We start from the raw sequence: 144,179 nt of genomic DNA, 5'->3' as shown, positions 1-144,179 counted from the left end.
CGCAATATCTCCCTATGTGGCTTTCAACACTTGTAGCAGGTGAAATGGGCACTGCTTTCAGTGCCTCACTGTTTTCAGTAAATGATCTTAGGTCTGGCCCACCACATTTTATACACATACATTCATTGTTCTGTGTCTGGAGCATAACTGGGTCCCAAAGGAAAAATAAGAAACATGGTACATCAGAATGTTCAAAGCATATTTAAATGGGTTGCAGTGTTTTTCTTAGAAGCTAGTTAATTCTGAGCAATATAGTACTGGGGAAGGTGTGTAATTCCCATGCAGAAGGGCAAACAGACACTGGAAGCAGTTGAAGAGAAGGAACAGGACAGGAGCCTACCATAGAGGTTCTCTGAAAGACTCCACCCAGCAGGGGATTGAAGCAGATGCTGAGACTCACAGCCAAACTTCTGGCAGAGCACAGGGAGTCTTATGGAAGAGTTGGGGGATAGAAGGACGGGGAGGGGACAGGAGCTCCACAAGGAGACCAAAAGAGCCAAAAATTTGGGGAGGGGGGTGGATCGGGGCAGGGCAGTGGAGACTGATGCACCAAACAAGGGCCATGCACGGAGAGGACCTAGGCTTCCCCACTCAGAAATAGCCAATAAGCAGCTCAGTCTCTTATAGGTCACCTATTAAGGGGAGCAGGGATTGTCCCTGCACTGGACTTTGTTGCCTGCACTTTGATCACTTCCCCCTGGCAGGGTGCCTTACCATGCCACAGAGGAGTGGGAGGCAGGCAGTCCTGATGAGACTTGATAGGCTGGGGTCAGTTGGTAGGGCTCCTCCTTTTCTGAGGACTAGGGGAGGGGAATGGGAGGAAGAGGGTGGGACAAGGAGGAGATGAGGGAGGGGGCTATGATTGGGATGTAAAGCGAATAAATTTTTTAAAATACATTTTAAAAAATGAAAAGAAAATACAGTACATAAGCAGAAGGCGTACATCGTTATAAGGATCTCAAAGCACATCACTAATTTGGCTACAGGTTTGGAGAACGTTTGATTTGTAAAGGAGAGTTTTAAATAGCAGTTCTCAAAACAATCATTCCCACAAGGAATACTTGCTGCTCTTACGGGGGATGGAGGGTTAGTTTCCAGCACCCACATACTGGTTCCCTGGCCTGTGACTCCTGTTCTAGGAGATCTGACGCCAATTTCTGGTCTTCGTGGACACCAGCCACCCATATGGTTCACCCCTACACATCAAGGCACTCATACCCACATCAAATAAATGTTAAAAACACGACATCATCCAGGTAGAGTGGTGTATGCCTGCAATCTCAGTATTCAGTAGTCTGAGGAAGAACAATTATGGATTTGTTGTACCAGTCTGGGCTATATAGTAGGATTCTATCTCAAAGGGGCAGGGGAGTCAACAGACACTTTGGGAAAAAAAGAAGTCACAGCCCTTCAAATCAAATGCTTTTTTTTCAACTCTTCAAAGATGCATAGGATTTTCACGTACTTACATCTCAGAAGTCTGTATGGCTCTTAAGTTGATGCTGTGTTAGAATTGAACCACTGTCCTCCCTTTATCATTGGTACCGGAAAACAACAGTGAATGTTGTAATTAATTGTATCTTAGATGAAATATTAACAATGAGTTTAGCCTAGCCAAAAATGAGTCCCGGGGGATGGAGAGATAGGTCAGTAGTTAGGAGCACCGGCTGCTCTTCCAGGGAGCAGGGATTTGATTCCCAGCACTTACATAGTGACCCACAGCCATCTATAGCCCCAGCTTTCAGGGGATCTGCCTCCCACAGGCACTCACTGCACACAGGTGGTGCAGATATACAAGCAGGAAAAATGTACATACACATAAAATAATACTTTCTCTTATAAAAATTGGCCAGGCATCCACTTAGTTCTAAGTTTTTAGCAATGAGTAGAAATTCCGGTTAAGAGTTTTTCTACTGTGAGCTCCTTGGTGTTTTGCTAGTTTGACACAAACTAGAGTTTCCTGGGAGAAGAGAACCTCAGTCGACAAATCGCCTCCATCACACCGGCCTGTAAACAACTCCGTGGGAGCATTTTCTTCATTAATGATTGATAGGGGAGGACTCACATCACTGAGTACTGTCACCCCTGGCCAGGTGGCCTGGGCTGTATATGAAAGCAGGTTGAACAAGCCATGAAGAGAAAAAGCAGCTTTCCACCACAGTGCCTTGCTTCAGTCCTACCTATAGGTTCCTCTTTGAGCACTTGCCCTGGCTTCCTTCAATGATGGCCTATGACCCTGTAAGCCAAAATAAACCCTTTTCTCCCCCAAGTTGTTTTAAGTCAGTGATTATCACTGCGACAGACAAGTAAACTAGGGCAGGCTAGGAGGAACATGTTAAAGTCTTGCCATGTTATTTGCATTTTATGAGTAGCTCATATTACTAGAAAAGCCACAGACTATTAAGTACATCTATACCTCAGTATATTTGTCACAATAATATTTTTCTAATTTTTACCTTAAAATGACTTAGCAATGTATGGTTTATATAAAAGGATAGGTAATCCAGGAGCTATGTAGGTGGCTCAGCTGGTAAAGTGCTTGCTTTGTAATCAAAGAACCTGGGTTGGGATCCCCAGCACCCATGTTCAAAACCAAACAAAACAAAACTAACCAAAAAAGCATAGTGGTATATGGTTGTAATCCCATCACAGAAATGGAGACCTTAGGACCCCAGGGACTTGCTGGCCAGCGAGTCTAGGCAATCTGTGAGCTCCATATACAGTGAGAGACCCTGCCTCTAGTTGGGGAGCTATATGCTGCAACAGTGTCCATTTGTAAATAGCCCTTGCTCAAGTAAATAAACTCCCACCTATGCTCATGAAGGCAACCCTAGTTAACTGTAGAGGGCCATAAACAAAAGACCCCTGTAAATAAGAGGGAGATTTAGGAGAAAGGGAGGGTAGAGAGAGACATAGGAAGAAAGCCAATGTCAATCACATAAGGCACACATGGTCATGGACACTTGCTTATTTTCATTGTAGTTCCACATAGAGTGTGGTGGTTGAAATGAGAGTGGGCCTCATAAGCGCATATGTTTAAATACTTGGTCCCCAGCTCGTAGAAGTTTGGAAAGGATTGGGAGGTATGGTCTTATTGGAGAAGGTGTGCCACTTGGGACAGGCTTTGAGCTTTCCAAAGACTAATGCCATTCCCAGTGTCTCCCTGTTTCTATCTCTGCCTCGTGGTTGTGTCTCAAGCTGTAAGCTCTCATCTACAGGTCCAGCACTGTGCCAGCCTGCTGCCATGCTCAACAGCATAATGGTCATGGACTTTGGAATCATGACCCCAAAGTAAATGTTTTATTTCATAAGTTGCCTTAGTCACGATGTTTTGTTACAGCGATTGAAAAGTAAGACGTAATCTGGTACAAGGACTAAGGTCTGTTAAGAGGATTGAACACAATTCTTTTTTTGAAAGAGTGTGAAAGATGTTGGAACTTTTGACTCTGAACAGAGTTTGATGCTGTAAGCAGGCCTTAATGGGCCATCATAGTAGGGGCTTCGAAGACAATAGTGCTGAAAGTAATGTGCACTCTGGAGACCTAACTCAAGAGATTTCAGAGGAGAGCACTAATAAGCAACTTAGGTAGACTTCATTCTTAGGATTGTTTAGCAAATGTTGAGGCTGTCTTTTGCCCTTGTTCTAAGACTATACCTGAGGCTAAATTGAGGAGTTTTGAAGTAATTTCTTTGTCACAGGAGAGCTTAATTACTCTGTCATGTGGTTATTAGTGCTCACTCACTCATATCTACAGCAAAAAAGAGAAAAACAGAAACACAAAATGCACAGTCTGAGGAGAAAAAGAGCACTAGGATATTTAATGTTGGAGCCAAGGCTTGTGCTGAAAGAGATGAGGAGAAGCCCTGATACACAATGGAACAAAATGGGTGGTACCCTGGGGGCGGGGCAAAGGCAAGATGTGGCCCAGCTAATCCTGCAACTTGTGAAATGAAAAGGTCTAAAGAATTTTATGTTCCTAAAAATGAAGCAACAAATTGAAGCTTATGCAAATAAAACTCAAGAAGGAGGCTGTATTACATCGCAAGTAGGCAGCTGAACTTGGCAGCATCGACCCCAGGGTTCTGGCTTTTGGGTCATAAAAGACACACTAATAAAAGGGTTGTAGAATCATCCTCCATGGTAAAAAAAAAAAAAAGAGTTGCAGAGGCCAGGCATGTGGCAGGGGAGTCTCCACATGGAGGTCCTGAGAAGCCATTGCATCAAGCTCTGAAAGGGGAGCCTGGAGTGATTTGGAGACCCCACAATGTGATAGATACCAGAGCTGTGGGATGTCTGCCAGGGAGAGCTCCATACAGGGAGTGGAAGTAGCCCAATGGAGATAAGGGGGTTTCAGTCCGCCAAGATGAACGGTTCAGCAGTCTAAGTACTCCCTGTTACAGAAGTTCGAGTTTGCCCTGCTGGGACTTGGTCTTAGTTTGGTCCAGTATTTCCTCACTGTGCCTCCATTCTCTATATGGTGTGCCATTGTATGCTGGAAATATGTAACTTACTTTTTTATTTTATTTTTTGGTTATCAAGACAGGGTTTCACTGTGTAGCCCTGGCTATCCTGGACTATCTTTGTAGCCAAGGCCTCTGCCTCCCTAAGTGCTTGGATTAGAGGCATGTGTGCCAACACACCTGGCTGCATAATTTACTTTTTTGTTTTATAGGGATAAAATAATATGTTATATGTACCTACATGCAACAAGTCCAGATAAGTATGTGAGATGTCCTCCTCTGTCCTTATCCCCCGTATTTCCCTGAAATCAGAGCTCTCAAAGCTGTGGAGATATTGCTGGAGGCCAGCAAGCCCTAGAAATCCTCCTCTCTCCACTCCCCACAGTACACTATCATAGGTGTGTGCGCGCACACACACACACACAAACACACATAACCCTGATTATTTTTTCTCATGTTTGAACTGTACATTCTCTAACCCACTGAGCCATCTCCCCAGCTCCTGAATGTCTTTTTACACATATTTTGTGTGTATATATATACACACACATATATTCTGTACATATATATGTATATATACACACAGATATACACAAATATATACATATATATTTTACACACACATTATATGCATATGATTGATATGGGGGGTCATGCTCAAAGTGGGCAGCGCCACCCCTGGGATTGTGATACTGGCTTCTATAAGAAAGCCAACCATGTAAAGTGGATTTTTTTTTTAGTTAAATTAAAAATAAAAGAAAGCAGACTAAGCAAGCTATAGAGAGCAAGCTTGTAAGCAGCACTACTTCATGGCCTCTTCCTGTCTTCAGGTTCCTGTCCTGTTTGAGTTTCTGTTTTAGCTTCTCTCAGTGATGGACCCTGATGTTGAACTGCAAACTGAAATAAAGCCTTCCCTCCCCATGTTTCTTCTGGTCATGTATTATCACAATAGAAATCCTAAGTAAGACAGAGAAGAAAGGGCTTATTTCTTCTTCTTCTTCTTCTTCTTCTTCTTCTTCTTCTTCTTCTTCTTCTTCTTCTTCTTCTTCTTCTTCTTCTTCTCCTTCTTCTTCTCCTTCTCCTTCTCCTTCTCCTTCTCCTTCTCCTTCTCCTTCTCCTTCTCCTTCTCCTTCTTCTTCTTCTTCTTCTTCTTCTTCTTCTTCTTCTTCTTCTTCTTCTAGATCACAAGCCATCATAGAGAATTCAGTATAAGAAATCAAGCTGGAGGGCTGGAGAGATGGTTCAGAGATTAAAATCACTTCCTACTCTTGCAGAGAGTCCAGTTTTGATTCCCAGCACCCACATGGCGGCTCATAAACACCCACCTGTAACTCCAGTTCCAGAGGGCCCAGTGTCATCCTGATCTCTGTGGGAACCAAGCATACACATGATGTATGTACATGCAACATTTATACACATAAATTTTTTTGGTTTTTTGAGACAGGGTTTCTCTGTGTAGCCTTGACTGTCCTGGACTCACTTTGTAGACCAGGCTAGCCTTGAACTCACAGCAATCTACCTGCCTCTGCCTCCCAAGTGCTGGGATTAAATGCATATGCCACCACTGCACAGCTAAAATAATTTTTAAAAAATCAAACAGGGAAAGAACTTAAATCAGAAATCATGGAGGAACATTGACTTATTTTCTGACACACTCACTCACTCATGCATAGCCATTTTTTTTTCTTTTTGGTTTTTCAAGACAGGGTTTTTGAGAATCTCATACAATCTATTTTAATATTTACCCCCTTTTCCCAACCTCTTCCAGATCCACCTTTTTCCCCATTCAACTCTGTGTCCTCTTTTTATTCACATTTTTTATTGGGCAAGTTTTATTTTATTTATAATTTTTATAATTATAATTACATCATTTCCCCTTCCCTCCAATTTCTCCTGTGTGCCCCTACTTGTTACAGAAATAGATAGATAGACAGATAGACAGTTAGATAGTTGCATATTCCTAAGTACATAAATACACTCTGCTCAACTGATACATCTACAACATAACACCTGCATCTAAGTTTCAGGGATCATGCAGAAGAGGGGGCAAAAAAAAATGTAAGAGCCAAAGGAATGGGAAGATTGCTGTGAGACTGTGTCTCCTAGAAATGTCAGAGAGGCTACATTAAAGTCCTCTTTAAAAGGAAAAAAATGACTAAATGAGATTTGTATTGCTAAGAAAGACACATTTTTAAAAAGATTATTTCAAAAATTGTTGGGTTAAAACATAAAATATATAGCTGGGCGTGATGATGCACGCCTTTAATCCCAGCACTTGGGAGGCAGAGGCAGGTGGATCTCTGTGAGTTCGAGGCCAGCCTGGTCTATAAAGCGAGTCTAAGACAGTTAAGGCTACACAGGGAAATCCTGTCTCGAAAAAACAACAACAACAAAACCCATAAATACATATTTCTGGGCGTGGTGGTGCATGCTTGTAATCCCAGCACCTGGGAGCACTAGGATTTAGGCTACCCTAAATTACACAGAGAGTAAATAGAATAAACATATATTTAATCTTGAAAAAAACTACTAAAATTTCCTCCAAACAAGATCTCCACAGTTCATACTCTCACATAATCTGTGTGAGTATTCATTTTCCTGTGCCCTTATTCATATAAGACATGATTAATTTAATTGTTTTTACAAACTTTATCAGTGGTAAAATAATTTTGTATTTCTTTAATTGCTAGAAAATGGGGTAACTCCAAATTTTGTACCTTAAGTTATGACCTCCAAACTTGAAATTAATTGCTTATTTGATATCTCATGGATAATCAGTTACCATGCACAACACAAAAATCCTGACTTGGAGAAAAAAAAAACAATTAAAAGTTAGATCTAAACTATGTACCGCATTAACACTTGAGATAGAAACCAGCATGTTTAATCTGAAATAATCTTATCATGAAACTTGCTCAAGCTATACAGCAGTTCCAAAAATGGCATCTCCCTTCTTGCAATTCCTTAGATTAAAAACCTAGAACTAGCCTGGAATTTGCTTTTTCTCTCACACCCAGAGAGTTAGATCGATTTTCACTACTTCCACCCTTCCTTTACCATATCCAAGCTCCCGTCATCATTGGGCTGTACTATTGTTCACGCCCCACCTTTGATCTTTTTCATCCTTCTCCTTCCTGTACCTATCTGGCCCTAGTATATTCCCTGTTCGACAGTGAAAATGGTCCTTTAAGAATGACAAGGCAGATTATGACACTCCTGCTCAGAACTCTACCTCTCTGGTTTCGTATCTCACTTTTCAGTGAAAGCCAAAGTTCCTTTGATTACTTACAATGGTCTCACTGTCTGACACTGCAGCCCTTTCTGACTTCATCTTAACGTAACTCCACTCCAGCTACTTGACCTCTTTGCTGAACATGAACTGCTCCAGAGAGAACATTATCATTTGACTCTGTTTTGTTCATCCACCATGCTGTTCCACCAGATACCTTTCTTCAAGGTCAGGCCTCCTTTGCTTAGTTTTAAGCTAATTAAATACCGCCCTATAGGACCTTTCTAACATAGCATTTTCCTCATCACTGTCTGTCTTCTTACTCTGCTTTAATTTGTTATGTGGCACATTTTATAAGTGATATATTTCATATATTTCCTTTTATTTCTTTACTCTCCCCATTAAAATAAAAGTTTCAAGAGGAAAGGGCCTTTGTATATTTTGTTTGTTGCAGAATCCCCAAAGCCTACGACAGTGCTTGGCAGGCATTCATTAAATATCTGTTGAATAATTGAATGGTGAAATCCTCATATTAATGAGTCATTTCCAGTGCCCTGTGTTCATCACATGTATTTCCACTGAGATTTTTTCTTTCTTATGATTTTTGTAGTTGTCTTTAGAGCAATGGTTTCCAACCTGTGGGTCATGACCCCTTTGGGGGCGGGTCAAACAACCCTTTCACAGGGGTCATCTAAGACCATTAGAAACTACATAGTTGCAATTTACAATTCATACCAGTAGCGCAATTACAATTATGAAGTAGCAACAAAAATGATTTTCTGCTTGAGGGTCACACAACAGGAGTCTCTATATTAAAGGATCACAGCATTAGGAAGTTTAAGAACCACTGTGCCAGGGTGGGTTTGTACCCCTTAGGGGCCTTCCCTTCTCTGAGAAGGAGGAGAAGGTAAATGAAAGGGAGGGGACTTAAGGGGGGAGTGAGAGGAGAGGAGAGGGGATTGGAATCAGGCTGTAAAGTAATTTAATAAATAAAATGAAACATAAAAAAGAGAATGTGGCTATTAATACTTTTTACCAATGTAGCATTTCCCTTGCTGTTACTTGTATTTCTATTCAGTTTATACTCATTGTGATGTTTATTCGTTTGCAGTGTTTTAGTGAGTTAGGAGATACCTGTTAAGTCTCAACCCCTGGGTCAAATGGCTGAGAGGCCTATTTACCATATCAAAGTGAATCTGTTGGCCAGGTTCTCCCAGCATCCCTCAGTCTCTATCTGTTACAGGTCCCTCCTGGCTGACATACCCCATCCCCTTACCTTAAGCTTCGCAGCGCCAGGTCTGGGCTGCCTTTCTCTATATAATCCAGCCATTTAGGTTACCTGGTCTTTTTGTCTCCTCTCTTGGCCAGTCTCTTGGCCCAGATCACCCCTCTTGGTTGGTGGCTCCTCTCCTTTCTCCCCTCCCCCTTCTTACATGGCCCAGCTCAGTCTGGCCATGTTCACCCAGGACTCTTCCAGATGTCCCTGCCTCTGGCTATGCTCTCCCTTTTATAAACTTTCTCTTCCACCATACCTAGGAGCAGTCATGTGTTTACTTTTTTATGGTTTTTAATTCGATACCTACATAGCAGGGAACCATTAATGCTGGCTTTTTATAAGAGGTACTTCCAGAGATTAAAATCTGAATTAGTACTGAATAAAGAAGATCAACATTAATATTGCCTCGAGGATCTTATCCTTCAAGGGTTCTGGGAGAATAAGATTTTGTGGAAGTGGCCCAATTGGTAGATAGAGTTATTGCATAGCACATGCTACAAAGCCTTGGACTGACTGCCAGACTACATAAATTGGGTTTGGTTAAGGCAGGCAGATCAGACGTTTATCTTTGTGTAACAGAACTTCTTCTTCTTCTCAGACATTTGAACCCCAAGACCTAAACAAATAAATTCCCACAATTCTCTGGCCTTTTGATTCAGACACCACCATTTCTTTTAGTTCTCCAGCTTACAAGTAGTAGATACTAATACTTACCAGTCTCCATACTTGTTAAGTCTCAAACCTTGGGACAAATGGCTGAGAGGTGGCTATTTAACATATCAAAGCTGACCTGGCCACAAGGTTCTCCCAGTATCCCTATCTTTTCCAGGATATGGGTCACATACCCTTCCCTCTCCCAGAAACACTCCAGTGCTGGGGCTGGGCTGCCCTTGCTCAGGCTGCTCTTCCCTATCTAATCCAGCCTTTTGATTACTCACCCCTTTGGCCTACCCTTTACTCTCCTGGCTTCTTGATCTGGCTCTCCCTCTCCCCTCTTCCCTTTCCTCACGGCCCACCTCAGGGTCATGTGCACTCTGACTGTCCTAGATACCTCTATCTCAAGCTATGCTCTCCCACATATCTGTAATAGACTTTCTCTTCCAACATACCTAGGAGCACTCATGTCTTTCATTGTATTTATTTATTTTTTTTTTACATTTGATAATCACTTGAGCCAATTTCGAGGATAATAAATGCCTTCTCATCTACAAACCTATCTACCAACCTCCCTCTCCCCCCCCCCTCCTCGGCCATACATATAATTTTCTATCTTTTTTTCCTATGGAGAACGCTGACTAATACACCACCACTAAGATTTTTAGATTTTTATCTGGCCAAACTTGGGACTCTTTTCTGAGATTTGTTTGTTTTGTTTTAATTAGTCCACAAAATAATAGATTTCATTATGACATCTTCTCAAACTGAAACATTTTTAAGTGAAGTGTATGATGTTGCTCATGCAGAAACCCTGGAGTTTTCATTGCCACACCCAGTGCATCATTAACTCACATCAATTTCTAACCATCAAATACATCTAAAAAATATATAGTTGACCTTCAGTATTCAAATGTGCCAGATATAAGAATTCACCTAGTAAAATTTATTTATAATTCTCCATAAATACTAGCAATATACTTATGATTACTCACAAGCATGCTGTAGGCAGTGAAGATATTTTTATTAACTGATGTACACATTTAAATCTGAAGTCAAATGTGCTGGGAAACAGGCCCTGAGTAAAGCTGTATGAGGAGATTTCTGAGAGCTTGTGAGAAAACTCCAAGTAAAGAAAAGTCTTATGACTTCCATTTCTCCATAGCATGGATTTGTTTGTGGAATGTGGTCTCCTGCCCCTCCCAAGGGTAGTGAACAGGAGTGGGCTTTACTTTGGATTCTCCATCATCTTGTCCTTGTGACTGCACACAGCTTAAACTCATGTTACCTTGCCCTTGTGACTAGATAAAATTTCAACTCAAGAGACCTTTGCACACTTGACCTTGCTCAACCCTCAGAATGCACTCAGAATAAAAATTCTCTGGTGCATGAGGCTGTGGTCCGCCTCATTTACACACCTCACTCTCAGGTTCACACCACCAAATAGAGTGGTAGCAATGATGAGAAGCTCTACTTTTTTGTCTCAGCTCCAACACTCAAAACAAGTATTTTTTTTTTAGGGCCTACTTAGCGCATTATCACAATTTTTGTTATGGTCCCCATTAGTTACAATGGTCCTCAAGAACAGTGTAAAACAGTACTATAACTGTTGTTAACTATGCACCGGGAAATGATGTGCTTTTCAAAGAAAACACCTGTGTTAGATAAGATTCTTCAGTAACGAATTATCAGGCTTATTGCCAAGGGTTCCGTGCAAGTGAATCAGCAGTATATGTTGTCTAATTTAAATGGAAAACCACATAAAATGAGGTTATATTTTGATAAGTTACTAAAATATTATGGTATGTACCTAGCTGTATTTTATAGCCATAATGGCTTAATACTCACTAATGCATCACTCAAAATGGCTTTATGGAATATAATTACTGCAAATGCTGACACTATAATGTACTTCTCTCTACTTTTACAGCTTTCACTTTTGACCAGCCACCATGCTAACACCTTGCTTCGGCCTCTTCTTCTGCCTTTCTAGTCTCCACAACAGCCAGGGTAGATTTATTTTTGTCTGTTTCGAGGTTAACTTCATTTTACTTATTTTGCATGTGGCATAGTGGTGCATGTCACAGTGGGTTTGTCGTGGTACCTATGTGGACATCAGAGGACAACTTGCAGGAGTTGGTCCTCTCCTCCTACTTTAAATTCAGGTCAGTTTTCAGGTTTGGAGGCAGAGGCCTTTACCCCACGAGCCATCTGAAGGCCCCTGGAGTGATTTTCTGGCATAGTAAATCAGATTTTTTTTTTAAATCTTCTTCAGAAAACCTTTGGGGAAATCATCCTGTTGTGCTTAGAATAAAATCAAATTTCCTACTCTATTTAGAATTATCCAAAGAAACAGAATCAGTAGTGTGTGTATGTGTGTGTGTGTCTGTGTGTGTGTCTGTGTGTGTGTATGTGTCTGTGTGTGTGTCTGTGTGTCTGTGTCTGTGTGCATGTTCAGAGTGGAAAGATGGGCAATGGTTCATATGATTATGGAAGCCAGGGAATCCTGTGATCTGCCTTTAAATGGGTAATCCAGACAGCCACTAGCACTGTTTGGCCCAAGAATCTGTAGCCTGTTGGTGCATGCTCTGGTATTCGAAGGCCCCAAAAGCCATAACTCTGCTTTCCAAGGGGGAAAAATTAGTAGCTTAGTTCATGAAAGAAGAGCAAATTTGTCTCTCTTTTTATCTGTTCTGTGTGGACTCTTAAAGTAGATGATACATATTCATACTGGGGAGAATTTATCTTTTTATCCCTCAAGAACAACCCTTTCATAAATACCAAAGAATGGCTGTCTTACTGTTATCTCTTAACTCGGACAGGCTGACACACCAAATTAATTCTCATACTTTCCATGATCGGCAAGACTCTGCGTGTTCAGGATCCTGCCTGTCTCTCCATCATTATTGTCTGTCACTTGCCTTCTCCACAGGTCTCTTTCCTTCTATTTTACTCATACTGGGTCTTTCTCCCTTCCTCGAATATGCCAACCCCGTTCTCTACTCAAGGCTGTTGCGATTATGCAATTACAGAAAATTGAATGGCTGATTTCTCAGCTTTCAAAGCTTAGGTAAAATTGGCTGTGTGTGAGAGTTGGTAAAGGCATTTTCTACCATTTCTGACTAGCAGAGCTCAATTCCAAGCAACTACATGGTGGAGAGGGTGAGAACAGACTCCTGTGGGTTGTCTTGTGACCTGTGCACCCCTCCTACATGCATACACATAATAAACAAGTAAACAGATAGATATGAAAATCATTTTTAAAAGAATAAAAATAAAATCATCACCCTGAGAGATGTCTTTGCTGAGCACACAGGCTAAAGTAACCCACTAGGTATTCATAGCATCCTGTTCCTTTCTTCAGAAGAAATACTGCTCTTGGCGATTGTTTATTTATTCATGCAGTCTTCTTGCTACTGTGACAACTTTCCTTCCACAGTATGCCGCCTGCTGAAGGTTCTGCTCTTAGTCAGGGTTTTGAATATTCTAAGATTAAGGGGATGATAGGAATGTTGGCTGCTTCCAGTAAGCTGCCCTTTAGTTTGCACAGTATCCACAGAACAAAGGCCTATAGAAGTACCTCCTCTTTTGTTTTCTTTTCTCTACCATCCTATATCTGTCCCTTTTCTCCTCCATTGTATCTTGCAGACATCCCTCATGTGTAAAGTAGTCCTCCAATTTTACATCTTTTTTAAGGGTTGTTTTGAGAGATGATGCTATTTTCTTTCTTTTCCCTTAAAATATAGGCAGCCCTAGTCCCCATGTCTCAGGGGAAGGATAGGTGAGATTGCTTTTTCCGGTCCCTGGCATTATGTCAAGAAGGAAGGCTACAGATCTGCAACATACAACTCTCTTTTCGATTTAGTTGCTTACAAGTGAGGCTCTAATTCCACATCTAGTTCCTTCCAAAATCAAAACATCTTAAGAGTCCATATGAACGTCTACAAATAGTGAACAAAGCTAGTATCTTCCTCCTCTCCGTAAGGGTGTGGAAACTCCTGAATTGTGCTATCTAGGAGTCTCTAGATCATTCACAAATAGTAACCTGTGAGACAGGATATTTTTCTACTAAAAATGTCTGGTCCAGTTATCAATTTTTCTCTAGGATATTTTTTATCCTTTTGGGTTAGACATACAGTGATCCTCGACCTCTTTCTAACATTTGTTCCATCTCTTAAAGCGCTGACTGCCCTTGACATTCACAGTCCTGATTTCCCAGGCTACAATATCAGCTTCCATAGCCCATCTGAGGGATGCCATAGTGATATCTTTTGCCAGTCTGATAAAGAAAATTCTCACACAAGTAGTGAAAGTTTGTGACTTCTTTCCATCCAATTAGGTCCATTCTTTCTCTCCCACTACTAACTAGGACTTTAATCTTAACCAGTAGGCTCTTTGCTGATCCTCTATTTTCACTCTGTAATAAAATTGATGTGATCATTTTATTCACTGCTGATATTCTTAGCCTAACCTTTCCAATAGATTATATGGAACATAAAGGACATAGAAGGACTCAATAATCTAAAATGTGTATTTAGTAATTGGTGCCCTGGGGTTATGCACTCTTGTTTATCATCAGACCAAACCAGAATCTTTTTTAAAAATATATTTAATTAATTTATTCAGATTACAACACAATTGTTATCCCATCCCTTGTATCCTCCCATCACTCCCTCCCTCTCATTTTCCCCTTACTCCCCTCCCCTATGACTGTGACTGAGGAGACCTCCTCCCCCTGTATATGCTCATAGGGTATCAAGTCTCTTCTTGGTAGCCTGCTATCCTTCCTCTGAGTGCCACCAGGTCTCCCCATCCAGGGGACGTCCAAAACAGAATCTTTACACCCTTACAAATCATTTGTTCACAAGCCCTGGTACATTGCTCCAAGCTCCATTTTTTTTCTTTTTTGGTTTTTTGAGACAAAGATTCTCTCTGTAACCCTGGTCTTCTTGGAACTCACTCTGTAGACCAGACTGGCATCGAGCTCAGAGACCCACCTGCCTCTGACTCCCTAGAGCTGGAATTAAGAGTGTGAGGCCTATGCCCAGCTAATGATCCACTCTTCACATATTTCTTTAAAAAGAATATTCCTCAAATAACCCATGTTTTATTTTATTTTTATTAATATTTTAATTAAAATATAAACATGTTATTTTCCCCCCTCCCCACTTTCTCCTTTCTCCAACCTGCCCCATATTCTCCCCAACTCTTTCTCAAATCATGGCCTCTTTTTCTTAAATTAGTATTGTTACACACACACACACACACACACACACACACACACACACACACACACATGCTTAAATGTATAAATGAAACCTCTTGAGTCTGTTTAGGGTTGCTTATATGTGTATGATTTCTGTGTTGACTACTTGGTATTAGATAAGCAATTAGGAGGCTCATTCCTAGGGAAGACTAATTCTTCTTTCCACAGTTGTTAGTTGACTATAGATAATAGTCTAGGTATAGAGCACTATAAGGGTTTCCTCCTGCATATTAGTATGTCTGGTGGTATTATCATTGTTCAGGTTCTATTCAGGAAGACATAGTCTCAAAATATCATAGGTACAACGCCCCTTTCATTTCTAGGAGACACAACCTCACAGAAGCCTTCCTGGTCCTTTGCTTCTTACAGTCTTTCTCTCCTGTCGTCCATGTTTCTTGAGCTATAGGTGTGAAGGTCATGTTGTAGATGTATCACCTGGGGGTGGGACCTTCACAATCAGTTGTCTTCTGCATTTTGACTGGTGCGGCATAGAGAAGCTTCTTTGCTGAAAAGTGGGAGCTACACTGCCCTGTGGCTATTAGGAAGGTTAGTAAGAATTCATTTAGGAATGATACTGGTTTAGTAAAGTGGCAGAAATAGGTTCCCTTCTAAGACCCATGGTCTCCCTAACCCCAGATATTTGATGAAGTTTCCATTGCCAAGTCCGAATATCCCCCTGCTGAGTAGACCTTAAGTCCAATTAGACAGCTGTTGGTTACCATCAAGTGTAAGTGCCACTATTGCACTTGTAATGACAGCTTACCTTCATCAGCGAAGCAAATTGTCAGAACAGAAACAGATCTTCACAGATATATAGCTGTGGCACATGATAGAGATAATGTAGCAACCACTGAGGTTGGTCAGATACTATATAGCACATACAATGTAAAGTCCAGATAGACTGAAGTTGTAGATGTGAAAATGCAAACATTTAAAACTCTTAGGAAAAAAAGTATAGAATGTCTTTCTGACTTTGACGTAGTAAAGCATTTCCTGAACAAGACACTGAACATACTACTAATAAAAACAAAGGCCCGTAAAAATAATGACCAATAAGTTTACACTGAGAATGTATTTGGTTTAAAAGATACCATAAAGAACATGGGCCAGTTGTGGTGGTGCACACTGGTAGGATTTGCTGAAGGAGGTGACGGCAAGAAGATCACCAGTTCGAGGTCAGCCTGGGCTACAAAAGCAAGTCCAGGACACTAATGCTACACAGAGAAACCCTGTCTCGAAAAAGAAAAAAAAAACATGGGAAAATAAGCTACAAATGTAGAGGAGATGCTTAGATATAAGAAATAAAAACAAAAGATCTATATAGAAATATTAAGAATAACAATTTTAAATAACACGGTAAAAATGGGTAAAGGCCATAAGCATCTGTTTGACAGGGAAAAAAAAACAAATGGCCAATAACTACTGAAAATGGTGGTGACTTTTGTTAGCAATCTTGGAAATACAAATTAAGATTTTAAGTATTACAAATTAAGTTTATAAACAGTATTTTAAGATAATGGCAAAAATAAGATGTCTAATAACAGTAAATCATGAAGATTTATAGTAAGAATTTTTACATATCCAAGACCTGCTTACCAATGGGTATAACACCTTTGAGAAGCAATTTGGCAATATCTTGTATATGGAAACTCTATAACCCAGCAGTTCCAGGTCTTGATATGTTCTCTTGTAAATGTTCACCAGAAACCATAGAAAGGTATGATAGAAGTATATCTGACAACAGCAAACAAGCAATGGCAGCCTACATATCCATCAACAAAATGTATAACTACATTATAGAGTATCATGCAGCAACAAAAATGAAATGCAGTCACACAAAACCACATGACTGGACCTTAGTAATAAATTTATGGGAAAAGGAAGTCCAAGAATAAGACTAGACACAAGAAAGGTGCATTTTTATAGACCTTAAAACATGCATACACACTTACTTCCTGAAGACATACATACTTGTAAAAGAAACCTATTTTTTTTTAAATCAGCACACAAAGAAAAGGATATCACACACAACAAGACTTTTTCTTAAAGTGAAAGTAAAGTTAAAAACAATATTCAGGAAGCTGGGGAGATGGTTCAGTGGGTAAGGGTCCTGGCTGTTCTTCCAGAGGACCTGGGGTCAGTTCCTAGCACCTACATGGTAGTTCACAACTATCTGTAACTCCAGTTACAGGGGATCTGACATCCTGTTGTGATCTCTGTTGGCACCAGGCAGATACATGGTGCACAGACATACATGCAGGCGAAACACCTATGCACATTAAAAAAAAAAGTCTTTAGGGGGAAAAAAACCTCAGGGTTAAAGTATGCAGGTTTTAGAGAGATAATAAGAATAATAAGATGAGGTGCTTAGTGCTCTATTTCTTGTGCTTTGTTAGTAATTATTATGGTGCTTTGTATTTTAATATAGCTTAATGTTACATATGTCTTATGTATAAAATAACGTGTCTAAAGAACAAAGAATTATAAATCTAGAATATGCACTGATTCACATTTCAGTGTGTGGATATTTGGTTGCACGAAAGAAATATTGGAGTCAGTTGTTTACACCTTTATGGCAAAGAAATTCTGAGTGTGAAGCCACAATGGGTATTATTAAAGATTCATGGAATTGACCCTTGTTATGTTTTCCAAAGTGTTAACTAACTCATGGTAGTTTCAATTTTTAAAAAAGGCTCAATTTTCTCTTATTTTATACAATTGCTCAATTCTTGGGAATTTCTGTGCTTTTAAACGTTTTCAAATGTACTTTAGTTGCATGGTAAATAGAGTTGGGCTCTGGATTTATATACTTAAGTTTTACACCTACTTGAGCAGCCTTCCAGGTCTTTAAAGATCTTTTGGGGCCATCATTTATTATGTGAGAATGTTCCAAATACTGCTTGCATAGTCTCAGTCCCTATCCACTTATTATTAACACCATCCCTGAATCACTGTGACAAACAAAAATGTCCCTATGGGTTGCCCAGCTTTCTCTTAGAAGGAAGACAGAATGTTGTTTAGCAGTTTCCTCCAAATTGAAGCATTCCCTGGAGGAGAAAGGGGGCAAGCTAGTGAGACTCAAGAGATTATCTAAACACATCTAGGGAAACTGAAACTTGCAAGGTTCTAAACGGCCCTCCTTGGCTTTTAGAAGCAGTAAATAGCTGCCTGAGGTGGAGAGTGGCCAGCCAGGTTGCCAAGCTGCCAAGAGGAGATTTCTCAGATACGTTGAGCTGCCTACAAGCTATGTAGAGAACTCCAGGGTTCCAAATTTTGTGAGTCATCCCCTTTCTTGGGTTGGGCTTTTCAGTGATGTAGCTGTTTTTCAGTCTTCCCTGCTCCAGTATGTAACCTCTCACCCATACTCCTATTAGGAATCCTACAAACTCATTTACTCACTATTTGGACTTTAGCATAAATGTTACTGTGTGTGTGTGTGTGTGTGTGTGTGTGTGTGTGTGTGTGTGTGTGTTATGTTTCTCCAGAAAAGCCAGTCACAAAACAAAAAGTACCATCAGATTCACTGCCCCACCAGAAAGAACTCATTAACGATTTTGTAATTTGGTTTATTACTTATTTAAATTAAAAAAACTTATCAGAAAACCTTCTGGATATATCATCAATAATTGAAGCCGGGCGTGGTGGCTCACGCCTTTAATCCCAGCACTCGGGAGACAGAGGTAGGTGGATCTCTGAGTTCGAGGCCAGCATGGTCTACAAAATGAACCCAGGAAAGACAGGGCTACACAGAGAGATCCTGTCTCAAAAAGCAAAAGTAAGAATTGATGTAAGGCAATGGAATATAATGCATAAAAGCAGAATGGGAGAAAGAAACTCTGTTTCAAAAAAAAGCAGAATGGATTACTTGGGTTTTATTTGTTAGTTTGGTTGGTTGGGTTTTTTTTTAAGACTGGCATTATAGACCAGGCTAGCCTCAAACTCAATAGCCATCCACCTACCTCTGCTTCCCTGAGTGCTGGGATTAAAGGCATGAGCCACCACACCAGGCTACAACGGATTATTTTGAGAGAGAAAGGGGACCATTAAAGGGAAGAAGGGCGTCTGAGAAGACATTAGGGGGTGAATAAGAACTAAGTTTACCGAAGTATATTTAAACATGTTGAAATGAAACTCAATTTTTTAATTTTTGTAATGTTAGTCAAATTTTTACTTTTAAAAAGTCCTTAGTAACTGGAGTCAAAATTACATTGACAATATAATCATGGTAGTAGAAGCTTTAGAGTCAGTGAGAGTAACTAGCCAAATAAACTTGGTCAAGTTACCAAAAACTGATATGAGGACAAGAGGGAGGGTGTGTGTGTGTGTGTGTGTGTGTGTGTGTGTGTGTGTATGTGTGTGTGTGTGTGTGTGTGTGTGTAACGAGAAAAGGAGGGATTGATTTGGGAAGATAAACTGGACAGGGCAAGAGACAGAAAGAAGAAGAAGATAGAGACAAGGAAGAAAATATGAATGACAGATAGTCCTCAATCTAGGAAATTCATTCAAGACAGTGGATCTTCTGTGACTCCTCAGTTTAATACTGTGTGGCTCCCTTGCTGAATGTGCACTTACTGGGACCACTGCAAGATCCAAGAGAACCTGGAGGCACTTTAATAGAACAGAAGGGAATCATCTGCACTTGTGTTTGCAGTGCAGAAGAACGGAGCCAAAACCAAGAATGTTGTAATCTAGGTCCTAATTACATAGCTTTATTAACCATGTGGAAATGCTGAACCTTGGGCAAATTAGGCAATCATCCCAGCACATGCCTTTCCTGGCAGTGTCCATAAAAAAAAATGTCACCAGGAAGAATTCCACCAGCCTTCTTTTCCTTTTATTGATATTTGCAGAGGAGCCCCAGCTGTCCACTGACCTCAGCCTTGGGGTTGGGGCGGGGGAGGAGATGGGGGCAGAGTGAAGAAGGAAACAGGCTTAACAGATATGCAATTGAGCTGAAGGATAAGGTGGCTCAGAATAATCTAGCAAGACCAAAAAAAGCACTTGATATCCAGGTGTGGTGCCAGGACTCAAGGACCGGAGATTGGGTCTAGTTTCGGAAACTGGGCATCCTGGGTGTAAGATAGCTGAGTGTTTGGAAGGTCACACTGTATGTGATAGAGAGCAACAAGGATCACTGCTCACATCGAAAGCCCAACCTTAGGCCAGCCAAGAATAGAGAGAAGCAGCTGACAAGGTGATGTACTGCAGTAATCATCTGCCCATTAGGCAGTTAGAAGGGAGAGGTCAGGTGAAACCCTTGTAGCGCGTGAAATAAATGATCAGTTGTGTAAAAGAAACAAGACACATGTATCTCTCTTGGAAACCAGCTTAAGAGAGAGAGGTCCAGCATGTCCCTCATGGCCATAAATTACTTAATACCGCTATTCAAGATAATTAAGTTAAATACAACATTTGTTTGCAACAGAAAGTTGCTGACTAACGCATAAGAGCTTGCTTAAGTTGAGTATTTTGCCTACCACAGTGGAAAAACCAACCCAAGACACATGAGTTCAGCTAAAGGTAGCGAAGGATGCATATAGAACTCTCGAGCTGGGGCTGCTTATGGGAGCGAATAAGCAGATGTGTATTTTTCTTTAAAACCCCTATATCACTTATCTTGGTTAACGGACCTGAGACAGAGATCTAAAAACTAAATGTAATAGAATGACTGGAGTTTGCCCCTCCCCCTCTGCAGGTTCAGCAGAAATTAGGCAGAGGAGAGTTTTTGACATTCAGTACACACCGGAGACAGCAGAGACATGAATGATTACTTTTTTTTTTTTTTTATGGTCAGCAGATTTCAAGACTATGCTGTTGGGAGGGGTGGGGCATATTCCTAAGAAAGAGGAAACAGGGACATGGGGAAATGAAACAGTGAAAGAGGAGGACTTAAGGAAGGGATAAAGAAGAGGGGCTATCAAAGAAGAATAGACAACTTCCCCAGGTCTGTCATGTCCGCAGTCACCTAGGCAGTGTATCTCTGTCAGGGAACAAGGTAACTAAGGTAACTAAGCTAACATTACAATGACTGTCCTCACTCTCCTTCACTCTCAACTAGGTGCGGGTTTAGACTAATTAGCTCATCTCTGAGAACTGCTTAAGCCTCTCCAAAGATGAAGATGTGTGGTATACTTACAGAGGGAACTGTACCAGCCACAGAGGAAAGCAAAAGAGACTAATTGCCTTTCTTCTCCCAGGACACCAACCGGCATGGCACTGTGGATTATGAGGCATCAAGGAGTGCCTACCTGCAAACAACGAGTGACAAGGTTACAAGGATGTTCTACGTGTGGATGTCGTTTCAACTGGAAAGACAGTAAGGCTCTTTCCCCTTACCTCTCCCACTGCTGTAGCTTTAGAGTCACCAAAAGAATCAAAATAGAAAGGATCATGCCCACAGGGGATTGCATAATAAGGCAAACCCAATCTCCAAAGCCTTCTGTGTCTCCAGAAAAAGAAGAGCTCTTTGGCTATGCTTCTATTATTTGGTTGAATTTACTTTACCAAAGTGACTGATGTTTGGTATGGGCCCAGTGCTTCTTCCTGACTGAAAGGGAGTCTAGATCACCTGAATGTGAAAGGAGTGCTTTTAAAGACCAAATACACTTGTCCTCAGCCCTATGTCTAGGTAAAGTAATGTTATAGAACTCTCACGTGCTGACATAGAAATCATACAACAAAAATGGGAAGAGTGATTCTTCCACACTAGTAGTTCTAAGCGTGGTCCCTGGGCTAGTAGCTTACGTGTCATCTAGGAACCTGATAGAGATAAAATCATAAGGTCCCAGCCCACCAAACCCTTCAGAGGGATTCTGATGTATAGAGGTTCATGATGAAAACTTATAGATCTGGCCAAGCCAAAGCCTTAAAGTGGTCCCCTACTTTGGTTGATGAGCACATGAAACTGTTATAAATGTAGAGAAAGTAAAACAAAACAAAACAAAACAAAACAAAACAAAACACAAAAACCCCTAAAGCAACAAATGTAACAAAACAGTGGAAAGTACAAGACCAAGTACATTTGTTATCATAATAAAAGAGAATAAATTTTATTATCAAAAAATAAGAAAAATAGAGGTCAATAAAAGTCCCACTATATAGTACTTTCAATGAATACTTCCTGGGGAAATAAAACAAAGAATGTCAGAAAATATTACTACAGAAAGATTATGTCAGACTAGTACAAACAAAAGTAAAGCAAGAAAGAAACTATTAAAGAACAAATTAAACAAAATTCAAGATCAAAAACGAAATGAAACAAGGAAATCTCATAATGAGAAATGTAACATTTGTCTTAAATCTTGAACAATGTAGAAATTAGTGCATAACACTAGAAAAACAGTGGAATTTAATAGAAAGCCACAACATTACATCAAGAAAATCTAAATAATTCCTAAAATGTTTACTAGAAAGAAGACAGCAGGATATGAGGAATCTGAATTGTACACTCAGTGTATTCCTTATGATACATCCTTAGATTTAGTTATTTGCATTCTTTTTCTTTTATTCTATTTTACAATTTACATATGTATTTTTTCCTACCGCCATACCACCTGTGTCTACCCCTCTTCCCTCCCCAGAAATCTCTGTGGTTCCTTCTTATCTATTCCTTTTGTCCTATGACCCACCAACTTTAACCAGGGCTCTGTTTGGAGCTATCCATTGTAGAATGGTGGAATCAGAAGATATACACTTAATCACAGTGATTCTCTTTTCCCCAGAATCTATCAATAGTCGGTAATTCAAAGATAAAGGGGGCGGGCCCTGTGAGCCCCTCCCCTTTCCTTGACTGACTATTGATAGAGCTGGTCTTATGGATTCAATGCAGTTAACTACAGTTGATGTGAATTAGTGATTACAGTAGTTGTACTAAGTCTAGGGAATGGAATTTCTTAGCCCTTCACTCTATACATTCTCAATATTCATAGTATTTTCTTGATCTCCCTTTTGCAATTTTTCCTGATCCTTAGAATGATAGTATGAGTGAGTTGTTTAGGTTTAGGGCTGGGCAAATATGCATTGCTTTTACTCTGTGTCTTGGGCAGCCATGCATCTTTGTATTCATCACTGTGAGTTGATTTTTAAAATAAAGATTTACAGTAATTAGAAAACTCTGTCCTCACAGCTAGACAGTATGCTCAAGGTCTATGCAAGCTCAAGTCAAAACAAATCTTAATGTAGAGTAGGAAGATAGGAGTGAAGTCCTACCCCTAGCAAAGGAGCTATTGGCAACTGATAGGTATCTAGGGAGGGAAAGTCCATTTTCTCTCAAAGTGTAGCCCCTGGTGAGTCTACCATGTTACATTGGAATAACTCATACTCAAGAGTATTTGAGAAGCATAAATCAGACTTGAGAAAAGACATAAAGTTGTGTGGATAAGGAAGTGGGAATGGATCTAGGAGGAGTTGAGGAAAGGGATGAAAATGACGTAGACACATACGAAATTCTTTAAAAAATAAATATACACATATATATTAAAATTTCAATTAAAAATTGAAAATCAGCCACAAAGCTCCTGTGATGATTGTGTGGGTTAAGGCACTTGCTCCCAAGCCTGGCAACCTGAGTTCAGTCCTCACAACACTCATGGGAAAAGGAGCAACCTGATTCCTCCAATTTTTTCCCAAGTGTACCATGAAACACGTACCATGTACACACACACACACACACACACACACACACACACACACACACGCACACAAATAAAATAATAAGCCATGTAGCTAGCTACAACAAAAAGACCAATGAATCTTGAAAGATAGAACTGTGTATAGGGTACACTTTCTGACTTAAATAAAACTACATATGAGAAATTGTCAAGGAATAAATGAGAGATATTCTAAAAATAAAATAATAATAATCTAACAAAAAGTTATCCTTTCAATTTATGTAGAATGAAGAGAAACGTGGATCAAACAAGAAATGAAATTGAAAATGACAAATTAGATAGAAATTCATTATAGAGAACACTCCATAACAATTGTACTCTCAACTTGTTATGATTTGTTTATGTGCATGCTTGTTTTGCCTGCACATATGTCAGTATACCATATGCATGGCTGATGTCTGAGGAGGCAAGAAAAGGTTGTCAGGTCCCCTGGAACTGAAGTTGCAGATAGTTGTGCGCCACCACGTGAGTGCTGGGAATCAAATCCAGGTCCTCTGGAAGAGCAGCCAGTGAGTGCTCTTAACCACTGAGCCACCTCTCCAGACACACCTCAGAGATTATTGTTAATAAAATATAAGAAAAAATGAACTAAGAATTTAATTTAAAATTCTAAAAATACCAACTTTAGACACCAGAAGTAAAAAGTTTTTTAAAACCCTCATTACTACATAGCCCACCTATGCCTATTCCAATTTATTTTATATAAAATTTATTCTACTTAACTTTTCAAAGCTTAGAAGACTAGAACAAAGAAAAACTTGTATACTGCTATTACTTTTGAATACTAATATAAATTTTTTAATAAAATGTTAGCAAACACATCATAGCACCACGGTAAAAAGTAATTGGGCCAGGTTTGTTTGAGTAATGTAAAAATCCTTAAATAACTTAATTACCTAATTCATTGCACCCCCAAATGAAAGAAAACAATTTCATGCAATTTTTAGTAAAAGGTAGAGAAGTAGTTGAAAAAACTCAGCAAGTATAGCTAATAATAAAAGACTTTTAAGACAAATACAGAAAGCATCTATGTCAATCCGATAGATGACCTAAATGCAATGAATATTGTGGGAAATATTGCTAGAAAAGGTCACACCAGGCCTGGGCTGCTGAAGGCCTATCTGAGAAATGACCTTAGCATCGCAGGGTGCTGAAATAGAAAAGCTAAGGTAAACGAACCTAAAGGACATTCTGCTCGGTGAAATGGTGAAATAAAGCTGGCACAGAAACACAAACAGCAGCTGATATTAGTGCTATGTGGAACCTCAAAGTGTTGACCTCAGAAAAGCAGCAAGTACAATGGGGCAGAGAGTGGATTGTGAGTGAAGACAAGCACAAAGTTTCACCTGGAGGGGTGGAATAAGTTTTACTGATCTATGGTAGCAGATGAAGTCAGTGCAAATATATTGTATATTTCAACGTAACTAGAAGAGTAGGTTTGAAATGTTCTCACTGCAGGAAAAATAATAGTTTGGTGAGGTAATGAGTGCGTTAATTAACTTGATTTAATTTACGTGCACTGTGTGCGTAATCAACATGTCACATTATACACCATAAATATATATAATTATTGTTTGTCTCCGTTTGTTTGTTTCTTGGTTTGAGACAGGGTTTCTCTATCCTGGAACTCACTGTGTAGATAAGACTGGCCTTGAACTCATAGAGCTCTGCCTGCCTCTGCCTCTGGAGTGCCAGGATTAAAATTGTGTACCACCGTACCTGATTTATTATTTGGCAATGAATTTTTAAACATATATTTTAAAAGACAAATGAAAAACATCAAGTCTGTCTTGGTGATTCAGTGAAACTGTCTCTAAATTGAATTCTTTATAAACCCTGAAAACCTTTGTTTTGCATGGCTGGAATTAATAACACAATCAAATATATAGGCCCCTCCTTATGGTGCAAGCCTGTGACCCCAGATACTCAGAAGGCTGAGGCAGGAGGATTACAATTTCAAGGTTTTTCTGGCCTATAGAATGAGTTTAAGCCCAGCATGGGCAATACAGCAAGTTCCTGTCTCCAAACAAAAAATAGAAAGGGGGTTGGGGACACAGCTCAGCACTGGCCTACCACGCGTGATGCCCTAGACCTCATCTTTATACTGCAGCCAATCGACCCATAGTTTGACAACATAACTGAAATAAAATTTTAGACCTTGTGCCACATACAAAATAAAACCCAGGTGGTTTAGAGCTAGAGCATGTCACATGAAAGTCTAAGATGAGCTAAAGAAGGATATTTTTGTAACCTTTGAGTGTAGGAGGCCTTCTTCAGCAAGATAACAATTCCCAGCAACCACATGGTGGCTCACAACCATCTATCATGAGATCTGGTTCCTTCTTCTGGTGTGCAGGTGTACATGCAGGCAGAACACTGTATATGTAATAAGTAAATACATCTTTAAAAAAAGAATTTAAAGATGAGCCGGGCGGTGGTGGCTCACGCCTGTAATCCTAGCACTCGGGAGGTAAAGGCAGGCAGATCGCTGTGAGTTCGAGGCCAGACTGGTCTACAAAGCGAGTCCAGGACAGCCAAGGCTATACAGAGAGACCCTGTCTCAAAAAAAAAAAAGAATTTAAAGACAAGCTGGGCATGTGGCACACACCTTTAATCCCAACATTCAGGGAGGCAGAGGCAGAGGCAGACAGATCTCTGAGTTTTAGGCTAGCCTAGTATATTATATACAAAGTGAGTCTGGGACAGCCAAGGCTACACAGAGAAACCCTGTCTTGAAAAAAAAAAGAAGGAGCTGGGGAGATGGCTCAGTGGTTAAGAGCACTGGCTGATCTTCCAGATGTCCTGAGTTCAATTCCCAGCAACCACATGGTGGTTCACAACCAGCTATAATGTGATCTGATGTACACTGTATACATAACAAATAAACAAATCTTTAAAAAAAGAAAGAAAGAAAAGTACATAAAAACCACACACACACACACACAAAGATAAATCAATTTGACAACAAATTGTTAAAACTTTCTATGGAGAAAGCCACAATAGTCTCACTGACAGGCTCAGACGATGGCTCAGGGCTTGCAGCTCAAGTTTGAGGCCGAGTTTAGATTGCTGGTACCTGTGTAAAAGCCTGGTGGTGCGGTGTGCATCTGTAACCCTAGCTGGGGGGCAGAGTGGACAGAGATAGGCCTATCTTACAGATCTGAGAGTGGAGGTCTCACTGGTTAGCCAGTGAGTCTTTAGGCAGATTTAGGAAAAAGGCACAGTCACAGCGTGACTGAAACCAAAACCTTATGCCTTTCACATGCACACACATGCCAGAGAACACTATGCTCATGCACACCTCTCTCTGTCTCTCTGTCTCTGTCTCTTGTCTCTTGCCTCTCGCCTCTCGCCTCTCGCCTCTCTCTCTCTCTCTCTCTCTCTCTCTCTCTCTCTCTCTCTCTCTCTCTCTCTTTCTCTCCCTCTCCCTCCCTCTCTCCCTCTCTTTCTCCCTCTCCCTCTCCCTCTCCCTCCCCCCTCTCTCTCTCCCTCTCCCCCCCCTCTCTCTCTCACACACACACACACCAAACACATCTTATAGAGAGAAGTCCATATTTCCAATGAAAGAAAACAGAATAGCCCTATACTTTTTTTAAAAGGTTTTAATTTTTCCGTGAAAAATTCAACAACCTTAAAGTCTGGCAAAGGTTGTAAACAGTCAAATCACAGATGTGGGAATATAGATATCAGTGAATACAAGGTACGCTGGAGAGATGGTTCGGTGGTCATAGCGCACTGGCTGCTCTTGCAAACGACTTGATTCCCAGCACTGACGTGGGAACACAAAACCTTCTCTAGCTCCAGCCCCGCTGAGGACCCGACATCCCCTTCTGGCCTCTTCAGACACCACACATACTTAGTGCACAGACATAGATAATGTAGGAAAAACACGCATACACATAAAATAATACTAATAAAAATATTTGAAGTACATGAGAAGTTTGCCGAGTAACAGGTTGTCATGGATACTCCGTCTTGTAGAACCTTTCTTCTCTCTGTGGTCTCCTTTCCCCTCCAGCTCCTTATCCCTCCTCCTCTTATGTTTCCTTAGTCAGACAGCCAACGTCAGCGAAGGCGACTTCATGTTGCTTTGGGTTAAGGGCTCAGTTCACACCGATATATTTCTGTGGATGTTGCTTAACACTAGTTATGAGAACAGTCAACAGACATCGGGCTGAACACTGGCTGTGTTTGAGAGGCCATGTAGGAAGGGAACGCTTTTGCAGTGCCCCTGCAGATATTGTTATGTTGATTGAAAAGAAATAGTTTTAACATAACCTTACCAGAAGTGTTTTGGAGATGAGAGAGCAAACCTGAAAGACTACAGACAGAGGGACGGGCAAATGGGAGAGGGAAGAGGACACAGGAGAAACAGCAGCAGGCAAAATATAGGTGTGAGCAGCTCCTAGAACCTGGTGCTGAGGTCAGCTGCAACCTTGCAGCATGGTAGCTGCTAATCCCTGGGCGGCTGTAGCCAGCTGTCAGCAGCAGCCTGGCCCAGTGCTTGATCCAGTAATGTGGGAAAGAAGCAGAAGCTCACGGTGCAATTTTCTGAACCCATAGCTAAGAGAAAAGCTTTATATTCCACGCTTCCAATTTGATTAAAATGTCAATGACAGCAGCTGAGGCGGAAGAAAGAAAGGAAAGGCAGGCAGTCAGGCCCCACCAGCCTGTCTGGGATTGGTGAGGATGTCCACCTGCTGGTAAATGACCCAGCGGAAGCATTGGGTGCACTACCCATCACTTGAACCATTAAGGTCAGACATAGCAAAGTGCCTCTTGTTACAAGAGGGTGAGAATCCAAAACAGTGGGTAAAGCAATACTGACAATCTTTTGGAAAAGGGAACAGGGAACAGAACAGAGATCTGTACTGGCCCCACCTCTCACAGCCCCTTCCCTTTAAAGCCCAGTAGTGGAAAGCCCCTCCTGTCCACACCCCACACCCCACTCCTCACATTCAGGAGATGTAAGTGGGGGTGGAGTATTACTATTAATAGTGAACGCTGAAAAAAAAAGTGAACACTGTAGGTTTGATCCTGAGAAAATAGAGCTTGTGTGGAGCTTGAAGTTTGAGCTGGGAGATCGGTCCCCTTCCTCCCTCATGCCTGGTTTACCACGTTGAACAAAGATGACTGCACAAGCTATGGATTCAAGTTAGTGTCTGCCATTTGTTAATTGAATCTCTGGACAAAGTCCTTGACCTCGGTAGGATTGAATATCCTCTTTGTAAAGTGGAGAAAATAGTAAGATGCTTCCTCTCACAGAGCATTGAGCAATTAAAGACGAAATGAGCTTGGGAAAGCTTGACATGCCCAACAAATCCTACTTGTCGTTAGGACATTAATTAATGTGTCATTTTTGTACAAAGCTCTAGACCAGGTGTGTCTCTTTACTATCCCCTTGGGGCGCCTAAATTCCTTCACTTTCCACCATCTCTGGACCTCCCCGTGGGTTCTTCCTGCCCCCACCAACTCCGGATCTAAAATTCTATCTTGCCTTGGAGTGTTTCCAGCTGTTTACTCATTTTCCACCAGGCGGCTGTGGGCCAGCCTTCCCTCCGGTATATACACGTCTCCTGGGGGCGCACACTTTCACTGGGAGAGCAGAGCCTCTTCTTGCACTCCAAGCTCATGTAGAACCTGAGGTGGGGGAGCCACAAGAGCCCTAATAGAGAGAATGTCCTAAAACCCAGAGAGGGAACAAACAACAAAGGGATAGCAAGACCGGGAACCACCTTGTGAGGCCCCTTGGTGCGCACAAGGCAGCCAGCAGATTTCAAATGCTTGAGGTTGACGTCCTCCGCCCCCGCATACCCCCCCCTCCCGCCTCATCGAGCATCTGCAGTTGCTCCGTGTAACCTGAGCCACCTTCCTCCGTGAAATGTGTGAATGCGCTGTTATCAAGCATTCCACATATCGATTCGCTCACTTTTCACTGACTTGATCCCTCTCTGCTTCCATTAACCCCATATTATGGGCACTTGCTCTTTCAGATCCGGAGCAAACCCCCACAAATGGCCCAGTGTTGTCCTGGTGAGTTAACCAGCCATCCTCTGCCCTCTGTCTCCGCTTGGAATATGCCGGTCTCTAGCTGGAAACACAGGGTGCAAGGGAGAAGCCAGGAATTACGGCTTTGAACCTTGGCTTGTTTTTGCCAAGGTATAAATATAATGCTGCAGAATATGTGGAAAAGTTCCCAAAATAGAATCAGTGCTGCGGCTGCACTCATGCCTGGCAATCTCAGGATGGGTTTCTCTGTCTGCCTTCAAGTCACCATTTACGCAGAAGGTGGTGAGGAATTCTCACTCGATGTGGTGCCCAGTAGTCGATCCTTTGCAATCAGAAAAGCTTCGTGATTTAGGAGATGTTTGTTATGGAAAGATCGCACTTCTCCTAGGAGACACCCCTTCACACCCCCCCTCACATTCCCCTCAAACACTCCCTCCCATCCCCCCTCCGACCACCCCTGCCCTCCAGCCCCGCCTCCTGCCCCTAATCTCTAACCCCCCTCCCCCCCTCCCACACCCCACACCCACACACCGCCCCCCCCCTGTCGTCATCCTCCCCCCCTCCCCCGCTTTGGGGCCTCCTTTCCCTCAGCACTTTCTCAGGTAGGTTGTAGCAGTTGCTCTGTGTGCCTGGACCATTTACAGGCAACTGTGACTTTTCTCATTCATATGTATCCTCTCCAAGTTGCTCGAAGAACACATTCCGTTGTTTTTTGTTTTTGTTTTTCTTTTTCTTTTTCAGTGACTTGACTGACAACTTCTCTTTCTTCCCCACCATTGTTTAACGGCTTATCTTTAAATGAATATGTACTGTTATTGGGGCTGAGTGTGCAAGCTGGGCATGAATATTACCAAGTTACAAAAACCACAGCATATAGCCTTGAGGAAAATATCAGACAAGCCTAGATGCTACAAATACTTTGCTTCTCAAAGCCATCGTGATCATCTAAAAAAAAAAAAGCCTGAGAACCTCACAGCCCCAAGGAGTCTAAGGATACATGAGAAGGAAATGTACTGTGGTGCTTTGAATTGCATCCAGGAACATGAATGTGGTAAAACATACTAAGGTATTAACTGCAGTTGATAATAACATATCAGTAGTGGCCTGAGTGTTGTCATGAATGTACTCCAGTCAGCAATAGGGAAAGTAGGTGCAGTGTATATGGAAACTCTCCATTTCTCTGATAATTTATTATTATTTTATGCTTGTGGGCATTTTATCTACATGTATGTCTGTGCATCAGGTGCATACAGTGCCCTTGGGGCCAGAAGAAAATGTCAGATCCCCATGGATTCGAGTTAGAGATGTTTGTGAGCTGCCATTGGTTGCTTGGAATTGAACCTCTGTCTTCTGGAACAACAGCCAATGGTCTCAACCACTGAGCCATCTCTCCAGCCCCATTTTACCTTTTTTCTTTTGTAACTTTAAAACTGCTTTCGAATTATATCATTCAAACATTTCAGTTATGTGTCCCAAATGTTTCCATTTTATCCTTTTCCTTTGTGCACCTTTCAAAGCATATATAGTAAGGACTGGGCATGTAGTTCAGTGGTAACCCTTGCCTACATATATGAGGTGTAGGCTCAGTCCTCAGAACTGCCATAGCAAAAGCAAAGTGCACATAGCCAAGATGCTTTGTTTTTCTTTGGGTTTTCTGTTTCCACACCTTGACATGGCTTGCCATTTTTACCTAATGTTTTTGTTCACATAGTAGCCCTTTCAAGTAAAGAATGTGAAAAGGGCATTTTGCTTGTACCACACTTACACAGGTCATGTGGAACCTAGAACTTGAAAACAGATCATTTCATTGCCCTTTCAATTACCAGAAAGGGCAGGGCTATTTCCACTTACAATTATGGAAACTTTTATCCCTACCTGTTGCTAAGCCCTCCTGCAGCATTTGCACTGTCCGCTCATGATGGATCTTCTCAACTGAATCCCTGCCACTGCCACAAAATATTTATGTGTGGTTTCCTTTGTACCTTATTGTCTGCAGCCATAGTATATTGAACACACTTCATCTTGTCTTATATGGGTTATTAAAACTTCCTTCACAAGGCCTCTGACTTAGGATATGGCTCCAACTATTATCTCCTTCCATTTCCTATAGTGTCAGTGTTTGCTTCTTCACCTCCAGATCCTCCTATTAGCATTTAAACATGTTCAGGCATCTCCGTCCTCAATAAATGGAAGCAAAAAAAAAATGCTTCACCACCTCTAGGTGTATCTGTAAAATCAAATTCTGTACCTTGACATAAAGATGTCTGAATTCTTATGTATGTGGTATCAAGCTGTGACTGATCTGTCTCAAAGAGAAGATTAGAGGAGTTGTTTGCTGTAGAGGAGACAAAGTTTCTCTAAGAGAAAATAGGATTTATCTGGGGTTTCAAGAAGAAGCTGACTCGAAAGACACACATGGCTCCTGTCTCCTCTCTGGCTTTCGGAGATCAACTAGCTGAAGTGCCTCTGGTAAGGAGAATGGCCAGGAACTGGTGGAGATTTTGTGAGTTTCTAGAAGTGTACTGAGAGCCAGTGGTTACTAAAAGTATTGTTCTGGCCTGGCTTGGGGTCCCACTGAGCCAGGGTGGAAGAGAATTAGAGGTAAAAAAAGAAAAAAAAATGGTTCTTTTTCGGTTTCTGCCCATAACTCAGTTCTCTGGTGGAACAAGTAGGTAGCAGCCAGGTAGCTGCCTAGGCTTAGATAGCAGAGTGTTCAAGATGGTTACCCTCACCAACACCACCCAGTGTACACTGGGAATTCTAGAGTAGAAAACTGAGTGGTAGAACAGACACATCAACTCACGAGGCATCTCTTTGGGAATCTCTAGGAAGAATAAGGGTATTCCCTGTTGGATCCAACTTCCTAGCCAGAGCAGCTGAGAAAGGGGGAAACATAAAAAAGTTGAGCACGGCTGTGAATGTGACCCAGGGTCACAGGTCACAGGCTGGATGGGACTAGAGGGCCTTCTGTGTTATAGGCCCATCCAGCAGAATCACTCCGAAGGACCAAACATCACCCTCCGAGACACCTGTTCTTCTGTCCCAAAGAGGGACGATCACCTTTGCCCCGTGGCTCCAGCAGTCTGTGGACTAACTTTCCACTTTCTGTACAAGGGGGAGGGGGACAGTGGTCTCTGCAGCACTGTAGAGTTGTCCTTGTGGTATCCACAGGAAGTTGGTATTGGCATCCTTTTCTGTGGGTGCTCAAATGCTTTTCATATAATGGCACAATTTTTGCATGTGATCCACACATAACCTGCCAAGTAAACTCAATCATCTCTAGACTATAACACCTGCTCTGTTGTGCTGTGTAAACACATGTAAACAGTTATAAGGCATATTCTGTGGGAAATAATGAAAAAGGGGAAAGTCTGTGGGTGTTCAATATGTGTGCAGTTTTTGACAGATGTCTGGGTCCCCTGGTTAATACCATCTGTGGATGTGAAGCCTGCAGTTTAAACAGCTGACTGTACTGGATTTGTCCTTGAACTTGGAGAAAAGTTGCTTTTCTCTAGATGGACAAGAGAGGGCTTCTTTTTTTTTAAGATTTATTCATTTATTATATATACACAGTGTTCTGTCTACGTGTACGCCTGCCCCCCAGAAGAGGGCATCAGATCTCATTGTAGATGGTTGTGAGCCACCATATGGTTGCTAGGAATTGAACTCAGGACCTCTAGAAGTACAGCCAGAGTTTTTAACCTCTGAACCATCTCTCCAGTCCAAGAGCAGGCTTCTTTCACTGAAGCCAAGGATGCCATTCTGATTGGCTGACAGGACTCCTCAGCAGGTTTCCCTGAATCAGCTCTGCAAACCCTTTATCCCAATTTCTTCTCTACTGATTATTAGCTTGCATCCAGGTCTCTTCTGGAGGAAAATCCACTGAAAGAGGCTCCCACTTGGGAATGGCGAGTGTCTGCCCAGGCAGCAGCTCCAGTTGCAGGGAGGTAGCTTTCCAACTTCCAGACAGCTCTAAGGCTGACCTAGGTGCAGGAACAGGAATGGACAGAATTGGGGATGGTAACTCCAAAGCTTCAAGGGGAAGGAACAAAGACAGAAAAATCATGAAACTTGTAAAAGAAGAGGGAAACGTGATGAAAACATGAAGAAAATCCCTTTCTATGTGTGTTGCTGTATGTAGACCCTCCAAGAGCCAGAGCCATCATGTTAACTCAGCCAACACTCTTTCTCTGCTCAGATGGCAGCTACAGCTAGCTGTTATCCTGGGAATGAGGGTTTCTTCATCAATACTGGATGGTTTAAATCAGGTTCTCCACCTGTGGGTCTTGATTCCTTAGGCAAAACTCTTGTGTCCTAAAATGGTTACATTATGATTCAAAACAGTAGCAAAATTACAGTTATGAAGTGGCAACAAAAATAATTTTATGGTTGAGGGTCACTGCAACATGAGCAACTGTATTAAAGGGTCACAGCATTTGGAAGGTTGAGAACTGCTGGTTTAAGCCCTTGTGGAAGCTTCCATGTTGGGGGAAATGTGTCTCAGATTAATAAATATCCATTGGTCATATACTTGGAAATCTCCAATAAGCATATATCTGTCTTGAGGTCATGAAACAATGAAAATTAAGGAGAAGCAAGTGTCACCAGTAATGACTTAAAATAAGATAAAAGCAACTTTCAAATAAAATAAAATAAAACAAAACAAAAATAAAGTATAGTGGCCAAAAGACCACTTTCTTTGCTTAAAAAAAAAAAAAAGATAAAAGCACCTTTCAAAGGGTGAGTTTGCATCCATATAGATTCTGAAAATTTTGCTGCAGCTTGTCAAATGGAGACCTGAGCAATAAGTGTTTCTGACCTCGGTGATTTTGCAACAGTCTGAAATGCTTTCCCAATCCTGAAAGATTCAGGAACACCTAGGACACTTTTTAACAATGCATCCTTTTGGGGGACAGGTATTTCTGGAGGCCTTCAAATGAGAGCAGAGAGTGTCTTAGTTAGGTTTTTCTATTTCTGTGATAAACCACCATGACCAACAGCTATTTGGGGGAAGAAAGGGATTATTTCCGTTTGTAGCTCTCAGGTCAACTCTGTCGCTATCAGGACAGGAACTCAGGACTGACACCTTGAAGCAGGAGCTGATACAAAGACCATGCAGGAGTGCTGCTGCTTACTGACTTGCTCTTCATGACTGACTGACTCACCCTGCTTAGTTCTGAAACCCAGGACAACTTGCCCAGGGCTGGCACTATAGTAAGTTGGACCCTCCCATATCAATCAGCAATCAAGAAAATGCATCACAGGCTTGCCCACAGGCCAGTCTGGTAGAGGCATTTTCTCAATCAAGCTTTCTTGTCCCAAAATGACCCTATCTGATGTCAAAGCAACAACAACAACAACAAAGTAACCACCACATGGAGATAGACTAAGAGGAGGAGAGAAATGGGAATTTTCTATCTCTTCAATGAGCACTGTACTCCAACATCAAAGGTTCCAAAGCTTTACGTTTCATTGTGGTTGTTGTTGTTTCCTAAGGTAAGCAAAGAAAGAATGTGCCTGGAGTAGAGGATGGTGAGACTTCAAGAAGTTAAATCACAATCCAGGCATGATGACACATGACTATGATCCTAGTACATTGGAGGCTGAGACAGGAAAGTTATAACTTCAAGGTCTGCTACAGTTATACAATGAGAAACAAAAGAAAGCTGGATTTGTGGGTTTGTGCCTGTAATCCCAGTAGTTAGGGTTTCATGAGAATTTCTCTGCGTTTGAGGCCAGCCTAGCTTATCTGAGGCTAGTGTGGGCTACATAGTGAGTTTCAGGTTAGCCTGGGCTATGGAATGAGACCCCCATCTCAAAAAGAAAAACAAGACAACAAACAACAAGAAAATATAACAAGTTAGGTGGTGGTGGTGCATACCTTTAATCTCAGAATTTGGGAAGCAGAGGCAGGCAGGTCTCTGTGAGTTTGAGGCCAGCCTGGTCTACAGCAGCAAGGTCCAGAACAGCCAGAGCTAGCTACACAGCAAAACCCTGTCTCAGAAGAAGAAGAAGAAGAAGAAGAAGAAGAAGAAGAAGAAGAAGAAGAAGAAGAAGAAGAAGAAGAAGAAGAAGATGAAGAAGAGAAGAGAAAAGAAGACATAACAAAACATTACATCGTCCAAAGCTATAGAGCAGAAAAGGACATCTGACCTGTCTTCACGATTCAAAAGGCTATGACTAACTGCTATCAAAGATTTATGAATCAATAATCAATTACCTTCACCTTATTTGCAACATTCAATGCTGCCTTATTTTTGTTTTGTACCAGTTATTTTTGTATCGGGCACTTTGACTTCAGTGCCTGACAGAAACAATGTAATCAAGAAAATGTTCTGGCTCTTAGTTCCAGAGATATTCAGTTTGCAATAGGAGGGAATGCATGACAGATCAGCTCAGTACATGGTGACAAAAGCATATAGTACAGACTATTCATATGGTGGCAGACCAAGAAACAGAGCAAAGAAAGCAGAGGGGGCTGGGTATAATTTTAAAAGGCTCACTTCCTAGTCCCACCCCTTAACAGATTTCACAGCCTCCCCAAGTAATGCCAACTTGCTGCAGAACAGGTGTTGAAGGCCTGCACATGCAGGGGACATTTCAGTGCTAAATCATAATCTACTTTTTCCACCAGTTTGTTCACCAACCCATTCCCTCTGGCTTACTCTATTCTCCACAAACCACAAATTTTCCAGTGACAATCACCAACATTCAGTTGCAATACCTTCCAGGATCAGATATTCTTGCAACTCATCATTGACCTCAGCAAATTTTCACCTTTCTTGCTCCCCACACGATGCCTTCCAGACTCCTCTTTTTCCATCAATGGATTCCCCTGAGCCTTTCTCCCACTTAGAGATTTGGCTGTGTCTTGAAGCTCTGCCTTCCATCCTTGTTTGTACTGCTCAAGACAGAGGATGAAACAGTTAATTCAAGGCAATGATAGTTATGGTCCCTGAATATAGTCAGTCTGCCTGAATTCCAGCCTCCCACCCTTGTCACATGCAAGTGCATTTGACAAGTTTCTCTGTGGCAAGTTTACTTATCCATAGCATGAAAATTCATTGAGACTACAATTGTAGAAAACTTGAGTCAGTGTCTAACAAATAGTCTCACAGAAGTTTGAACTAGCATGTTGTCCAGGCCACAGTCCTTGAGTTCCTCCTGTACTCCAGTTCTGCTCCAATGGCTCATCTCATGTCTCTCTCTTGAAGGTCTCAAGGAATTACCATTTTGGGCTGGGGTTGTAGCTCCTTAGTACCTGGCCTGTCTGACTGAGCTCCATTGCCTACATGCACACACACACACACACACAGAGAGGGGGGGCAGACAGACAGACAGACAGACAGAGACAGAGAGAGACAGAGAGACAGAGACACTAAGACACAGACACACACACACACACACACACACACACACACACACACACAGACCTATACTATCATCACAATTATCATGTTGTTAGCTTTGTACCTCTTTTATTTCTGCTTTCAGATGATCCTACTTGTTAATTTACTCTTCTTAATTAGTTATGACCACTATCATCATTGACATACTGTAATAACCTATGAACTTGACATATCCTTCTCATTCATCATATATATGTATATATACATATATATGTCTATATATAAATATATAAATTGTTCTGCCAGTTCCACCTTCTATTAGTGAAAATGTTGAAAACGGACTGTGATGACTACAGTATGCTACATTACATCTGCATCATGTGCTTAAAAGTGTTTTATATTATATATATATATATATATATATATATATATATATATATCCTGTATATTTTATTATAATGATAAATATCTGGTAGCCAGGTATGGTGGCACACACCTGTAATCCCAGCACTTGGGAGGCAGAAGTAGACAGATCTCTGTGAGTTCGAGGCCAGCCTGGTCTACAAAGTGAGTCCAGGATACTCAAGGCTACACAGAGAGACCCTGTCTCAGAAAACCAAACCAAACCAAACAAAATATCTGAATATGTCTCTCTACTTCCATTGCCACCACAATAGTATGAGTCATTGTTTCCTCTCTCAGGAATATTGTCACAGCCTCTAAGTGGTGTTTCTTGCTTCACTTTCTGTTTACCCTCAGTAGGTCTGAGGGAACTTGTCTTCTTAACAAGCATTCCAGGGTGTGCTTACTAAACTTTGAGAATCAAACTCTTTAGCCTGAAAAAAATTCTTTATGGATTCCCCTGGTTTGTCTCCTTTCCCTTTGATTTTACTTTCTGAAAACCTCTTATATTTTATTCAAGGATGATAATTAAGCACAAAGCGAGGAGTGAGGATAAGATAACCCCCTGCGTTCCAAGGCAGAAGTGTGGAGAGAGAAGACGGTAGATTATACCTTACCTCAAGTAGGCCTCACCTCCAGCACTTCACGCTACTTACAAGTTTGATGACCCAAAGTTATTTGGCCTCTCTGATCCTTAGCCTTCTTATCTGTTAAAAGAAATATACAACTGAACCAAGATTGCTGGAAGATTAAATAACAGATGAAAAGTGTTTAATGCCCTCTGAGGAGGTGGCAGTTGAATAGATACATGGACAAAGGAAGGAACTGAGCAATGTAACTTGAGCCTGCATCAGCTTCTGCATCCTTGAGATATGAATTCAAGGAGCCTAGAGTACCAAAACCTTCTGGTGCTATCTTATATAAATAAAATGGCATGAGTCAGGTATAGTGTTCTGTACCTGTCGTTCCAGCTACTCAGGGGCCTGAGGTAAGAGAATCGTGAAGCCAGCGATTCAAGTCCAGCCCAGGCAGCATAGTGAAATCCTGTGTCAAACGCACAATCTTCCTTATATTTTATATCATCTATAGTTTACACTGATGAACTAATATTAAGTAATCAGTTTGGAGATTTGTTCTTTTTTAATACTGATGACACAAAAAAAACTCCACATGTCCAGTAAAGATGCATATTTTCAGTTACTTTTGATCCTTAATCGGTTGAATCTATAGATTTTGAACCAACCGAAATGGAGGACCAACTTTATTTATGCATTTGCAACACCATTGGGGAGGTCGGGGGGGAGTCTTAGGACAGGTGTGATAATATATGCTTTTACACACAGGACTTGGGAGAAAAAGGCAGGAGACTGTCGGTTTGAGACCTGCCTGGGCTACCTATGGAATTGCAGACAGCCACTATTTCAAACAAGCGAACAAGCAAGCAAAATAAGTCTTTTAGCTTAGGAAAAAGAAATAACATATGTTTATGGCACAGTTTTCAATACAAGTTAGAGTGGTTTTCTCTGCCCTTAGTTCAGTACACAGCCCTTAGTGAAGGCTGTTTATAGTTTCTTTCTTTCTTTTTTTTAATATATCATTAGAGTAAGCCCCTGGAACGTTTAACCTTGGCAAGGTGAAGCGGGCCGGAAAGCATTAGAGATAGCTGTATAGAGACAGCTCAGATGGAAACCAAAGGAGCTCCTGTCAGTTGGCCTCAATCTTCCCAGTAATGAAGGAGATGAAGTCATCTCCTGAGAATGAGGGGGAGGACTGGGGTTGGGGGCTTGAGGAGAGGGCAGGAAGTTAGGAGCAGCTGCTGTGGGGAATGTGATAGGGAGTTAGCAAGCGAGGAATGAACGGATTGTTGAACAGCCAGAGGGGCCAGCTTAGGGTAAAGAGCAGCATTGGCACGGAACCCGGTGAGGATGATTTCTCTGATGGAAACAGGCACCTCCAAGGAGGCACTCGGGCCTGCAAATCAGGGAGCAGGGGTGGGTGGAAGAAGGGGTAGGGGACAGCAGGATTCTCAGGTGGAACATTAGCGATAAAAGTCTGCATAGACCTGGACTGGAAAGGGGGATTTAGTCCTTTAGAAGACTTATTTACTACACATTTTGTAAGTCTTTTTCAAGTGCCAGGACTGAGGGATGATGCAAAGGACGAGACACACAAAATGTCTGTAGCCTGCATGGGTCTACACACATGACCCACAAACAAATATCCATCAAATGCACATTTAGTTATGATTGTGAAAAATGGAAATAACATAGGAATTCCTTAACAAGTGATTGAATATGCGTGCTGCGGGGACAGCCCTGTAATTATTCAACAATAAGAAAAAATGAACTGCTGAGACATGCAATATGTAGATGAATCCCCAAATCAGCGTACTAAAAGAAAGAAATATGTACTGAATGGTTATATTTGTTATAAGAAATGCAAATTAACCCAGGGCAACAGAAAGTGGATCACGGTTGTGTAGCTAGAAAGAGAGCGGGACATGGGAGAAAAAAAAAAGAAACGTGAGGATGACGGATAGTTTTATAGTTTTCATTTTGGTGGTTATTTCACACATAGGTAAAAATGTATCACATCAGAGGATTTTAAACTGTGTGTGCAATTCCTAGCATCAATTTTACATCAAAGATTTATACAAAAGCAATACTTTTTAAAAATTGACCTGCTATATCCCTCGTGAAAATTACAGCATGCCTAAGCCACACTAACAATAAAGTAATAGGTAAATAAACAGTTGTTTCAGACATTTATTTCTACTGTAAAGTGAAATATAGGGAAATAGGATGATGCATTACGTGGGAACAGAAGGAACAGCATAGGTGAGATTGTCAAGGAAGAGACATTTGAGCTGAGACTTGAATGATGACAGGGAAGCCGCCATGAAAAGTGTACTGGAAGGATGCTGTGGGCAGAAGAAACCAAACTTGCAAAGGCTTTGAGGCAGGAAGAATGCTTTCCACCTCCAGAGAGCAGCAACAAGAGGGAATGCAAAGTGGGAAGACAAGGGCAGAGTGACCCCTTGTTGTGACAAATATGTTCTAATACACTCAGTACCAAGTTCCACCACTACCACCCCCACACATTTAGTGCCTTTTACATCTTCATGTTTTCCTTGGGAGAAAGGTTTCACTAGACTGCACAGGCTGGGTTCAAGTTGATGCTCCTGCTGCAGCTTCTTAACTGACTGGAACTATAGGCATATGACGCCATACCACATCTCCCTTTCCATCTTTTAATTCTTTTTTTTAACAACTTCATGCATGTATATGATGCTTTCTGAGTACTCTCCCCCACCCTCTTTCATCTACCTCCCACCACTATTGACCACTCTCTCCCTACAAGTCCGTTTCTCATATTTGTGTCTTTTTTCTTTTGTGTCTCACTGAGTGTCCATGTCAGAACCTATCAGATGGAGCCTGTTTAGTTTACCAGTGGGCATACAACTGAAGACAATGACTCCTCCCCCCAAGAATTTATAAATATCCTATAGCAATGCAAAGAGGATTACCGCCCCATGAGCCTCTCCTGAATCCACAGCTGGCTATTGAAAGGCCCCACTCTTGTTCAAGCATAGTGCAGGTAGCCATAACCGCTGTGAGATCATGGCTACAGTGGCTTTGCTGTGTCCAGAAAGCAGCATCCCACAACTCTTCCATTCTTTGAGATTATAAGTATATCATCTCCCCCTTCCCTTTCCTCGCTCTTTTTCTCAAATTCTCCCCTTGCTGTTCTCTTTCCAATTCATGGCTTCTGTTTTTCGTTATTTGTTGTTCCATTCCTTCTGTACACTTTTCCATGATGTTCTTTATGCCTTAGAGGGCGTGGTATAAATGCCCTGTTCAGGGGCTGAGCACTCAATCCTGTCATTCTCGGCACCTTGAGCAGCCACGAGTCTCTGCTTTCATTGCAATTCACTGCAGAGAGAAGCTTCTCTGACTAAAGCTAAAACCTCTGTCTGTGGGTATAAAAGACTTACCATGGACAGTGGCTGTAACTTTTGCAGTCTGAGGCATGACAGCAAAAGCAGCATCTATTTCTTTCACAACTTCATAGACAGAAGATTTGTTTTGACATAAATCTTAGTGATGCCCTAGCATTTTACTTTAGTATTTTGAAAGCTTTTACTTGCAGCTTACAATTTTCTTTAGCATATTCAAATGGCCAACATCACTATTCTTGTACCCTGGGTCATTACTGCATAGAAGGGAATATTACTTGAACCCAGGCATTCCAATAAATACACAGTCTTATAACCTATCTGATTACTGAACAAACTACTAAGTGGCATACAGGCAGATAACATATGAAGTGTGGCTATGCGGCACAACGTAATGACTGACATCTTGGTGGCACTGAGTGCAACTGCACAAACGTTCGTTATACTACTCAGAATGACTGAGTGACAATTTTGAATTTATGAATTGTTTCTTTGTAAAATTTCCTGTTGAATTACTTCAGACCACAGTTTACTATGGGTGACTGGCAACAAGGAAAAAAAACTGTACAGAGGAACTGCTGTATCAAAAGATGATGCTTAGAGAGCTTGGCAAGGGTCAAGTTGGGCAGGGCTTTACAATCTCCCTGAGGACCTGGGAGTATGTGCCAAATGTGCGGATGACACAAAGCAATGACTTGAGTAGACACAGCGGGTAATATGCCTTTAGGTTTCCCATTCTTCTGGCATCACTTCGGTAATGTTTGAGTAGTACTGGAAAGATGATGGACTGAGGTTCTAGAAGTAGAGCTCATTAGAAGTGGTCATGTACAGAAAGCCGTTAGAGGGTAAGATTCAACAGATTTAGCTATTGTGTTCCATGTGGGAAGGTGAAGGAAGGAGCAGACTCAGTGTGACTTCTGCTGTGGTAGAAGCAAGTGGAGAGTTGATAACAGGACCATTTGTAAAACTGTACACTATCAGAAAGTGAGAGTGATTCTAATTAGACATCTTATTTTAAAGGGAGAAGCTAGAGCATCTGACATATATTAGTGTCAATCATTCTGATGAGCTGGAAGTTGGACCTGTAGTATTCTTAGTTACACTGTAAATGTGGGTTTGCATGTGCTTATATAACATTATGAAGCTATTTTCGTTTGTTTTGCTTCAGCATGGTCACAGAGATGTGTCTGGTTTCTAGACTGTCTGATATTGGCATTGTATGAAATTATGTCCTACAGGAGACTAATAACATAGACTGTCCGTGAATATCAGTCTAACTTCTAACTAACATGAGGTTTAAATATCAGGGCAGGTCTCAGGTGTCGTTAGTTGCTTTTATTTTTTTCAAACATAATAGCACATTATGGAATGAATTTTTAAAAACTGAGCTGGATGTGTTAAGGTAAATGCCCACAGAAAGATGTTAAGTAGACAGATAAGTTGATATGGAGTTCAGAATAGGAACTTCAGAGATACATTATGAATTTGGGAGTCATCATTGGAAACATGATATTTATAGAAGAGGACGCTACTGTGTTGGAACTCACAATGAAGCCATTGAGTGGTTAAGGAATCAACAAATGAGACTAAGAAGGAAAGAGCTGATGAAGAAAGAGATCTACCAGGGAACTGGAATGTTATGGAAATCAGGAGGAGAATGTCAAGGAAGAACCAAACAATTCCTTTAAATGCTACTACATAGTCACAAAGGTGACTTGACAAGCAATAGACTTGACAACAAGCACATTGTTAATGGCTGTGATAAAGCAGTTTCATATGTGTAGTGGAGATTTAAAAAAAAAAAACAACCCTATTGCAATGGTCTGAGCTAAGACTGGAAAAGAATGAGCCAGAATATAGACCATTCGCTTGAGGGGTTTTACTCAAACGGTGGCCAGAAGAATGTGACAACAGATCTGGAGGGAAGAGAGGAAGATAGTTTTCATCAAGGTAGCCAAGACGAGATTTGGGGGTGAGGTTCAAGACAGGGTTTCTCTGGTTGTTTCTCTGTTTTTCCCTGGCTGTTCTGGAACTCACTTTGTAGACCAGGTTGACCTCAGGCTCACAGATCCGCCTGCTTCTGCCTCCCAAGTGCTGGGATTAAAGGTGTGTGCCACCATAGCTCCGTAAAACTAGCATTTTTTATACTGGCAGGAATGAGGAAACTGGAACCAGGAGATGGCTTTCGGGCTTATGGCTCTGAAGTAGTAGTGAGGGAAGCCAAAATGAGAGAGATGAGTAAAATCATAGCTACTATTATTCAACTCTTGCCAAGAGCTGGGCATTATGCTAGTTGAATCTTCATGATAACCCTGGAGAGTTTACATTTGTTTTACAAACTCGAAAAGAAGTTTAGAGTGTTAATTAACTTTTCTGATGTTGCCTAGCAAGTGAAAGACAGCTATAGGCTTTCCCCCAGATAGTGTAGGATTATAGCCTATGCTCTATGCACAGCACTGTTTTACTTGCTTTAATAGGCGATGAAGAAAGCCAAAAGACAGGTCCTTGAAATAAACAGCCAATGGTCTTGCTAGTGGAAACTTTCCAACTTCCAAAGATGGTGTCAGTTCCTTGAGATATAGCACAGAGAGTAATCTAGATGTGTCTGTGTCAAAGCAGAACTCATTAGTTGGCTGTGGCCTTGACTCAGTACAGGCTATAAGATGATAAAATTTTTATTATTATAGCCCTGAGGGGGGCACCTTCTTATTTCTTTTCTCTTTTGTTTTTGTATTCTTCTCTCGTATATTACATCCCAATTGCAGTTTCCTCTCCCTCCACTCCTCCAAGTCACCCCCCCCACCATCCTTCTTCCCCAATTCCATTTCCCTCAGAAAAGAGCAGGCCTCCCAGGGATATCAACCAAGCATAACAAGTTACTATCAAGCTAGGCATCTCCTTCATATTAAGGCTGGACAAGGCAATCAGTAGAAAGGAAAGGTTCCCAAAAGCAGGCAAAAGAGTCAGGGATAGCCCACTCCCACTGTTAGGAGTTCTACAAGAGTACTAAACTACAGAACCATAACTTATCTGCAGAGCACTTAGCTCAGACCCATATAGGCTCTTGGATTGTTGCTTCAGTCTTGGTGAGCCCCTATGAGCCCTGCTTAGTTGGTTATGTGTTTGGTGTTCTTGTGGTGTCCTTGACCCTTCTGGCTCCTACAATCCTTCCTCCTCACCTTCTGGAGGTTCCCCAAGCTCCATCTAATGTTTGGTTGTGAGTCTCTGCATCTGTTCCCACAAGTTGTTGGATGAAGCCTCTGATGCTTATGGGTCTTGGCTTCAGTTTATGAGTGTAGCAGAATATGATTAGGAATAATTTCATTGACTTTTTTCCAGTTGTGTTTGTTTCAATCCTAGGTCTCTAGGCTGTCCAGCCTCTGGTTCCTGGCTATCCAGGCAGTATCAGGAATGGGCTTCCTCTGGTGTGGGCCTGAAGTTAAACCAATCATTGGTTGGTCACTTCCACAAGTGAAAGTGCCACCATTACTCCATCATTACATCTTGGAGCCAGGTCAATCTATAGGTTGAAAGTTTTGTGCTGGGTTCATGTCCCTGCCCCACCACAGGAAGCCCTGCCTGGTTACAGAAGATGACCACTTCAGGCTCTGTACTGCCTCCCCCATTACAAGGAGTCTTAAATAGGGTCACATTCATAGATTCCAGGGAGTTTTCATTACACTAGGTTTCTGCATTGCCACAAAAAAAAATGCACCTCAATTCCAGTAATCTCTCCTAGTATAGTACTCTCTCTGTGTCCATCCACCCACACCTGATCCCTTCTTTTCCCATCCTCATCTGACCCCAGTCCACCCACAAAGTCTATTCTATTTTTCTTTTTTTTCTCCTTTATTAATTTATTCTTGTTACATCTCAATGGTTATCCTATCCCTTGTATCCTCCCATTCTTCCCTCCCTCCCATTTTCCCCTTATTCCCCTCCCCTATGACTGTTCCTGAGGGGGATTACCTCCCCCTGTATATGCTCATAGGGTATCAAGTCTCTTCTCAGTAACCTGCTGTCCTTCCTCTGAGTGCCACCGGGCCTCCCCCTCCAGGGGACATGGTCAAAGGTGAGGCACCAGAGTATGTGAGAAAGTCATATCCCACTCTCCACTCTACTGTGGAGAGTGTTCTGTCCATTGGCTAGATCTGGCTAGGGGTTTAAGTTTTACGGCCTGTATTGTCCTAGGCTGGTGCCTTAGTTTGAGTGGGACCCCTGAGCCCAAATCTGCCTATCATAATGTTCTACTTGTAGGCTTCTAGGACCCTCTGGATCCTTCTACTTTGCCATTCTCCCATGCTTCTCTCATCTAGAGTCCCACATTCCCAGGGATTTCCATGCATCTTCCCCTTGAGCCCTCCTTGCTGCTTAGCCTCTTTAGGACTATAATTGTAACACAGCCTCATATCTCCTTGCTCACTCTTGGGTCCTGTTTGTGAAGGTAGCCTTTTAGTGGACAGAGGGTTAAAGAAAGCATGCCAGAGGTTTCAGTCATATTCTTCTTACCCATAATTCATCCCATACCAAACTCACTCTTCACACCCCAGGAGATGGGAATACCGCTGCGGGGGTCATCTGAGGCGATGACAAAGTCCAATTATTTCTCTGACGTAAAAGGGCAGTGTGGCACAACATAGCCAATGTTCTTTGACAACAATTGTAAAGTTTGCATAATATGTGTTTTACCACAATTGTGCAAAGCATATCTGAAGCATCCTCCAGTCTGCTCTGGCTGAATTTCCTTCATAGGAAAAGACACAGAACGCAGCTTTGAGTGTGACTCCATCTTCCCTCAGTACCCAGTTGACAGGATACTGAATTGTAAGCTGTCTTGTTCTGAGGAAGAAGGGGGAAAAAGTATTACCTTGACCTCATTGCTCTACTGGGTAAGCTGCAAGTTAAATAAGAGAAGAGCCGAAAGGCAACATCCTATGCAAATTCTTCTACCACAGCCATTTTTGGTGAACAGTTCAAGATCACCTACACTGACAGCTGACTCATCCAATCTGTTCACCCTTGGCAACCCTTAGCCATGTTCTCTTACCTACACAGAACATTCTACACTATTCTTCCTCTTACCTGTGTCACAAGATCCACACATCCAAGGGATGCTGTCAGTTACTTGAGACCATCTCTTAAGCTTTAGTGAGATCCTAAACTTTTGGGAAAGAGTGAAGAGAAATGCAGCAGCTAAAGGAGGTTGATGTTGTGTTGTTTATTTTTCTTCCCCATCAGAGTAATCTTGGCAACTCAACAGAGAAATGTGGAGCGAGCTATCCCTGAATCCTACCTTTTTTCCCCTTACGCTCTACTACCCCCTGTGGCCCTGTGCCTGGTGCAACAGTGTGCATATTGTATTATAGTCATTTTAAATGGGAATTCTAGGCCTGCAAGGCCAGGGTAGTGTGGTGAGACAGTTAGCAGGGTTTCCTACTCAGCTGAGATTTTGAGAATGAGAAAGACGAGCTAAGAACTGTGGTAGTTGCTAGTTGAGTAAGGTGTTGCCAATGTTCTTTGAGTATTCTGAGTAGATTGTACAGAGTAGAGAATTTTTTCTTCCCTCTATTTCCTCCCCGTTTACTTTGTAAAGAAGGAAAAAAGAAAGCATAAAGTGAGGATTTACACATCTGTAGCTGCTGTATTTCTCCTAATGATTCCCCATTCTTGAACTCATTCCATCCTCAATTTTGCCAAAGCTATTGGGGACCTGAGTCCAGCGAGACTAAGCGGCTCACTCTGATAAAGAATACTGGATAATTGGCAAAGCCATGGCTAGACTCCAATTTTTGGGATTCGTGGTCCTCTGCCTCTCTCCAAGACATCACAGTACATTTGCTTTAACCACCAGGCAAGAGTATTTGGAAAGCAGCCCAAGCCCTTTCCTCTTTACAGATTCAAATTATGTGCAGATCATGGGCTTATAAAAGCAGTGGCAAATTGAAAGGAAGGTGGTAACTGGAAACAAATGAAAGGCTCCATTTATATCCCTCTTTTTAAAAAATCCAAAATGTACTACACAGAAGTATGCTTGTAATGGAAGAAAGGCTTTTGTTTATTTCTTTGCTGGTCATAAGCACTTTGGCACATTGTAAGTCAAAACATTGCCTAGGACTCCTCTGTTGAGAACCTCAAGTTACAGGGCAACATGGCTCATTTACCTCATTATTGTTACAGACCAAAGATCTGGACCTGCATGGAAAGAGGATCGATGTGATTAGGTGGGGTGAAAACTGGTCACTTGTATTTTTATTTTAAACTTTACCACCTTTGAAATCAGTTAAGGGCTAGTCTAAGTCTCCCAGACTTACAGAGTAATCTTATGTTATTGGAGGCCATGCTATCACGACTGGAGCTTCATGTCATCTAGCATTTCTCTCATCTGTGTTTTGTTGACTGTCACATGATCACTTCAATGCTATGGACACTGCACTGGTTGGTAAATATCTGAGTGTCCAAAGTTCTGGGAAATGTCTTTATGTGAGACAAACTTTCAACTATGAAAGTATTTGACAAAACCAACTGACCAGTAAAGCAGGTCACTCTCCCTCTAGCCAGTCCACTATTCTGGAAAAGAGCCTTCTGTACGTCTACTGTGTACCTTAAAGGACACCTAAGTCATTGTGAAAGGTTTTAAAAATGTATCTAAAACTAGCACTGACTTGACATGATACTGTTTTCCACTGCTAGCATTAGAATGCTTTTTTGTGCATATTGTTTCAACTATGTCTACCTTATTTCTTTTCGTTTCAGCAGTATATACTTATTGGTATATACTTATTGGTAATAGTCACAAATACACTTCTCCAGTTTCAGTACTGAAAGCAGTCATTACATCTCATTATCAAAACAACCCCTTTTGGCCAGCTTTGTGATAGAAATCAATGGAACTATTGCAGTTAATACACAGCACTGGGGACTGCCTTCTATGCCCTTCAGCATGGCCTGTATCTCTACCCTTCCTCCACAGCCTCCTCAGGTTTCCCTATATGGCTGCAGTGGCTCTCGCAGCATCCTCTATCTTCCGATCATTGTCCTGGACTCCTGCCCAGTTCTCAGGCCCCCACCTTCAAGAAAAGGAGGTGACCTTAGGCCAATGAGGCAATGCCAGCATAGCTTCAAGGAATGGAGCCTGGGAATGAAAGTAAGTTCCTTTAACTTATTAATAGCTCCAGTAAAACACCAGATGATCTGGAAGATCAAGGGCAATAGCTGGAATGAGGCTTCTGGATCATCAATGCATGTAACTGACTCCTATAGTTTTTACCATGCTCTTACTGATAAAACAGCTGTGCTTGAGCAAACTGGCTGACTTTTCAGAAGTCATTTCATGTATATTTGATGAAGTCCAAACCATCCTCATAGGCTTAAGTATTTCAGCCCTATGCAAGTTTCTGATACCCTGGAAGGAAGGAGAATAAGCCTTACATATTTACTTCTACAGCCAGATATAATGGTGCAGGAGGAGGATGAGCCAGACTGGGTTACAATAGTGAGTTCAGGGTGAAATGAAACCCTGTCTTAACCTTCTCATATGAAAACTAAAATGAAAACACACACTTCCGACTTCTGGGTTACAATTTTATATTGTGTAAATCTCATCTCATTAGAAAGGCAACTCTAAAAGTTAGCTTTGATTACAGCTAGTACTTAGGGGACTCAGAGACTTTTTTAAAATTTACATTAATTTTAAAGTTTTATATGTGTGCGCTGTATCTCCACCACCCCTCCCTCTAACTCCTTCCATGCCTTGAAGGTTATTTTTTTAATGCACATTCTGCAAAACCACAAAAAGAAGGTAGAAAATCCTTAATGACCATTGTTATATTTAAGTGATGAAGAACTAAGAAAAAAAGAAGAGGTGACAAAAGAGTTATAACTTCTGAAATACATTTTAAAATCCATTCAAACATAGAAACATCTTCACTATGTTGCCCATACAGGCCTTGAACTCATATGGGTTCCAGTGACCTTTGTGCCCCAATACCCTCAGTAGCTGGGACTCTAGATATTGTTCTTTCCCTTGCCCCAGCCCCACACCTATCATATTTGGCCTATAATAAATATAGATGTCACAGGCACCCAAGTCCTAGACGTCCTTTTCCAAATGAAAAATAAACTGGTCTTTGTCTACCCAGTACTGGCTCTCAAGGCTGGGATCTTTGAGACAAGAGTCTTGAGTTCTTGTTTAACAACCTTTATTACCTGCCTGTGACATTCCCCAGGGTTACAGAGCTGGGGATGGCTGAGCCTCATGTTGGATGAAGCACACACTGCAGTAATCACTGAATCAATATAAGAGAAGCATTTAGAATCATTAAGGCTAAGCCACCAGTAATGATTATCCAAGCCAGATGTCCAAATTACTAATACTCAGGCCTTTGGGATGACAATTAGGGGGACCGAGAGACAAGAACACCATACCCATGGGACCATAGATCTTTCTTTCCCATTGAACCTTCCCTCCCCTTCAGTCCTTTCTATGCCACAATAGCGTCTCCCTAATAGCCTGCTGAAGAGAGAGGGAAGAAAAAGATGTCTGGGGTTTCTTCATGTTCTTTGTCTCTGTCCCCAAGGCAACAGAAAGCCGGAGCTGCTGCAGCCGGCCTGGCAGTGATGGCTAACCCTGTTAGCTGTGCAGAGGGAGCAGTCCTTGGCAGTCCCTGGAGCAGCTGCCAGTTAGACGGCCCAGCCAGGAGTTCTGCTAGACTTCGTTGCTTCAATTCCAGTGCCAAGTGTTGGACATGCTGGATTCTGTTCCCTGAAGGCTGGAGCATGGTGTTGGGGCTGGCTGAAGACAAGAGAGCAGAGGCAATTTAATTCGGTTGGATGTGCGGGGTAGGGGTGCAGGCGTGGAAGGGAGGGAAGAGAAAAAGTGGTCAGGTGTGAGTAAGTCGGTGGCTTCTCCTTCCAGGACCTTGCCTTGAAGGGTTCTGACCTCTCCTCATCGTCTGGGCCTCGGGTAAAGCAAGCTCTGGAAGGGCAGTAAAAGCGCGGGAGCCAGGCCCAGAGATAAACAAACTGAAGTGGGCAGTGGACTTAGACCCGCTCAACGCCCTGAGCCAGCGCAGGCAGCGCCCCCGGTGCGAACTGGTGGCCGCCCTCAGCCAGCAAGCCCTGACCGTTCTCCGGGTCAGCAGATGCACCGGCGGAGGGGACCCATTCCTGCTGGGCGACACAGGCGAGGGGTGGCTCATCCTTGGCCTCGACCAGCTTGCGGGAGCGGGTGTAGGCCAGGATGAGGCCTCCAGCTATGCAGGCATAGAAGATCATGATGAGTAGTATATAGAGATAAGCATCATTGCCCTTGGCGCTGGTCACCTCACGGCCCACGAAAGGGTCAGGTACGACCCCCATGCCCATGCTCGGGCCGGGGCCGATGCCCAAGCCGCTGGCGTTGCCCCGATGGTGCAGCTCCAGCAGAAGATGGTTCAAGACGGTTTGCAGACGTTGGCTCTCGCTGCAGTTCATGGCTGTTAGAGAGTGACACGGAGGCTCCAGGACGCCGTTGACCTTTCCCCCTGAGAGAGGGGAAGCAAGCAGGCAAAGGAGCAGGCAGAGCAGGAAGGGGTGCAGAGATTTCGACAGCAAGGTGGCACTCAGCTCCAAGGCAGGCGCGCAGTGACTGGGGGCACCAGTCGGGGCTTCCTTATCCCCTCACCCCCGCTCCTCCTCCCCTTCCCCACCACGCCCCCTCTAGCATGCCGCCGCCTCTTTCCAGGCCCAGACTGGCTCGCCACTTAGGAGAAAGGGGACAGCTGGTAGGGGGAGGAGAAGGGGACAGGGGATGGGGCGAGCCCAGAGGAGAGGCGGAGGAGGGGGTTGGGGCTCGGAATGCGTGAGGCCCCAGGCTGCAGAGCTTGGCAAGGCAGCATGCTGGGGCCAAGCCTGGACCCTGGGCTGCGGAAGAGAATTCCTTCCAAGTTCTAGCCACCAACCCTGCACGCCTGGCTTTGGCCCAGATACAGCAGCCGCCCGCCTCCCCCCAAGGCAGAATCTGTCCTGGAGCGCCCAAGCAAGACTTCAGATGTCTTCCATCAGCTCTAGCTGGATTTGACAGCTGAGAACCCCCGCCCCTTCCTTAGTCCCATCCATACCTGTTACTCCCGTAATCAAGGCCTATTTGACCTTCTAGTCCTCACACTCTCCCACCTACGGTCTTATTTAAAAGATACCCAGGCCAAATTTGGTGCTTGGGTGATTGATTGACCAATCACATACTTACTTTAGAAGGCCAATACAGTGGAGAAGACTCCTAGGTTGTCCAAAATGCTTGCTAATGATACACCAGACTGCTGGGAAGTAGTCTTGCTCTGATATCACACTTTGACAGTCGCCCATGTGTCTTAAGATGTGTGTGTTCTATGCATGATGCGGTCTTGCTTTCTTTGGACAAGCCATCTCCCCAGAAATGAAATAAAAATCTACCATTAGGAGGAACAGGGCAAACACAGTCTATGACTATACTCTCTAGATGTCTCTAGGCCTGAAAAAATGCCATTTTTAGAAAACACACTTATTCTCATTGAAGCCAGCACCCAGCTGTGTGACTCTCCAGGGCTTGATAATAGGTCTAGTGTCTGATGGCTTCTGGAACAGTCACATTGTCTCAGGGAGTCTTATCTTCTGATGGGAGAAAACAAGGCAATCAGACAAACATCAGTTCCAGGCATGTCTAACCTGAGGACTGTGGGCCATGTACTTCATAGGATAAGTGTGACTGTAGTCCAACGCATTTGCAGATGACAGTACGGCATCTTGTGTCAAAACTTTGGCTGTATTAAATTGAATGTAGGCTAAGAATCGGGTTTGTCTGTAGATAAGAGCAGTGTAGGAAAAATGAGGTAGTAATGGTCATTCCTGGCTGTATAGAGACAATCAACTAAAAAAAATATGAAAAGGTCTATGCCCTACGAACAACTGGCAAACTAAGCTACCTTATCAATAAATGCCATTTGATCCAGAGGCCAAGCTTAAGTGCCAGAGATCTTAATGTTTATTTTTATTTTGTGTCTGAGTATTTCATCCACATGGGTTTCGATGTACAATGTGTGCCTGGTGCTTGCAGAAGCCTACAGAGGGTATCAGATCCCCTAGAACTTAAATTGCAGATGGTTGTGAGCTTCCATGTGGTTGCTGGAAATTGAACCCAAGTCCTCTGGAAGAGCAGCCAGTGCACTTAACTACTAAGCCATCTCTCCAGCCTTTCCATATAGTTTTAAAGAGCTTTTCTGGCACCTTTGCTTCAGCCACCCTTTAGCCACTCTCCCGTCAGGGACCGTAGCCTTATAGGTATTTAGGTGAGGCTGGTCTCACTCTATCCTAGCTTCACAACTTGTGACAGGCCTCAGAGACCTTTCACATGACTTGGATTGATGCCCCAGGCTTCTCAGGCAAGAGGGGCTCAGCCCAGGGAAGGGCTGTTAAAGTGACTTGAATGATGAATGTCACAAGACACCAAGAAGTACAGTCTGAAACAGTAACTCTCCAGAGGTAAAACTGTGGAACTAAAAAGACTCTTCTTGTCTGTTAAAACATACCTAAAAATATCTAGGGTTTGGGTAGTACCAGAAAGGCTCCTCACCCTAACAAAATAATGACCACTTCATTTCACCTTGGACTTTTCAACAGCTTTATAAAGCTTGCAAGATTACTTTCATTTTCCAAACAGGAAACCAGATCAAGGGCTTCAAGTAGCCATGCTGGATTTATAAAATTTGGCTGAGTCTTGGTGGCACATGTCTTTAATTCCTGAACCTGGGAGGCAGAATTGGGCAGATCTCTGTGAGTCCGGAGCCAGCCTGTCTTTGTACTGAGTTCCAAACCAGCCAGGGCTGTGTAGTGAAAGCCTGATTCCAAAGAAAATCATATGGTCTTCTCACTTCTAACAAATTGCTCTCCTTACATGGGTAAGGTCTATGAGCCTCATGTATTTACTCACCTCTGTCTCCTTTGTCTAATACTTTGTACCAAACTTCTCTTTTTGTGTAGTAGTCCATGACCTCCTGGTCAAATGCAGGGGTCTCTCCTCAGTTTTCTCCTTTGACCTCAAAGGTAAACTTGACACTGTAGCCACCAATTCCTTCCTGCCACTGTCTTAGCCCTGGCACTCCTGGCATTGCATTCTCAAGTTTCTCTTCTTATCTCCCTGACCCATCACATCACTCTCTGTCTTCTCTGTTGGCTCCTCTTCTTCCCTCCTCCAATTAACTGTCGGAATCGCCGAACACTCAGGCCTCAGCTATGTTCTCTTAATACCCATTTCCTTGGAAAGTGTCTCCTTACATAGTTTCCCCTGCTACCTGGCAAGTATTTAGTCAAATTTGAATCTCCAGCTCTGATTCTTTCTGCATAGCATCTCTCAGATCCGTCCGCTTCTTCCTTTCTGGTTTTATTGCCACGAGCTTAATCCATGCTCTCATTACCCAGGTCAAACGCGCAGACTGAGAGTCTCTTGGCAAATCTCCTCGCTTACAACCCAACCCTCCCTGCTTGGCTACAGTCATTCTCCAACATCACTGCAATCAATTCACTCTATATTCTAAAGCCCAAGTGGCTCCCCATGATTCCTTAATGGAACCCGATGTTCTTTTAAGTTCGTATTACCAATAGCCAGCCTCTCTACCTTTGAACTGGAAAAAGAGCAGATTCCTGGGGGCTATGTGTAAAACTCCATGTATTTTGCCTTGTTCAAAATGAGAGTAAGCTTCAGTGTCACACACTTGTAATCCCAGCACTCAGGGAGACAGAGACAAGCAGATCTCTGTGAGTTCAAGGCCAGGCTGGTCTACAAAGCAAGTCCAGGACAGCCAAGGCTACACAGAGAAACCCTGTCTTGAAAACAAAACAAAACAAAACAAAAACACCTGTAATATTATCATATACTATTGCTCCAAGTTTAAGGCCAGGCTACATAGGAAGAGCCTGTCTCAAAAGCAAACGAAATGAATGTTACTGATTGAACGAAGCCTTGTTCCATATTCTTGTTTGTACTGTCTTTACAGTGCATCCCTCCTGACTCTGTGAAAATTCATAAAATGCAGAAATCCTTTAAAACACAAAGCATTCTCAAAATCAGTTGTACATATCCTCCCACTTGCATAGATGTCTAACCATGCATGCATGCACACCGTCCTAGTAATCGCTCCCTCATTCAATAGACTGTGTATTTCTCCATATCATTTTCTCTTTTCCTACAATATGGTTTCATTATTTACACAGCCTTCCAGACAATGGATCTCCTATCATTTATATAAATGAGTCATTACTGTAATAGTTCTGTTATTCCTAGAAGTTCACTATCACCCTAAGCTTTATAGATTCATAATATCATGTATGTGTAGATGACATGAAAGAAGAAACAAAACAGTCTAGAAGAACAAAGAGAGATAAATGAAGGGAGAGGAGAAGTAGGAAAAGTGGGAGAAGCTACACAATGGGGAATATGTTCAAAGTACTTGAATGAAAATGCCCACATGTAACTCGGTAGAATAATAATTTTTAAATCTATGAAAGTAGAGTTTTACTGAAGAGGTACAAGGACATGGCTAAATCCATTACAAGAAAGTATTATCAAACGAAAACAAATTACAAATGTTCAGCGCCAATGGGTGTGATGGATGTGCATAAGAGAATGGACACAGACGTGAATAGTCATAAAGTTTAAATAAGCCAATCCCCAGAAAAAGAAGAACAGGTCCTGGAGGGTGGGGTAGAGTTCTGGCTTCCTTTAGACACCAGGGGCTAATGGGCATCCTTTCAAATCCTAGTCCTGGGTCAGTCTTGAATACCAGCCTGCTTCCCTTCCACACTTAATGAAACTGATTTGTCAGACAGGGATGCCTTTTTCTAGCCCTTACAAGCCTACATCTGATCCATACCAGTTAAATAATCTTCTGCTTACCTGTAATCTAGGATTCATTTATTTCTGCAATGGTAATCACAAGCGTTAGCAAAGGGGAGTTATTTATAATCATATTTTTGAGCATTAAGATTGTTTGGAAAAGGTTCTGATCCATGTCAAGGTTATCTTAAAAACAGAATTGAGGCACCATGAGCTAGGAAATGCTTTCCCCACTCCCTGAGACTGTGAGGCTTTCTTGCCAACAGAGCAGCTCCGTGCACGTTGGTTGAATGGAACTTTGTTGGGTTTGGCTAGTTACCAAAGGACACACACAGATGGCAAACACTGCTGGAGTCCAGAGTGCTGGAAAAGCGTCATGAAGTGTAGACTGTAGATTGAGAACACGTCATCCTGTCCATCTTTCACACATGCACTCCCTCCAACAGTTTCTGCTTGGTACTCTGTGTGGGATGCCCTGGGTTGGATCCTAGAGACACATCAGCGAGTGAGTCACATAGACGAAGAGTCTGTGGCTTTATAACTCTCCCGCCTACTTTTTTTTTTGTGAATTGGAAGCATGCAGGGAGTGCCAGGACAAGGAGCTGGATGAGCAGTGGACCAGGAAGCCAAACAGAATTAGAAAGAATTGTGTCTCTGGCCTGAAGCTTTAAGCGCTGATGTACAAATCTTTCTTTAAAGAAACCTGCAGGCAGTCTCCGCTCGTTGTCGGCTATGGCTGCATCTTATCCTACTAGCTCCTAACAGTACCATTTTAAGGGTCTGGCCTACCACAAGCCATCCAGCTTGTCAGATCCTATACTGGCAGTATCCATTCCTCCCTTATGTCTCCACCACTGTCTCCATTATCTGATATCAATACACTTCATTTTTAAGCACTTCCGCTCATATCACAGTATTAACTGATGATTTCTTTTCACCTTTTGAATTACAATACATATGCAATCAACTGTATAAATATTAAGTGTACATTTTAAAGAAATTGGCAAATGGCAAAATGTCATTATCATCACTCAAAGTTCTTCCTTGTCCCTTCCTAAGCAACTGTCTGCTTCAACCAGCGGCAAGTATTCTGTAAAGTTTTTTCATTGATGTTAGTCATACCTGTTAATAGAGGTTCATAATAAATAGAATCATACAGCATTAATTCTTTTAGGTAAGACTTATTACTCTGAGATGTTTATAGAGCCTGATCTTAGAGATGCAAACACTGTGACTGGGCCAAGATGTACATCTACGTGGTATCACCTCCTGACCAGGTGGATCCCCAGCTTTTCCTCCAGTCTGTTTCCACCTGGTGCTCTCTCCAGCTCTGCAATAGAAGCTTCTATAGACCTGTCCCCCACTGCCCCTCCCTGAAAGATACAGAGAACACAGGCTCTAGAAATGAAAACAAATTGCATGTTCCATGTAGTGTTTAATAGTTCTGGATGTAAACCAATCATCTTGCTATACATTTCATTTTTATTATAGAGACTAGGGCTGGAGAGATGGCTCAGTGGTTTAAAGCACTGACTGCTTTTCCAGAGGTCATGAGTTCAATTCCCAGCAACCACATGGTGGCTCACAACCATCTACGATGTGATCTGATGCCCTGTTCTGGCCTGCAGGTGTACATGCAGGCAGGACATTCTATAAATAATAAATAAATAAATCTTTTTAAAAAAGATGGAGACTATAAAGAGCAAACAAAATGCAAATATTTTTCAATCAAATTTTATTAAGCACTTACTATGTGAGTTCCTGTTCTGTATATATTAGCACCAGAAGAGACACATGACAAATTAGTGTATATGAGGGTGTGTTAAGTTCTATGAAGAACAATAAAATAGATAAAGAGAATAATGAGGGAAGATATTGTGATTCTATATATATATACACACACACATACGAATATAAATATATATTTGGCGGGTTTTTTGAGACATGGTTTCCCTGTGTAACAACCCTGGCTGTCCTGGAACTCACTCTAAAGAGAAGGCTGGCATCAAACTCCATCTGTCTTTGCCACCCAAATGCTGGGATTAAAGGCATATGCTACCACTGGATGCATATATATTTTATAAAAATAAAATGAAAAGATTTCCTTTGTGTGTTTGCATGCACACATGTGTATGTATGTACCACCACACCTAGTTTTTTTTTTTGTGAATTCTGGGGATTGAACTCAGGTCCTCACACTTGCAAGACAAGTGTTTTACCAAATGAACATTCTTCATAGCTTTCGATTCCTGCTATCTATTGTCTGTGTACAAAGGATAGCATGAGGAAAGTATTCCCAAGTAGAAAGTCTCATCCGTTTTCTTTGTTTACCTACAACTGAAAAAACAAAGTTGGAGCTAAGAGAAAGGGCTTAGTTAAACAGGAAAGCCACCAGAATCCAAAGCTACCATTTTCTAGGCCATAAAAAAAGTTTCATTTCCACTGCTCAACCTCCTTGGGCAATTTTAGATTTTATTTCTAGCTTGTTAATGGTGCGGAGGATGTACAAAGCACTTGGCGGTATTTGAAAGAATTGCTTGCATCTAAAAAAAAATGAAGGTTAACTTTCCCTTTGGGGCCAAGACATAAGTCATAAATGAAATTGTTAGATTTGTGCCAATTCCTGCCTGGACATTATCTGGAAAATGTCTTGCCTACCCACTCAGTCTTCTCTGAACAAGGGAAGAAAATGTGCTGCTACTTGGAGCATTCAGTAGGACGAGAAGTGGAAATATGAGAAGCACTTTTCTCTTTGCGTCTCACAGCGCCATCTGGTGGCAGACTTGAGTTTTCACGTCTCTTCAGAACTTTCTGTAGCATTTCCAGTCACTGGGGCCCCTGAGGGAGGACTCAATGATGTACTTCCTCCTGTGGTGGAGCTGAAACTCCCGAGAGGGTGAAGATATGGCAGACCATTGTAACAGAGGGGCCCTGAAAGTGCTAGGAGAAGTAAGTAAGTAGCAAAGCACAGTGCTTAAGAGTAATAATAAAAACCTTGTGGTGATGGTGCACCCCAGCATTCCAGAGGCAAGAGGCAGGAGGGAATCTCCGAGTTTAAGGTCAGCCTGGTCTACGTAGAGAGTTTTAGGGCAGCCAGGGCGACACAGAGAAACCCTGTCTCAAAACAAAAACAAAAACACCAAACAAAAACATCATCATCATCATCATCACCACCACCAGTTCCAGTCTGTGTCTGAGTTGGATCTTGGCCACCTAACAGCTGTCACTCTCTGCTGTGTCTCCTTACAGGAACACTGGAGATAACAACTGTGCTTACCATGAGTCTGTGGCAAAGGTTGAAAATGAAACTGATTGCACTTAGCACAGATCCTGGCACGTCATAATACTAAGTATGCAGCTGTGGTTAGTTCAGTCTCAAGAGTGAGGCAGTGGTGCTGTGGGGCCAGGAAGGAGGCTTTTGATCTGAACCCGGAAGAACTCAGAGCATACCGCCCGCTCCCGGAAAAGGTATCATGCCAGAGCTTTAACAGTCTGAATAGTCACTGTGCTTTGTGCTGGTGGAACGCAGTATTCAACAAGCAGAGCGCGCTTGCCTTCACTACTACACTGGCAGGGAGTCTCCATGTGTGGGTAGCAGGGATCTCTGAGTGCTTTTGAATTGGAAAATGGCATAGGAACCTCTAGGGATTATTGAAATCGGGCCCCAGACCATGAAAGAAATGGTTCCCATGGTGAGTAGACAGGGCCTGCCTTGAAATTCAATGCTGAGAGAAAATGAAGACCAGTTGTGTCGACTGCCATCTGTCTGAATTCTGACTTTGTCCTTGGATGGTAATGCTTCAGTGGCTCATGATTCATCCAGCAATGTTAAATATGTGCAACGGAGTCCCATAACTTCCCATGGCCTCCAAACACGAGCGGTTCTGGGTACCTCCGCGGCTCTCCAAACTGGGGTCACGGCATGAGCAGATCTAATTGTATTGTTCACTTGCTTTGCGCCAGCGTATCCAACTTGAACCCATCCTAAGCCTAGCTTTCCTCATATACTGTGGCCAGCACAGATGTAACAGTGGGTGAGACTGGCACAGTACCTATTTGCCAAGAGCCTAGGGCACTCTGCTTGGAGCCACAGACAAGAAAACCACAGACTGTATTACTAAGATAAGGACAGGTGTCCATCCAAGAGAGTGCTTGGCAACGGTTTCCACTGTGCAGTACACGTGATAATAAAAATTGATTCCCTGGGAAAAGTGGGTAAGAATGCAACCTGCTAGAAGTTTGGGCCAGCCTGAAGGGAGGGGGGCATCACTATCTCAGGCACACATGGAATCTCTTGGGGTAGGATCTCACGCCAAGTAGTTCGCCACAGCTGTCGGTGATGAGCGTATACGCGTTACTAGCAAAATTTGATGAGCTTCACTCTTGCCTCTTTTTGCGTTAGTTTAATGCAGGAGCTGTTCGAAGAGGTCTTCTCAGATGTTGAAATTCTGCCTTTCCCAAGAACCAATGGTCAGTTCACAGTTCTACTTCTAAGACACAAGCAGTATCGGTTATATGTGAAGGCAGCACAAGACTGCTTGCCTCCAGCAGCATCTGGCAGGACTAGACCATGTGTGTGTTTTATTTTTACTTTGTTGTGCACTGCTTTCTTTTAAAATTTATTTTAAATTTAGATATTCACTTTACATCCTGTAGCCCCCTCCCTCCGCTCCTCTGGATCTCTCCCTCCCACCCTCTTTTGCCTCTGTCGCTTTCCCTTGCCCTCAAAAAAGGGGAGTCCACCCCCAACCCCACCAACCCACCGCAGTACATCAAGCCCCATCAGGATTGAGCATGTCCTCATCCACTGAGGCCAGGCCTGGCAAACAAAGGAAATCTACTAGGTTTGGAACTTGATGGGCCTTTAATGGCTTTGCTTTCTAAAGGCAGGTCAGTGCTGTACTGAGCTTGTTTTAAAATATATAGCTGTACGTGATGGCGCACGCCTGTAATCCCAGCACAGAGGCTAAATCAGGAGTCTACATTTTTGTCGTTTTGTTTTGTCTTTGTTTTTCGAGACAGGGTTTCTCTATGTCACAGAAGCCCGGCTGTCCTAGACTTGCTTTGTTGATCAGGCTGGGCTCAGAGATTCCCTCTTAGTCACTGCCTCCCTCTGCTGGGACTAAAGGCTTGCACCACCACGGCCAGCCCAACATGGAATTGCAGCAATTCTCTCACCAAAGGGGGGCAAGACAGACCCTATTTATTATCCTTAGCACCAAATAATCAAGTTTTAGAGGGTACATTTGAGTAGAACTCTTGTCTAGCATAGAAAAGGCTGCAAGAAAGAGGGAGGGGGGATGGGCAGAAGGGTGGGAGAGAGGCAGGGGGTGGGGAGGGAGAGAGGTTGTTTACCTATGATTACAAAGCTAGGCATAGAATGGGTTCTAACCATTTAAATTCTACATATCCAAACTTAAAAGGCCCAGGTAACATTCAAACTTACAGATTTTTATGTTGACATATAAGAAAGAACAAATTGGCTTGATAACATGGGTGGATTTATTTCATAAGATTCAAGTGCAAACTTAAAAATCAGAACAAAGCTTTTCAAGAGTAAACACAAAAATCTAAGTAACAACCCTACAATCGTGCATTTTAACAGAAAGTACAAATATGAATACAAAATTTGTAACTACATTCAAAATTAAAATATATCTCTCCAGTTCCCAAACGCCACACAATCTTTAACCTGTTCTCAGTTTGTCACTGTAGAAACATTTGTCATCTGCTACCAGGAAAATATAGGCAAAGATTACTAACAAGTCTCTATGAACAAAGAAATGGGACTCTCCCTCACTTGGAACTCTATGAATCATTCACCTGCATTTCATTTCTTTAAAGGCCATACAATCATACTTTCAGTCTACATAAAAAAGAATGAGTACAAACAGCAAGGAAACAAGACCCTTTCATGTAATTAAAGCAAAAATCATGAGTGTTCAACTTAGAAATGCACACACTTATAGTCAATATTAAGCACAGCTTTATTTGATGGCTGACATGTAATAACTGTGAACAATTTAAACAGGTATAAAAATGGAGATCAAAATCTTTAGGCTCAAATACTTAAAAAGTCACTATGAATATGGAAAATATTTCTGCTTACATAAACATGTATATTTCAGATGAAAAGTCAGGGGGCAGTGGCATCTCCCTGGTCCCTTAACATGTTTGGATTTTCATGAAGAATTAGCAGCACCCAACCTTAAGTGTTAATCACGTGATTCTTAAGGACCTAGTCAACAGATAGGTTGGCAGTGTTCCAGCTTTCGGGAGATGGGAGTGGGTGGGGTGCAAGTATCTGAAATAAGATAGTATGCATGCACTCACATTTTAAAATCACCATTCCAAATGGGAAGCACATATTGGAAAAGCCTAAGAAAACCACCCTTAAAGGATAAACACTGGGCCAGGAGTAAATAGAAGCTCAATAGTAGTCTACTTGAAAATGTCTTTTCACGCTTCAAAGGCAAGTTGGGAAGCATGAGAAATCACATATAACTTCAGGGGAAACTTGCCTCAAATTTTATTTTGCAGAACACTGAAAAGAAATGTTTACAAAAAAACTTCGCTGTTGCTTATAATACCAGATGATTTTTTTCCTTATTACCACCATATACAGAACATTTAAATAATTTCTTTATAAATATTTTAGAGCACAAAGAACTCACTTTGTTGCAGTGGTGGCCCACATCTGTACAACGCAATGTAAGCAACATATATATATATACATATATATATGTACACATGTGTATGTGTGTATAAAATGATTACGAAAAAGTGCAAAGAATAACAGTATTAAGAATTTTTGCTTTTTACAGTAACTATGGTTCAAGTGTGAATATCTATCAAGAATATATAATCCCACACTTTAACTGAAGATTTAAAAAGAAACCCACACTCCAAGTTACTGCACAGACAGTCCTTAATCAAGTAACTCTGCCCTTCTCCCAAATCTAGCATTTCCAGTTTCTAAACTCTTCACAAACAGGAAAAGTGGTAACAGTGTTTTCTTCCCGTTAACTTCCCCAGGCTCATCCAAAACATTTAATCACCCGTAGGTTTGAACAAGATTTTGAGGAAGTCGTTTATCATGACCCGCTTTGCTGAAATTAAAGCAAAATGAAAGGCTTTCTGAAATGCATTCAACTGATCAAGAATCAATCAGCAACAGCAAACAGACCATAAGTTACAAATGTAATTTAATACAAGCACATTTTAAAATCAAGCCCTGTTATCAAAGATAAATTCAGAGTCTAAATCTCTTTCCCAGGTTCAGTGCTATGCAAGGATCCTAATTCTGAGTATTTATGATTCCACGAGCTTTCTAACAGAAAAACAATGCATCTTGTTGAATTTTGATTGACTTTCCATCATGTTCCTCCTGGTCTCAGGCTTTCACTAGATCACACAGAGAAAGGTCACTTTTTACAAAGCAGACTTTCCTCTTAAGACATTTAAATAATTACAGTTGCTGATTTTTAGTTCTCCAACACCCAAAGGAGCAGTTCATCTTCCCCTCAAATATATTACTAGATATTTTTTGGTATATGTATGTTGTTTTATTCTTAACTTCAGGCACTGTAATTATTCACAATATTGCAATGACTCTATGTCTAATCTACATGACAATTATGATCTTAAAATACCTTCTAAGATACTGATTCCATATTGCATTACAACTGATTTCCCCCCCTTCAAGATATGTGGTTGGAAGAGAAATTTAAAGCCCTGCGGCACTTCGGCTTTGAGTAGTGTTACTACATAATTCTGTCATGATTACTATGGAAACTTCTGAACTAGGAAGACAATAGACACCGGAAGCTGTAAATTTCCTCAACTATATCTACTCCAACTCCAATTTATTTTCTTTAGCATGAAGTATCTTTTCTTTATTTAAAAAAAACAAGTGTATCTAAGGCTAAGTTTTAAAAAACAATTTCTGCTCTAAAATTAATAACACAGCTAAAGGGGAAATGTCTTTTCAATATCAGCTTCACTAGACCTTTGTGAAACTAAGTTAAAGTAGACTCAACTATTTCAACCACTTTGGGTTGGTTTTTTTTTTTAATATATCTTTAGAAGATACACCTTACATTCTAACAGAGAGATCAACAAAGGCTTAAACTCTAGAACTGACAAACCATCAGGCCACCTCCTGGGCAAATGTAAATAGGAGAGCTGCCCCCACACATTTTATTTGCCCCCATACATTCGCTCAATGTCCTTGAGATAATGGTTCTTCAGCTCCTTCCTCTTCAGCTTGAAGGCATCTGTTACCAAACCAGTCTCAGGGGTCCATGGCTCTGGGCTTAAGCGAACCTTGATTGGAATTTCAAATCGCTCCAATTTCACTGAAAAAAAAAAAGAAAGAAAGAAAGAAAAGGAAGAGAAGGGCAGGAGAAAGGCAAGGAGGGAGTATAAAAAATGGGAGAAATGAAGAGTAAAACAGAGTTTTCAGACTTGACTAGATGATGCAATAAAAGGCAAGCTTTATTTACTGGTATGTCAAACAGTTATTAATAACATGACTACCTTTCTCAGGGCCTGCAGAGGCAGTTTTGCTCACACAGACACACACCACACCTTTCTCTTCAGAACCTTTATACTGCTGTTCTTCTGCCTGGGATGTTTTCCACCCAAATGTCTACTAACAGCCAGATTTCCTCTAACTACTCGTAACAAAAAAAGAAAACTAGGTGTTTTGTCTTTGCTTTATATATATATATATATATATATATATATATATATATATATATATATTCATATATTATGACCACACTTCATTCAATGTCTATATTTCCCTCCAAACAAATTATGTAATTATGAAATTAGGGCCTTTGTTTTACTGACTGTCACCCATAGACTAGACCAAGAGCCCTCAATAAATACATGCTAACTCATTAAACTATTCCATTAAAAATGAAACTTCTAGAAAAAATATTCCTTAGAAGTTGTTTTATATCATCAAATGTAAACCAAGATATTTATTTGGTATAATGATAGTGTTTAAATGGTATAAGACCAGACACAGTACATGAACACGCTGTGTAGGAGTTAGACAACTCAATATACGCTGGGAGAAGTATAGGAAATTAAGAACATAAAAGTGGCCGCAGGTGGCACATACCTCTATTCCCAGCACTCAGGAGGCAGAAGCAGATGGATCTCTGTGAGTTCCAGGCTAGCCCAGGCCAAGGCTACACAGCAAGTGTAAAGAATTTTTTAAAAAGCATAGGGTACTGGATCACATTAGCCTATTACAATAAGCTCATTCTTAAAATTCTGAAGGGCAGATGTGTTACTCTGCATGTGAGCTTCATTTTTCCATGGAATGATGTAAAATAATGCTGTGCATATTTCCAAAGCCACTATCTAGCAGCCTTGGTGACATTAGAAACACCTTTGAAAGAATATAATGCTGTATATAAAAAATAATCTCTCATACTACTTAGTATAATGTTACCCCAAGTAAGGCCTAAAAAGGAAGCAAAATACCATAAAGCTTGCTTGAGTTAACAATATCTACTCCAGTCTCACATTGTGACTCAGTTACAGAAAGGTACCTGAAATATCTGCTCTCTGGCTCACATCTGGACCTCAAGGGAAATCTCAAGTACAGATTTGCTTCCAAAAACTTTCGTCTCCCTTTACTTTCCCTACTTTGCAGTCTAACTCTGGAAACACTGACAGAATTGATGCACAATTTCAGCTGTCCAATATCTCATCGTTATTAGCTACATTACCATTTAAAGTATAACATTTTCATTCTGAGAACTCCCCATCATTATTTCATAGTAAGAAGAGAAAAGGATAATCACAGTTTCATACAAGAATCAAGTAATCTCCAGTAATTGAGAAAGACGAGGAATGAAGAACAAGTAATTTTCCATGTCTGCTTTCTCTGAATAAACCTAAAAATTACACAGTATCATCTGCAGGTGGCAGCATATCAGTGTTTTTGTTGTTGCTCTTTTTAAATGTGGGGTGGTGTGTGTGTGTGTGTGTGTGTGTGTGTGTGTGTGTGTGTGTGTGTGTGCGCGCGCGCGCGCAGCACATATATGCAACCCATGAACGCTAGTACAAGGAACTGGGTTCCCTAGATCTGGAGCTCCAGGCTCATGATTATCATCCAGTATCCAAATCATTTATATTTTAATTATGTATCTCACTCTAAGAACAGGGAAGTTATGGGGACCTAGTGGGTCCTGGGATTTTTCTTCTGCTTTGTCTATTCGAGATTACAATGCAGCTTGGCTTTCCTTAGTTATCTTCATATAGTTAAATACACAGTGATAAGTATTCAGGTAATCTATTTTATTAGCATCTCAAGAGAATGACTAAGGGTAAATGGAAGGACACCTCGAGTGGGAAAGTTATTGGTTGAAACAGTTTATGAAATACTATATTAAAGGACAAATCAGAGCTGGGCGGTGGTGGTGCACATCTTTAATCCCAGCACTCCGGGAGGCAGAGGCAGGTGGATCTCTGTGAGTTCCAGGCCAGCCTGGTCTACAAAGTGAGTCCAGGACAGCCAAGGCTACACAGAGAAACCCTGTCTCAAAAATTACATATATATATATATGTACATATATATATATATATATATATATGTACATATATATATATACACACACACACACACACACAGAATATGTATCAAAGAAAGTTCTGGGAGCCTGGTGACAGTAACATAAAATGTACTTATAATTTATCAATAAAATTATCTTGAAGAAGGCATCAACACACATTTATATATGTATGTAGTTTTATAATGTGATTAATAAAAAATAAACTTAAAACTTTACATTTTATAGGGCTCAGGGTTCAGAAAGTTCTTGGGGGAAAATATATTGAGGTTGAAAAGGTATTACTATAAACTTTTAAAAACTGGAGTGAAATCTAAGTTGCCTTTTAAAATAAAAGAGGAATTTGGCTTCACTACTGAGGAAATGTCTGTGACAGAAATAAAAGCCACTTTGGCAAGGAAGGACAAAACCTTAAAAAATGTCCATTCCTTTTGACTCTGAAATTCCACATCTAAGAGTTCACACCAAGAAGACAGTAACACCCAGGCTGAGAAGATGGCTCGGTTGTTAAATTGCTTGCCTTGTGGGCATGAAGGCCTGAGTCAGATCCCTAACATCTACTTGAAAAGCTGGGACCTGAGAGATGGCTCAGTGGGTAAGAGCACTGGCTGCACTTTCAGAGGTCCTGAGTTCAATTCCCAGCAACCACATGGTGGCTCACAACCATCTGTAATGTGATCTGGTGCCCTCTTCTGGCTTGCAGGAGTACATGCAGGCAGAGCACTGTATACATAATAAATAAATAAATTAATTAATCTTTAGAAAAGTTGGGCATGCTGGTATGTACTTGTAGTTTCAGAGTTGAGGAAGAAGAGTCAGGGAGTCTGGGGAGTTCCCAACCTAGCCCACTAAGGGAGTCCCAGGTGGGTGTCTCACTATGAGACCCCTCCCTCCCTCCCTCCCTCCCTCCCTCCCTCCCTCTCTCTCTCGCTCTCTCTCTCTCTCCCCTCCCTGTTTTTCAAGACAGGGTTTTTCTGTGTAGTCTTGGCTGTCCTGGACTCACTTTATAGACCAGGCTGGCCTCAAACTCACAGCAATCCACCTGCCTCTGCCTCCCGAGTGCTGGGTTTAAAGGCATGTGTAAGGTAGATGGTTTCCAAAGAATGAGCTCTGTCCTCCACATGCATAAATGCACTCACCTGAACATACATGCATGCATGCATACATACATACAAACCAAAACTGCCACACAAGAAAATAATTTTGTAGAAAAGATGTTACATTTCATTGAGTGGGGAAAAGTACTACTCGCCTAAAAAATAGAACAGATTAAATACTTATATACTGAAAAAATTTAGACTTAAAGCTGATAATGAAATTAGGTAGCTACTCATTTAGAATTTGATGGTGATATTGGCAAGTGAAGTGGATACATCAGAAGGCAATCACCAGAGTAACTACTTCTTTATAAATTTCTGTATTGTCCAATATTTCATGATTATAGCTAATTGATAATTAGGAAAATATTACTTTATCTTTAAAATAAAACAATAGATTAAAAACAGGCCAATAGCTTTAAACTGAACAGAAGAAGTACAAGGTTCCTCTCTCCTGTTCCTGGAAAACAAATAACCTAAAATAACTTCTTTTCTCGGGAGGCAGGGGTAAGAGGATCACTCCAAGTTTCGGGCTATCCTGATTTAATTGGTAAGCACTAGGCTAGTCAGGAACATATAATGATACATTGTCTCAAGTAATATTTTTTTAATGAAAACACTTATTAACTGCAATGAAGTAAATAAAATGAGGAAAAGGCTAAAACAACTGTCAACTAGAAAGGATGCCAAGATGCATCTTCAATGGAAAGCCTAGGGCAGGGAGCCCAGAGCACTGCATGCCTCTGAAGACAAGGAAGAAAGGTGACACAAAAAAACAATACATTGATACTCAAGTCCTTTCTCACCCTGTGTTGCCCCTCCAGCACCAGCCTGTTAAGTGGTTTGCTTTTTAAACTCAAGCACATGAGACACAACAGAGATTGAGAATAAGACTGCCAAAGAGGATTCAGTGAGGTTTTGCCCACTACATCTCCCCCACAATACCATGCTCTCTTTGGCTATCACAATGTTGGCAGTCAAACCAAGAGCATCTACATAACATATTAGAGAGGCTTCATTAGAGAAATGGAATGGTCCAAGGTGGGGGGTGATGAACATGGGTAGCTTTTCAGTGAATCCTAGGAAGCTTTGCCAAGTGTTTTTAGGTAGCCCTTTTAAAAATATGAATAAACACACAAGGAACAGCAGAAACTAAGGAACTAGCAGCTGTCACTATTCTAATGACTATTCATTGCCCAATTCTTGACATCTTGAGAAGTATTAGGTAAACTCTTTGGAATATATAAAGAGCCTCATAGCCTTCACCAAGCCAAAGGCTAAGAATGTCATCAGACCTCTAGCAGAGATTCCCCACTTGGCCATAAACCTGTCTATATCCTCACTAACATGTTTGACAAGTGTTTTAAAATATGACTTTTTTTTTTTGCTCTGTTACTATAGAACTTCAGTAAAGTGTTACCTCATTTGAACATATCTGAGGCTACCTAAATCTATGATCCAAGACCATGACCATTCTTGTTTTCCTCCAGAATAAACAATTCTCTATTCTCCTTGGGGGGGGGGGGAGACTTCAAACACAAACTAGTAAAAAAAGATACTGTCACTTTATACTGACTAAGCAAATAACCCAACAAGAGGACATTGTTATTCTAAGCATGCATGCCCGAAATATACATGGACCCGATTTCGTAAAATTCTAGTAGGTGCAAAGTGAGATTTACCCAAGCACTACAGTCGTGAGTGACTTCAGGACCTGACTCTCACCAAGTGACAGGTCATTCTAACAAAAATAATCAGAGAAACAAATTAAGTGACATAATATATCAAATGGATTTCATAGATAGCTATAGACCATTCTGTCCAAGCACTGCAGAAGACACACTGTTTTTCCTCAGAAGTCCATGGAATGCCAAGATGTATTAAGACACAAAGAAAGTCTTTAAAAATATGGGGAGATTGAAATAATCCCCCAAATTCTATCTATCTGATCACAACAAAAAAAAAAGACTACAAATTAACAAAGAGAGATTCCAGAGAACTCACAGAATCACCAAGATTAAACAATACAGAAAAAAAAGATCCATATGCTTTACTAAATCGGAAAATCTAAAAGAAATCAATGAGTTCTGAGTGTATATAACCTCGAAAAATTCATCCAAGATGAGATAAAAAAATTTAAGCAGATCTATCTTATCTATCTATAAAATTCAATCAGTGACATTGAAGCAGTAACTAAAACTCTCCCAAGTAAAAATGTCCAGGTCCAGATAGATTCATTGATGGCTTTTACTAGATCTTCAAGAACTAATGCTGATGCTTCTCAAACTGGTTCATAAAATAGAAAGGGAGCATAGCATTATAAAATGCTATGAAGCAATTACCCTAATATAAAAATCAAGAATACAACAAAATAGAAAATTATAGACTAATCCAATAAACACAAATGAAAAAACATTATTAACAAGACTTGCCAACAAAATTCAAGATACATCAAAACATTCACCATGATCAAGTTAGCTTTATTTCAGAGATGCACTGTTATAAATGCATAACTGAACTCAAGGACACAAATTACTTTGTCCTCTTGATAGATGCAAAAATGCTTTGGGTGCTGCAGCGCACACCTTTAATACCAGCACTCTGGAGGCAGAGGCCAGCAGATCTCCGTGATTTCGAGGCCAGCCTGGTATACAGAGTCAGTTTTAGGATGGTCAGGGCTATACAGAGAAACCTTGTCTCAAAAAAACAAAAAACAAAAAAAACCAAAACAAAAACAAAAAACAAAAACCAACCCAAACAGCCGGGCGTAGTGGCACACACCTTTAATCCCAGCACTCGGGAGGCAGAGGCAGGTGGATTACTGTGAGTTCAAGGCCAGCCTGGTCTACAAAGGGAATCCAGCACAGTCAAGGCTACACAGAGAAACCCTGTCTCAAAAAACAAAAACAAAAACACCAACCCAAACCAAAGAAAAATTCTAACGTTACTTAATGTTAAAAGGCCCTGAAGAACACTGGCTGCACTTCCAAAGGTCTTGAGTTCAATTCCCAAGAAGCACAGAGTGGCTCACAACCATCTATAATGTGATCTGATGCCCTCTTCTGGCCTTCAGGTGTAAATGCAGCAAGAACATTGTAAGTTCCAATAAATACATCTTTTTTTAAGGCTCTAAAGAAATTCATAATATAATAAAGAAATGCTTCAAAACTGAACTGACAGGCAAGATGTACCCACCACAGCAATAGTGGCCATAGAGGGAGAGTAAACAAGTATCTTCTAAATGGATCTGAGGACAGCTCATTAGAAAGAATTCACTCCCAGCACTGTAAATCTGGTCAAAAACTTGTGCCTGGGCATGTCACAGGCTGCTTTTTTGCTAAACAGGCATGCAGACCAATTGCCTTCTAAATATTTATGTCTCCATCCATAGACCTGAATTGCTCTCAACCTTGCTCAGAGAAGTTCCTTTTATATAGTAGGTGGTGATAAAGGTACAGACTCAAAACTGGTCAAGGAACTGAGAAGTAACAATGAGTATTCAGCCCTAAAAAGGATGACTATCTCAAATCCCATCCTCCCTGCCCAAGGCTCTAGGAACACTGTAGAAGAGAAGGTAGGAAGAATGTAAAAGATGGAGAATTTGGTGAGGGGTACTGTGAAATGTCTTTTGTATAAGAAATAGCTACTAAACAAATGAACTTACAGTAGCTATGGTTATGCCTGCAAAGGCCTATACAAAATCAAGCCAGTCAAATCAATGGATGACAGAGGGTCTCACAAGCCCTCACCCTTAGGTTAGGAGGTCCTGGCAACTGATACCTTTTCTTTGGGGGTGTGGCCACTGGTAGATTGCCCATGCTTCAGCGGTTGGCCCCACACTCAGGCACAACTGGGCAACACTAACTGGACTTAGTGAGTTATTAAAAGAGAAGAGGACATGACGTTGGGAGGGAGACCCATTGCTGGGAATGGTTTCAGGGGAATTGGAAGGGGATATGATTAAAATTCATTGGCTATATGGATAAAAGTCTCAAAGAACAAAAAAGTATATATCCTTCAATTGGTATGTTGATTTTATATCTACACACATATATGCATAACACTGGAATTGAGATTTTTAGAAAAAGAAAGGCTATTAAGAGTTGGGAGAGAAATGTTTTAAGGAGCCTAAAGGGAGTTAGATGGAAGTAGTAAGGGGTGGATATAACCAAGCATATATGCATGTATGGATTTTGAATGTAACTTACAAAATATTTATTATGTGATTTTTATGGGCTTCAATAGCTTAGCAAACTCTTACTTACTGGCATTTGCAGCTTCTCGGATTTCTTTTAATATTTCAGCTTCCATGGCAGGGTTATTGCAAATGTCAACCCAAGATCCTTCTACCCCTTTCTGTTGTGCCAAAAGGGTCAGCTTTTTCTGGTTAGGAACCACAAAACTGATCACATAGGACTGGTCACTGAAAAATTAGATATGAAAATAGAAATAAAAATGAGCAAAAATTATTCACCAGCCACTCAATTTAACAGTGCATTAGAGGTAACTAAATATACGTGTCATATGATACTAATAGAAAAAGAAAATGGCTCAGTTGTGCAGGCTTTAGAGTTAGAAAGACTTGGACAGAGAATTCACCCCACCATGTACTACCTATGTGAACTTCTGGAAAAATTATTCATGTGAAATCTCAGTTGTTATGGCTCCTACATGAAGGAACCTGTGACATAGGTTAAGTTAGACACTTAGCAAGACATGGTGAACCACAATACATGAGTTACATTATTAAATAAATTTAAGAACCATTCATGTTTATTTTCCTACCCCCAATCAAAGTTCTACGAGAAGTTATACATAATACATGCTTAAACACAATCAAATTTATTTAATAATGTTCTTTTTTAAAAAAACTGTAAGTAAATGAAACACAAAACACAACTACTGTTTGGCTGGCCAGACAATGACCAAGCCTGATGATGTGAGTTTGACCTCCAGGACCCGAATGGTGATAGGAAAGAACTCCCACAAGTTGTCCTACATGTGCTCCTTCCAACAAACACTAGATAGACAGACAGACAGACAGACAGACAGACAGACAGACAGAAGGATGGATGAACCGACAGTTACTACCTTTTGGCAAAAGCACAGATGTTGTCAATCAGTGGACAATTCTTCAGTGCCGCTTCCACTTTCCCAAGAGATACATATTCTCCTGCTTGTAACTTCACCAGATCTTTCTTACGATCTATAATCACAAAAAAAGATGGATCCTCAACTTAAATCAGACCTTGGTTGTCGTCTCTCGGAGGCCTGCTCTTTTCTGAAGGGAGATAGAGGAGCAGGAGTGGATAGGGGGGAAGTGGTAGCTGGGAGTTGTGGAGGGAGGGAAAACAGTGGTCAGAATGTATTGTATGAGAAGAATCTATTTTCAGTAAAAAAAAAAAATACAGATCCAGTTTGTTTATTTCATTATGGCATGCATCATTCTGATTTTATTTAAATTTTATTACCTTTGTCTTTAGTTACAAAGATACTTCATCTAAAATCTTGTTTCCCATGCATATTGCTAAAAATGCATCAAATATCATAAAGGATCCAGCAATCAGGTTTGTACGGCAAGGGCATCAGAAGTTCTGGGCCCATGTGGTCTCAGAGTGGGTTCAATTTCAGTCTGAGGTATATACCAAGAGTCTGTCTCAAGTCAGTTTTCTCCAATGGAGTGTTACTGGTATATCCACCAAACACCAGGACAGGTCCCATCCCTAGGAGTAGTTAGCCAACACAACACACACACACACACACACACACACACACACACACACACACACACACACTCAATGGTATTTTTGTTTGTTTTCCTCCTCCTCCTCCATTTTTTGTTTCACTTTTATTTTGTTTTTGTTTTGTTTTGTTTTGTTTTTAAGAGAGAGAGTGTGTGTAAGTGTGAGAGAGCACAAAGTCGAATGGGTAGGGAGGTGGGTCAGATCTGGGAGGACTTGGGGAGGTGAAAACATGATGAAAATGCAGTGTATGAAAAAAGTTAAATAAAAAATGTAGTAAATAAGTATTAGCTAAAGGTTATACACTATACTTAGGCTGTAACACGTTTTCATACTCCCAAATATTACAACGATGTTCTACTCCTGATTATAGCGATGGGAAGGGAAGGAACAGACTTTGGAGCATTGGATTAGAATGGGAGCTCAGGCTCTTCATCCCGTACCAGCTCTGTGATGCTTGGCATTGCAGTTAACATTCATATCGGGGATGACGGTGCCTACCTCAGAGAAGCATGTCATAGCATCTTCCGTAGGAAGCACACTCAACAAATGCTAATTCCCACTTTCCCTACCTGACATTTTCTTTGTAAAGTGACAATGCTATAAGAAAGTACTGTCACAGGATGGCTCAACTTGAGTAATTATTAGCCTGCTTAAAATCCTTTGTATGAATGACGTGTTGCCTACCAATAGTAATACTAGGGAAACTGAGGAGTAGGAGGATGAGGGGGGAGGGTTGTGATCAAAATGGATTGTAGTCGTATGAAAAGAAAATGGTTTTCTAAAAAAGATTATGCTAGGTACTTTTCTAAAAGACCCTTTCTGACATTCTACTAACTCTAATTAATGGCTTCCTTTTCCATTTTAAACCTACAGCAACAGTGTGCACATGCATTGTATGTGTGCATATATGTTAATGATACTCATATATTTGGAACACAATTGTTTACCTTTTCCAGAATGCACAAATGTATGGCTACATACATGGCATTAGGCTAATAAAAATAATTCTCTAACACACACACACACACACACACACACACACACACACACACACGGGGGAGATGTACAGATGGTTGGTCTATAAAGTGCCTGACATGAAAGCACAATGCCCTGAGTTCAGCTTTCTAGCACCCTCACAAAAGCTGAGCAGTGGCACGTGTGCTTAAGCCCAGTGCTGGGAGAAGGGCATAAATAGGCAGATTCCTGAAGCTCATCTGCCAGGAAGCCCAGACAAATTGATGAGTTTCAGACTTAGTGGGATACTGTCTCAAAAGAAGCCAAGAAGTGATCAAAAAGACACACAACACTTCAACCTCTCTCCCCCAGGTTTACCTATGTGCACATATGCATATGAACAAGCACAAATACCACACACACACACACACACACACACACACACACACACACAGGAGGCTTGTGAGTTCAAGGCCAGACTGCACTACATAGTAAGTTTATAGCTACCTTTAGGAATTTTATGCAACCACGTCTCAAAAGCAAGTTGTGCTGGCAGAGAAACAAAAAGGGCTTAGGATATAGACCCATAATATAATACTCCTCTAACATATACAAAGCCCTAGCTTTGCTCCCCAGAAAGCAGGGATAGGGAGAATTATGCACATGATTATCAAGGGAAAAAAGTTCATCAGTTTTTAAATGAATCAGCAGCTCATTGTTAAAGATGAAGACAGATCTGCCTAGATGCTGTGAAGTCTAGCAGCAGATGAGGCGAGTCATCACTAGCACTATGACTCAGGGAATATAGCACTAGAAGACAGGCTAGACTCCACCGAGTGGCACTTACAGAGACTCAGGATTTAAACCTTTGTGTGTTTACAGTGAACACATTCCTTTGGAGTCCTTTTTGGAGTTGTGTTTTGAATTAAAAGGTCTACTCCTGTAAGCTCAGTAAAGAAAATACCAAAGCAATGCACATTTTCTAAACATTAGTCTGGTGCTGAAGACAAATGATCATTTTCTAACTCTCACAGACAGAAACAAAAAGGGGTACCACAAAAAACGTGGGTGCATGGTCATCATTAAGAAATCAGGGAGAGGGGCTGGAGAGATGGCTCAGAGGTTAAGGGCACTGCCTGCTCTCCCAGAGGTCCTGAGTTCAATTCCCAGAAACCATATGGTGGCTCATGGCCATCTATAATGAGGTCTTCTGCCTTCTTCTAGTGTGCAAGCATTACATGTAGGTAGAACACTGTATGTATAATATGTAATAAATAAACAATATATTAAAAAAAGAAATCAGGGGTACAGCCCCCTATGCACCCACCCCAGCTCAAGTTGCATAAATACTGAGAGCATCTTCTTCCCCTGTGGTCAGGCAAGGCAGCCCCGGCAGGCAGAAGTGATCAAAAAGCAGGCAACACAGTCCATAACCGAGACAGCTCCTGCTCCCATGACCAGGAGACCCTCATGAATCCTGAGTTTCCCGTTGGCTACATCTATGTAGAGGGCCTAGGCCTAGTCCATGCATGGTCCTTAGTTGGTGCTTCAGACTCTGCAGGCCCCTCTGGGCCCTGGTTTGTTGGTTCTGTTGGTTTTCTCTTTCTTACCACTTCCCCACAAGACTCCCTACACTTTGCCAAATGTTTGGCTTTGAGTCTCAGCATCTGGGGGTTAGAGGGAGGGAGGGTGGGACTGGGAGGAGGGAGGGGGTTACAATTGGGATGTAAAGTGAATAAATAAAAAAAGGAGGAGAAGGAGGAGGAGGAATAGAAGGAGGAGGAAGAGGAGGAGGAGGAGAAGAAGGAGAAAGAAAGAAAGAAAGAAAGAAAGAAAGAAAGAAAGAAAGAAAGAAAGAAAGAAAGAAAGGGGAGCTAGGTATGGTAACACACGCCTGTAATCTTGGCACTCAAGAAGGCAGAGGGAGGTGGATCTCTGAGTTTGAGGCCAGCCTGGTCTACAAAGATTCTAAGACAGCCAAGGCTGGGCACAGTGGCACATGCTTTTGATTGCAGCACTCAGGAGGCAGGTGGATCTTCGTGAGTTTGAGGCCAGCTTGGTCTCAGGACAGTCAAGGCTACACAGAGAAACCCTGTCTTGAAAAACCAAAGGGTAAAAAAAGGGAGGGGGAGAGGCAAGGCCTAAAATGGCATATGTTTGTCACAGTAAATAGTTACACAGAGTCCCATGGAGTTAAGCAAACAGATCTTTGGGGAATTGTTTTGTTATTTTTGTTTTCTCATTACTGAATCTGTTAGTCATTTTCCTGACCATTTTCCCAACCTCAAATACTGCAACTAATATTGCTACTGCTTAAAATGGTTTTGGCACCTCTCTGACATTTCACATTTATGAATGCATCTAAGGCTAGCAGCTGCCCTGTGAGGCTGATGCTATCTTTATTTCACAGATGAAGCTTAGACACTTCAGAAAGTTGTCACAAATCAATTTTTCGGCCCTGCTGATGAGCTGACTTATACTGACTTTCAGGTTCACTGAAGTTACAAAATTAAAGGAACTATACACTGACCTATAATCTGTAAGCATCCGTCAGGATGGAATTCTCCAATATCACCAGTACAAAACCACCTTTGTCCATTTTCATCCACAGAATAATCTTCTGCTGTTTTCTCTTCATTTTTAAAATATCCCATGGAGATATTCTGGCCACCAATCACGATTTCACCTCTGGGGTTTGGTTTATCATGCACTGTATAACCACCTAGAAGTAATTTAATAATCAGTTAGTATCCTAAAACAAAATGTATGTTCTTTTACAAATTCTTTATTACAATGATTTGTGTGTGTATGTGTGCACACATGCACACATTCATACACGTGGCCATATGCCATGGTGCACATGGGTCAGAGAAAAACTTGCAAGAGTTGATTCTTTCCTTTCACTTTGTGGGTCCCAAGGTCAAACTCAGACCATCAGGCTTGGCACCAAATGCATTTAGCTACTGACTCATCTCAACAACTCATCATTAATTTTTAAAGGTTCTTTGTTACTCTTACTTTTATAGTGTATTTATGGGAAAATCTTAGTTTACATTTAGTCAGTTACATGAGTATAATAAGGGAATGATTTGAGGGACACCAGGGAAAACTCTGTGATCATCACAACTGAAAAGCTCCTACTCAAACCTTCCCATGACACGAAACTTCGCACGGAGGACATAATTAAAGCTTAGAGCCCACAGGACTCTTCAGCTGTACCTAATCTCAAACAGGAGCACTACTTAAAGCGGTTTTAATAAGTCGCCAATGTGTTGTGCTAGCAGCACTTCTCAGATTTTATGCTCAAGGAAGCTTTAGTCAAAGACAACAGATCGTTAAGTACTTAAGAAAGGTAATAGCATTAAGTGAGAGAGAAGGGGGAGGCCATGGGAAATGGAAAGAAAGTTTACAGACTTAGACAGTGGCCAGATGATTCCTCTCCAGTAGTTATTATCAACTTTCTCTGGCATGGCGAGGCTGTTTAATTATTTGTTAATTTAATAATCCACTTCACTGTAATTAATGACTATTTATTATCTTTTATTACGCCCATCATAGGAAAATTGGTTTACTTTTGCTCCAGCTCTTTGTAAAAAGAATTATCAACAGTGTGTGTATGGTTCTGGTTTCATGTAAATGGCACATAGATGGGTCTTGACTATGGAAATCTGCTAGAGTCAAGACCTTGCACACCTCCCCATCTCTGTGTGTGTGTATGTGTGTGTGTTTTTTTTCTGCCACCTGAAAATCCAGGGCTTCTCTCTCAGCCCCAATGTTATCACTAGCTGTGCTTCAAAAGGTGTCTCATCTCGTCCAAACCCAAGGAAAGCTCCAGTTAGAAACTTTTCCCATCATGCCATCAAGTATTTCCTAAACTGAAAATCACAATGGCGAAAATCTAGATATTTTCCCCAGTGAGCACAGGGAACAGGCAAAACCAAAGAGTCACTTGTTATGACAGACGGCTCTCACTTCAATGAAATACAAGTCTTGAGGCTCCCAGAGGTTTTCAGTACATCTAGAGTCACAAGAGCTTGTGTGAAACCCTTACCTTCCTGCCAGTCTTTCAGCTTAATTTCACAGCAGATAAGAGGAGCTCCAACTCTTCCAGTAGTATAGTCAGTAACTATGGGAAAAAAGGCAACAAAGCCATTAGTATATGATAACTCCAATGTGTCCACCCAAGCCACTAGAAATGCTGAGTCTAGAAGAAGACCAGAAGAAGCTATAAGGCCAGTGGAGATTCTTCATTTTCCAGCATTTGGAGTCCTGTTTCCACAGTTTGCTTTTGCTTTTCAGGGCTGTATTTTAGAGAATTACATTTGTTAAAATCTGCTACCAGTGAAGGACTAGGTCCACCATGACTGACCTAGGAGTCTGCCAAGACAGAACGCAATGCGAACTCCTGCTCTCTGGCTCACTTTGTAAGATTACTTGTCTTTAGCCGCCATATCCTCACCCATAAACACACCAACTCCATCTAGGTCCATGCTTGATCCTACTTGTCACAAATAAAATGCTCAAGGAATGACTGTTCTCAGGCATCAGCCCTTCCTTGGCAATCTGTGACTACTCTTAGCAATAATCACATCTCCACAGATGGCTTATTATGAGCCAGTACTATATTAAACATTGTGAGCTAACATACAAAGGATCATGTGACGCAGCCCCTCAGAGGCCTTACCAACAGACTACCCAAGGAGAAATGTATGTGAAACGGTCCAGAGAACACTTCAAAACCTCCTCTGCATGTATACGTGATGACAGAAATGAGCGGAGGAACTAAGAGAAGGGTGTCAGTCCTATCCGAGAGCCTATTACAAAAACCTGGCTCCACTCCTTACAAAGCAGCCTCCGTCTGAAAGATTACCACTTGTCTTATCCCACAGGCAGTTATGAAATCAATAACTGAACCTTGAGTAGTCTCTAAGAAGAGTTGCATATGAGATAACCAAGAATTATAAGATAAGAAAACTGCCACTGCATCCTAGATACTGTGTCTCACGATAGTGAGAATATCCTTTATGGTTAAATGTCCTTGAGGCCATAGATAGGTTGTCCCCGCTGCATCAAAAACTAAGGTGACAGGGCATCTTCCCACGGTGTGCATGAACAAAGGGTCCTCCGAAAACTCTGGATTCACAAGAGCATTTAAGTTGTGGTTTTGACACCTCACATTGCCATTTTGTGGGCTTTTCTGGGCAATCATAGGAGACAAATTTTTTTTTAAAGAGAGATCAGGGAGGGGACATGGGAGGCCATGGAGGGATTAAAGGGAAGGGGGCAATGTTTAATTAAATTACAGTCTCAAAAAAAGGAAAAAAATCACTCTACAATGACATGTAGGGAATGTTTACCTTATCTCCATGGATATGCCATTCACCTCAGATAATAGTCACAAAACTTGGGTTGTTCCCCCGCTCCCTTTTAGGGCCACGCCCTCCAGTCTGTATTTGGAGTACTTGCATTGCTTTCCTTACTACCTGTGCCTTTCATCTGGGGACTTCTATAACAAGTACGACAATACTCTAGATACCAGTAAGACCAATGTAAAATGAAGTAGCCAGAAAAGACCTTATAAAAGTTGGCCAATAATGATTGGCTATGACTAGTTAACAAAATGAATATTCCAAAAGAAGAGAAGAGAAATTACAGTGAGGTTCAGACCCAAGCACTATGTCAAGAGAGATGGCTGTCTTGCCTAGAGAGAAAAAGACAGGTGTGTAAAATAATGATAGATAGGCAGGATTGTGCTGGATTAAGAATATCTTTAAAAATAGGTAAAAGTGTGCTTTGACTCAGCACATCTGTCAAACAGTGAATGGAATAGATGTGCCTTATAAAAGCAGAGAGAATGGGCTAAAGGGTTGTCATGTCAGAGCAACTAAAGTTCAGGTGACAACTTTGGTGCAAAGGGAAAGCTCAACCTCGTGAAAGAATAGGGAGATCTGATTGAAGATAAAGATAGTAAACAGTTTGTGGACTTCAAAGTTGATTAATGCCTGGAATGATTTCAAAGATAGGATAACGCTGGCACACACAAATAATTTAGCAATAGGTAGACAGTTTGGAATAAAGTTATTATTTTTGGACATAACCAATGAGACGCAGCAGTAATCACTTTCAAAATAGTTCCTAGGCTGTAGAGATGGTTTGGAGGTTAAGAGTCCTTGCTATTCTTACAGAGGACTGGATTTAGCTCCCAGCACTGATTTCAGGTGGCTTATATACAACTATCTGTAAATCTAGCCACAAGAGATCCAACATGTTCTTCTGGGCTCTGTGGACGCCTGTGCTAATGTGTGCACACATGGTTATGGCACTTTATTTAAATTTTTGTGCAATATATTTTGATAATACCTTCCCCTCTCAGCTCCTCTTCACCTCCCTATCACCCAATTCCAAAAAGAAAATCAAAACAATCAAAATCCTAGTAAGACAAAGCCTCAGGCAAAAAAGCTTGCACCCCCACTACACACACAAATGAGAGTATGTTTTGTGTTGGTCAAGTACTCCTGGGATGCGTTCTGCATCCTTCCTTGAGTTCAATACTCCACTAAAGAAAACATATTTCCTTTTATCATCTGGTATCAACTGGGTTGATACTCAATTGATATGCATATGAGCCCAGAAAATAGGACACCATGCATAAGACCTATACAAGTTCAAACCAGAAAAAAAAAAAAAGATTCCCATATAAGCCAGTTGTTTCTCAACTTGGCAGGATTTTTGTGTGCTCAGGAGATATGTGGCAATATTCGGAGATATGTTTCATTGTCACAGTGTGGGTGGGCAAGTTACTACTAGTAATGTGAGTGTTAATACCATTACAGTGCACACGAAAGAACACAAAAGCAAAGAATTACGTGGTTCAAAATGTGAACAGGGCCAAGGTTAAGATACTCTGCCTTTCGGAATTGAAGGTAAAAGAAGACAAAGCAAGAAAAGAGAGATGTAAGAGGGCTACTTCACACCAGGAGTGATAATTATTGAGACCATGCTGTCAAACTGTCTATTTGTTTGCACCCCCTCATATTTCTGTTGCTCTCAATTTTGGTTAGAAAAATCTTCTTTTGACAGTAAGTAATGTTTAATGCAGAAAATCATAAATGTTAAGTGCCTAGGAGAAGTCTATGGATGAGCCATCTATAACAGTGGTTCTCAACCTGTGGGTCACAACCCCTTTGACAAACCTCTACCCCAAAAAACAGTTTACATTACGGTTCATAACAACAGTAAAATTACATTTATGACAGAGCAATGGAAATAACTTTGTGGTCGGGGGTCACCATAACATGAGGGACTGTATTAGAGGGTCATAGCATTAGGAAGGTTGAGAACCTTCTTTCATCCAATGCACAGAGGAGGGAGTGGAAAGAATATAAGAGCCAGTGGATGGGAATGTGTGTGAAATGCTAACTTCTGAACATGACATGGCTGTTGTACATATCAGTTCACAGCAGCTGTGCTTCCTATACCAGAGCTGCATCAAGACTAAGCCAGTCAAAATTCCAAAGAGTCCTCGAGACCCTACCCTTGACAATGGAGTTACTAGTAATTGACAGCTGCTGAGATAGGGAAATTCATTATCCTTTGGGAACATGGCTATCAATAGGTTGCCTATATCCCAGTGGACAATTCCATACCATATGAGCAACAGTAACTGGTTTTAGGATTATCAATAATAAGAAATAGAAGAAGAAAGTGAAGAACCCTACGGGAAGTTGGAGGTATGTAAGTGCTGACCAAAATCTGTTGCATTAATTATGAAATTTTGAAAGAAAAAATATTTTTAAAGTGCTAAAGAAAAATTAAACCATCATGACAGAATTACTAGGCTTAAAAATAAAGAGTATATATATGATAGTTTTAACTATTTATAAGACTAATGCTAGGAAGGTTTATAACAAACCCTGTATCATAAGATAAGTCCCTATTGCTGAAGACACTGCATTTCAGACACAGGGCCCAGACGCCTCTAAGTTAGAACTAACCTGACTGTCTCCCTCCCTAAGAACTAGCTTTCATGGTACCAGAAGCTGACACACTAGCTTCCAAAGGAATGAAGAAACCAATGCTCCTACCTCGCTATGATGCCGATGAATGCTAGCAATGACCAACATGACAGGATAACTCAGGGAGCAGCGCTGGCATGCATATCTTCCTGGTAACCAACAGCTCTTTAAATGGATTCAAGACCTCTCAACAAGAGAGAATCCATGCCTGGTTCTGGAAGCCTAGCCAAGTACCAGGGCTAGTGAAGTCGTGGACCTTGGAGGACAGTCCACAACCATTCACTTACTAAGCCAGCATAATCCCTGACTACACTCTAAATACCCACAGGTAAGTATGGTTCTCAGCATTCATCAAGGAAACTTTGCAACAGCCAGAGACTACAACCTACCAAGATGCAGGATTGTGAACACCAGTCCCAATGTATACATTTACAAAACAATTCTTGCACCTAAGGCTTAAGGAACACGTAGGGGTTGGGGGGGGGGAACGCTAGAGGGGAACCAAAAGATCAGGGAGGAAATTTGCTGTGAGATTCTGTCTCCTAGTTATGTCAGAAGCTGCTTCATCCATAAAGTCTCACCAACAAGACGGCCTAAACACGAGCTGAATAAGGATGACAATAGGCATGCCAAAGTGGATCACGAGGCCTCAACCCTACACTACAAAGAGCTACAGGCAGTTCTGGAACTGGGAGAGGTACTCTTCCCCAGGAAAAGCACACAGTTAGATATGTAATAACAGATGGTTAGCCCTGCCAGGCATGGTGGAGCACACCTTCAATCTCAGCAGAGGTAGGCAGATCTCTGTGTATTCCAAGCCAGCCTGATCTACAATGCAATTTCCAGAACAATCAGGGCTACACAGAAAAATTCTGTCTTGAAAAAAAAAAAAAAAAGACAGCCAGGGTGACACAGAGAAACCCTGTCTTGAAAAACCAAAAAAGGTGGCAAGTACACCCCTGTAATCCCTGCATTCAGAAGGCAGAGGTAGGCGGATCGCTGTGAGTTTGAGGTCAGCCTGGTCCAGGACAGACAGAGCTACACAGAGAAACTCTGTCTCAAAAAAAAAAAAAAAAAAAGGTGGTACATGTATGTAATCCCAGTATTCGGGAGGCAGAGGCAGGTAAATATCTATCTGTAAGTTTGAGGCCAGCCTTGTCTACAACGCTAGTCCAGGACAGTCAGGACTACAAGAGAAACCTTGTCTCGAAAAACCAGAAAAGAAGAAGAAGAAGGAGGAGGAGGAGGAAGAGAAGAAGAAGAAGAAGAAGAAGAAGAAGAAGAAGAAGAAGAAGAAGAAGGAAAGAAAGAAAGAAAGAAAGAAAAAGGAAAGAAAAAAAAAAGAAGGAGGAGGAGGAGGAGCCGGGTGGTGGTGGCGCAAGCCTTTAATCCCAGCACCCGGGAGACAGAGGTAGGCGGATTGCTATGAGTTGAGGCCAGCCTGGTCTACAAAGCGAGTCCAGGACAGCCAAAGCTACACACAGAAACCCTGTGTCGAAAAACAAAAATAAGGTATCAGCCCTGAAAACATGCATATGAGTAACAGTATACAAAATAAGCCAGTTCTAATTGGAATGAATATATATATATATATATATATATATATATATAATGCATATAATGAAATTTTTTAAAGTCATGAACTTGAAAGAAAGCAAGGAGAGGTACATGGGAGGATTTAAAGGAAGCAACGAGATGGGAGAATATATTATAATCTCAAAAAAATAATTTCTCAGAAAGGAGTTATAAAATAACCATTTTTCTCTCCGCAATGGTAATAACACATGACTGATGCTTACCTTCAGTGACTGTCCCAGCACCACATGATTCTGTCAGTCCATAGCCCTGACCAATAGGGCAGCAGAAGCAGACATTCATGAAGCGGTGTGTCTGAGGAGACAATGGAGCCCCGCCGGACAGCATCATACGGACATTCCCTCCCAGCAGAGCCTTCACCTTTTTAAAGAGTATCCTTGAAAAGAAAGGAAAACAGAATAGTCACGCTGTCACACATTATTCTTGATACCCGACTAACTTATAAACTGTGATGAAAGTTCTCGACGCTGTGGCTGAGCAAAGACATCTCCAAGTCATGATAGTAATGGGAGGGTGACAGAGCAATAGCAAAGAACACCTTCAAAATCTGCCAGAAAAGCATTCAACCGTTCCCCCAAATCCAAATGTACAATAATTGGGATTGTGCTCTAACACATGCTAAACTAAAGAAAATTATGTCAAAGCATTAGGTCAACTGCCTTATGAACCTTCTAATGAAAACTACTGCGACACTTTCATTGTTATAATCAACTTACTATAATTCTATGAACACAATAGAATAGAAAGACACACAGATAATTAAATCTTGAAAATCACTTTTGCGTATGTGTGCATATACAGTGATGTTACATATATATTACACATAGTTTTAAACTTCAATACTTTTATTCAAAACTGTACTCCAGTTTTTCTTCAAGAGACCCAACTAATAATTATGTACTTTATTATTAAAAATAGTTTAAAAAACTATCAAATTCAGAGTCCATAATCTTTTCACTCTTGTGTAAAAAAAATAGGATGTAGAATAAAGGATACATTGAGGTTGTAATCATTAGGGTAATATTCAAACTTTCAGATTTATAAAATCACAGAAGCTGAGGCACAAGGGCCACTTAGGTCAAGAAGTTTGCAGTCAGACTAGAAACGATCAGAATCTGGAAAATACAGGGCCTCTGAAATGTACTTACATATTACAAAGGGGTGCATCATATCCTTTTTTGATTTGTTCTAATTTATAATCATAACCTATTTTGAATAGAGTTTTCTGGATATAATTCATCTCTTGAACCTTGCTCATAACATTCTTGTAAATTCTATCCATGATTTCCTGCAAGATAAACAAAGCACTCAAAAATTTGAAAAGAATTACAACACTAAAGACAGTCTGAAATTGATGATACCTTGATACATACAGCCTCTTGGGTCAAGGGTCTCCAATCTTCCTTATGTTGCAAACCTTTAATACAGTTCCTCATGTTGTGGTGACCCCCCAACCATGAAATTATTTTGTTGCTACTTCATAATTAAGTTTTCTACTGTTAAGAATGACAATGTAGCCAGGCATGGTGGTGCTTGCCTTTAATCACAGCACTCAGGAGGCAGAGGCAGACGGATCGCCATGAGTTCAAGGCCAGCCTGGTCTACAAAGGGAGTTCCAGGACACCGAAGGCTACACAGAGAAACCTTGTCTGGAAAAACCAAAACAAAAACAAAAAAGAAAGAAAAAGAAAAAGAATCTGTAAATATGTGATATGCAGGATTCTTCTATGCAATCCCTGTTGGAGGTTGCGACCTACAGGTTGAGAAGCACTGGCTTAGGTAGAGGTCTCTGGGACAATGGACATAGTTATTTCCTCCATTACAGAACTCATTTTACTGACTTGTTCACTACTTCTAGGTAACTAAAGATAATACATATTTGCACACTATACTCCGTAAATATACACTACCTAAAACAAAATACAAATTTAATTTGAAAATGACTTAGCACAAGTGTTAAGATTTACTTTGGTTCAACATACTAAGTTGATCTAAAATCTTTAAAACAGGTAAAGTGATTAACAGACCTCTAACTGGTCAACATGCAGAAAAAGACCGTGGAATGTTCAGCTCTAAATGAGACTCTACTAGCTGGTTTTCTTTGCCAACTTGACAAAATTAGTCAATTTATGGCTGACACAATTAGCGATATGGGTGTTGGCATGCCTGAGCTGGTGGTCTGGGGTTCTAGAAGAAAGCAGGCTGAGTAAGCCATATGAAACAAGCCAGTAAACAGCGCCCCTCCATGACCTCGGCATCAGCTCCTGCCTCCAGGTTCCTGCCCTGTTTGAGTTCCTGTCTGGTCTTCTTTCTATGATGGACTAAACCCTTTACTCTTCAACTTACTGTTTGGTCATGGTGTTTCATCATAGTAATAGAAAACCTAACTAAGACAGAGATATGCATGTACCACACACAGAGAGATCAGGGATCTTCACAGAAGAAAAGACAGAAAGATCCTAAGAGCCAGAAGTAGCCAGTAACTTCAGGAAATCAATTTCCAGACACAACAGAGTAGGTGCATGTATCAACATACAGTGATTGTAACATGCAAAAGATCAGTACATGCTCAAACTAGGCAAAATCACAGCAAGGATCCAGGGCACAAAAGCCCACTACCCATGTAGAAAGTATTGGCATTTGATAGCTGCTGGAGAAAGAGGGAGAGTCTGTTTTCTTTCATGGTGTGATCCTTCTTAACTCAACCATATTCCACAATAGGTCCCATTCCCAAGAATAGGTGGGCAACACAAAATGGACTCAATGGTTTAAAACAAAACAACCAAAGTGAATAAAAAATCCTCAAGGTTGGGTGGGTAGGAGAATACAGAAGGTGGCTCTGGAGGAGAGGAAGGGAGCAAGTTTGATGAAAATATATTGAATTATCCTCAAATAAATTAATAATATTTTGTGTAAAAATGTTAGAATGGAAAGAATTCATTTATCTCTGAGGAACTTTTGTTTGTTTTTCTTTTCTTTTTTTGATTTTTTTTTTTTGAGACAGAGTTTCTCTGTGTAGCTTTGATTGTCCTGGACTCCCTTGATTGTCCTGGACTCCCTTTATAGACCAGGTTGGCCTCGAACTCATAACGATCCACTTGCCTCTGCCTCCCAAGTGATGGGATTAAAGGTGTGCACCACCACACCTGGCCCAGTTTTTTATTTTGTTTTGTTTTTCAAGACAAGGTTTCTCTGTATAGCCTTGGCTGTCCTGGACTCAATTTGTAGACCAGGCTGGCCTTGAACTCACAGAGTTCTGGCCCTCATCTCTGAGCTTTTTAAAATAAATTATTTCAAATAAATTTCCTTATTCTTAGATAGCAGCACAATACCTAACTATGCTAAATCAAATCCTTATACTTTTCTCTTTATGGCAGGGGTCTAAACAGTTTCCTTAAAATCTTATATCCTTGTTCTTTAGGCATTTCTATTCTACTTTTATTAAAACAAAAAATTTAAATACTAAGATTCTTGGTAACAGTTACTTACAAATTAGAGACTGAGCAGGGCTTGGGATATACTGACTCAGGCTAATATATACAAGGTTTAACTAACAGAAAAGAGACTGTTCAAAAAGTCCTGGACAGCTGCTGAACTCATAGGCCAGTAGAAAGTGAACAGGAAAAATCAATCTTTAAAGAAGGTCTTCAGTTATCCTTATCCATACAACAATCATGGGGACTGGGAAGCATCTAGATGGTCTAGATTTGTTTGTGAAGCTATTTCCAGAAACCACCTTGAATGGATTTCTTTAGGAAGAACTTTAGGAAGATAATAGGTCAGATGCCACCGTGATGTGGTGTTTGAGACTCAGCTCTGTCACCAACTTGTCCCATAATCTTGGAGATGCTGACTCAGTTCTCTAGGATGGTAGAGGACTTCTTCATTGCTTTTAATTATAAGATTAAACAAAATGATCTGTAGGGTACACTTCTACCTTAACTCTCAGTACTTTGAAGGTCATTTTCATCTTGAATTTTCAACAATCAGCAAACACAGATATACCTTTCAACTTTGGTATTTCTATGATTTTAAGGATCACATCTGCCAACATTTCCAAGTAAAATTATTCTTAAATGGACACATATACCTTAAAGTGTTACATTTTAAAAATTGGAAGTTCAAACAAGAACTTGTTTAAGTGACCCTTTGCTAGTTGCATGCCTATTCTGAACTCACCGGAACAGCAGCCATAAGTGTGGGTTTTAAGACAGTACAATCACCCTTGCTTCCCTTCTTGATTTTGCTGGACTGCATTAGTGAAAAAAAAACACATAATCAGGGAAACATTTTAGCAAAAAACGGGGGGTAAAAGATCTATTCAAGTAATAACAACAACAGAATTTACACATGGGATTTAATCTTGTATTATTCCATCTATTGCAAATCCAAACAGTACATGGTTTGTATTTTATCCTGTTGGTATATCTTTGGGCACATCTCAACCTTCCCTAGTAGAGAAACTGATCCAGGATAACAAGAGACTTGGACATTTTGGTGAACTGAAGATTTTAATTAATAATGTGTCATCACATATAACAGGCTGCATTTCCGAGAAAATGTCTATTTTTTTTTGCAAAGCTCTATTAAAACATACTTATCACTAAAACAAAAATGAAAGTTACTTTTTAATTTTCTTTGCTTAATCAATAGGTAAAGATGTATCTCAAAATGACCACTACAGACATCAATTAACATCACACAGAAATAACTTGACAATATTCTGGTTGGTAGCATAGTAAGGACCATGCCAGTGACCAAGTGGCAACATGCACATATATATATATACACACACACATATCAATGTATACAATTTCATGTATAGATAACATCTAAGATTTCAAATGTCAGATTAAATACTGTAAGATTGATAAAGTCATTTGCTGAAATAAGTAGATGAAAATAAGATTCTCCTATAAAGTGATTTACTGGTTCATAAATTTAGATGAAGCATGTGTTAACCAGGCTAATACGGGAAAGAAAACTAGCTCAAAAAACAGCGAGATCCATATGAAGTACCACACTGGGTTTTTTTTTTCTCTTCCTTTTCTTTTCTAAATTTTTTAAAAGATTTATTTATTATTAATACAGTATTCAGACTGCATGTGAGCCAGAAGAGGGCACCGGAACTCGTTATAAATGGTTGTGAGTCACCATGTGGTTCCTGGGAATTGAACTCAGGACATTTGGAAGAGCAGACAGTGCTCTTAACCACTGAGCCATCTCTCCAGCCCTCTCCTCCTTTTCTTAAATCAGTTTTCTGTGTGCAGTTTCAAATGTGCTGCCTATTGTTGGGCTTTCTGCTATGGACAATAGAGATAAAGGAGAACTCTAGTCTGGTGTAAAGCTGAGAACTATGCTTAAAGATGCTGCCCTGCTATCTAACAGCATTTTCTGCAAAGGTGCAAACATCTGGTATCTGTGCTGTCCAGCATGAGAGCAATTGGTTACATAGGTATGTGGAGTCTGAAATGTGGCTAAATAAAACCAGAAACCAAGGATGGTGGTGGTGCACACCTTTCATCTCAGCACTTGGGAGGCAGAGGCAGGAGGATCTCTGTGAATTTGAGGCCAGTCTGGTCTGCAAAGCAAATTCCAGGATAGCCAGGGCTACACAGAGAAACCTTGTCTTGGAAAAAAATTCATTCTAGCAATTTCTACTTAAAGATGTGGCTAGTGGCATGGGTCCAAAACAAATTTGGGGAAAAAACTAGGCCTAAAAGCCACACCCCTTCCAAAGAACCAGTTGGTCTAGAACAGTATGTCAAGGGTTCAGTGAATATACTTTGTAGTATAAGGCTCCAGAGTAAAATCTAATACAGAAAGAAGAAAGTAATTATTTCAAAATAAATTTGAAATATGGGCTAAAGTCAATGCTAATACCATATGACCAAGCAAAGCTATGCTGAATACCACAGAGAACTTTTTACTGAATAAATAAACATGAACCAAAGAAAACTGTATCACCTGGTCAGACAGTGTAAGTGGAGATGAATATCCAATCCTACAGCCATAGGTGAAACACGATATTTCTGCTGTCAGTTCTAGTACATGAGCCAAAGGTAAGTAGCCAATATATGTGTCCTTTGGTCTAAAACAAAAAATAAGGAGGCGTATTAACCGCTCCTGAAAAGGCAGTTTAAACAAATAATTATGAACTGTATTTCTAATAAAGCTCAACGATCCTCTCTTACCCTAGTCCAGGTATTCTTTCACACTGGCCTGTCATTCCAGCTATCAAATTGCTGTGATGCATCATCACTCCCTTGGGTCGGCCAGTAGAGCCACTGGTATACATGACAATGGCCATGTCTGAAGGAGTTGGTCTATTTGGAGGAATGCTTGCTAAATAAACGAAAAAGCACATTTTCTTCAGTTTACAACATGAATTACTTGATCAGGAGGTATTTTCATTTTACCCATTGATACAGACTTCAAAATTACTCTGGGTTAACAAACAGGAAAGATTGTTATCAAATTGCAGTTAATTGAAATAGAGGTTTCAAACCCAATCCTTTTGGACCCTGCTGTTAAGGTCCAAATCTGGCATTGATGGATAGCCCCTGAGCTCAGTGCTAAAATGACAGGCTCCCTTCCTCAGCTCGGTTCCCTCTTCTCCGCCTAAATCGAAGAAACCCCAGATAGCCCTCAGGAAGACTACAGTCCCCACCTTTTCCCAATAAGAAACCCAATCAGTGTGCACCTGGGGATTCCTAGAAATACCCTCCATGCTAATGAGGTGTCTTGGTACCTTAGCTTTCAACCAGTCCCCATACCTCTAACTGTACTTGAAGTTCTTCCCTCAGTACCCCGTGGTCCATAGAATAATTAAGGACTGAGTCCTCCTTCTTATGATAGGCCTGTGTTGCTGCATGTAAATGAAGTATCCCTGGCGCCCCTAGCCTCAGCAAATCAAGACACATTCACCCCCCGAATAATGTCCCTGGTTCATGAAATAAACTCCTTCTCGTTCTAGTACTCCGCCATGACCATCTGAGACTCTGCTTCATGGCTGAATCTTCAAAGCTGCCTGCCTAGCCATGCTTGCCTCTCTCTGCAGGTGCTGCCGGACAGACCCTCTGTCTCCAGGTTGTTGGCTGCTCCTGATGCAGCCACCAGATTTGCTCAAGCCAAGTTGGGCTCCTAAAGCCACATGGCTTGGCTCAGTTGGAGCTCCAAGCTCCCAGCTGCTGCCTGGCCTGGGGCTGGCAGCTTAGCTAGAAGAGCTGCAACCTACAACTGTTAACACTGCCTGTTTCAAAGAGCTATTATACTTGTTGCGGAGAAAATCATTTTCTCCTGCACCCTGAGCTGAACCAAATATCTTATGACATGGAATTCTTGTTCTGTGTCCGGGCCTTCTGGGAGACACAATCCACAGATCAACACAATCCAGCCTATTTTCAGGATGTTTAGCCTAAGCCCCATCTGACTAAACCTCTTCACAGTGATTTACACGGAACTGGGAAAGATTTCTAAGACTGAAAGCCTGTATAGACACCTTAGCTCTAAATAATGGTTTGAGGCCAGGCATGGTGGCATAACACCTTTAACCCCAGTACTTGGGTGGCAAGGCACGCGAATGTTCAAATTTGAAGTCAGCCTGGCCTATAAAGCAAGTTCCAGGACAGCTAGGGCTACACAGAGAAACCCCATCTGGGGGAATGGGAGGAGGAACAAAGCATATCACTGAAATAACCAGGCTCTAAGTTATATACTTAGACTATATCAAATGCTCCCACAGGGTGCTCATGAGGATCAACTTTAAGCGGCAGCAAATGTACACATTATTTTGTTCTTTAGACCCCAAGTAATCAATATGACATTTCTTGCCTGTTTCTGAATAAACATGCAAAATGTGTCCTCATAATAATTACCTACAGGGGTAAAGTAGCACAGACTACAACATGTATCATAACTCTATAGATAATAGCTGTTTTTTTTAATAGCTGTTCTTATGTTACATGATAATGACTTTTTTTTTTGAGACCCGGTTTCTCTGTGTAGCCTTGGCTCTCCTAGACTCACTTTGTAGACCAGGCTGGCCTCCCAGTGATCCACCTGCCACTGCCTCTGAGTGCTGGGATTAAAGGCGTGCACCACCACACTCGGCATGATAATGACTCTTCAATCAAGTAAAGTAATATCACAAAAATATATGGATCCTTTCTATCTAGAGACAAAATGGATGTCAGTTGGTTCCTGTCAGAACTCAATCAAAATTGTGATGACTGATAAATATCTTCTAAGGTTGTTTCAAACGCTCTGGTGGATCATCAGAAGCAGCAGTGTGGACTCTGTGGTTCTCAATTGCCCAGGCAACCATGCATCAATCTTTGCAGTATGAAGCTAGGGATAACAGACCCTTCTCCACAGGTCACATATTTTTGTACATCAAGCCAGTAGAGGCACTGGTTTTGCTTTGGACTATCCTTTCAAAGGAGGTGCATTGAGATATATACTCTCCAGAGTGAATAATAGGCATGCTTACTGTCCAGAACAGTAAAAACAATGAAATATTTGGCCCTAGTGCTTCTTTTCTATGATATGAATACTAACAATGATAGTCTGACCATTGTTTTGAAGAAGAAGAAAAAAAAAACCCTGCCTCATCTCTAAGCTAAAGCATGCCTGCTGTCTTCAAGGAATCCAGTCAAGATTGTGTTCTTCAGGAAAAAGGAAAAATTCAGTCATATGCAGTTTGGATTAGCTTTTCTTTTCTTTCTTTCTGTTTTTTTTTAATAATGTGACATTTTATTAATCTGCTAAAATTAACAAATATGAACAACTGATTTACTTACAGTTTTCTGGCTTGGATCCCAACTCTTCTACTGATTGCATGCTGTGAATCTCAAACCCTTCAGGGTACTCTGCTTTATTGATAGTCTTATTATCCACATAAATGATATGCTTAACACAATTGATATCTAGTAGTGCTGCCTGTTGAACAGAAATGAAAGCCAGCTTTTCAATTTGGCACACTTTAAAAATTCTTATTAAGTGAAAGGACTGGAAAATGTTTACTAAATAAATTTCACTATCAATGGTAATTACAGACAAAATCAGGGTGCTCTACTATTGGAAATATAAAAAAAAATTAAATAAAACACTCATATCTTTAGAATCAAAACAACTAAAACCAAAACAATTAGAAATATCAACAACTACACTAAGATGCCAAGAGACAAACAATATAAAAATATGTAAAACTAGATAACAAATATTTTAAACAGAACAGGAAAAGACTAAGTAATTTTTCTTAATATTTTCTCTTTCTGTTTCTTATCATTCTGATCATATGCCTGTCTCTTGACATCTTAATGTTATTTGCCACAAAATGTGCTTTTGAAGCCTCTCTTGGTAACCACAAAGCAAAAACCAAAGACAGGCAAGCAAAAATAAAAAGCAATGGACCAAAATACGTCATTGGAGTAAACCACTGAACACACAAGACTATATAAGGTAGGGAAGTAACACCTCAACAAAACTAGAAAACAAGCCACAAAATAGTTGCAGTATGGCATTACATTCCAATAGTCAGCCAGAATGTACGTAGATAAAAATTAAATGACAGAATAACTGGATGGATTAACATTACCTAACTACATAGTGCATATAAGAAACTCACTACATTTCTAAGGGCATGCCTATATTAAACATCAGGTTAAAAACAGACTTTAAATCAAAACCAGTTAAAAGAAACAAGGAAGGCTATCCATTATATGATGATAAAGGGATTGAGATCAGCAAAATGACTCAGCGGGTAAAGGCACTGCCTCCAAGCCTGATGACCCGAGTTAGATCTCCAGATCCTACTTGGTAGAAGAACCAACTCCCTCAAATTGTTCTGACTTCTACATTTACATGGTAGAATGTGTACCCCTGCCCCTACGTAGGTAGGTAGGTAGATGACAGATAGATAGATAGATAGATAGATAGATAGATAGATAGATAGATAGATAGATAGAGATAGATAGAAGATAGACTAAAGGAATCAATTGTGAAAAAAATTCTAAATATATATGCACCAATTATCTGAACATCCAAATATTTTATAAAACATAGATTCAGAAAGAGAGTGATGGATTTCAATATAGTGACAGCCTAAAACCTTACTGTAAGCGATGGACATCACCCATACATAAAGTGAACAACAACAAAATCCAGAATTTAAATTGTACCCTAGAACAACTGGACCTAACAGGTACCTACAAAACTTCAAACAGCTACCAAATCACCATTTTCCTTCCTCAAACACTTTTTAAATCTTCATAATGCTTCATACTATTATGACATTTTAAAAAAATATATGCCTTTGTGGTTCTCCACCCTATACCTCCCCCGACCCTCTCCACCTGTCTCTCATTTCTTAACATATGGAACATACTTCCTGATAAACAATGAATAGGACACAGAACACCTTCCAACAAAATTTAAAAATTAAAATGATGCTGGGTGGTGGCGGCACACTTCTTTAATCCCAGCACTTGAGAGGCAGAGGCAAGTGGATCTCTGTGAGTTCAATGCCAGCCTGGATTACAGATCAAGTTCCAGGACAGTCAGAGCTTTGACACAGAGAAGCCCTGTCTCGAAAACAAAGAAACAAAAAAATTAAAATCATGGCAAGTATCTATTCTGACTACAGTACAATAAAAGTAGAAAATAATACATTTTACAAACTACACATATACATGAAAATCAAACAACCCAAACAATAGATCAAAGGAGAAATCAAAGGAATTTTTTAATTTCCTTAAATGAAAATGGAGACATAAGATATAAAACATATAAGCTACAACAAAAGTAGTATCAAAAGTGAGGTTTATAGTAATCAACATCTTCATTTAAAAAGAAGACTACAATAGACCATCATTGAGTCTCAAAAAACCTAGAAAATCAACAACAAATCAATCCAAAAATAAAACAGAAGAAAATGAAATAGACATCAATACAAAAGATGAAGAGACCACAAATGAGTTTTTCAAAATTAAACAGGCCTGGGGAGATGGCCCAATCTGGGAAAACGAGTTTTGTTTTTCCAATTGTTTTTGTTTTGTTCTTGGGTAAACTCCAAAAGTGGAGAAAACAGAAGCAAGAGCAGACAAATGGCATTTTGTGAAGCCAAAAGGTTTCTGAGCAGTAAAGGAAAGAGTCATCGAAACAGGACGAAGCTATGGGGCAGGATAAAACACTGCAATCGCTACATGTGACATGATACAGATCCAGAGACTCAGCAACAAAAAGCCAAAGACCCCAAGCGAAAATGAGCAAGAGATCTACGTAAACATTTCTCAAAGGGAGACACGTAAATAACCAACAGATATATGGAAAAATTCTCAGCATCATGAATTATCAGGGAAACATAAGTCAAAACCACATGAAATTTCACCTAACTCCCAAGATCCTCCAAAACTTAAAAATAAAATTAATATATGACCATAACAACCTTAATATTGGAAATCCCAAAGGAATGAATTGTGTCATTATGTCAACGTCATTTATACTCTCATGTTCAATACTATACCATTCACAATAGTCAAGGAATGGATACAGCCTATCAGCTCATGAAGGGAAAAAGAAAACATGCTACATATACATTGGAATACTTCTCAACCAGAAAGAACGGGAGCCTACCATTTGCAACAACTTGGCTGCAACTAAAGATCATTGCTGTAAGTGAAATAAGCCAGGCACAGAAAGATAAAGGTAAGTAATACATAATCTCATGCATGTGAAATGTAAGAAAATCTTATCAAATTGAAGTTGAGGGTAGAATTGGAGTTACCAGAGGTGGGGTAGAACAAGAAGAGTGGTAGGACAGAAAAGTTAATTAATGGATACTAAGTTACAGCTGGGTATGGAGCAAGAAGATATGGTGTTACTGCACAGCAGGTTGGCTGTACTGATAATATATCGTATATTTTAAAAAACTGAGAGTATACTCAACGTTTTCATCATAAAGAAATGAAAAATATTTATGGAAACATGTTTTAAGCTGATTTGAACGTTCGACAGTGTAAGCATGTGTTAAACTACCACATGGTACCACATATATACACATATATTTTATATGTTGGTTTAAAATTAAATATAAATTCAGAATAACTGAATTTCCCATTTACCTTCAGTTTGCTTTCCAGAAGTTCAACACTAGTAATCAGATAGGAAGCCTCCGATTCATTTAATCCATGAACTACAGCTTCTTTGCCAAGTGTGGCATATAAAGTCACAACTACATAAGAAAAAGTAAACATGAAAATTGTATATGTAACACTTTTGAGGATGGTATGTTATTTAAGCCAGGCCTTACAGACAACAACACTACAGACACAAAAGCAGTTTATGACTTGATTTGATTTCATAGTCTCCAGGTATCTCAAACTTAGCCGTACAAATTCCCAGTAATCAAATTGAGATACTTAAGGTCAGAAGGTCCTGGGAGAAGTCCTGTCAGAGTGTAGCCCAGCAACGACTTGCCTGTGGCATACTTTCATTAGTCATTGCTCCAAAGAATGGATAAGCCAATTTTTGAAATTTTCAGAATCTCAAGTCAGAAGATCAGCCACAATTAACAAGATTAACATGATTTTTCAGTGGGTTCAATTTCTAATACCACTGGTGATGTCTGTACGTTACCTAGCGAGGCTGGTAGATGAATTCCAGAGGACCCACTGGACAACAGCACAAACTAACAGTAAAATCAGTTGGAATTGAGTAACATCTGCTAAATTTAGAACAGACGTGGAGATTCAGCTTTCCTCTGATAACTTGAAATAACCCACACAGTGATGGGCACCTTTGTTATTGCTTGTTGAAGGTGGGCCATAAGGCCATATTGTAACATTTTTGTAGCATCTATCTTGGTTTGAAATAAAAGCTGATCCCTACACTTAACTGCAATAATTTTATTTCCTGTCTTTCTCTGTCTCTCTCTCTCTCTCTGTGTGTGTGTGTGTGTGTGTGTGTACACACTTATTTTAAGTGCAGAGGAACAAATCCATGGTCTCAAGTATACGCTATGAAAATGTTTTACTTTTCAAATTCAGCCCACTTGGAAACCAGAAGCATCTCAGAACACACTTTCTATGTAAGCAGACTCCTCCTGCTCCCCTGTAAAAAGCACAAGGCACTTACGGGGAAAGTTGTACTTAAAGCAGGTCTGTGCTGCAATCATCCACTCCGCCCTGGTCTCACAAAAAATGGCAATGGTGTTCTTTGGTTTCAGTCCCAGTGCAGTGAGTCCACTTCCGAAGTTATTCACTCTGTGGTTTACCTCAAGATAGTTTATCCATTTATAATTCCCGAGAATTAACTGTTAAAAAGTGAGACATTTTCCACTATCAATATTTATTCAAATAAGGAGTTAAAATACTACTCAAAACAGACAACTCTCAAAAATCCCATTACATGAATACTCAGAAGCTATGAGACCTCTGAGAATTCACCCAGCACCAGGATACAGTGTCAGCATTCTTAAAACGCACTTAATTTACAACAAAGTGAACAACAGTACCTCTGTCATTAAGAGAAATAAAAGGGACACAAATGTTTTACCTTCTTAAAAACCTTTCCATTTGGCTGCATCTCATTCTCTTCACTTAGGATTTCCCTGGTCCCAAGGCTGTCCTTCTTCCCAAACTTGGCTACAGCATGGTCAAACAATTTATCCAGTGTATCTGCTCCAGGGATGTCTATGACAGCCAGTGAGTCGAAGTGCGTGACAGAGCGATATGGACTTCCAGGTTTGTCTGAAGTGGGCTTAGCTTTTATTCTCTTTGCCATGGCGTTTTTCTTCTTGGCGTTGGTAAGAAAATACCATGGAATAAATATAAGGGCACTGTATATTGTTATTAACAAGTGGACAGGGAGCAATATAATGGTGAGCACATTTAGCTTAAGTTTCATCATGGAAAAGCGTCTAGTATGGCGCTTATTAGTTGTTATTCTTTGGCTTCTTTAAAGCCTTAGGTTTCTGGAAGCAGCAGCAAGAGGAGCAGTATAGCCAAGGTAGTTCAATTTTAGTGATACAGATAAAAGTTAGTAATCTTTGGAAGCCGACAATAAAGTACACCTGTAGGTAAAGACAATAAACCAGGCAGAGAATAGGAAAAAAAAAACAAAAGAATATTAGCAAGTTGATAGCACAATTAATTTAAATACTCAGATCTTTATTAGTTTATATAATTGATTTGATATAGGAATATGAAGTAACTGGCATGAAATGCAGGCATTTTCAAGCTTAGTCATTATAGACATAAACTTTTTCTAGTGCCAGAATTTCTGAATTTCATTTTTTGTTCTGGGTAGAGTTATAAGAGTACTTTATATTCTTCTCTATATTAGGCAATGATTTGCAATTTCATGCTCTCATCAATGCATGAGGATGCAAAGAACACCCGAAGGCTATTATCCTTACTTCTTTATTAAGGTGAATTTCTGAGATAATGCTGATCACCATCTTCTCCAAATGGGAACAATACAATTACAGCTATTTCTTAGTGACCAAACTGTGCTCAAAACTGTACCAGGTGCCCGAGAGGAGTGTAGATCTGAAATAGTGTTAAGTCCTGGTTCTGGCCTATTATGAGTTAAGACACCCAAGGCAGCCAGCATATAAGATAGATCTAGTACTTTGCAAATTGGGAGTTATTCTATAACTTTCTTTTCTTTTCCCCCGGGAACAGGGTTTCTTTGTGTAGCCCTGGCTGTCTGGGACCTACTCGGTAGACCAGGCTAGCCTCAAAATTAGAGATCTGCCTGCCTCTACCTCCCTGACTGCTGGGATCCCAGGCGTGCGCCACCACGCCTGGTTCCATGGAGTTATCTGCCTTGAAGCCCGGTTATATTGTAGGAACTCAGAACTCCCTGAAATGCCACCCCTAAAGCACTACCACTCAAAAGCACTGACATTTCAAACGACACTGCAGTATGCCGGGCAAACATCAGGTGTAAGACGAATTTAGAGGAAATGGGAAATGGCCAAGGGTACATAGGATGGACTGGTGATAGTTGGATGTACGCTGGACCTTAGTGTGGTAAGATGTGTAAGAAACTTAAGAATCACACGGTTTCAATATGTGCCTCTGCCACTACCTGACAATGCAACCTTGAACAATGTTTTCTGTTCAGACTAAACCAGTAGGCCTTAATTTTTTAAAGAAATTAATCCTTTGAAAACCCAGTGAAACATATAAACTCTACTCATATATTCATGAACTGATATATAGACGAGATTCCTGAAACCATTTGATGAACCCAAATCAACTTTTACCTACAAATTTGGGGCCTACACAGTATATTTGGAACTTTCCAAGTTTAAATTCTGATGTATCCTAAATGTAGAACTTGCTTTCTTGGTCTCTCTGAGAAGTCTATCTAGTCACTCACTTCTTCAAGTGAGTTGTCACATGTCTGATGCAAAGCCAAGCCTTCAGAAACCCACCAGACATTTAACTGCTAGGTCTACAACAATCTTCTCTTTATCTGCTTTCCTACATTACTAAAACTCTGCACCTTCATTCTGCTACTCGATGACATCATCATCTCTCTACAGCTGGGCTCCCAACCACAAGAATTACATGTATTTGCCACTAGCTTTCTGCCAACATTTCCTTCTTGTAACAAAGGTGTTTTGCTGCTCCTTGATAAGCCTTAAAAACGTAAGACAAGCTATTCACATGCATATTTTTAAAAATTAAGGTTTTTGTTTTGTTTTGTTTTGGTTTGGTTTTTGTTTTAGACAAGAGTTTCTCTGCATAGCCCTGGCTGTCTTGGAACTCATTCTGTAGACCTGGCTGGCTTCAAATCAGAGATCCACCTGCCTCTGCTTCCTAGGTGCAGGGATTAAAGGTGTGTGCCACCACCTCACAGCTTCAAATTAAGTTCTTTAATGTGTGGTGGTTTGAGGAAAAATGGCCTCCATAGGCTCATAGAGAGCAACACTATTAGGAGGTGTGGCCTTGATGAAGTAGGTATGGTTTCGTTAAGGGAAGTGTGTCACTGGGGACAAGCTTTAAGGTCTAAGATGCTCAAGCCAGGCCCAGTGCACATTCTCTTCTTGTTGCCTGCCAATCTAGATATAGAACTCTAAGATACCTCTCTAGAACCATGTCTGCCTGCATCCTACCATTCTTCTCGCCATGATGACAATGAAATAAATCTCTGAACTTTAAGAAAGCCCCAATTAAATGTGTTCCTTTATAAGAGTTGCTGTGGCCATGGTGGTCATCATAGCAATAGAAACCCTCTGACATAGTAATGGATTACTTAAAAAGTACAAAAGGGAATTTGAAAAGAAATGTACTTGAGTATATACAATCCCAGGGAAGACAAAAAGGCATGTCTTCGAATTTATACAATGTCCCTAAAGAACAGTACCACCATACTCTCAAATGACAATTTATCAAATTTAGGGCAGCAAATACAAAGAAGTAGAGAGTCTTATAATTTATTTGGCTATAAATAATCATTTATGGTATCTATATATAGTCTCTTGCATGCTGGATTTAAGTCTTGGTAGGAGGGAAATGCCTTCTACATAATCTCCAGTGCTTAGTACAGAGACACACATAAATATTCTGCCCTTGTACTAAAATGAGCCACTGTCTACAAACCAGGTATCCTAGGCAGCGAGCATGCTTGACTGAGGAGCCAGGTGACCTCAGTGTCTACTATAAGTGTGACTTTGAACAGGTGAAAGCTTGAAAAGCTTCATCTGTAAAATGGAAATACTAAGTTACCTACCTCGTCGTTTTCTTGGAGGAACCCTTTGCCTTCCTTACTTAAATCCATGGGCAATCAGAATCAGCCTTTGGCATAGTCTCTCAGCATAACTGTCACTCTCTCGTGTTGCTTTACTGGCCCAGCTAAACCACAAGCTGGGTCAACCCAAGCCTCTACCTAATCTGCACCTGTGCCCACACACTTTCATTTGCAGGAATGCATCATTGTGTTAAATGTCTCGCTAGATGATACACAGAAACCATACTGAGCTAGTGGACCCACTATATTACTCTTCGAAATGTCCTGCATTATCTTCAGACCATCATCTTATTCTCAGCTGCTGTCCTGATTTATTATTTTGTAGATAAATTAAGAATAATCTAGAATCAGCCTCCACAGGACGCCACAACCCTATGGACTCATCTCCATATGTCTATGGCCATATGCTCATTTCACTTCTGTGACTGGATGAACTGTCACGGTTCCTACTTATTTGCCTGGGGATGGTAGTAGTGTTGTAGCCATTCTTGCCACTCTGCTGTTCTACTGGATCATTCCCATCAACATTCTTCTAACAGCCTAGCATTTATTTCATCTGAAAAACCATTCCTTCCACGGAGCATGGTGGTGCTCACCTTTAATCCCATCACAAACAAGCCAAAGAAAACTTTAAAATGAGCTATCTGTATAATCTGTCACCTAGTTCCCACATCTTGTTTTCTCTTGTACCCACTATACTCATGTCTTTGTCCCCCGACACCACACATCTAAAGTGATCTGATCAGTGCCACCAATGACCTCCACACTTTATGTCCAAAGGTCAATTAATGCTTCAGAGTCATTTCCTTCACCTAGAGCAGCCTTTAATACAGCTGTTTTTTTTCCTTCACTTCACTCCCAAGATGCCAGATTAAAATTTTCTTCCTATTCTCTGCCACTATCAGTCTTCCTTCCTTGCCCTCATTTCCCTGACCCCTCCATACTACGGTATCCAATCCTCTAATTGCTCCTCTATTTACACTCTCACCTGTGCTCATCTCATTTAGCTTCACAGATTGAAATATCACATAGGTTGACGATTCCCTTACACTTCAAATCTGTACAATCAATGGTGTCCTCAATGGTTAGACATACCAGCCAGTTCCATACCAAAGGGCAGCTACTGATCCCTCTACCAATGGATTTTACTCAGCCTTGCCTATTTGAGTATATTCCCTGCTCCTCGGGTTTCTGAGTTCACTTCCTACTATGCCCTCCTCTGGCACACCGCTACAGTCCCTCATTCACTATATTATGACTCCAGGGTTTTGCTCTTATTATTCTTTCTGCCTGAATTATTCTAAGATAACCGTGTGTGGTACTTCTCTGTCTATTTTCCATCTTTGATTAAGTAATATCTTTCTAGTTAGACTTTCTCTAGCCACCTATTTAAAAACTACTCTTACAATAATACCCCCTTTCTTGCTTCATTTTTCTCTTTACCTCCTTTCAGTAATATACTATTGGGTCACATTTTTCATGTTTATTGTCTATGTTTCCATTAGAATAGAAGCTTTTAAGGTGATCTGAGGGGTTTTGCTGCTGAAACCTCACCAAGCAGAACAGCGCTTCTATGTATCAACTACTCAATAAGTGTATTTACTAAGAATATGTGGACCTTGTCTGAATTAGACACCAAAAATATATACAAACAAAATAATCTGAATATACTTAACTTTAGCTCTATTTTTTAAAAATTGCATTAAAATTCTAGGAAACATGCTGCTCTTAAAATCCTTGGTAATTGAAATGAACTTGAAAAGGTTGTTGGATACTTAATGGCAAATATAAAACTAAAATGCTCTCCACTGCAGAGGATAAAGATTGGTGCTATAAGAGCAGGATGGTTCCAGTGTTTGCACTTTGTGATTTGTTTTGTGACAGATGCCCCTTACAAAGGTATGCTGCCCTTTCCTGTATGAAAAGTATACTGCACTCCCCTGTTACTAGGGTACAAACTTAGTTGTGTTTCCTTGAAGTCAAGTGACAGATGGCCTTCTGCTTCAGGATAGCATCCAGGAAAGTTAACTGTGCCTTTAAAGCTTTGCTATTCTGGGTAGGAATCATCTTCATAAATAATTACTGAGCATTTCCTGTTGGGTCGGCTTCAAGATATGGTCTCATTTAATTGGTCAGAGAAGGCCTTTAAGGTGGTAACTTTACAGGTATAAGAAACTCAGAGACAGTACAGTTTGCCAAAGCACAGCTGAGTAGAGATTAGACTGTAGCAGGCAAGTCTGTGTGCTACAGCTCTACTGTCTGCTTATACTGGACCTCTAAGTAGGTAAGAGAGACCAACCTTATCTAGGAAGAAATACTAGCAACAGTTTTGAGCACTGATTTGTCCTTCACCCAAAGGCATTGTATGAGACAAAAATAAAGGCCTTTAGATACCTAGCAAATCCTAAAAGGTTTAGTGACGAATCGGATACATTTTTATTTACTGTTGTTCTGATGACCAATTTAGTAAGTATATTTCATTCCAGTTACTTCAAATACCCTGAGTCAGGTTAAACACAAAAAGCATTAGCAATACATTCAGCTCTAGGGCCCAAAGTAAATACTACATACTGAGTAAGGTCTGAATTCTAAAGAAGAAATTTCTCCACCAGAAGCAGGTGACACAATACCAATTTCAGATGATTAATGCCAAGATAATTCTTACAAAAGCTTTAGAAAGTGAACAAAACCAAGCAAGGATCAATGAATCTGCCACCAAAGTAAGAAACCAGCATCATGTATCTTTTATACTAAAGCAGTGGTTCTCTACCTGTGGGTTGCAACCCCTTTGGGGGTCAAATGGCCCTTTCACAGGGGTCGCCTAAGACCATTGAAAAACAGATAGTTATATTATGATTTGTAACAGTAGCAAAATTAGTTATGAAGTAGCAATGAAAATAACTTTATGTTTGGGGGTCACCACAACATGAGGGACTGCATTAAAGGGTTGCAGCAATAGGAAGTTGAGAACCACTGCCCTAAAGTTTTATTAAAATGTTAAATAAGTTGAAAATTAATAGTCAACCATACAAATATCATTTCTCACATTTTCAAGTCACATATTTATGAGTAAGCTAAGTATCAACTAAAGAAAATTTGCCCATAGTTGCATCTACCAAACACTAAATCATAAAATTATAAAATGTCAACAGATTGAATGGATAAGAATACCTGCTATACTTTTAAAGATTGTATTTCTAAATAGATGTTGCATCACCAAGATTTTTATAAAAGGGTGGCGTGCCTATTTTCTTTTAAAAAAACACATTTCACACACTGTTACAGTCATTCTGACTTTGAAACATGAAAATACTCACATACTATGTTAAGAAATGAACACCTACATTTGGCAAATAACACCAGACATTAAGGAGATGCGTTAACACTCTAATTTGTTTCACAGACTGAACTGAGATTAGCTACCAAGATCTCTTGCTATAAGAGAATCTGCAGCCCCAAATCATTCCATAGGCTTATCTATTCCAGACTCCCATGGTCAGTCTCGCCAAACTCAAATTGCCATACTGCAAACAATAATGATTTTAACCAATACAAAATAATTTGTATAATCAGACTTGAAACTCAGTTATTAAAACTGAAAACCTGACAAAATAAAAATTTTGGAGAGAGTGTGTGTGTGTGTGTGTGTGTGTGTGCACGCACGCGGGCGCGCACACACACACATACTCCCCTTCACCAGCATATACATATAGCTAGTTACTGGTTTTGCTTTAAAGTATTTCAACATTACAACTGATCTTTGAGTGTGTCTCTCCCACGATTAGCCAAACCCTTTTTACTTCATCACCTGGAGAAGCATTAACTCCTGAAGTCGCCATTCTGCCAGTCTCTTCCCAGCTTTTCCCAGGAAAGAAAGCACCCCAGCCGCCATGGTGAAGATGCTCCTTCATGCTCTAGTGTGAGCTCCCTCCCTTTCATAATGCCTTAAAAAGATCCCCAGCATGCATTACGTGTTTCATCTAGGTCACAGGTTAGTGAAATTGGCATTCTATCTCTGTATGTTGAAATGAGATATAGGAGCCAATGTTACTGCCTACACACTTCACATCTATACTGTGTAGGACTATATGTCTAGAACTCATTTTTAAGGGATAAGAGACAGCACTGATTTTTAAATATATTTCTTCAGTTCGTAATTGACTGTAATTTAACCTGAAGTTAAGGAACTCAGAGGAGATAGGTATTAGAAGTTGGTAGCTTCTGGCAAAGCATGACATTACAATCCAACTTCATTAAACATACAAACACCCCATTACGTATTTAGAAAGAAGTAGAAGTGCTTTCTGCCTGTAAAAGGGAAGCAGGTAGCACAAAGACAATGACAAAGTTGTACAATGGCAGCTAAGCAATAACTGGTACAGGTTCCTGTACACAAAGCCTTGCTGCAAAAAGAAGTGACCTATTGCATGGATGTGTAGACATTCATTCTGTCCATAAAGCCTCTGGTTCCCTGGGAAGCTTTCTTTGTTGGAACACATTTGTTTTAATTTTAACATATGTCAACCAAAAGGAACACATTTACAGACCCGAACTATAAAGTTGTTCTAGTGACTGTGTTTTTATTAAAGAAGAAAAATACACAGTCAGTATGTAACCTATGCACCTATTAACTGTTAACTTACATATTTATTATAATGAAGTATTACAAATGATGGAGAGTTGTCAAACATGAGTGCATGTTAAAACAGAAAAAAAAATCTGTAGCCAGTAGAATTTCCCACAGGAATATCTTTGTGTTATAGGTAGACTTGTACAATTAGATACACACACACACACACACACACACACACACACACACACACACACACACAAACAGAATAAAACACGCCACCTGCCCTCCCTATTTGATAGAGGTGGAAGCAGTTTAATCAGCTGGTTCTCAACTGGTATTGTTTTCCAGTCCTTTATACTGCTAAAAATTATACAACATAGTTTTAAACCATTTTTTATGGGAAGGCCAAACAAGTCTCTTCAGTAAAGCTGCCTAACCACTATTTCTCTCATGGTGGTGGTTGTTGTTGTTGTTGTTGTTTTTATGAACAAACTTTTATCTTCATTATCACATATATCTTATGAGTAAGACAAAATAAAAAAGAACACGCTGGGTGGTGGTGATGCATGACTTTAATCCCAGCACTCAGGGGGAGGCAGAGGCAGAGGAAGATGGTTCGAAGCCAGCCTGGTCTACAGAGCGAGTTCTGGGACAGCCAGGGCTATACAGAGAAACTGTCTCAAAAAACAAAGCCAAAAAAGAAAAAAGAAAAAAAGGAAAAAAAAAAAAAGAACTCAAGCTGATAAATCTGTTGAAGACTGAAATCTCATGGGTAGCCAATGAGAGTAAAGGAGAAAGGAGCACATGAAATAATTCCCAAACAATCTCCACTTTTACTTCAACTATTCAGACATTGAAAAAAAATGATGAATTCTTGACTGAAAAAAACACACACACACAAAGTTGAGTATTAAAAAAAAACATGAAAAGGTACTCTCAAAATTAGCACTTCCATGTTAGGTCAGGAATATATCCCACTCTTTTGTTTCTTACATTCATGATGCTACCTGGCCCATGTTTCACCAAGGTGAGTGAGGCAAAGGCAATAAGGAAATTATTTTTATTTTAAAACCTAGTCTAAGATTGGAGCAAAGTTGGGACAATTGATGGAGAGCCTCCAAAGTGCCATAGGGCACTGTCTGAAAACTCCTGAACATAACTGGCCAGGTGTTCTGCCAACTCACTGATAATTCCTACTTTTCACCTTCAGAGTATTCTTTCTGCCCAAACCTAGATCAGCTACATTTGGATTGGCCAAGACCAATTACTATGAGTCAATTGCTATAAATGTGTTGCTGTGTGTGTGTGTGTAGATTGGTGCCCAAGCATGAGAAAGAAGGGAGTACTCTCTGGAGAGATAACCATAAAGGCTTGATAGATTACACTCCATCCCACCTCCACCACACCCCTCCATGGCAGCAGTCTTTTTTCCAAGGGAAATGCGAACCTTACGGATATGCTACGTGCTTTGTCAATCTGATCTGGCCTCCTCTGTGACCATGTTTAAGTATCTTCTAAAGCAAACTACCAAGGGGCCATCAATTTAGGCATGTAAGAACATCAAGTCTTTTGACTTTCTCCATGCTTGGAAATCAGTCATTAGCACAAAGGAACTACTCCATCTTCCATTGCAAGTTCATAATTTAGTACAATGAGACCAATTCTCAAAAGACCAGAAATACTAGAGAGGCAATGTCAGAGCTGTTGAGCTGTCAAGTCTGAAACAAATGAGCCTGTCATTTCTCATCTGTAAAATTAGAAAATTCGATTCAGATTTCAACACACCAAAGACTAGTTTGGTTTGTAAGGATAAGGGTTATGACAGAAAGCTACTTTGTTGATAGGTGTGAGTGTTAAAAATACTCCTACCATTTACCATCGCAATCATTTGATAAAATAAATACCTCTCCAAAATGAGGCAGGTATATCCCTTACATTGAAAATGGCTAGCATTAACAAGAAAGCTCATGCCTACTGTTCCTTTTTGCCATGCTTCATAGAGGTCCAGTAAAAATGTCTCCACTGGCTAACACTGACCTAAAAAAAATCTACTTTGGGGAGCAACTGCACTGGATAATTTTCAATTTCTAAGCCTCACACGTTTTGACTTCAAGTGCTCTGTTGCATTTGACTCTCCTCCACATTACGATACAGAATAAAGGCCTCAGAGAAAGACAGTGCTGATATTTAGACTTCCGCACAGCAGATAGGTATCCACCTCCAGTTGAGAAAGACCTGATAAGGAACAATAAGCCTCCGTTTCTGAGATGTGCATGAACTGCCACCATGAATCAGCAATTGTGTGCTTCCTATCCAGCCCATTTTACAGACAAGGAAGCCACTCAGCCAGCCAAAATAGCTTGGACACCTCAGTGCTCAAAACTGAAACTCCAATCCATAACTCCATCTTGGACTATGACTCAAAGAAAGAAATGTTCTCCTTCTACAATTGGGTGACATATGGTTGAAATTCTAGAAATTGCATAATCTAAACATGTGTTTCCATTTTACTTTTCCCAATATTTCCTATTGTTTTGTTTTGGTGGTTTTTTTGTTTTTTGTTTGTTTGTTTGTTTGTTTGTTTTTTGCGAGACAGGGTTTCTCTGTATAGCTCTGGCTGTCCTGGACTCACTTTGTAGACCAGGCTAGCCTTGAACTCACAGAGATCCACCTGCCTCTGCCTCCCGAGTGCTGGGATTAAAGACATGAGCCACCACACCTGGCCCCAATATTGTCTTTTTAACATTACAGATATTGGTAAGTTTTTTTTCCCTCCATAGCCTCAAAGTGTGTATATAATTATACATTTCAAGTCCAAAAGGACACATACTTACAGATTTCTTCTTTCGCTTTTAAGAACAGGTATAGCTCCCGTGATCTGATTCTGCAGTGAGAGACAACATTTATGAGAACAGTGACGTGGGACAGGAAACCTTGCAAAGGAAAACAAGATGACAGCTCACATTTTCTGTGCACCTTAACTGGGGATAAAGCAGCTACCAAGGGCAAAACAAGAAACTACTAAGATGAGTGCTTGATTCGAAGGAGCTCACATAAGTTAACTGAGAGGGACTCAAAAGAGAGACAGCAGCCAAAGCTCTGAGACAATGGCAACAAGCACAGGTCACATTCTTGGTGCTTTCTTTGCGTGTTTGATCCCTTCATTATCAAACTAGCTGGTGTTAACTGGACCCATTAAGCTTTCTACTTCTGTACTATGAGAAGTGTAAAAGAAAGAACGGCTTTTCTCCAGAGGGTGACAGATCGGCAGCACTGAGCATTAAGTTAATGTTTACACCACCATTTAAGCCTTGCTGTCCCATCCACTCTGCCGTAGGCAATGGAGATGAAACCCGCTCTTCAGGCCAGTAACTTACTAAATCCTATGCCCTGCACCACTGCTACTCAAACCATTGGGCTTGGAAGAAAGTATCTTCACCCACTGAGCCATCCTGCAGCCCCATGATAGTATTTTTTTTAATATTTAAAAGAAATTTTAATTTTTAAAAATATCATTTATATCATTACACATATATACAATAAACTACTTATAGCAAGAAGAACCATGATACAATCAGGAATTATAAATATTACATTCTTAGTGTTTTGGCTATTTATATTTGGCATTCTTGAAGAAAGTGAATATTATCAAAGTCATTGTATACATGTATGAAATTCTCAAAGAAAAAATTTCCATTATTAAAAAAATAGTTTTTATGGAAATGTTTAACCAACAAGTGATAATTTCTATTATATTTAATAGAACCTTTCCCAACATTAATTTAATATTTATGATATACTTCTGGGGAGGGAGTGCTGGAGCTAGTTACTATATGAGTCTGAAGCAAGGATCTACCTATATAAAAGTCACACGCTCTTAGACGGAGACCTCTAAGATCTGCCCTGTGGAGGAGAGCAGAGAGCGTGGGCTGGGCTTATCCACCTTTTTCCCCAAGCCTCTGAATAAAGTTGTTCTAACAATAAAAAATAAAATAAAATAAAAGTCACGCTATTTGAGATGCTCTACTTCTTACCAGTTTGGTATTAACATGGGGGCAGGAATGCATAAATATATACAAAGTCCAAAGAGTTCACAAGGTGAATGCTGTAAAGGAAAACCTTCAGCTTTGTACACAAGCCATATAGTTCTCTTATAGAAAAGTCTGGTCATTGCAATGTAAGAAGAAAAATCACCCAACCAAAACAATGTAAAGGGCTGTAGGTGGCAGGAAGAGGTAGGAGGAAAGGGGGTGGAGGGATATAAAAAACTACCCATCACTCTCCTTAATTTAGAAAACAATTCCATCAATAAATATTTGCATCAGAGTCCTCTCCTTGGCAGATGAGCACTCCAGCTTTAACCACCTGCTCATCTCCAGTCTCCAGCCCTAACCCAGCTGTGCAAACTGCAAAGGGAGAAGGGGCCGGACACGTGGCTCAGGGGATAACAGCACTTGGTGTTCCTGCAGAGGACCTGGCATCAGTTCCCTGGCCCCGTGTGCTGGTTCACAGTCATGTGTAACTCAGAGTTAGGGTTCCAGGTGATCCAACACCCTCTTCTGACCTTGCAAGACACCAGGCATGTGGTAGGCAAACACACATGCAGGCAAACCACTCATACACATAAATCAATAAAGCTCTAAAAAGTCAGATAAGGGAGAGAACATTTCACAATGCCTACAACCTTAAAAGCCATTTCTTTCATGCTAAGGAAAAGGGACTGAGCCGGGCGGTGGTGGCGCACGCCTTTAATCCCAGCACTAGGGAGGTAGAGGTGAGTTCGAGGCCAGCCTGGTTTACAAAGCGAGTCCAGTACAATCAAGGCTACACAGAGAAACCCTGTCTCCAAAAAAAACAAAAACAAACAAACAAAAAAAAAGAAAGTAAAAAGAAAAAGGAACTGGAGGGTAGGTAGCTCAGTGATAGAGCCTTGGTTAGCATATGTGGGTTTGATTGCCCAGTGTCAGAACACAGTCTAAAAGCGCAGTGGTGCTAGGGGGATTCTGAGTGCTTGTGAGAACACTCCAAGAAAACAAGACAAGAGGTCTGTGACCTCACTTTCTTCAAAACCATGGAATTATTCTTGGAAAGTGTGTGCTCCTCCCAGGTGTAGCTGATAAGACGTTGTTGTTAATCCTATGCCTCTGTGGAAAAACATGTTTTTGCTATGTGTGGCCTGTCTTTGTGACTGAACACCTGACTCATGTGAGTCTCCTTAACTCTCAGAGTAGAAATGGCCTGATTTGTTTAGACCCTGCTCTCCCAAGTTCACCCAACTAGAGAGGGGCAACTACAGCGATAGACCCTAGCCTCAAACAGAAAAATCAAGAATGTAATGCTGCTCAGCAGAAAAAAAAAAAAGAAAGAAAGAAACCAAATCCCAGTTTCTAATTGAGCCAACCAGTTTCCTATCCAACAGAACTAATCCTGAACTCTCCCAGTCCCTGCCCCCCAACAATCTAGTCAAATAAATTGAGAAATAATTGAATATAGAAAACCAAAGCAAATTATCACAAGCGGGTTCAACGTACAGATGAGAAGAAGCAGAGATGATTCTGCTAAAATCCTAAGGCAAACCTTATTCAGAATTGTCTTTTTCGTGACTATATGAGTCGTTTTCATATAAGGAAACTAACATGTCTTGGCTAAGCAAAGTTTTCACATACTGAAAGCATATCATATGATTTGTTTCTACCAAATAACCTGGGAGTGTGGAAAAATACAGTGTCAAAGGTTTACAATTATACAAGAAACAGAACTGACAAGTTCTAATTTACCAAAATACAAGGGAGAAAAACTGCATCCATAAAGCTAATGAGAGAGTTAACACATGAATTTTTCCATGAGATCCCAAAGTGTTACCAATACGTGGCAGTGATGTTCAACTTCAGATAACCTCATACTTGAGAACAGACTTCGAAAACAAACCATTACAGTGTTTGCTTTGGGCTCTCTCTCTCTAAGTAAATTAGTCTGTTAACCAATAGTTTTAAAACATTCTTTTAAAAGTCAAGTAAATACTAAGCTTGTGATAGCATCTGTTGGAAATGTTCCAGGCCTGAGCTGCTCTGCTGTATTTAATGTCTCAAGCATGCGTGTTAGGTTGAAAATAAGATGTTTCAGAGCCAAGTGGAAAAATATTAAGGAAAAAAGTACATTGTGTTCAAACCTATAAGAAAATTCAAGCCAGGCCAATTCAAAACAATACCCTAAGCCGGGCATGGTGGCACATGCCTTTAATCCCAGAACTCGGGAGGCAGAGTCAGGTGGATCACTGTGAGTTCCAGGCCAGCCTGGTCTACAAAGTGAGTCTAGGACAGCCAAGGCTACACAGAGAAACCCTGTCTCGAAAAACCAAAAAACAAAACAAAACAAAAAATTAAAAATTAAAAAAAAAATCCCCTAAGCAATAATGGTGTTTTATACACATCTCATTAAGGATACTGCTAATCCTGTTAATAAGTGCTTGTGAATTTTTAAAAATCCTATAGTGAAATACAGCATAAAATTATAAAATATTGATGTCAAAACAATTATGGTTCCATTATACACACGCTTAAGCTTTACATATTTGCAACATTTATACTGAACATTGTCTGTTTTCATATTTGTATGCTTTTTGTATTTTCATGCAAATTTAGTATCTTCCAATGTTTCCATAAAACAAGAAATGTATACTTGGGAGCTGGAGAGACAGCCCAACAGCCAGAAGCTCTTACTACTCTTGCAAAGAACCTAAGTTCAATTCCCAGCACTCATATTGGGTGGGTGGCTTACAGCTATCTACAGCTCCAGTTGGAGGAGGTCAAACAATGTCCTCTTCTGGACTCCAACTTGGCGAATGCTAGCATCAACAGGAAACATTTGTTAAGTTGAAACAAACCATGTTGCATGGTCTCAAAGTACCTTCTCAAATATGTGTTGATAAAATATAATATAAACATTAGTTATTACAAATATAAAAAACAAAACCCAGGCATGGTGGCACATGCCTTAGGGAGGCTGTGATGGATGGATCTCTGTGAATTCAAAAAAAGCCTAATCTACTATCTTTTTTAAAGATTTTATTTATTTATTTATTTATTTATCTGTTTGTTTATTATGCATGTTGTGCTCTGCCTGCATACCAGAAGAGGGCACCAGATTGCATTATGGATGGTTGTAAACCACCATGTGGTAGCTGGGAATTGAACTCAGGACCTCTGGAGGAGCAGTCAGTGCTCTTAACCTTTGAGCCATCTCTCCAGCCCACTAGAACTATCTTTATCTAGGCTCTAATCATGTTACTTTTTATAGAAGTCTAGTTTTAATGCCAAAAGAAACTCATCATAGCTAATAGTTCTATTACTACCTATTATTTTATGTAACTTCTCTCCCAGGTAATTAGTACACAGCTAGATAAAGCTTTATTAAGTGTCTAAGCCACAAGGGGAGTTCTAGACTTCAACTGAGAAAAACTGTGGATAAATTTCACTGCTTATGAACAACGTTAGGGACTGCAGAGACAAAATAAGCAGCTGTTTTACCTTTCTGTGTAGCCCAGGCTGGCCTCAGATTTACCAATCCTAATTCCCCAGCCTCCTGAGTGCTAGGACTACAAGCCACACAACACCTGAACAAAATATCAGAATGGAAAGAAATGAATTCAGTTTAAAAGGGAACTCTTCTCAGGTACATCAGGGGGCATTATCCTGAGCCTGGCATAGGAGTACCATATGAGGCAGTACTATGTACAGATTCAAACACAGCCAAGTTCATAGAAGCAGAGGATAGAGCAGGGGCATACTAGGATCTTAGGGAGAAATAAGGTCATATTAGCAAAAGAACATACAGTTTCAGTTGTGTAAGATAACTCCTAGAGTCTCTATTCTGCAATATGATGACTACAGACAATAATACTGTCTCGCACACTTAAAAATGGGCCGAGAGAACTGTTGTAAAGTATTCTTTCAGCCATGTGCAAGTAAGAAGATGAAAGGAAAAATTCAGGGGGTGATGGGTTGGTTTACTGTACAGACTGTGGTGGTCACTTTATGGTGTATGCTTATCTGTAAACTTACCAAGCTGTACACATTAAATATATTCAATTTTTGCTACATAGCGGTGGTACACACATTTAATCCCAGCACTTAGGAAGCAGAGGCAGATGGACCTCTGTGAGTTCGAGGCCAGCCTGGTCTGCAAGGTGAGTCCAGGACAGCCAAGGCTACACAGAGAGACCCTGTCTCTGAAAACATACACATGTTCAACTTACTACAAAAGTTTTATTATTTATACAGTATTCTGCCCACATGTGCTCCTGCCTGCCATAAGAAGGCACTGGATCTCACTACAGATAGTTGTGAGCCACCATGTGGCTGCTGGGAATTGAACTCAGGACCTTTGGAAGAGCAGACTGTGCTCTTAGCCACTGAGCCATCTCTCCAGGCCCCATGTTCAACTTTTCTATGTCAGTCACACCTCAGAACCCTTAAAAGATGGGCTATTAATTATTGTCTAGCCATAGAACAACTGCTCGTGGAGCTATGACAGCTGTCCAACTTAAAATGAACCCCAATGAGCATGTGCAGCAATGAGGAGGCAAAGCAAGTCTATGCATTTCCCGTTCAGAAGTCTCTAGAGCACACATTTTCTTAAGACAGTTAATTGGGAGGCGCTTGCTCTGCTACCAGTGGCAGATCCAGCTCGACCGCTTTGAGACACCCACTAACTAGCTGAGAGGAGCTTTTAATAGATGAGCGGTGTCATTAGGTCACAATAGTGACCCAAAGCTCCTACACTAGAAACTGCAGACCAGCAGGCACTAGACTACTAAGTCTCCGCCTGGCAAGGGGATTCACGAAGCATGAGGCGAGGTGGCATAAACCTTTAATCCCAGCACTTGGGGGTCAGGGGTAGGGGTGGGGGTGCAGAGGCAGGCGGATCTCTGTGAGTTTAAGGTCAGCCTGGTCTACAAAGCGAGTCCAGGACAACCAAGGCTAACACAGAGAGACCGTGTCTCGAAAAACAAAAACACCAACAACAACAACAAAAAAAAAAAACAAAAAAAACAAAAAAAAAAAAAGAAGAAGAAAGAAAGAAAGAAAAGAAAAGGAGGGGAGGTGGTGCTGATATGAACAAATATGGATCTCCCAGACTTTCATTTAAAATATGAGCTGGGTGGTGGTGGCGCCCGCCTTTAATCTCAGCACTCAAGAGGCAGAGGCAGGCGGATCGCTGTGAGTTGGAGGCCAGCCTGGTCTACAAAGTGAGTCCAGGACAGCCAAGGCTACACAGAGAAACCCTGTCTTGAATAAACAAAAAAAATGTTTTTAATTTATGAAAGATAATAATACTTCAAGAAAGTGCTTGTTAATTAAGAGACCTTGGGTGAGAAAAATGGTACAATCACGACTTTCCACACAATTTGTGAGTTTTTCTTTATCTAGAAGTTATAAAAAGTCACATAAAAAAAGTCTGAATAGGTATAATCATAGAAATGACTAACATAATGAGCAAGAAGTAATTAGGAAGTAATCCTTTTAGGAGAATTTTTGCAATTTCCTCTGTAAACTATTGAACAAAAATATATCTTACAGCTTAAAATCCAGCTGTTCCTGAAAGTATCATCTGGGACGACCAGCTCTTTACAGTGTAGTATTTTCATACCTGTGGCATCTACTTCCACTTCTGCATGACGAACATTTTATTTAATTTAATAAAACAGGTAGGGCCAACTAAAATAGACTGCTGCCAACAAAGTCAGACAAAAAGGAGCTTTTGTTTATAAGGATTGGACGAGTGCGATGGTACGTTCTTTTAATCCTAGCCCTCCAAAGAGGCACATTTCTAAATTCAAGACTAGCCTGGTCTACATAGCAGAATTCCAGGACAGCCAGGGCTAGAGAAAACCTGTCAAAAGGAAGGAAGGAAGGAAGGAGGGAGAGAGAAGAAAACGAAAGAAAGAAAGAAAGAAAGAAAAGAAAGGTGTAAGAGTATAAACTAGGAGTTGGACGGTGGTGGCACACACCTATAATCTCAGTACTAGGGAGGCAGAGGCAGGTGGATTTCTGTGAGTTCAAGGCTAGCCTGATTTACATACAAGTCTAGGACAGCCAAGGCTACACAGAGGAAACCCTGTCTCAAAAAAAAAAAAAAGCAAACAAAACAACAACAAAAAGAAAAGAGTATAAATTGGCACATGTTTTATTGAAAGGAACTTGGCAATATGTGTCAAGAGGCCTTAGGTCATTTCATGACCTGTTAACTGAAGCTTATACTTCTAAGAATGCCTTTAGGAAATAATGAGAGGTGGAGCTGCACACACAGATACACACATAAAAAAGAAAGTGAAATACAGCCACTGTGCTGGAGATAACAAGAAAATTCGGGAAGATGGCAAAAGGAGATGTAGTCATGGTATCAAATACTATACACAACCCCCCAGTGCACCACGGTTGGAGGATGGCACTTTCAGCTACGAGGAAATCAAATACAACACCAAATGGAAACGTCTACATTGCAGGATTGTAGGCAGCTTTTTAAACATTCTACTTAAATTTGTCCAAGATTTTTTTGGGGGAGGGGGTGCTTTTCGAGACAAGATTACTCTGTGTAGCCTTGACTATCCAAGATTTTTTAAAGCTTCCACAGAGAATTATGTTCTTTGTATCACTAATAATAAGCAAGTCTTTCAGTTATTTCTAATGTATGCTGGTGTGGGGGGGGGGGCGCGCATGGTTTAAGTGACAATCAGTATGTCTCCAAAGGTGTTTGACCCTACTCAGAGGAATAAGTGATACTTAAAAGCAGTCAAGCCAGACAGTGTGGAGCACACCTTTAATTCCAGCACTCAGGGAGGCAGAGGCAGTCAAATCTCTGTGAGTGCGAGGCCAGCCTGGTCTACAAAGTGAGTCCAGGACAGCCAAGGCTAAACAGAGAAACCCTGTCTCAAAAAACCAAAAAATAAAAAGGAGTCAAAAGTTGATTTAATAGAAGTTGAAACTAATAGAATCAGTATCAAACTAAAATTGGAAGTAGATTGAATACTTCCTTCTTTTCTTTTTTGGGGAGTTTACAAGACAACGTTTCTCTGTGTAACCCTGGCTGGCTGTAGACCACATTGACCTAGAACTCAGAGATCCACCTGCATCTGCCTCCCAGAGTGCTGGGATTACAGGCATGTACGACTACCGCCTGATATTGTCATTTTAAAACTATTTTCAAATCCGAATAAACATATTTTTCTTATTATAACTATAATGCTGTTTGCCTAAGACTAAGCATCCTTGCCATTCCCTGTCCTCTCTTGTTTACCATCCGGCCACTGGGAACAAATATTGACAACTTTGGAGGCTATCACCTTACCTAACACAGTCCTGCTTCAGACATTCCAAGCAAATGTGATCTCTTACCAATGTGCACTGGCTGACTTCACAAAACAAAGTAGGACGCAGAAAAGGCTGAATCATTTCTTTCCCTCAAAGTTTTCATTTCACAATGTTTCGGGCAACAATCAAGTACCATTAAGTAATAGCACTTCCTGTAAGGCTGACAAGTCTATCAAAGTGCCCTGCAATAACCTCAACAGGACCTAGCTGGAGGAAGTTCACTATACTGACAAGCAGGAAAGGACTACAAGTGCTGTCACATGGTTTTACTGCAATACACAAGAGACTGCTCAAAACATAACATTGTATGTCCACGTTAAAGGAAACCGCTTCTGTGTGAATGCAGAGAAGCAACACTTGAGAAGCTATATACAAAAATATGATTCTGTAATCCCAGCACTTGGGGAGGCAGAAGCAGGTGGATCTCTGTGAGTTCAAGGCCAGCTGGTCTACAAAGAGAGTCCAGGTCAGCCAGGGATACACAGAGAAACTCTGTCCCAAAAAACCAAAACAAAACAAAACAAAAAAAACCAAACAAGCAAACAAACAAAAAAAAAACCCATGATTCATCAGGAATGGATTAAAGTTAAGGTGATCACATTTCCCAGCATGCCAATGACTGGCACTGAGTTGCATACCTGTCATCCCAGAGTAGAATCTAACTCCCTCTTTTGGAAAAAGATTCTTAGGATGTGTCTAGTTAGCTTGGCATGGTGGCGCACGCCTTTAATCCCAGCACTTGGGAGGCAGAGGCAGTTGGATCTCTGTGAGTTCAAGGCCAGCCTGGGTCTACAAAGTGAGTGCAGGACAGCCAGGGCTCTTGTTATACAAAGAAACTGTCACAAAAACAAACAAACAAACAAAAGAGACATCTCTAGTTATTCCCTATTTTTGTTTCCATGTACAAAAAACAAGGATGCATGGCCACTGGAGCCAAAGCTAGCCTTCACCACAGGAAAATTCTTCCAAGTACAAACTTGTCTTTGAATTCACAGTCATGTGTGATGTAAGCAATGAGAACACTAGCTATATGCCATTAAACACTCTCTCTCTCTCTCTCTCTCTCTCTCTCTCTCTCTCTCTCTCTCTCTCTCTCTCTCTCCCCCCCCCTCCCCTCCCTCTCCTTCCCCTCTTACTCTTTGACACGTCTTCTGAAATCTACAATTTTACTTTATGTACAACTGAACATCTATAATCTAACTTAAATCTAGAATAAACCTTTAATTGTTGATTTCAAATTAAAGTAAATTCCTCATCTTAAAATTTTATATTTTAAAAGAAAATAAAGCAGATGTACTGGAAGGAATATCTCCATTTATAGTGTTTTTTTTTTTTAGTTCATACAAATTTAAAAGACAACAGTCCTTTTTTTGAAACTGAGTTCCAATTTCACTTTAGAAATCAGGAAAATAATATTGTCAAGTTAACTTTAGAAATCAAACAAAAGTTCTCCCTTTGCAAGTAATGAACACTTTGTGCTCTTTTGTTTAAAAAAAATAACCAGTTATAATTTCCCATCTACAGTTTTCTGGAAACCTCAGCAATGCAAATCAAATAATGCTTGTTTTGACCACCAGCCAAAGACAAAGGACTAAAGCAAATCTGGATGTTTGTAAACTAGCGCACAGCCTATAAACACCAGCTGCAGGAATGGGAATGACCCGGAGTCTTTAGTGCAGCCTACCCCCAGTCAGCATAGCACGAAAGGAGCGAAAGGAGCTCACAAGAGCGAGCCCTCATCCACGCTTAAGGCTCCAATATAACTCTATGGCTCAGCTGCGAGGCAGCCTGCACAGAATGCAGGAGTCAAGAGACAACAACTAGACAGCCTACTGCCTGTGCCACCTACTGGAGGTCAGTGACCTCTTAGCTCCAGTTACAACTGTAAAATGGAGAGAACACAACTAGTGCCCACAGCCTTCGCCATTATGGATGTACAGTTTCTCAAAAGCGTTAACTTTCATTCTTCACCACCTTTCCGAGCACATGATCAGCCACAAAGATTCTATTCTTCCCTTTTCCGCATTCCTTTATGTCCTAACTTAAGTAGTACTGGTAGAAATCCTTCTCTGACTGCCCATTTATGTCATATGCATTTGACACTGGCCCTCAAAGCACCCTTAAGCTCTGCACTTACACTTCTGCTTGTGTTTTCTTACTTTGGTTTTCTCATTGAAGACAGAGGTCTGGACTGGAGAGATGGCTCAGTGGTTAAGAGCACTGGCTGCTCTTCCAAAGGACCCGGGTTCAATTCCCAGCACCCACATGGCAGCTCACAACTATCTGTAACTCCAGTTCCATGGGATCTGACACCCTCACATAGAACATAAAGTAAATAAATAAATAAATAAATAAATAAATAATAAATAAATCGACTACAAAACAAGATGATGGAAGTCACGCTTGCCTTGATTAGTAACACTCAGTAGTGCCATACAGGAGCAGGACAGGCTCCAAGTAGATGCTTAGAAAAGGGCAAGGCGGATGACGGTGAGAGGAAGTCAAGGATGGATTTCTAAGCTACAGCTTTCATGCTAAGTTGAGGTATGAGCCTCTTCACATATTTATAGGAGTGTTTCTTCTCATACAATGAGCTTTCCATTAAACATTAAACACAGGAAGTGTCACATGCTTACCATGTTCAAAGTATATGCTCTTTTTGTGCAAAGAAGCCTAACTTTATAAAATAGAGAAAGCAAGAATCTCCTCAGCATGTTTGCACTTATTATTAATATTTGCATCCCATATTCCAAAGTCCTTATTTAACTAGGCTATCAGAGACACATTCTACAGCTAGCGTTCAGCTCCCTGAATATCAGCTGAAACCCTCAAGTACAAGTGGAGAAAAGAAATAGGAGGCGGGGCTGGAGAGATGGCTCAGAGGTTAAGAGCACTCTCTGTTCTTCCAAAGGTACTGAGTTCAATTTCCACCAACCACATGGTGGCTTCGCAACTATGTAATGAGATGTGGTGCCCCTTCTTGTACACAAGAGGGCAGAATACTGTATAAATAATAAATAAATCTAAAAAGAGGAAAAGAAACAAGAGGTAAAGCCATGAACATAGAAGGACATAGGAAAAAAATGTGTGAAATGGTGGAAAATATTGCAGCAATAATAGCAGCATATCTATAAACTGCCACTGGGTGGCAGCACTGTCACTAGCTACCCAATAGAGAAATGAATCCTGCAGATAGAACTATCAGGCTGTTTTACAAAGCTTAAGCTGAAAGCACTCCAGTCTATTCTATATTGATGGGCAGCACACTCAAACCAAGGTCTCTAATCATAAGAATAGGTCTTAAGGATGTTACGTTAATCGGAGACTTGTGGAAGGTAGTAAGCTTAGTTAACACTTTGGCCTAAAGCTTTGTGTCAGCACACTACTATAAATGTGGAAATTTTCAGCGGAGAAAAGAAGATCAGAAAAAAAGTGGAAAGCATTTGCAAAATCCAGGGTGAATCACATAAAACTATGAAAGTCACAAATCCACTATATACAAATTTATTAAACCCCACAAATTTAAGTGGTTCAACTTGGCGTACACATGTATTAAGCAGTACAACTGCTGAAAGTTGTCTGGTTTGTTAAGTAAAAAAGCATTAGAAACACATACATGGTTATCCTTTTACTTAAAGTAATAAAGAATTAACTGAACAAAGAGATACAACAAACTATGGTGAAGGAATAAGTTATTTTCAAAAAACAGACATGAAGCCGGGCGTGGTGGCGCATGCCTTTATTCCCAGCACTATGGAGGCAGAAGCAAGCGGATCGCCGTGAGTTTGAGGCCAGCCTGGTCTACAAAAGTGAGTCTAGGACAGCCAAGGCTACACAGAGAAACCCTGTCTCAAAAAAAAAACCCAAAAACAAAAACAGACATGAGATGAAGTTTATCAAAGAAAAAACATATCAGTTATATTTAAATGTAAAGAAGGGCAAATTTTTAAAATGTATTTAAAATGTTTGGCAGCCAATATTTTAGGGAAATGCAGATTTTGTGTGAAATAGATTTATATTCTCTATAAAAAATGTAGACAAAAGTGTCTACTTAAAAGTGCTAAAAAACATTAGTTGTCTCTGAGTAGAAGGCTTACCCATTTTATGTTTATAATTTTATCTGCATACTCTAAATATATACAGCACTTGTGGATGCTGTGACAGAAAACAGTGCCTAGGACATACACAGGGAATTCTAATTTTCTTAGTTGCTTTGCCACTGCTACGTCATATACAATGCTAATATTAGGTGAAACAGTATTAATTACACATGGGCTATAGTGCCACCATTAATACATTAACTATGAGCTTAATACTGTTCCAAATAAAACACGTTCATTTAAAGCAGTAAGACCAGCATTACTGTCACATTTTAAAATAGAGTATACAGTTTTTTTGGGGGGGGGGTGGGAGTGGGGTTAGGAGGGTTAGTTTTTGGAGACAATATTTCTCTGTGTAGCTTTGGCTGTCCTGGACTCGCTTTATAAACCAGACTGGCCTCAAACTTCGCAGAGATGCGCCTGCCTCTGCCTTGCCAGAGCTTGGATTAAGGTGTGTGGCACCGAGGCTTAAATGGTTTAAATTTATAAGAAAGAAGTCATTTGGTTAAACTATCCCTAAATATGCATAAAACGAACTCTGGTGCCTCATTATTTGACCATGTCCCCTGGAGGGGGAGACCTGGTGGCACTCAGAGGAAGGATAGCAGGCTACCAAGAAGAGACTTGATACCCTATGAGCATATACAGGGGGAGGAAATCCCCCTCAGGAACAGTCATAGGGGAGGGGAGTAAGGGGAAAATGGGAGGGAGGGAGGAATGGGAGGATACAAGGGAGGGAATAACCATTGAGGTGTAACATGAATAAATTAATAAAAATTTTAAAAAAAGAATATATAAACTAATGCTGGGCGGTGGTGGTGCACACCTTTAATCCCAGCACTTGGGAGGCAGAGGCAGTCGGATTGCTGTGAGTTCGAGGCCAGCCTGGTCTACAAAGAGAGGTCAGGACAGCCAAGGCTACACAGAGAGATCCTCTCTCAAAAACCCCAAAAGAAAAGAAAAGAAAAGAAAAGAAAAGAAATATGTGTGTGTGTGTGTGTGTGTGTGTGTGTGTGTGTGTGTGTGTGTGTGTGTAAACCAGCTGGACCTAGTGGTGCACTCCTGTAATCCCAGCAAGTTCAGGACAGCCAAGGCTACATAAAGAAACTCTGTCTCGAACTCCCTTCCCTCCACTCCCCTAGAAAAGAATATATAAACTAAATTCTTGAGCAATAAACCATCATACTTTCTAACATCACAACACAAAATTGTAGAGACAATTATATCACTGGGTCTTCCGTAAATATACACATGATACTACTGTGCTGTACCAAGATCACTGAAGTAGGAAACAAATCATTTGGTTTTGTAGCCACCACAACATGGAGAGCTGAGAAAGGAAGGAATTAAAAGTTGAAGTATAGTCAATAACAATCCTTTCTTTCATATTGAAGAAAAAAAAACTCTAGGGGCCTGGAGAGATGGCACAGCCCGTAAAGAACCATAAAGAGAAAGCTAAGTTGTAAAAGTCATGCTGCTAATGCTCTTCCAAAGGTCTAAGTGTTCAATTCCCAGAAAACACATGGTGGCTCACAACTATCTGTAATGAGATCTGATGCCCTCTTCAGCCTGCAGGCGTACACCCAGGCAGAGCACTCATACACATGAAAAATACATTAACAAAATCTAGTTGTCCAAATCCTTAGTAGTTGCAAACGCATGTGCAAGCATTTATTCAGGAAATATTGCAAAAAAGTAAACTGTACTCTGCCCTAATAGAACTTCGTGCTCAATAAACAACACTTTAGGTAGACAGGAGCCTAATATAGATTAAAAGGTACGACAGGAGAAGGGCACATATGAGGCAATGCTCTCATCCCACATATATGATTACAGACTTTTTAAAAAGTTATTAATTATAGCCACCAAGTATCCAGTTATACCCGCTACTGCTATAAAAAGAGAATATTATCTGGCTTGCTTAAAGTCAATTTTTATTTCTAAAGTTCATTTAAATGTCAGGCCATGAAAACACATGCATAACAAAGAATGAATATGAGGTTCTAAAAGAGCACAGAGGAACGAAAAATGTCATCTCAAAAGGCACGAACAGAAAGCTTAACTGACTAATCTCATATATTGACCAGCTGACTATTACAAACAACAGTCCCATCTAGTTATATTATTTTAGGAAGTATAAAATTTGGAATAGGTTAGATTCTTGGTGGTACTTATTTAAAGGAGGCTTTATCAGCTAAGTATTTAAAATACATTACTATAAGACACATATCTAAAGTGCCAAAATAAAAGCTTAGGACTGGGGCTGGAGAGATGGCTCAGAGGTTAAGAGCACCGGCTGCACTTCCAGAGGTCCTGAGTTCAATTCTCAGCACCCCCATGGTGGCTCACAACCATCTATAATAAGATCTGGTGCCCCCTTCTGGTGTGCAGGCATACAAATAGGCAGAACATTGTATACATAATAAATGAATCTTTTTTTATTTTTATTTTTTAAAGCTTAGAACTGGGAGTACAGCTGGATGAAGTGTAGCAGTCTCTGGCACTGAAAAACAAAGAAAATATAAATTAAGACAAATAAAAAATGAAGTGCAGGAACAGTAAGGGATGCTAAGCAAAGGCGAAGCCTTCTTCTCTGTCAGTGAAACACTGTTTAAGGAAGGGCATGTATATATATACACACTCACATACAGAGCTCAGCTAAGAAACAAACCTGCCAAATTTAAGAGTGTTGTCACTAAGTACTGGTGAGTACTGCCCATAAATCCCTAATATATTTAGCTTCTGCTGGCTCAACAATGAAAACGGCCTTTAAGACATTCCTTTACAGTTATGTCTGTGATGATTTAATCTCAAACATGCCGTTTTTAACGTAGGCAGTGATTCACTCCTCTTTGCAACATCTGTAAGCAATGGCAGCGTCGGGAAAAGAAAGTAGTTTGCCCTTTCCTGTGTATGGAGCAATCTGCTGCCAATCCTTCTTCCAAACCAAGGCCAAGGTCAGCAGCACAATGCATCATCTTCAGCTCTGCTGCCTGAGATCAAGTTGCAGTTAAGATTCTTTTTTTTTTCCCCAGATTGATACTTTTTCGTACGTTTGTCAGTGGTTGGCCTGCATGTATGGCTGTACACCACTTGTGTGCCTAGTACCCACGGAGGCCAGCAGAGGGCATTGCATCCCCTGGAGCTGGAATTACAGAGGACTGTGAGCTGCTATGAGGATTCTGGGAATGGACTCGGGGTCCTATAGGAGAGCAACAGGTGCTCTTAACCACTAAGGCAAAGATGATTTGAAAAGGGGGAAAGGCACCTCTGGTCTCACAGCTTCCAGAGCCAACACGCCTGAAAGTAGAATACAGAGGTGAAGAGCCACGTGCTCAGTGCAGGTAAAACCCTGGTTATTACACAGCCCTGGGGTAGTGCCAGGTAAACCAGCGGGAAAGGGTGCACTCAGACCTGGCTGAGAACTAAACTCCAGGCAAGGTATCTATAACCTACAAGCCCTGGGGTTAAGGAACAGAAAAAGGGAAGGGCGGCTGGAGAGATGGCTCAGTGATTAAGAGCCATCTTCTTCCAGAGGATCTGGGTTCAATTGCCAGCACCCACATGGCTGCTCTCACTTGTCTGTAACTCTAGCTCCAGGGGATCTGGTACACTCACACAGACATAAAGGCAGGCAAAACACCAGTGCACATAAAATAGAAACTCTAACAACTAATTTTCCATCTTAAATTTTCCATTTTAAAAAGTCACTCCTCTCAGCACTTGGGAGGCAGTGGCACGCGGATCACTGTGACTTCGAGGCCAGCCTGGTGTAAAAGTGAGGCCAGGACAGCCAGGGCTGCACAGAGAAACCCTGTCTTGAAAAACAAAAAATCACTCCTCCTAAACATAAAAAAAAATATTTCTCATGATTTTGTAATAAAATGTTACAACATCCAGAAAGTGTTTTTAAAGATGTAAAATGTTTGTATCCTTAGCTAGGAAAGATGCAAAAATGGAGAAATGAATGTCCGTTTAAAAAAAAAAACTATAACCAATGTCACTACTTCCTATTTAGTTGCTTACAACCTATTAAAGTCATCACAGTTCCATTATGAATGTTATATGACGATACTCACTTTATATTTACATTTGCAGATTTTTACTGGAGACTCTGTTCATCGAGTTAAACACTGAAGGGCTTCACAATGGTCTAGTTAGCCCTACTTTGCTTTCTATTGCTGTAGTAAGTACCATAATCAAAAGTAACTTGGAGAGGAAAGAGTTTATTTCATCTACAGCTTGTAATCCATCACCCAGGGAAGTCAAGGCAGAAACTCAAGGAAATGAAGCAGAGGCCATAAAGGAGCACTGCTGACTGGTTTGCTCCTCATGGCTTGCTCAGCCTGCTTTCTTTCTTTCTTTTATTTTTTTTTTATTTTATTATTGTTAATTTATTCATATTACATCTTGATTGTTAGCCCTTCCCTTGTTTCCTCCTATTCCTCCCTCCCTCCCACTTCCCCCCTTCTCCCCTCCCCTATGTCTGTGATTGAGGGAGACCTCCTCCCCCTATATATGCTCTTAGAATATCGAGTCTCTTCTTGGTAACTGTCAGCCTGCTTTCTTAAACAACCCCAAATCACCTACCAACGGGTGGCAATGGCCACAGTGGGCCGAGTCCTCCCACACCAATCACTACTCCAAACAATCCCCGATTTGACTAAAGGCAATCTGACTGGGGCATCTTCTCAACTGAGGTACCTTCACCCCCAAATGACTCGAGCTTGTGTCAGGTTGACACAACTTGTTCTTTAAATACTGTAGCCCAAACGAAACTGCAAACTTCTGGTTTTCCAAATCCAAAGCACACCCTGAGTATAGACCTTCACTGTCACTTCCTCCTTATCTTTGGTATGACCTCATGTATCATCTACCTCCTCCTTCCCGGAGGGAGTAGCTTGAGCAATGTGGTCCTTGAATGAAAGACAAGACACAATCACAAGCCTCCCCACATTCAAGACTGCCCTACAAGGATAAATAAAACAAAGGCCACACGGTCCTTACTGTTAAAGTCATTTTGAGAAAAGCACCAGCTATCTGAAGTTGCTAAGCACAAACGTCCTGTTTTACTAAATTTTATCTTTGTAGCACTAGGCCAATCATTCCAGAGGTATACTTCATAGACCCAAACAAGATAGAAATGTAGGGTAACACAGAAATAAGACAGGAACTGGGCAGAATATTGTTCTCACAAATGCTAGCGCTACCACAATGTGTGGAGCTCTTATGCCTATTTCTCCCTGACTATTATACTCCTATTGTGTGTGTTAGAGAACAAGTATCTTTTTAATCCCACTGTTTTGGACTCCGGGGCCTTACAATTACCAATGATTCAGTTCTCCCCAGGTTAAGTCCCAAAAGAACTGTAAAGAGAAAGCTAAGTTGTACAAGCCATGCTGCTAATGAACAGGCTAGACCTCCAGAGGCCACAAGGCTGCAGGAGAGACCCCATTCTCAATCGCCCTCAGACACCCATGTGTGCAAAGGTACATGGGCACAAATAATAAATACAGCGTTCCAGGATCAAATCAGACATAGTGTGACCCCCATCTCAAAACAAAAATAAGTAAATACGGGGATAAAAAAGAAGGTAGGAAATTTACTTTGAAGGTTTTTTTTGTTTTGTTTTGCAACCGTCTCTTCTAAAGCAGCCTGTACTTTAAGGGGTTACCACCGGTAAGCAACTATAGTACCCACCCCTGTTACCCAGGGAGGAAAATAGAAGACATTCCTTACATGCCTGGAGTTGTGGGTAGTACCATACTTTATCTATACTAGTCATTCCTTGTATACCCATCTCTATAATAAAGTTTAACTAAGAATTTTGGCAGAAAAAGAGATTACCAGCAACAGGGCCTAGTAAAATAATTATAATTTTCCATTTACTGTTTTTCAGGCTACATGTGGGTAACTGAAACTAAAAAGTGAAACTGCAGATAAGAGGAATTCTTTAGAAAAAAAGACTCTGTATAGATAATTTAATATTTAATCTCTTGGCAATAAAGAAAATGTTAGAAATTAATATCTATATAATAATTTTTAAAACCTAATTGCATATGGAAGTCCTGGCCTTATATACTTGACACTAAAAACAAAACAAAACAAAACAAAAACCTAAGAGTCCAAAAAATTTTAGGGGTTATTTTGAACTATCACATCCTTAGGAGATCTGTCATTTTGCTTTTTAAAAAAAGTATAGTATATATAATTGTATTTGAATGAAGACGCTAATGTCAACAATCTATCTGTGGAAATAAACACCACATGGCTTCCCAATTAAGGGTTGCATAACTTACAAAAGGTGCACCTGAGCCTTGTCTTTTAGGTTCCAATTATGGAAACAACTTGTTTCCCAGAAATTCTACTCTACCTTTGTGTCGTGGTTTGAATGGGAATGTCCCTGATAGAGTCAGGTGTTTGAACACTTGGCCCCCAGTTGGTGATGCTGTTCGGGGAAGTGCCACAGCCTTGCTGGCAGTCTAGCACTGGGATGGGCTTTCAGAGGCAATTCACTCTCAGATTCATGTGCAAGGTTGATGATGTAATCTCTGAGCTTCTTGCTCCTGGGGCCATGTCTGCCCCTGGCTGCTATGCCTCCTTGCCGTCATAGATTCCTATCCTCTAGAAATGTCAGACGAAATAAATTTTTATCATAAGTGCCTTTTGACCGTGGTATTTGATCACAGGCACAGAAAAGCAACAGATACATTGTGTAAGAAACTGTCTGGGAGTCATAGGGGAAGGGAGTAAGGGGAAAATGGGAGGGAGGAATGGGAGGATACAAGGGATGGGATAACAATTGAGATGTAACATGAATAAATTAATAAACTATATTTTAAAAAAAGAAGAAAGAAACTGTCTGGGTAGAGAGGATCCTAATGCTTTCTGGAACCATTTTGGTCTTGTCTTGGTATCTGATATTCTGTATCCCAAATATTCCACCAAAGACTTTCAAACCATCCTAGACTAAGCTTGCAATTCACGAAATAGGAAAGCCTCTGGTTCTACCTCTAAGAATACCATTCTGCCTGGCCTACTTTGCTCTACTTTTCTGAAGCATATTCACCTGGCAAGTGCTATGACTACTGTCCAGTTCTATCCTTCAGTAAAGCTATGGTTTCTCAACTATTCTTTTACCTTAGTTCCTGGCTCCATAGCTTCTGTGGCCATGTAGAACACAGCATCTTTTACTTGGATCACCCCACTGCTATGACATTACTGTGGCTTCTTTCTTCTCTTCTCAGCCACAGCTGGTTTCTAAGCTCATTCACCAAGTTCCTGTTTCCTGTCTGACGGATGGTTTAAGCTTTTTGTTCAAATGAGAGGCAGAAATGACTTATGCATTCAAAGCACAAGTAATGCTCACCTTCCCCTCAGCAGTAACAGCCCTGCTCACTTGTCCAGGCTTTCTTAGATGAGTGATCCTGCATAAGCCTGCCATTACTTTTGCATGGTACTATGATAACGCGACCATACATTAAAGGCAATACGCAGAACAACCAACAGAGAACAGATGTTTCAGTATATCTCTCCCTGCATTAGCCTCATCTAAAACCACCAGAATTCACAGGTAACTTTTCAACACCCTTTCTTATTAGTCAAGTAAGAAATACAGAGCCTTTAAGTTGATTCTCCAATAAAGTCTGTTACATTATTAACTGCATCTGTGAGTGGAAAATTCCCCTGATATGAAATCAAACTCCAAAAGGCCAAGAGGCAGAAAGATGGCCTTGGAAAATGGGCTGTTTCAATAACAACAACGAAAAGAACAAGTAGCCATGAAGGTTTTTCGTATGAAAAAACTTGCCCACACATAGTCTCTTTAAACAAAATGTCCTACTGAATCTGTGGGAAATGATTAAAAGAACAACAACAACAAAAAAAAAACCATGAAAAATAATATAATTTACCTTAATCTGAGTGGCATCCTCCTACCATCCCAGCATTTGAGAAGCTAGGGCAGGGGGCCCTGACATGCTTTTGAGGCCAGCCTGGAATACATGGTGAGTTCTTCAGCTGCATGGTGAGAGTCTGGCTCAGAAACAACAGCAATAAAAATAACACGTTTGCTTCTAGGTCCCATAGTATAAACCCAGGAGTCTATAATGAGCCTTTTTTGTTTAATTAATGCCTCATGGTAAAGCAGCATACAGACATGCATGCTCAAACCAATCAAATCGAACTTGGTCCTCTAAGATGTTTCTCCCAAGTCTCAATTTTATATACTACAAACAGAGGTATCAGAGGCAAAGATTCATGTAGCTACAGATAACCTAGATTTTCTTTACTTTTCTAAGTTGCAAAATAGTCCTTCACCACAACAACCTTAGCCACAATCTAGGCAAGGCTACTCCTTATTCCTTTACACAAAATAAGCACAAGGTTCAATTTGAATATTTTCACTACAATCCAAGGACACACACACACACACACACACACACACACACACACACTCTTAATGACATTCTGTATATTGCACTAACACCTCATTACTTTAGCAATAATTTTGTATGGGAGGGGTATGTGTGCATGTATATGCAGGAACAAGCCCCCAGATACATGCAAAAGCCAGGAGACATCAAGTATCTTGCTGTACTCCTCTGCATCTTATTTCCTTTAGACAGGGTCTGTCACAGAACATAGAACTAAGCTTGTGAATAGCAATCCAGTGAGCCTCGTGTCACCATCTATTCCCGCCCCCCGTCACTCCCTAAGGTCATTAAACCATGCCTGGCTCTTTTACATGGGAATTTGAATTTAGTCCTCATGTTTGCAAAGCATGCACTCTTAGCCCCTGACCTACAACTACAATGTTAATATAGTCAAGGTCTGTATAGACATCCTCATCACAGCAGAATATATCCATGATGGTGGTCTCATGAGACTATAGTGAATTTCACCAATTCCTATTGCCCAGAAAGGTTGCAGCAGCAAAATCTACTAGTCACATCTGTAATAGTGTTGGTATAAGTAAGCCCATTGTGCTCCGATCATATCTAAACCACAGAGTGCAGTTACGTGCACTCTGCAGGCAATGGGCTGTACCACCTAGCTTTGCACAAATACAATCTGTGATATTCACACAATGATGAAATTGACTAACACAATTCTTAGAACATAGTCCCATCATAGAACAAAGAGAAAAATTTTTTCACCCCATGGAGAATTTTCTACTTTGAAAATATAAATACAAGAATATAAGGCCATGCTCAGATCCACTGTTAACTTTCTGATGTAGGTGCCTGCATACATGTTTGCATGCGTATAGACAGCTAGCATTCATAGATGCAAACACGTAATGGACAAGCATCTACATCAGAAAGTGGGTCCATAGGAGAAAAAGTTATGCTTTATCCAAATACCTGAATGTTCACTCAATACAAGCCATTGCGTTTGCTATATAATAATTGTAAGTACCCTCCAGTGGGCAAATGTTACTTATTAACTCACACAACTACCAACAAAATAGCAAATAAAACTGTTAACTACGCTATAGATTTATATAGAAGAGTAGGTTTCCTCTAAAACCACTCCCTTTTCCTCTAGGTGTAATCATTCTGCAGTGTGTTATCAATCATAGCTTTTTTTTATTATCTATACACACGATAAGCTTTGTTTGCCTTCAGATTAGTGGAATCATGGTGTGCAACTGTTCTGCAACTCCTTTACCATGCTTTAGAACACCCGTGCCAGTTCAGCTAGGTCTCTCTGATGGGGATTTTTTTTTTTTCTCTTTTTCTTTGTTCTATGCTATCCATGGCACAGCAAAGTAGTTGCACAAAATCTTTTCTGGTTTTCTGGACGTCACTATGTAGTTGGCGTCTAACTCAATTCACAGAGATCTGCTTGCCTTGCCATGAAATGCTGGAATTAAAGGCATGTGCCATCACACCTGGGGAAATATGTGTATGCTTTTAAATGAGAGGATTCAGGTATTCTTTATCAAAAAATTACATAGTGCATGAGTCCCCATTTTCTCAAAATATAATTTCTAGATTGTATCTGTTGCAAAGTGGTTTGCATTTCCCCGGCTAATTGAGTAAATGTGAAGATCTTTTTTTCTGTATTCATCATTGTATTTATCTATCTGGAAGATGCCAATTCACAACCCTTCATTGCTTTTTCTAAATTCACATCCATATTTTAAAAACGTTTTCTGCACATCTTTCTCATGGGTCAATAGGCTCATTACATATTATGCCTTTTATACAAAAATCTTTTTATCTAATTTGAATTAGAACAGTTAACATAAAAAGTCAATCCAGGTGAAATACTACTCTTAATGTGTCACATAGTAAACATTTCAGGTTATCTTCATTTCATTTTATCAGTGGCAAAGGTACATTCACTCACCAAAGTTTTGGTATAGGGCCAAGAAGCCAAGATGTTGCTCTTGACTACAAAGAAATTTAAATTGAATCGTTAGGATAAAAATTTCAAAGATTGAAGATACTTGGAAAGCAATGAACATGCAGACAGTTTTCAAATTTCTCTATTTACATTAATTTTATAGCCGGGTGTCGTGACCCATGCCTGTAATCCCAGCACTCTGGGAGGCAGAGGCAGGTGGATGGCTGTGAGTTCAAGGCTAGCCTGGTCTACTGAGTAAGTCCAGGACAGCCAAGGCTACACAGAGAAAACTTGTCTCACAAAAAAACAATTAAAATAAAATAAAATAAATTTTATAGTATTGCCCATACCTAACTACATAGCTACTATTTTTAGCAATTTATCAACAATTTAAAAACAGCACAGTGTCATTCATTATAATGAACCTAATATGCTCATCGCCAGTTCAAACAATTATCTATGTGTTGAGCTATGTTTTCTTCAACCTCCACCCCCCACCTCCATCATCTACCTACCATATGATGGGAAGCAAATCCCACACACTATATCTTTTCATTTGTTCCCGTAAGAATGCCAACTCTGCAACAGTTTGTAGACTATTAGGTCCTATACTTTTAAAACACTACGTGGGAACATAACTCAGTGGTGAAGCAGTTGCCTAGCATGCACAAGGTACCAGGTCCCCACCCCCAGCAAAACACATGCATACACACCAACAATATGCACAACCAGATACATAGGTTCAGCATTAAAGCACGTGCGCGCGCGCGCATGTGCGCGCGTGTGTGTGTGTGTGGCTGGTAGGTTTATAAGCACACTGACCAGCAGCTGCTCAGTTTTATAGTGTCTTTTACCAAAGAAATGAACATCATCATTTAATTCCGTGAACCAGGTAAGCCGACGTTTCTATAGCATATTTAGAAGCTATCCCCAAAGTCTACTGCTTGCCTTTTTGAGTTGGTTCTGCTGTTTTTATGTTTTCCACAAACTTTTCCTAAATATGCATCTATATTTTGAAAATATATTTAATATGCTTCTGTGTAGGACGAGATCCGCTTCCTTCCAAATGTACAGCCAAGTGTCCCAACTTCAGTGTGACACTTAGGACATTTAAAAGAACTAAAGTGTCAAGTTAACAAAAGAAGGAAGTCGTGCAAACAAAATAATAAACCACAGTGGCAGTTCAATTTGGTAGCCTCCTACTATGTAGTTAAAGTTCACAGAGCAGTTTCTGGTGTAAAACTTGAGCCGTGCCTAGCTCACTCCTTACCAGTCTGGTTTGGAAGAACCCAACTGCATAGGCCTCTATTAGAATCCCACCAGCTCTCATGCCCGGAAGCTGAAATAACCCACACCTAAACAACAAAAAGCAACCCTCCTAGTTCTCTAACCATGCCTTAACTCTACGACCAGGCTTGGTGAAAAGAAAACGAATGCAGTCCTCTGGGCCACTGAAATGCAAGCCAAGGCTCGAAACTTTCCTTTATAAAATAAAAGAAACTGGTCCCAGTTAAGGCTGCCTTCTCTGAGAGTTCGTCTGCATTTTTTTTTTCTCTCTAATGGTCCAGAGAGTAAACAGACTTGGGAGGCCACAGGGTCTCTGTGAATACTGCCAGACAATACATAAATGGAGCCATCTGGCTGGGTTCCAGCTTAAGTTTATTTACAGAAACAGGTGGTGGACAGGATTTGACCACTGGGAATGTTTTTCTGTCCCCTGACTTTATACTGGTTTGTTCTTTTTTTTTCTTTTCTTTTTTTTGTAGGAATTTGATCCCCTAACTGCACATTTACTGGAGCAGATATGGTGACATCAAAGAGACAAGTAATTACTGAAGTACCACCATAAAAAAATGAGTATTCTTAAAATTAAAGACTAGTCCAGCAAGTTCTTACCACACTACAGGCACCCACAACTTTTAAAATGAGATAGTAGGAGCAACACCTAAAACTAATATTCACTGTAAAACAGTTCAGGGTTGAGGTAGAGCCATTGCCTATCATGGACAATATTCTGTTCTATCCCTGCACCATACAAAATAAACAGGTAAAACAAAGGACAAGTAGTGCCTATAACTGAAAAATATATAGTGTAGACAAATTCAGTGTTTAACTCTAGAAGAGTAAGTAGGAAAAAGCCTACTAAGTATATAGCTGAGATAACTTCACTACTCAAAACGCACAAATATACTTTTAAAATGTGCTTAAATGAGAACAAGCATTTGTAATTTGGATAACTTTAAAAAGCTCTGCAGAAGGGCTGGAGAGATGGCTCAGTGGTTAAGAGCACTGGCTGCTGTTCCAGAGGACCCAGGTTCAGTCCTCAGCATCCTCATGGCAGCTCACAACTGTCTGTAACTGCAGTTCCAGGGGATCTGACACCTACATACCAATGCATATAAAATAAAATAAAACTATTTTTTAAAAAGCTCTGCAGAAAAACCATAGTCTTGCCAAATGTTTTTAATTTAGAAAGTGAAACCCATTATGTGTCTGTTTAATTCGATGTTGCATTTGACAACTAGTAAAGTAGACACGGTACTTTTAAGGAGAGCAGCCATTTTAGTATGGTAAGAGCATGTACAACTAGATTCACACGCTAAGTTCAAAGCCACATGCTACAGAACATATGTGAGCTCCAGAATTACTGAAATAGTGAATGTATTGCTTGCAGTGAAAAATAATGGGTATAAGGCAGAACACAAAGAGCAAAAATAAATAATGCAAGTATGTAAGATCCACTTAAAGCTGGGTACTTGTAATCCCAGCACTCAGGGAGACAGAGGCACGAGGATCTCTGCGAGTTCAAGGCCAGCCTCATCTACAAAGAGAGCTCCAGGAAAGCCAGGGCTGTTACACAGAGAAACCCTGTCTCTTTTGAAAACAAACAGACGAACAAAAAAAGACTCCGTTGACACCAGAAACATAGGTCATGTGTAAAAAAAAATTATTTTTTTTTCCTGCAAGCAATGTTTTTACTGTTTCAAGTCCAAATTACAGTTCTGCAAAGTCCCTGCAAAGAGGCTGAAAACACAAGCCACAAAGTGAAGGAATATACTTTCAAGCTATATAACAACAAAAGATCAGTATTTAAAATACTTTTTAAGTTAAAGTATCTTTAATAGTCAACAATTTCAAATAACCAAACATGAAAATAGACAAGAGGATGACAGCTATTTTACTCAAGCTCGTAGCAGCGGCCTGGTTGGTTGTCTATACACCAGTGGATGGCACCACACCCATGCATCCATGGTGTTCAGTGGATTATATTTTTTAAAAAGGAACATGAAAATGGGAGGGCTACACAGTGTGGGGGGGATGAAATACAGGAGGAGTGGGGAGTGGGGGAAATAAGGGCACCTACTATCAATAGCCAGTAGCATACATGTGTACCATTCTCAAAGAAGCAGTTTGAAAAAAATGTGTTTTTCATGGCTGACCATTAAGCACAGGAGAACCATCGGTGTGCTGTGCTCTTCCCTGGGGAGGACCACCTTTCCTGCTCCCAGCTTTCCTCTCGGATGCCTGGAGTTTTGTGCAAGGTTGAGGCCTAGTCCCTGTCCACTTTGGCATGTGTCCTCCTTGTTCAGCTCACATTTGAGTAGTCACATTGGTGAGATTTCTGATGTTACTAGGAGACACGATCACTACTTACCAAACTCCCTGATCCTCTGACTCACACAATCTTTCTCCCAACAACCCTCTCCTGCCCCAATACTCTGAGCCTTAGGTGGGAGAATTTTATTTTATTTTATTTTATTTTATTTTATTTTATTTTATTGGTGTTTCGAGACAGGGTCTCTCCGTGTTAGCCTTGGCTGTCCCGGACTCGCTTTGTAGACCAGTCTGGCCTCAAACTCACAGCGATCCGGCCTGCCTCTGCCTCCCGAGTGCTGGGAATGTTTTGTATATATCCATTGGGACTGGAAACGTAAGATCAAAGTTATATTATATGGACTCAACAGATTATATTCAAGTGTGTGTGTGTCAGTGCATACGCACTCACGCTCACACTGTACCTGCAAAAATAATAATTAATGAGAAAAGAGGCCACGTTTTGAAGGAGAATAGGTGGGAGTAGATGAGGGGGTTTAGTGAGAAGAAAGGGAAGGGAGAAACATTGTAATTAAATTAAGGCCTTAAACCAGGCAGACTATGCCTTTAATCACAGCATTTAGGAGGCAGAAGCAGGCAGAATTCTGTTCTACATAAAAAGCTCCAGGACAGTCAGAGCTACATAAAAAGACCTTGTCTAAAAACAACAACAAAGCACAAATATAGTAAACAACAACAACCAAAAAAAAAAAAAAAGACCTAGTGTTAACAAATACCGATCATGAGCCATTAAAGTATGGTAAATTATAACTATGAAGGGAGATAGCACTACATAGAATCAGAATAGCTAAAGGAAAAAGTAACAACAATGCTAAAGGCTGACAATGCCACAAATCATTCATATATTGCTAATACAAATATAAAAGCCCTTGTGGAAATCAGTTACTTTGAAACCTAAACATGCAACTACTGTATAATCTGGCAAGTGTATTATTAGGCAATTATCCCAGAAGTGAACATTTATGCTCATACATGGAAACATCAGAGGTTCTTTGATAGGTACATGGTTAAACATACATCTATGACATGCCATACTATTCAGTAATGAAAAGAAACAGATTATTGATTAAGGATATAAATCCCATGAATCTCCGAGGAATGATGCTAGTGGCAGGAGGCAGTCTAAAATAGTTACAATCTTAGTATTCTTGAAATGACAAGAGACATGGGAAACAGACCAGGGAGATATAGGGAATGACTGTAAATATAAAAGGGCAACATAAAGAAAAGAAAAGGAAGGAAGGAAGAAAAAATCAACAGCAGAGCCCAGGTGTGGTGGCCCATGCCTCACAGAGATCTGCCTGCCTCTGCCTCCCAAAAATTACTGGGAGTACTTTAGCTAAATATTTTTATTTTATGTATATAGGTGTTTGTCTGTGGACCACATGCACGTCTAGTGCTGACGGAGGCCAGAAGAGGGTGCTGGATCCCTTCAGCTTGGGAGTTAAAGGAGCCGGTGAGCCACCATGTGGGTACCAAGAATTGAATCGGGTTCTTCCATTGCTCTTAACTACTGAGCTCGCTCCAGCTCTTCTGTGTATTTTTAAAGTTACTAGCCAATTACAATTTTAAGGCAATATGCTCACATCTTCTTACAAATTTCTAATGACCATGAGTGTCTAAAACTCAGTGTTGTACCCATACTTTCCTTTGGCAAGTAGAAACTAAGATTTGTAAATCTGCTTTGAATTCATTTACTTCCATGCGTAGTAGCAACTCATTAAGTCAAGATGAATTAAGAATCAAGCATATCTTTTTTGATTTGGTTTTTTGGGTTGTTATTGGTTTTTTTGGTTGGTTTTGTTTCTTTGGGGTCTTTTGTTTTGTTTTGTTTTGTTTGTTTGTTTTGTTTTTTGTGGGGTTTTGTTTTGTTTTTTGAGACAAGATTTCTTTGTGTAGGCTTGGCTTTCCCAGAACTACTCTGTAGACCAGGCTGGCCTTGGATTTAGATATCTGCCTCAAAGGCAGAGATTAGCCTGCTTCTGCCTCCCAAGGGCTTGGGATTAAAGTTGTGCACCACCACCCTGGCTAAGAACAAAGCATATATTGATAGAAGCTAGTATATGCAGACCTTTGAGTTGTTTGTTCTAAACTGATAGAGCAAGATTTGGCCACAGCTTTAATGTGGAGTGCACTAAAATACAAACAGAATCCAAGATGGGGTAGTTTTGTTTGGTTGTTTGGTTGGCTTTGTTGGTTTTTCCAGACAAGAGTTTCTCTGTGTATCCTTGGCTGTCCTGGACTCCCTTTGTACACCAGGCTGGGCTTGAACTCTCCTGCCTCTGCCTCTGAAGTGATTAAAGGTTTGTGCCACCACACCCCCAGCCGTGGCTCAAAATGAGGTATATAATCATTCATCCTGCCAAACATAAAGCCATTTAATTTAGATATGTGAAAACTACAAAAAGCGCCTTGTTCAAGGTTTTTATAGCTAGACACAGCTGTGAAGCTGGAAGTGGAGCTTCTGCAGGGTCTGGATTCGGGTCTCTTGCCAAGAAATGGGTGGGCAAGATTTTGCTCTTTCTCCACCTATCACATCTCTCCCCAATATAATATCAAAATCTCTGTATCGGATTTAGTTTTTAATAATATTTTTTAAAGAACCCACAAAGCAGCTGGACGCGGTAGCGCACGCCATTAATCCCAGCACTCAGGAGGCAGAGGCAGGACGATGGATGTGAATTCAAGGCCAGTCAGGTCCACAAAGTGAGTCTAGGACAAAGAAGAAAAAAAAAAGAACCCACAAAGCTGAAATTACTCAAACTTTTAAATTGGTACGGTATACGCTTCTGGGCTTTACCCCCACCCCCAAACAGGGTTTTTCTGTGTAGTCTTAGCTGTCCTGGAACTCCATCTCTAGACCAGGGTGGCCTCGAACTCAGAGAGATCCACCTGGAGTACAGGCCACCACCCAGCTGGGATTTTTTTTTAATGGCAAGGTCTGTTATCCCAATTTGCAAGTATACTGAACATACAACCGCTAGTTACTCCATGGAAATTGCAGAGGGTAAATTCGAACAGAAGTATGTCATGTTTTTGCACTTTTGCAGACTCGGCTGAAAGGATGAGCTAGTTTGCAATTTAAGGGACAAGGCCTTACATTTCAAATTTTGCTTGGCATGCTTAGAGGTGGCACTGTAAATTGATCGCCACTTGCTGTTTTATACATCAAGAATATTTGGAAGCCTTGCTTGTTCGAAGTGAAAACAGAAAAACTAAAGTTACAAGTAAGCACAGGAAATGGCTTTCTTGGGTTAAATATCCGTAGCAACATGTTACTAAGCATGAATTTAGAGGTCCAAAAAACAAAACAGGAGAAGGAACCTCGGTTATGCTTGAATCCAACTGCATGACAGCTGGGCATATTTTCACAGAAGAGGAAACTGAGTGGTTGATTAAACCATTAGCCAGTAAAGCAAACTGCTTGCTTCTTCAACAAGGTTCATTTCCTCTTAATCTGATCCTTACCGTCATTTCTCTTGAGTGAGGACTGACTTTTTTTTAAAGATGAAAAGTACGAAGGAACAAATTAATTTCAAGAGGATTTTTTTTTTAAAGTCTCCAAAGGAGATGCTGGAGAAAAAAAAAGGAGAAATGACGTCTGATTTCAAATATGTAACCGGTTAGGCAATGAATCACATTCTCCTAGGTTTTTCTGTCTATAGACATCAGCCACGGTTCTTTTCGGTCCTCGAATGAGAGGAAGAGGAAGTGAATAAACCTAATATAAAATATACAGCACTTACTGATCGCGGGGGTGAGGATGGGAAAAACATGGGGTACATGTTTCAGCTAGGATCCAGCTGTTTGCTAACATACCTAAAGGTATGGATGCTAAGAGGGTATCTATCGAAAGTTAAGGCACCCTCCTCAAATTCAAGAGAGCAGATGTTTCCAGAGCCAGAGAGACCCCAGCACCACACATAGCAGCGGGCGCCACGACCCTATTACAGAGTGCCTGGGAGGGGACAAAATGGAGCTGAGGTCTAGGGGCGCCCTAAAGGTCGTTTGGAGGTCTAGCAGCCACTTGGTCTGCTCTCGTCAACTGAGTCGTGGCAAAGTCCAGTACCCCCAGGAAGAAGAGTTCTCCTGGCTCTTGTGGTACAAGGAGGTAAAGAGAAGAGCCAGGCGGGGCTCCGGAGGATCTGGGAGAGCATCCGAGGAGGAGATAGTGACAGTAGTTATTTCCCCCAATCCAGGGAGTTCCGTGAGCCAGCGGCCGCGGCCGGGAAGCCCAGCGCCCCCCTGACCTCCAGCCAGCTCAGGTGAGGATCCGCCAGGGATCGGGGCCCTCCTAGGCACGGGCGCAGCGGGTACTGGGAACCACAGCCTCCCTAGCCCACGATCACTTACCGAGGGTGCTGCCTCGCCCACCACCTCTCTGCCACACGGTCCGGCCTTAAGGGAAAGGAAGCTCACGGAGAGGAGCCCGCGTGCCCGCTAGCTCAGGAGCTGCCTTGCAAGGAGGGGCGCGTCGCGGAGGCCAGTGGAAAAAAAAGCCGCAGCGCCGCGCGCGCAACCCAGACGACCAACGGAGGCGGGGCCCGGCGCGAGCCCGGAAAAGACGCGCCCGGAGGGGCGGGAGGAGCGGGGGCGCGCGGTGGTGTGGCTGAGCCCGCCGAATCGCAGGCGGCTGTCGGCTCGGCCCACCCACGCGCCCGCCCCCGCTTTCTTAGGACGTCACCGCCAAAGAGGCGGAGCCCGGAGGAGCTGGCGGCTACTGCAAAGGAGGAGGGCTGCTGCCAGGGGGCGGGGGGGGGGGGGGTCTTAGGTCACTGAAGGCTCCCCAGAGCCATTAGCCAAGATGCTGGTCCCGCAGTTCTGGGCAGAACCGCCCGCAAGGGCATGGCGCCAGACACGGAGGAGAGGTGCAGACCGGCCCACGCCCTAGCGGGCTTCCCAGGACTCCACCCAGGCTGAAAGTTCCCCCGAGGTCATCTTCCAGCTGCCCTTAGTAGATACCTATCTCTGGACTACCTCGTGCTTCCTATAGAAGAGATCTTAAACCATTTGCTGGCTTCTAGCTCCTGAAAGCCAAGCCAAAGCCTGTCATTCTTTTCTCTTGCCTCGAGCTTTGTTAAGATCTCTTCTCCCTCTGGCTCTCATGAAATGTCTCCTGAAGGCAAGGTTTTGCACGTCACTAAGTCTAGGCTAAAGAGCCCACAACTGATAAGAAAAAGTCAGGTCCGTACTGTGAGATTGCATTGCTTCTAAGACTGTTCTTAAAAGCTTTTTCCCCCTCCCCAAAGAATTAAGAAAATACTGCTCTGAATAAATTCCAGGGCCTATCTCGGGGCTTCAAGACAGAAGCCACAACAAACTACCAATATATTGCCAAAAGAAAAATGTCAACTACTCTTCCAGTTCCATAATGTGTAAGGGTGGACTGGCTGTTTTTTCTGCTTATTATGGGTGTTTTGCTTGCTGTTTTTAGTTCTCCTTGTAGAATGCCTGTGTGATGCACAGAAGTACACACACACACACACACACACACACACACACACACACACACAATTGTTCGCCTCAGTTTGCTGGCATTTTTTTTTTTTTGAGACAGGGTTTCACTGTGTACCCTTGGCTGTCCTGGAAGTATCTCTATAGAACAGGCTGGCCTGGAACTCACAGAGATCTCCCTGCCTCCTGAGTGCTGGGATTAAAGGTGTGAGCAACCATGCCCCGTGAATTTTGGATTTTTTTTTTTACTTTTACATATACATTTATATTATTACACATATATACAATAAACTACATATTCCTTCTCAAGTGTCTGATGGGGTTGAAACCAGATAGTTTAGTTTTACAATTAGGCTTAGTTGTTTAGGAGTTAAGACGTGTTTTGTTTTGTTTTGTTTTGTTTTGTTTTTGGGCAGGGGGCATTGAGACAGGGTTTCTTTGTGTAGCCTTGGCTATTCTGGACTCACTTTGTAGACCAGGCTGGCCTTGAACTCACAGCGATCTGCCTGACTCTGCCTCCAGAGTGCTGAGATTAAAGGCATACACCACCATCCCCAGCTAGGAGTTAAGATATTTTTAGGTCTAGATAGAAGTTTTTAGGTTGCTAAAGATGAGAGATGATAGATACTGATTTACATTCAGAGTTGTAGACTCACCAAGATAGGAAAGATGTTTTCTCCAAGAATTTGGGACTTTTAAGAAGCACCACAAATGACATTGTTAAGAGTGCTTGGCTGAGAGCATAGACTTACAGTTTGTTTGAATTATTCTAAAGCTGTAGTGCTCTTATTTTATTTCCAACCGACCCACCAACATATATATAATGTGCATATAAACATCGTCTCAGCATTCATGTGCTTTTCCTTTCTCAAGCTTGACCTAGAAAACTCAGGACTTCAAAGAACAAAATTAATTGTCATCTCTATTTTATGAGATCTTGTTATAATACCAGAAACAGATAATTATTATTTGGCTATATACTCCATGGGTACCTACAGTGTACAGAGACCGGTCACTGGTCCTAAAGTTAATACAAAAGAAATTGGAGAAACAAGCATCCACTTTTTTGACAAACTTAGAGTTTAGTTATGGAATTACAACCCATGTACCACACAAAACCAGTATTCCACATAAATCAACCTGTTTGACCAGACAGAAAAAGAACTGGAATTAATGAATACCCTTTCTAGTTTCCTTCCATCGGTCACATAGTGCAGACATTTTAAATTAACTCTTCTGAACTCAGTCCTCAGCTTACAGAAGTTCCTCCAGCTTTTCAAGGTGTAAATAAAGGGGAGAAGCTATCAAGTTTTGTTTATTTATTCATATATGTATGTGTGCGGAGCATAAATCAGATTAAGAAGCTACTTGTATTTTCAAAATCTTTATCACTTAAACTATTCATCAGTGCCCACAGTTCTGGTCTGGTCACCTTTATCATCTACCAGATCTTTTCCTGCACATAACCATAGCCAGGATAAAGAAGAAAGAAAAGCTGGCTACTTGTACAAGAGGGGAAACAACCAGGTGTGGTAGTGTACACCTTTAACCCCAGCATTCAGGAGGCAGAAGCAGGTGGAACTCTGTGAGCTCCAAGGTAACCAAGGTTACATGAAACGTGGGCTCTGGGTGGTGGTGGGGAGGGAGCACACCTTTAATCCCAGCACTCTGGAGGCAGAGGCATGCCTGGTCTACAGAAGTAGGTCCAGGACAGCCAAGGCTATACACACAACTGTTTCAGAGGAGGGAGGGTCTCAAAAACAAAAGCAAAACAAACAAAATATCTCAAAATGAAAACAAATATTTCCACAATACTTTTAGAACTGCTTTTTAACTTTTAAAAAAGATATCTGTATGTATGTATTACATATGTATGTATGTATTTTGTGTGGGGGTACATATCTTGTTGGAATTAATTCTCTCCTTTGGGCGACCTCGGCTTCTGTGAAACGTGGCGGCCAGCTGGGACCAAGGCACTAGCTTGACTATATGAAGGAAAAGGAGGGGTTTTCTGAAGAGGAGGCGACTGAATTGGGAAAAAACCTTAAGTTTGGTGAAAAAGGTAGATGCCTTTCCCAAAGTTCCTGATAACTATGTGGAGGAACAGTTTCTTTAATAGCATTTAATAGCTTATTAACAATAATGGAATTCTCAGTGTATCAAGATACATGGGTAAGTATAAAATAAACAAGGATTTTTTTCTAGCAAGTTGAGGATCAACATAGGCATTACCGTTGCCATGAAGTGTCAGTATGTTGGAGCAGATGTACTGGACTTAGCAGAGACCATGGTTGTTTCTGTAGATGGCCTGGCTCATGAACCAACAGTGTTTGACCTTTCCCCACAGCAGAGAGAGTGGCAGAGGATGCTGCAGCCATTCCCTTCCGGACATGATATTCAAAAATGCTTTTAAAAGCTCATCAACGGCACTGCCACCAAGGGAAAATGACTCATCGCTGACTCCCGACATGTGCAGAATCCATGATCATCTATATGTCAATAAAGTAGCGGGGAATTTCCACATAACTGGGCAAGGCAATCCCACCATCCTTCCACCATGTGAGTTCTTGGGATCGAACTTAGGTTTTCAGGCTTCTCTGCAAATGACTTTCCCCAATAAGTCATCTCCTAAGCCCATCTTTTATATTTATTTATTTATTTATTTATTCATTCATTCATTCATTCATTCATATTACATCTCAATGGTTATCCCATCCCTTGTATCCTCCCATTCCTCCCTCCCTCCCATTTTCCACTTACTCCCCTCCCCTATGACTGTGCCTGAGGGGGACCTCTTCCCCTTGTATATGCTCATAGGGTATCAAGTCTCTTCTTGGTAGCCTGCTATCCTTCCTCTGAGTGCCACCAGGCCTCCCCATCCAGGGGACATGGGGACATGGTCAAATATGGGGCACCAGAGTTCATGTGAAAGTCAGTCCCCACTCTCCACTCAACTGTAGAGAACATCCTGTCCATTGGCTAGATCTTGATAGGAGTTCGATGTTTATTGCACGTATTGTCCTTGGCTGGTGCCATAGTTTGTACATGACCCCTGGGCCCAGATCTGCCTGTCATATTGTTCTACTTGTAAGTTTCTAGGACCCTCTGGATCCTTCTATTTCCCCATTTTCCCATGCTTCTCTCACCTAGAGTCCCAATAGGATGTCCTCCCCTCTGACCCACTTTCCTGGTAGGTGAAGACTTTCATGAGACATGTCCCTTCCATCTTCTATTTTATTGTGGCTTGCAATAAAGTCATCTATGCTCAGCAGTACTGTTCTCCCTATCCTATCCCCCTCTGTGCATGTGTGTGTATGGATGTACCATATTTTGCATTAATTCTTAGCTTACAGAAATTGTTTTGGTAGAAGGCGTAAAAGGTCCTTGTGCACACAGTTTAGCACTGGGGAAGCCAGGAAACTTTAAGCACACAGCTGATCTCTCCAAAGGCTGTTCTCTCAGAGTGCTGGAGGAAAACTGTAGTTCACGACCTGGTAATCTTTTGCTACCTGTTGAGCCAGGCTCTGCCTGCATCCCCCAAAATATTATGTTTGTTTATCCCAGACTTTCCCAACCAAAACCTAAGCATTACCTCTGGGCCATAAAACCCATCTCTGTGAGAGAGATCATTTGCACTTTACAACAGCCTAAGTGGCTTCTTTGTTATCTTAGGACCAGGCCAAATCCTGACTCCCATGGCCATCATGTGTATCTCAGTCATTTTCCCTAGACCCTTATCTTGAACATTGTTTCTAATGTTTCTAATTCAACAGAGCCATCTTATTTTTTTTTTTCAAGAGCAAAACCAAGAGCCAGGAGTAGTGGCACAGGCCTGCGATGCCAGCTCTGTAGACTGAGGCAGATCTAAGTTTGAGGTCAGCCTGAGCTACAAAAATGAAAGCCTGTCTCAAGAGCGTATCATATCTATTAACAGCGAAAGGAAGGAAATAGTAGAGGTGGGAAGCAAAGGAGGGAAGGAAGGGAGGAAAGCAAGAAAAGAACTCTAAGACCTATGACCCCAGAACAAAACATTCCTCCCTCCCCCAGGCAGCTGTCTGACATCTTAGAGCCCTAACAACTTCCTTTTGCCTTACAAGGATGGAAGATTGCTATCTCGGAGAGATGAAGAAACAGATGCAAATGAAACAATGTGTCCAGTCACAAAACTAACGAGTAATAGAGCTTGGAATTCCTAGCACTCCCAGGAGTTTGCTGCGAAGTTCACTCAGTAGCATCCCACCAAAATCAAATTGGAAACAAAGGAAGAGTTAGGAAACTATAGGATGCAATTGTCAAGATTCCAAATGCAACATTAAAAAAAAAATGAATGTACATGATAGAAAAACACAAAAGGTACTGAAGGGGCCTCAGCCATAGGAAGGGGGAGTGAAGAGGACAGTGGGATAAAGGACAAGTATGAGCAAAATACGTATGGAAATGTCCTAATGAAATGCATTACTTTGGATTCTAATGTGAAATTTTCATTTAAATGCTTTTTTTTAAAGTATAGGGAAATAAAGTGTCTCAAAGCTAAGTAGACTTGAACAAGGCTGCTCTGTTAGCAGACACTGCTATTTAGCCTTTGCTAGCTTTGCTCTTGTGTAATAAGAAGCTGAAATAGATAGCCAGGCTGCTCTTGGCATTAGTTATTTATGGAAGGACAGAAAACAACTGTTCTTCACCGACTATGCACCAAGTCTTAGCATCTTAAACTTACTTCTTGGGTTACTAGGATAATAATTTCCTCTTGGAGCCCAAATACAAGCAGCAAGGCTTTGTAGTAATATTTGAACATAGAAATTAAGTTAGGGTTTGCCATTAACAGACTTTATTTTTACAGACC

The 144,179-nt window shown here is 40.8% G+C and overlaps 2 protein-coding genes across 9 annotated transcripts; both read right to left on the bottom strand.

Moving 5' to 3' along the window:
• Nucleotides 1-49,451: 49,451 nt before the first annotated feature.
• Nucleotides 49,452-50,892, bottom strand: KCNE5 (potassium voltage-gated channel subfamily E regulatory subunit 5). Its single transcript, XM_084790824.1, has one exon. The coding sequence runs from the start codon at nt 50,739-50,741 to the stop codon at nt 50,310-50,312; it is 432 nt and encodes a 143-aa protein (XP_084646950.1). The 5' UTR covers nt 50,742-50,892; the 3' UTR covers nt 49,452-50,309.
• A 9,705-nt stretch (nt 50,893-60,597) lies between these two features.
• Nucleotides 60,598-138,424, bottom strand: ACSL4 (acyl-CoA synthetase long chain family member 4). 8 transcript variants are annotated; one of them, XM_084790140.1, is made up of 17 exons: nt 138,236-138,422; nt 107,280-107,329; nt 102,643-102,693; nt 96,666-96,905; nt 96,246-96,423; nt 95,234-95,343; nt 91,913-92,051; nt 89,306-89,456; nt 89,079-89,202; nt 87,291-87,362; nt 84,260-84,399; nt 83,315-83,487; nt 77,552-77,626; nt 76,031-76,222; nt 71,894-72,008; nt 71,068-71,225; nt 60,598-63,470 (listed from the first exon to the last, which is right to left on the bottom strand). In XM_084790140.1, exons 4-17 carry the CDS (start codon nt 96,891-96,893, stop codon nt 63,313-63,315), a joined length of 2,013 nt encoding a protein of 670 aa, XP_084646266.1. In that variant the 5' UTR covers nt 96,894-96,905; nt 102,643-102,693; nt 107,280-107,329; nt 138,236-138,422; the 3' UTR covers nt 60,598-63,312. The 8 variants fall into 8 exon arrangements, with proteins under 8 accessions (XP_084646266.1, XP_084646260.1, XP_084646265.1 ...); XM_084790134.1 differs by lacking the exon at nt 102,643-102,693 and having other exon boundaries at nt 96,666-97,182; nt 138,236-138,424; XM_084790139.1 differs by lacking the exon at nt 102,643-102,693 and having other exon boundaries at nt 107,276-107,329.
• Between the last annotated feature and the right edge of the window lie 5,755 nt (nt 138,425-144,179).

This window comes from Acomys minous (genome assembly GCF_964271855.1).
Source record: "Acomys minous genome assembly, chromosome: 7".
NCBI lineage: Eukaryota > Metazoa > Chordata > Mammalia > Rodentia > Muridae > Acomys > Acomys minous.
The sequence above is the reverse complement of the archived record's forward strand: the minus strand, read 5'-3'. Positions and strand labels throughout refer to the sequence as shown.

What these genes read in the sequence shown, in the direction of transcription:
- KCNE5 (XM_084790824.1), bottom strand. Translation starts at nt 50,741, where the DNA reads ATGAACTGCAGCGAGAGCCAACGTCTGCAAACCGTCTTGAACCATCTT.
- ACSL4 (XM_084790134.1), bottom strand. Translation starts at nt 97,019, where the DNA reads ATGATGAAACTTAAGCTAAATGTGCTCACCATTATATTGCTCCCTGTC. An exon ending in TTCTGGAAAGCAAACTGAAG is followed by an intron (nt 92,052 to 95,233) that starts GTAAATGGGAAA and finishes TCTGTTCAACAG; the next exon opens with GCAGCACTACTAGATATCAA. An exon ending in CGGATGCTTACAGATTATAG is followed by an intron (nt 72,009 to 76,030) that starts GTCAGTGTATAG and finishes TTGTGATTATAG; the next exon opens with ATCGTAAGAAAGATCTGGTG.